Source organism: Coregonus clupeaformis, unplaced genomic scaffold, assembly GCF_020615455.1.
Source record: "Coregonus clupeaformis isolate EN_2021a unplaced genomic scaffold, ASM2061545v1 scaf0808, whole genome shotgun sequence".
Classification (NCBI taxonomy): Eukaryota; Metazoa; Chordata; class Actinopteri; order Salmoniformes; family Salmonidae; genus Coregonus; species Coregonus clupeaformis.
The window spans coordinates 51434-192500 of NW_025534263.1; the positions used below are offsets into that span (position 1 = coordinate 51434).

The window sequence follows — 141067 nt, forward strand, 5'->3', positions numbered from 1 at the left end:
TGGGGTGGTCAGTGTTATTATAGAGCAGTAGTCTCTTACCTTGGGGTGGTCAGTGTTATTAGAGCAGTAGTCTCTTACCTTGGGGTGGTCAGTGTTATTATAGAGCAGTAGTCTCTTACCTTGGGGTATTCAGTGTTATTATAGAGCAGTAGTCTCTTACCTTGGGGTGGTCAGTGTTATTAGAGCAGTAGTCTCTTACCTTGGGGTGGTCAGTGTTATTATAGAGCAGTAGTCTCTTACCTTGGTGGTCAGTGTTATTATAGAGCAGTAGTCTCTTACCTTGGGTGGCCAGTGTTATTAGAGCAGTAATCTCTTACCTTGGGTGGTCAGTGGTGTTCCGTCCACCCTTTTCCAGGTCCCCTCAGTAACAGAGTCAGTCAGACCAATCCAGGCTCTCTTATCGAGGTCAACTCCTGTTGGTGAGAAAGATACTGATATTGTCAACTGCAATAGGCTACATAAGTTACATACTGGAAGATACATTACTGACCAAGGGATGTTTGATACTCACTCACTCACTCACTCACTCACTCTCACTCACACATTCACTCACTCACTCACTCACACTCACACCTGTTCCTCCTTGCTGTTTATGATCACCAGGTCTGCTCCTCTCTTCAGACAATCCAGTCTGCTCTCCTCCAAGGTTTTCATCTCAGTAGACAGGAAGTAACAACTGCATCCCAACAGCCTCCAACCTTCTGGACAAGTTTTCCAGATTTTCCGACAATTAAAGAAATATACCTAATATGTGAAATATGTAAAAGGTGTGTATTGTACAAAATATTTTTTTTTACATTGTCATTTAACTATTGGTGAATCCATGATTGATGTGCTCTGCACACAGTGTCCAAGTGCACACAGTGTCCACCCTGGACTCAGGAACAGACTTAACATGTTAAACGTAAATCTGGCTCCCTCCATTTAGTATGATATGTTACGTTCCACATGGTATGTGTTAATTTGTGGATGTCCATTATCCATTTCGTATGATATGTTATGAATTTCACTTTGTTGTGGATAACGTTAGCTAGGTGGCTAGGTTGCTAACATAATCTAGGCTAGGGGTTAGGGATTAAGGTTAGGGTTTGGGGTTAGGGTTAAGGTTGGGGAAATAGTTAGATAACATGCTAAGTATATAGTTACAAAGTAGCTAAAAAGTAGTAAGTATTTGCAAAGTTGCTAAGAAGTTAAAATACTAACGTTGCCCATGATGTGATTCACAATCTGTAGAAACGATGAGAATAGAAAGGTTCAGAACTTTTGTAAAACATCACAGTACGGTTGAAATATATATGGCAAATAGAAATCCTATATGGATGGTGTTAAGAGATAGATGGGAGGTATTGAATAGAGTTGAAGGATGGGACAAATAACAAATAGCAACAAATAATAACAAAGATAGCTAATAACGTAAGCATACTGTGTCCATAATAAGTATATAGGTTGTATGTTGGGAGCTTTTGGGAAAGAGCACAGTTAGAAAGATATGGCATATAGAAGCAAACCGGATGGACATCATGAAAATGATCGGAGAGGTTGAGAGTAGAAGAAGTTCAGGAGTAAAAAAAAAAAATATATATATATATATATATATATATATATATATATATATATATATATATATATATATATAGAATTATTGTAAAATTAACTGTGTCCAGAAGGTGTAGATAGTTAAGTATAGACCGGAAGTAGAGGCCTGGGCATTGTTGTTCACTAATTTACTCCAAGTAGGGAAAGGATGGCGGGGTTGAAAAGTAATAAAGGGGAGTATATATATATCAAAAACATGGGGGATTGGAAGTGATGCAGACAATTACATTGATAGAAGATACAATCTATCTGCAATATTAAGCTGATCCATCCCCCCCCAAAAAAAAATAAAAAAATAAAAAAATAAAGAAGATAAAATACAAAATTTGCCCATGATGTGATTCGAACACGCAGCCTTTGGGTTGCTAGACATTCGCATCATACGGCCACCCATCCTCCCTCCTTTTATTTTTAGCTTAAATAACCTTCTGTATTATGTAACACCACCAAACGTAACATATCATAGTAATCTGAGTGTCACAGATTTACATTTACTATGTTACATCTAGTCTTAGTGACTGACTTGACTACTTACCAAGCTCAGAGAGCCACTTCCCCAGCGCCACCTTCTCATTGGTCAGAACACTGACCCTGTCTCTCAACATGTCCCTGTCTTTATTTGTAACGCTCCTGTAACTGTTTTTTGTCTTCTGTTTTCTCTGACTGGTCTCTGTCCCTCAGTAACTGGCCTTTTCCCCTCTCTAGCTGGTTCATGTCCTTCCGACGCTGGTCTATCTCCTTCTGCAACTGGTCTCTCTCTGTATACAGGTCAGTGATACCACTACTGGTATCTGGCTGGTCTCTGTCTTGTGCCAGTCCAGTGGTGTTGTAACAGGCCTCTAACTGGTTTCTCTCTTCGTTAGAGCGGGCTGAAAAAATATGAAGTTCCTGCATGCGATGCATCCCAAATGACACCCTATTTCTTCTGTAGTGCACTACTTTCTACCAAAGCCCTATGTGCCCTTGTCAAATGTAGTGCATTTTAAAGAGGATAGGGTGCCATTTGGGACACTGGCCTGGTTGTGGTGTATCCATTGTACACCGTGTTCAGTGACTTACACAAGGCCAAGGGCACCAGCTACCATAGTTACTACATTTTCCGTTGACAATGTCGTCATTCTTTTTTTGTGTGTCAACAATATTGACAAACTACTGGTCCCACAAGCCATGTAAAGTAAAGTCTGAATTGTGATCCTTGCTTTGTGAGTACATAACTACAGTGTGAAAATGAAATACATATCAGTCCTATGGGCCCTGGTCAAAAGTAATGCATTACAGTGCATTCAGAAAGTATTCAGACCCCTTTCCTTTTTCCACATTTTGTTACGTTACAGCCTCATTCTAAAATTGATTAAATAAAAATGTTTCCTCATTAATCTACACACAATACCCCATAATGACAAAGCGAAAACAGGTTTGTAGAAATGTTTGTAAATTTCTTAAATATAGAAAACATATACCTTATTCACATAAGTATACAGAACCTTTGCTATTAGACTCGAAATTGAGCTCAGGTGCATCTTGTTTCCATTGTTGATCCTTGAGATGTTTCTACAACTTGATTGGAGTCCACTTGTGGTAAATTGATTGGACATGAGAGCAAAAACCAAGCCATGAGGTTGAAGGAATTATTAAAGCTCCGAGACAGGATTGTGTCGAGGCACAGATCTGGGGAAGGGTACCAAAACATTTCTGCAGTATTAAAGGTCCCCAAGAACACAGTGGCCTCCATCATTCTTAAATGGAAGATGTTTGGAACCACATAGTCTCTTCCTAGAGCTGGCCGCCCGGCCAAACTGATCAATCGGGGAGAAGGACCTTGGTCAGGAGGCTATCAAGATGAGTAACGAACAGCAAAAGACGTATGTTTTTCTTAACAGAATGGCTAGTGTTTTTCCATTTTCAAATCAATTTAACTGGCTATTTTGGTTCATGGCCATGGTGCCATAGCAGATGGAATTGGTGCCCTGGCTGATTGGGCACTTCTTGAAGGCCAAATGGCCTTGCTCTTAAAATCACGAAATTCAAGGCCTGGTGTGCACATGTATGTGTGTGATAGAGAGTTTTCTTAGTTCTTACCTGAGCGATGCGTATCAGTCTTCATTCACTTTGCTCTGTTCTCATTTTCTTCAACAACCTCTTCATTGACGTAGTCATCCATTCTTAACTAACTGTATGATTACCTTTCTAACTGACTCCTAATGGTAACACCTACTGTATGATTACCTTTCTAACTGACTCCTAATGGTAATATCTACTGTATGATTACCTTTCTAACTGACTCCTAATGGTAATATCTACTGTATGATTACCTTTCTAACTGACTCCTAATGGTAATATCTACTGTATGAATGTAACTTCGCTGACAAGTAGTTGAGTAGTTGGTCTGATCTGCATCTCTACCTGGTACCTCTGATCTCTGTCTGTGGTCCACTACAGTTGATATAATGTTGTAAGTATCCAATCACCTTCAATCAGGAAGTTAAACATGACAGGATATTCTAAACACAGTGATATAACATGATAGCTGCATGACAAGAAGTAGTGACGAGTGCAGCCTTTCATCCTATCACTTCATAAGGCCTGTTTGTGGTATCCCCAGCCTTCAAATGGAGTTCACATTATGGCTCTTACTCTCTCTATGCCAGCCACCGATGGCCATATAGGGGGCCCTTTACTTTTATCTATGCTGTCTGTGTGTGACATCAGTGTGAAGAGTTATTCAGAGTTGTGTGTGGGAAATCTACGTCTGCATCTTAATCAGAAAAGGGGGACTTCCCACGTCTGCCTGTGTGTGTGTCTGCCTGCGTCCAGCGTGTATCCTCTCAGTACTGTTTTGCCGTTTGTCTGTGTCCAACTGCAAGTCTCATTGTTTTAACGATCCAATCACATTAAATCAGGAAGCTGGTAACCCTGCTAGGACATTGTTCCTTTCTTACTTAATCTGAGCCTCAGATCATCTTCTTAAGAGAGATTTATGCTAATAATTGATCATGAAAAAAGCACAAGCTTTGGCAAATCACATAACATGTTTCTATTTAAAACAATTATTTTACAGATTACAGAGAGATGTTCAGCCTACATAGCAATACTATGAGAGAGAGAGAGAGAGAGAGAGAGAGAGAGAGAGAGAGAGAGAGAGAGAGAGAGAGATGCACTGTAGAGTGCTTTATGTGTGGCTGTCCTCCCACCACCAGCCTCCTCTGTTGTCATGGTGTTGTTAAGTCACTTTCTCACAAATCCAGTGACGATTGACTAAACATGGTTGGTCATTCCATGCCTTTACAGGAAGCCATGTTTCTGTGTTCAGCTCAACACAGTCCTCCTCCCCATTTGCTGGGTTGTCAACACCATTATCAGGCTGCTGAGGGTACCAGTAACTACAGGTTAAAAAAGACAGAGAAAATTAAATAATAAACATTGTATTTGTCACATGCGCCGAATACAACAGGTGTAGACTTTACCATGAAATGCTTACTTACGGGTCCTAAGAAAAAAAAAAAAAAGTGCTAAATAAGAAAAGGAAAATAGTAACACAATAAAATAACAATAACGAGGCTATATTCAAGGAATACCGTTTCCGAGTCAATGTGCGGGGGTACGAGGTAGTTGAGGTAATTTAGTTAATATGTACATGTAGTAAAATGGTCTAGGCAATCAGGTTAGATAATAAACAGAACAGCAGCAGCGCATGAGAAAAGTGTGAAGGTGTGTCTATGTGTGAGTGTGTGTGTGTGTGTGTTTTGTGTGTGTGAGCGTATGTAGTGTGTGTGTGTGTTGGAGTGTCAGTGTAGTATGTGTGAGTGTATGGGTAGAGTCTAGTGAGGGTTTATAGAGCCAGTGGAAGAGAGCTAGTTGAAGAGAGCCAGTGGAAAAGAGAGCCAGTGGAAGAGAGCCACTGGAAGAGAGAGCCAGTGGCAGAGAGAGCCAGTGGAAGAGAGAGCCAGGGGAAGAGAGCCAGTGGAAGAGAGAGAGCCAGTGGAAGAGAGCCAGTGGAAGAGAGAGCCAGTGGAAGAGAGCCAGTGGAGGAGAGCCAGTGGAAGAGAGAGCCAGGGGAAGAGAGCCAGTGGAAGAGAGAGCCAGGGGGAAGGGAGCCAGTGGAAGAGAGAGCCAGTGGAAGAGAGCCAGTGGAAGAGAGCCAGTGCAAAAATCAACAACAAAAATGGGTCAATGTAAATAGTCAGACACTGTGGTAGAAAACATCATCCTAAATTATAGACAGGTTTTTTTAGCTTTAAAATGAAGATACCTCACCAAGCATGGACCAACAACCAAAACTTTAGTTGTATTTTTTGAATGCCATTTTCAAATGCAAATAGTACTTGGTTTCTATGCTATATCTTTAGTGCTTGTGGAATGACATCTATGAGTGAAAACAAGATTTGAAGCAATATGTAATTTGTTAACAAGTCTCCATATCACACCAGGAGGGTCAAATCTCACCTTGTAGTCATTGGATTATGAACAACACAGAGAATCAGTCCTACTCCTTACACTGTGGTCAGTGTTATTAGAGCATACTCCTTACACTGTGGTCAGTGTTATTAGAGCAGTAGTCTCTTACCTTGGGGTGGTCAGTGGTGTGCGGTCCACCCATCTCCAGGTCCCCTCAGTAACAGAGTCAGTCAGACCAATCCAGGCTCTCTTATTGAGGCCAAAGAGAAACTCCTGTTGTTGATAAAGATACTGATATTGCCAACTGCAATAGGCTAAATGCGTTAAATACTGGAAGATACATTACTGACCAAGGGATGTTTGATCATAACCCCCCATATCTCTCTCTCTCTCTCTCTTGCTCTCTCACCTGTCCTGTATCATGCGCAGAAACACGTCATTGGGTCTAATAGTCATCTTGCGCCGACGTGCCCATGTACAGGACATATAAAGTTCCTTTTGTCACATTCATGAGGATGGAGTAATAACATGTAGAACTAATTAAGACATTGGCTTGAATCTTGAAACTGCAACATCACAACCTTTACAGCATCACCTTATGAAGACCCCTCTGCGCAATTGAACTTGGTGAGGAGAGGAAATCGGTATGTTTTCTTGCGTCACTATGAGGAAACAGTTGTGGCTCTTCCACAGTATTGATTCACTTCCACAAGTCCATTTCCTCCTCCACTGAACATTTAAAAAAAGGAAATCATGGTTCTATTTATCTGAAACCCACAGCCTGAATGATTCAGAGATGCTTTGATTTCCTAACAGTGTTGATCCACATGATCCTGCTTGTTGTTCCCATCTTCTGACAGATCTCTTTGTCCTTTGTCTTCTTCGTGTTTTACATTTACATTTTACATTGAAGTCATTTAGCAGACACTCTTATCCAGAGCGACTTACAAATTGGTGCGTTCAACTTAGGATAGCCAGTGGGACAACTACATCTTGATCACAGTAAGTACACTTCTTCAAACAAGCAGCTGTGAGCAAAGTCAGTGCAATCAGGGACAACTACAGTGGGGGGAAAAAAGTATTTAGTAAGCCACCAATTGTGCAAGTTCTCCCACTTAAAAAGATGAGAAAGCCCTGTAATTTTCATCATAGGTACACGTCAACTATGACAGACAAAATCAGATTTTTTTTTCCAGAAAATCACATTGTAGGATTTTTTATGAATTTATTTGCAAATTATGGTGGAATATAAGTATTTGGTCAATAACAAAAGTTTCTCAATACTTTGTTATATACCCTTTGTTGGCAATGACACAGGTCAAACGTTTTCTGTAAGTCTTCACAAGGTTTTCACACACTGTTGCTGGAATTTTGGCCCATTCCTCCATGCAGATCTCCTCTAGAGCAGTGATGTTTTGGGGCTGTCGCTGGGCAACACGGACTTTCAACTCCCTCCAAAGATTTTCTATGGGGTTGAGATCTGGAGACTGGCTAGGTCACTCCAGGACCTTGAAATGCTTCTTACGAAGCCACTCCTTCGTTGCCCGGGCGGTGTGTTTGGGATCATTGTCTTGCTGAAAGACCCAGCCACGTTTCATCTTCAATGCCCTTGCTGATGGAAGGAGGCTTTCACTCAAAATCTCACGATACATGGCCCCATTCATTCTTTCCTTTACACGGATCAGTCGTCCTGGTCCCTTTGCAGAAAAACACCCCCAAAGCATGATGTTTCCACCCCTTGCTTCACAGTAGGTATGGTGTTCTTTGGATTCAACTCAGCATTCTTTGTCCTCCAAACACGACAAATTGAGATTTTTCCAAAAAGTTCTATTTTGGTTTCATCTGACCATATGACATTCTCCCAATCCTCTTCTGGATCATCCAAATGCACTCTAGCAAACTTCAGACGGGCCTGGACATGTACTGGCTTAAGCAGGGGGACACGTCTGGCACTGCAGGATTTGAGTCCCTGGCGGCGTAGTGTGTTACTGATGGTAGGCTTTTTTACTTTGGTCCCAGCTCTCTGCAGGTCATTCACTAGGTTCCCCCTTGTGGTTCTGGGATTTTTGCTCACCGTTCTTGTGATCATTTTGACCCCACGGGGTGAGATCTTGCGTGGAGCCCCAGATCGAGGGAGATTATCAGTGGTCTTGTATGTCTTCCATTTTCTAATAATTGCTCCCACAGTTGATTTCTTCAAACCAAGCTGCTTACCTATTGCAGAATCAGTCTTCCCAGCCTGGTGCAGGTCTACAATTTTGTTTCTGGTGTCCTTTGACAGCTCTTTGGTCATGGCCATAGTGGAGTTTGGAGTGTTACTGTTTGAGGTTGTGGACAGGTGTCTTTTATACTGATAATAAGTTCAAACAGGTGCCATTAATACAGGTAACGAGTGGAGGACAGAGGAGCCTCTTAAAGAAGAAGTTACAGGTCTGTGAGAGCCTGAAATCTTGCTTGTTGTAGGTGACCAAATACTTATTTTCCACCATTCTCAATTTGTCTGTCATAGTTGACGTGTACCTATGATGAAAATTACAGGCCTCTCTCATCTTTTAAGTGGGAGAACTTGCACAATTGGTGGCTGACTAAATACTTTTTTTCCCCACTGTACATCTCGATCACATTTTCACTCAACAACTGTAGTTTAGACATGTTTGTGATCTAACTAACCCACAATCCTAATATTTGTGTAAACTCTTCACAGTTGTGTTCCGTGTGTGTAACTGAGTAGACTGACACCCCCTTTCATTGATCCACAATCCATAGGTAAGGCTGTACAGTGAAACAAAAGTATGCCCCGAGTCGTGGCTGAACAAGGACATGGTAAATATGATTCTAGCTGTTTTTTCTGTACACCGGCAGGACAGAACGGTGGTGGCAGGGAGGTGGTGTGTGTCTCTTTGTTAACAACATCTGGTGTTATCAAGGAAGTCTCAAGATTCTGCTCACCTGAGTTAGAATACCTCATGATAATCTTTAGACCATAATATTTACCAAGAGAGTTTTCATCTATATTTTTTTTAGCTGTGTATTTACCACCACAAACCGATGCTGGCACTAAGACCTCACTCAAGGAGCTGTATATGGCCATTAGCAAACAAGAAAATGCTCACCCAGAGGTGGCACTCCTAGTGGCCGTTGACTTTAATGCAGGAAAACTTTAGTCTGTTTTACCTAATTTCTACTAGCACGTCACCTGTGCAACTGGAATTGAAAAATCTCTAAATCACCTTTCCTCCACACACCGAGACACATACAAAGCTCTCCCTTGCCCTCCATTTGGCAAATCTGACCATAACTCTATCCTCCTGATTCTTGCCTACAAGCAATAACTAAAACAGGAAGTACCAATCACGCGCTCAATACAGAAGTGGTGCAATGAAGCAAATGTTAAGCTACAGGACTGTTTCTCTACGACAGACTGGAATATGTTCTGGGATTCATCCTATGGCATTGAAGAATTTACCACATCAGTGACCAGCTTCATAAGTAAGTGCATCGACGACATCTTCCCCAGAGTGACCAGACGTACATATCCCAACCAGAAGCTATGGATTACAGGCAATATCGGCATTGGGCTAAAGGCTAGAGCTGCCACTTTCAAGGAGCGGGACACTAATCCAGACCCTTATAAGAAATCCCGCTACCTCCTACGATGAACCATCAAACAGTCAAAGCTTCAATACAGGACCAAAATCGAATCCTACTACACAGGTTCTGACGCTCATTGGATGTGGCAGGACTTGCAAACTATTACAAAGGGAAACCCAGCAGTGATTTGTCCAGTGACGCGAGCCTACCAGACAAGCTAGTTACACTATATATACAAAAGTATGTGGACTCCCCTTCAAATCAGTAGGCTATTTCAGACACACCCGTTGCTGACAGGTGTATAAAATTGAGCACACAGCCATGCAATCTCCATAGAAAAACACTGGCAGTAGAAAGGTCTTACCGAAGAGCTCAGTGACTTTCAATGTGGCACCATCATAGGATGCCACCTTTCCAACAAGTCAGTCAAATTTCTGCCCGGCTAGAGCTGCCCCGGTCAACTGTGAGTGCTATTATTGTAAAGTGGAAATGTATAGGAGCAACAACGTCTCAGCTGTGAAGTGGTAGGCAACACAAGTTCACAGAACGGGACCGCCGAGTGCTGAAGCGCGTAAAAATTGTCTATCCTCGGTCCAAACTGCCTCTGGAAGCAACATCAGTACAATAGCAGCCACACAGAAGCCTAAGATCACCATGTGCAATGCCAAGCGTCGGCTAAAGTGCTGTAAAGCTCGCCGTCATTGGACTATGGAGCAGTGGAAACGTGTTCTCTGGAGTGATGAATCACGCTTCACCATCTGGCAGTCCGACGGACAAATCTGGGTTTGGCGGATAACAAGAGAATGCTACCTGCCCGAATGCATAGTGCCAACTGTAAAGTTGGGTGGAGGAAGAATAATGGTCTGGGACGTTTTTTTATGGTTCGGGCTAGGCCCATTAGTTCCAGTGAAGGGAAATCTTAACGCTACAGCATACTATGATATTCTAGACGATTCTGTGCTTCCAACTTTGGGGCAAAAGTTTGGGGAAGGCCCTTTGCTGTTTTAGCATGACAATGACCTGGTGCACAAAGCGAGGTCCATACAGAAATGGTTTGTCGAGATCGGTGTGGAAGAACTTGACTGAACTGCACAGAGTCCTGAACTCAACCCAAATGAACACCTTTGGGATGAATTGGAATGCCGACTGCAAACCAGGCCTAATCGCCTAACATCCGTGCCTGATCTCACTAATGCTCTTGTGGCTGAATGGAAGCAAGTCCCCGCAGCAATGTTCCATCATCTAGTGGAATGTCTTCCCAGAAGAGTGGAGGCTGTTATGGCAGCAAAGGTGGGACAAACTCCATATTAATGCCCATGATTTTAGAATGAGATGTTCGACAAGCAGGTGTCCATATACTTTTGGTAATGTAGTATACCTTGTATGCTTGCTTTGAGGCTAGCAACACTAAACCATGCAGGAGAGCACCAGCTGTTCCGGACTACTGTGTGATCACGCTCTCCATGACTAAGACCTTTAAACAGGTTAGCATACACAGACAAATTACCAGGACGCATACTCAGAGCATGCGCTGTGCAACTGGAAAGTGTTTCAACGACATTTTCAACCTCTCCCTGACCCAGTCTGTAATACCTACATGTTTCAAGCAGACCACCATAGTCCCTGCGCCCAAGAATGCCTAATTAAACTGTCTAAATGACTATCGCCCTGTAGCACTCACACCTGTAGCCATGAAATGCTGTGAAAGGCTGGTCATGGCTCAGTTCAATACCATCATCCCAAACACCTTGGACCCACTCCAATTCGCATACCTCCCCACAGATCCACAGATGATACAATCTCTATGCTCGTCATTGACTTCAGCTCCAACACCATAGTGCCCTCCAAGCTCAACACTAAACTAAGGACCCTGGGATTAAACAACTCCCTCTGCAACTGGATCCTAGACTTCCTGACGGGCTGCCCCCAGGTGGTGAGGGTAGGCAACAACATATCCGCCACACTGACCCTCAACATGGGGTCCCTCAGGGTGCATGCTTAGTCCCTTTCTGTACTCTTTGTTCACCCATGACTGGGTGGCCGCGACCAACTCCAACACCATCATTAAGTTTGCCGACGACACAACGGTGGAAGGCCTAATCACCTACGACGATGAGACGGCCTACAGCGAGGAGGTCAGAGACCTGGCAGTGTGGTGCCAAGATTAGTTTTGTTTTATTTCATACGATCAGTTACGAGTTTTGTAAATGTTTTCATTGTGTTTTGTTTAGAGTGCTCCATGTCAGCAATGAGCATGTTTCTGGTTTCTCTGTCCTCTTAACATTGACGGAGAGTTTGTGCCAGAGCATGCATAGATGTAGGCTAACTGGCCTGCTGCGTGCAAGTGTAGGTAAGTGCCATTTGGGGATGTCTGATTTCTGATTGCTTTAACTCACCATCACTAATAAGCTGAGCTTCTCAGTATTTTTGTTTCTCTCCGCACACAGTAAGTCAAAGAAGTCAGTATTATTGAATTTCAGTTGTGAATGTTAGTTCCTCAAAGTATTTAAAAATCTTTCCAACACTCTCCCTTTTCGATAAACACCAGTCCCCGGTGTGAAACAGCAAAATGTCATGTTCTGAAGATAGCATATATCCAGTAGAAATGTCATAAAATACCTAAACACATCTCCCTTTGCGTGAAAACAGCTGCGTCTCTCCCGAGTTTACTGGCACAAAAAACTCTGAGGGCCCGGAATAGGCTAGTTGATTAAATGTTGCAAGTTCGCTAGCGTCAGCTTCCGGCCGGACCTCCATATATACAGTCATTGGGCGGACCCAGTTGATTGATTTGATACAATGTTGCCCTTCACTAACTGATTGATTTGATACAACGTTGCACTTCACTAGTGATAGCGCAAGTCAAGACTGAAAGGGAGGCAGACAGGCAGAGTAAAGAGATGAATGAGATTGAAAGAACCTGCATTTTCATCAGGATATTTTCTGTTTTTATTTGTGGGGTTTATTCATTTTTACTTAGTTGACAATGGAAGTTATACTACTGCTACATTGGCCTATAGGCTATATTGCTTAGTTCCATGCGCTAATTTATTAAGCCAATCAAGGTGTATCAATGTGCCCATATGGCAGAGGCTGGTTGATTTTGAGAAACAAAAACGTTATTGAAATTAAACTGTTCCACGAAAATACACATGAAAATCAGAACTGGCACGCAGATCAGTAGAAATGCTAGGGTAAACTTCCTCAAACTTGGAACTCACACGCCACAAAAGAATAGACCATTGTGAACAGGGTGCACATTTCTTTGTACTACATAATTACAACGGGTGTGTTTTTGTGTGTCAAAAATATTGAAACATTTCTGGAATTGTGATACTTGCTTTGTCATTACTTAACTACATTGTGATAATAAAATCTATACTGTATATCTGCTCCATGGGCCCTGGTCAAAAATAGTGCATTATAAAAGGTGAAGTCCCAAATGGCCCCCTATTCCATATATGGTGCACTGCGTTTGAACAGAGCCCTATGGGCCCTGGTCAAAGCAACTGTGCTAATAGGGAAGCATTTGGGACTATATTGAGATTGAGGGTTGGCAGCAAATGTTTGCTCAAGCTTGCAGTCATCTCAAATATGGTAAACAGGAAGCTTCTGTATGATTAAATTGCCAAAATTACACAATATAGCTGCAGCATGACTTAAAATGTGCAATCTGTGATTTCTAAATTAATGATATTTCCCCATTGATACTTGAAAATGTAACTTTTACTGTAAATGCCTCATGAGCTTAGTTGAAACGTCTAACCCCATCACGACCCAAAATATAAGCTTGTTTCACGATGAAATTGTAAACAAACACCATATAGCTTCAGATGGTTAAAACTATCATTTTGATGTCGTGGATGGTCAGTCCTTGCATACATATATCTCTCTATGAATTTGAGAGTGGTTACATTTTTCCAGCCCCGTCCCTCAGCTGTTTACCAAATAAAGTGGCGGGGTGTCCCCTGTGTTGTTGTTTAAAAAGGTTATTTTCAATTGATCATCTTTAAATAGTTCCAAATAGTTTCGATAAGTGAAGTAAAAAAATACATTGAATTAATACATTTTAGTGTACGTGACCCCAGCTGGTTTTGAACCACACGCTCTGTACCAACTGAACCACACAGAAGACAGAACCAAAAAAAAATTGTTTTTTCTATTACGTGGTGTTAGTGAGTGAGTGAGTTGTGTGTGTGTGTGTGTGTGTGTGTGTGTGTGTGTGTGTGTGCGTGCATGCGTTCAGTTAGTGCGTTCATAACTGCCTGCCTCCGCGTGTGAGAGAGAGAAAGATAGAGATCATTCTTTGTACCTGAGAGATGGGTCTCAGTCTTCACGCTCCTTGTTGCTCTGTTCCGGTTTTCTTCAGTAACTTTGTTTAATTCAATCACCTGTTTGTTGATGTAGCTGGCCATCTTAACGAACTGTACCGAATATCAATGATTACCCCAATCAATCAATTAATCAACTAATTCAGTCTGTCTGACCTCTTATAGTGTTAACTTACTTATGATTACCTTTCTAATTGACTCGTAATGGTAATATCTACTGAATGATTCTAACTTCAATGAGCAGTAGTTGAGTAGCTGCTCTGATATGAGTCTCTATTGGTTCCTCTCTGATGTCTGTCTGTGGTGCACTGCAGTTGATAGAATGTTTTAAGTATCCAATCACTTTCAAGCAGGACGTCATATTTCTGTGGCCTGTCTGTGGCATTGTTCATAAGGAAGTCACGTTATGTCTTGCACTCCGTGACTGGCCATCGATGTCCAAATAGGGGGCTTCTTTTCTCTCTGTGCTGTCTGTGTGTGACGTCAGTGTGAGGAAATATTCAGAAGTGTGTGTAAGAAATCTGTCTGCATCTTTGTCAGAGGTTTTAAAGGGGAACTTCACAGACGTGCGTGCGTTGATGGGTGCGTGCGGGTCTGCCTGTGAACAGTGTGTGTCCTCTAAGTTCTGTTCTGACCTCTGCTTGTGTCCAACTGCAGGTCACACTTTTTTGAAGATCCAATCACATTCAATCAGGAAGCTGGCAGACCTCAGAGGACATTGTTCCTTTATTTATTAATCTGTGCTTTTGTTCTTCTTATTATAAAAGTGATTTATGAAAATAATGAATCAACTTATCAGAAACCCACATGGCAAATCACATGACATGTTGCTAATTAAAAGAGGTAGATGGAGAGAGTGAGGTAGAGAGATATATTTTTGTAGAGCCTACATGCAATGTTACATAATGAACTGTACATCTTAACATTGACAACAGCTATTGAGTGATATATACCTAATTTGATTTGTGTGCGTGCATGTGTAAGTGCATTCTTCCGTGTGTGTGTGTGAGCCTTTCTCTCCTACGTCTAGTTCAGAGTGCCATTCTACCAAAATATATCATCAGTCTTCAGAGTTCCTTAAACAGCAGTGACTAGTATTTTTCACAGATCCAGTACTGTGGAGTGGAACACCCATAGACCCACGAATATCCTGATGATCTCCCATTGTCCCACCAATATCTATCGCCTGATGAACTCACATAATGTACCACCACACAGTTCTCCACTCCACCACCATTAGACTCTCCACTCCTCCAATACCTGCAGTAGAAACGACAGTTAGACTGGCCACTCTAGAGTATGAACAACGCAGAGAATCAGTCCTACTCCTTACACTGTGGTCAGTGTTATTAAAGCAGTAGTATATTACCTTGGGGTGGTCAGTGTGGTGCCGTCCACCCATTTCCAGGTCCCCTCAGTAACAGTCAGACCAATCCAGACAGGACTGACTGTTTTAAGCCCATTGATAAATGTCTGTTGTTGTGACAGAAAACAACGTTATTAATACAGTCTCCACCTCTCTCTCTCTCTCTCACCTGTTCCTTATCACTGTTTACGATGACCAGGTCTGCTCCTCTCTCCAGACAGTCCTGTCTGCTCTCCCTCCAGGTTTTAGTCTCAGTAGATAGGAAGTACCAACTGGATTCAAACTTCTGCCAGCCTTTAGGACAGGTTTGTTCTACAAGACAAAAACATGAATTATTATACTGCACCTATTATTGAAGAATACAAACACAAGTTGACTGCTTATTAGGCATGTGATGTTATGATCATTTATTAGGTGAACTCACTCAGATTAGAGAACTTTCTCTTGAGATCATCTCTCTCATTCTGTAGCTGGTCTCTCTCTTCAGTCAGGGTGTTATATCTGGTCTGTAGCTGGTCTCTCTTTTTAGTCAGGGTGTTATATCTGGTCTGTGGCTGGTTTCTCTCTTTAGTCAGGGTGTTGTAACTGGTTTGTAGCTGGTCTCTCTCTTTAGTCAGGGTGTTGTAACTGGTCTGTAGCTGGTCTCTCTCTTTAGTCAAGTTGTTGTAGCTTGTATGTAGGTGGTCTCTCTCTTTAGTCAGGGTGTTGTAACTGGTCTGTAGCTGGTCTCTCTCTTCAGTCAGGGTGTTGTAACTGGTCTGTACTTGGTCTCTCTCTTTAGTCAGGGTGTTGTAACTGGTCTGTAGCTGGTCTTTCTCTTCAGTCAGGGTGTTGTAACTGGTCTGTACTTGGTCTCTCTCTTTAGTCAGGGTGTTGTAACTGGTCTGTAGCTGGTCTCTCTCTTCAGTCAGGGTGTTGTAACTGGTCTGTACTTGGTCTCTCTCTTTAGTCAGGGTGTTGTAACTGGTCTGTAACTGGTCTCTCTCTTTAGTCAGGGTGTTGTAACTGGTCTGTAGCTGGTCTCTCTCTTTAGTCAGTGTGTTGTAACTGGTCTGTAGCTGGTCTTTCTCTGCAGTCACATTGGTTTTATATTCCATGCCTCTGTTATCTGGAAAGGATTGATACATATAGCTACTGGTAAATTCGCTCATGAAACAGTAATTCAAGAAGATCTAAATGTATATTCCCATGAAATGAATAAGATGATTGGCATGATGTTTGGACATTTCACCAGTAAAGCGTGAAGAATTATCATTCAAGATTGACATTGATGTTTGCCTATTTTTAAATTAGGTATGCCTAACTTGGTGTAGGAAGGTATTAAAAATGGAACATTTTCTTGAGACAATATGGATAGAGGCAGACGTTGCAATCGGAGGATGCATTTTGTGCATATTCTATAATGATATTCAATAGGCGACATCTGACGGTACAAACTTTGATTGAGAAATGATGACGTCCATTAAAGAAAAATGTTGTGCTCCCTTGCCCAAACAAATATCACTACACCACTGGTTACAGTGCCTCCAAAATACATGATTGACATTGGCAAAAGAGGATGGAATATCAGCTGATCATTAATGTTGATGAAGTAAATATGCTAGTCAGCTAAATCAATATTGTTTTCACTGATTGTGATTAATCTTCAACGCTCTTAAATAATAACTTCATAATATAGCCTGACCTTGCTTTCAATGACGTTCAGCTTATAAAGGCTCCATAAAGCCTTCATAATACCTTCATAAGCACTACACAAGTGTTATAAAGCATCTATAAGCATACGTCATGCTTTATAAAGGGTTCATAAACATGGCATAACTGTGTGACATAATCACCCAAGTCAAATGTGACATAACCCACTATGTCAAATATGATATAAATATGTGCTTTATAAAGGGTGATGTGTTTTCACATGACATCTAATCTTGTTCCCAGACACTTCCGCCCAAATGCTTGAAAGTTTTGGTGGAGCAACGCATGAAACTTGGCTTCATTAGTTAGTGTTTGTTTTAAAATCACATTTTAAGAAGAGCATTATCAATACATTAAGTGCTGCGCCAGAAATACTCTAAATGGGGAGATGGGAAACTCCATTAGATCCGTATGATTATATTCCTCTTTCAATTACAAATCTCATGACGTGACTATAAGACGTGGCTGTATCCAGGGGGATTTTTATATAGCTCAGTCTGCTTGCTAGCAATTGCTGTGAAGTCACCAAAATTATTTGAAATAACGATTGAGGTAGCTATGTAATCTAACTCCACACTAAACTACTACAAATTAATTTAAATTACAATAAATAAAGGTTAACTTACTAGTTTTCTTGCTGTCCAGTGGCACCACAAGTGGGCGTTTGATTTGCAAACTCATCACATTTGCGCTTACAGCACTACAGAATCACTGCTAACCAAACAACAGTGCAGGGCATGTACACTGAATTAATGGAAAACAACAGTAAAAGATCTAAGTTTCTTAGATTTTTCCCAGAACTCAAAAGTCGTCCCCTGATGTTGTTTAAGCATAATTGTTACCACAGAAAATCAAATGTTGTTGTTTTTCTATTAAATAAGTGTGAAAACTGGAGGAAAACCAGAAAAAAAAATGGGGGAAATCTGAAACCTGGAAAAACAAAACAGTGAAAATAGAATTTGGGGGAAAAAATGAATGAGGCAAAAATTCTAAACTGATTTTAAAATACCCTACCACCGTTTTTTTTTCTGTGCATGACTGCACTTTAGAGAGTGTGTCATCCTGCAGCAGAGCATTTTGGGGGAAGTTGAGGTCAGGTCCAATATTGACAATGCACCCAAGAGTGAAAGAAGTTGGGCCATCCAATAAATGTTTTAGAGTAATACAATATATTAAATGTACATGCTTTGTGAAGCCTCAATTTAATATGATTTATAAAGCCTTTATTAAACAATGCTTATAACACACTTTATAAAGCACAGGTTTGTGTCATATTTTACGTAGTGGGATGAGCCCCATCTGTTTAAAGCCCCACCTGTTTAGCATGTTATTTTGGAATTAATACGTGTCACATATCAGTTTGCAAACAATGTAAAAAAAATACTCTTTGACGTAATAAAACCACATACAAACATGGTCTCTATTTTGCTTTATTGACTAAGGCAGCTCCAACATGCAGGTGTTTCATCCTAGCTTAGTGCTTTGTGTGGTGGTGGGACAGCCAGACAAAACACAGCGCGTAGGGGTTGGTAATGTTCTCTAATTGCGCCGTGATTGGCTCAGTGTTCTGTCACTCATGGGGACACTTCGTCACCGCAAAATCTACAGGGAGAGCTAAATAATTCAAGCCCCTTGGGTGCTGCCATAGATTTACATTAGAAGTGCCCATCCAAGAAGGCTCAAGGTCACTGGCCAAATCTACCATAGCATTGATTGGACTGATCATGTCAACATCATACTTTCAAAATCTTAGCTAGCAAGCTAGACAAGCAGTCATCATCAATCAAGTCGACAATCTACTGGCAAATCCTTTTCAATCCTTGTCATATGAAGAGAAATTACAGATAAAACGTATCGGTGCTCATCGGCCATTGGACATAAACATTACACAACAAGTTGGAAATTCAACAATGAGTGGTTTGGAAGGAATCAGTGGCTAACTGCAAGCGTTGCAAAGCAATACTAGCCTGCTATTCAGTGGAGAGGGTATGTGGTCCAAGTTTGGGGTTAAGGGTCTCTTTTTTCCAAGCTTAAAAGGATAAACATTCCCCTTGCAACACCATGGGCCAGAAAAGGTTGAATACATTGGCCATGCTGTCAATTCAGCATGACTTATTCCACGTTAAAACAACTGAAAACTCTGAACTGGGAAATCTCAGACTTCAGTGAGTTCAAGAGAACCGGGAACTCTGAAAAAAAATAGCTCTGTCTGAAGAAATACGTTTTGAATGGTCATCCAACTCGGAATTCCAAGTCGGGAAGAACTCTTTCTAGAGCTCCGACCTGAAGATCACTGACGTCATGATTCGACCTTGTTTTTTTCTAAGTTCCCAGTTGTCGTGAAAGCCCCATAACTCCAGAGAATGCCAGACTTTGACGACAAAGTTTGATGACAAAATTTGCCCAGAAGAAGGACCTCCACGCCACCTTCCTGTTCAAGTGAGCACAGCACAACAAGGTGAGTCCAAAATGTATTGTATGCTGCTGCATAAATTATGTAATATGCCAGGGAGATATGTATACTGTAGCTAAGAAAGTAATACTACAGTGCCTTGCAAAAGTATTCATCCCCCTTGGCGTTTTTCCTATTTTGTTTCATTAGAACCTGTAATTTAAATGGATTTTTATTTGGATTTCATGTATTGGATATACACGAAATAGTCCAAATTGGGAAGTGAAATGAAAAAAATTACTTTCAAATTCTAAAAAATAAATAACGGAAAAGTGGTGCGTGCATATGTATTCACCCTCTTTGCTATGAAACCCCTAAATAAGATCTGGTGCAACCAATTACCTTCAGAAGTCACATAATTAGTTAGATTGCACACAGGTGGACTTTATTTAAGTGTCTCATGATCTGTCACATGATCTCAGCACATATACACCTGTTCTGAAAGGCCCCAGAGTCTGCAACACCACAAAGCAAGGGGCACCATGAAGACCAAGGAGCTCTCCAAACAGGTCAGGGACAAAGTTGTGGAGAAGTACAGATCAGGGTTGGGTTATAAAAAAATATCAGAAACTTTGAACATCCCACAGAGCACCATTAAATCCATTATTAAAAAATTTAAAGAATATGGCAACAAAACAAACCGGCCAAAAAACTCATGGACCAGGCAAGGAGGGCATTAATCAGAGAGGCAACAAAGATACCAAAGATAACCCTGAAGCAGCTGCAAAGCTCCACAGCGGAGATTGGAGTATCTGTCCATAGGACCACTTTAAGCCGTACACTCCACAGAGCTGGGCTTTACGGAAGAGTGGCCAGAAAAAAGTAATTGCTTAAAGAAAAAAATAAGCAAACACGTTTGGTGTTCGCCAAAAGGCATGTGGGAGACTCCCCAAACATATGCAAGAAGGCACTCTGGTCAGATGAGACTAAAATTTAGCTTTTTGGCCATCAAGGAAAATGCCATGTCTGGCGCAAACCCAACACCTCTCATCACCCCGAGAACACCATCCCCACAATGAAGCATGGTGGTGGCAGCATCATGCTGTAGGGAAGTTTTTCATCGGTAGGGACTGGGAAACTGGTCAGAATTGACGGAATGATGGATGGCGCTAAATAAATGGAAATTCTTGAGGGAAACCTGTTTCAGTCTTCCAGAGATATGAGACTGGGACGGAGGTTCACCTTCCAGCAGGACAATGACCCTAAACATACTGCTAAAGCAACACTTCAGTTGTTTAAGGGGAAACATTATACATTTCTTGTAATGGCCTATTGGAATCCAATTGAGAATCTGTGGTATTACTTAAAGATTGCTGTACACCAGCGGAACCCATCCAACTTGAAGGAGCTGGAGCAGTTTTGCCTTGAAGAATGGGCAAAAATTCCAGATGCTAGATGTGCCAAGCTTATAGAGACATACCCCAAGAGACTTGCAGCTGTAATTGCTGCAAAAGATGGCTCTACAAAGTATCGACTTTGGACGGGTGAATAGTTATGCACGCTCAAGTTTTCTGTGTTTTTGTCTTATTTCTTGTTTGTTTCACACCAAAAATATTTTGCATCTTCAATGTGGTAGGCATGTTGTGTAAATCAAATGATACAAACCCCCCAAAAAACCATTTTAATTCCAGGTTGTAAGGCAACAAAATAGGAAAAATGCCAAAGGGGTTGAATACTTTCTCAAGCCACTGTAAGTGTATGTTGTGTAGTAAGCTGTTAGTAGCCCATGTGCCTCACCCTAATAACTTGGTCCCTTTCCCTCTCAGAACTTAGGCTAACGTTCTGAGTTGATGGTGCACATGTAGCCTATAGCCTGTTTTAGAGAAATGTCATAATTGAATATTGTAAAAGCTTTCATTGTCTGCTTATATGCCCCCTTTATTTTTCCTACGGTTCTGACTTGGTGCACAGTGCAAAGCTGTCATCAAGGCAAAGGGTGGCTACTTTGAAGAATCTCAAATATAACACTTTGTTTTGGTTACTACATGATTCCATATGTGTTATTTCCTAGTTTTGATGTATTCACTAGTACTCTATGATGTAGAAAATAGTAAAAATAGAGAAAAACCCTGGAATGAGTAGGTGTGTCCAAACTTTTGACTGGTACTGTACATAAGTATCAAAATTATAAATCATTTCAAATGTATTATATTAAGCAAACAAGACGGCAACATTTTCTTGTTTTTAAAATGTATTTATGGATAGCCAGGGGCACACTCCAACACTCAACAAACAACTCAACAAACAACACATTTGTGTTTAGTGAGTCTGCCAGATCAGAGGCAGTAGGGATGACCAGGGATGGAAGTTCTCACGGGGGGCCAGTATGAAAAATGTGTGCACTCACTAATTGGAAGTCACTCTGGATAAGAGCAGCTGCTAAATGACTAAAATGTAAAATAATACCCACCAACAATAATTGTAACTCTTGAACCGTTCGAGCTAGAGACATCAAACCAACTTTCACATGTTCAGGCTATCCTATCAACCACCAATCAATCAATCAATATTTTAATCTAATCACTTTTTCCACTATATCCAGTCACCACCATTACTACTGCAGACACTACCACTACTATAACCTATTTCAAAACCATACATACTTTACAACAAGCTAGCAAGCACAAAACATTTTCTTCAGGAAATGTACTTTTCAGTGATCACTGTTAGCCTAAATAGTTTATTTATTACATTTACATTTACATTTTAGTCATTTAGCAGACACTCTTATCCAGAGCGACTTACAAGAGCAATTAGGGTTAAGTGCCTTGCTCAAGGGCACATTTACGTCATTTAGCAGACGCTCTTATCCAGAGCGACTTACAAATTGGTGCATTCACCCTATAGCCAGTGGGATAACCACTTTCCAATATTTCTTATTTATTTATTTTTAATTTAATTTAATTTAATTTTTTTTTTTTTTTTTGGGGGGGGGGTAGAAGGATTACTTTTAGATAGAACTACAGCTAGCTATCAGTAGGTCTACATACAAACCTATTCTACAGTTCTTTAACTACCACAAAAGTACTTTTAAGAGCTGTCATCACTAGACGCACCGTCATATGTCTCTCCACAAATAATAGCCTAAAACTTTCTAATCATTACATCACCATTCACCTAAAATAAAACGTTTTACAAAAGTGAATTGTGCATCTATTTATCTGAAACCACAGCCTGAATGATTCAGAGATTCTTTGATTTCCTAACAGTGATGTACACAACCCACAATCCTAATATTTGTGTAAACTCTTCACAGTTGTGTTCCGTGTGTGTAATTGAGTAGACTGATACCCCGATTTCATTTATCCACAATCCATAGGTAAGTCTGTACAGATAAATACAAGTATGCCCCAATTCAATTGTAAAGTCTAATACATCCAAAGTGTGATTTCAACTTACTTGTACTTTTTTGCCAAATTAACTTTTGTTGAATTTATATCACAACATTCCAAGCTTGATTGGCATTATCTAGTCCAAATGTGGCATGATTCCACTATTTGTATCCATTTGCATGACTTTCAATGAGGGACTTTAATTTTGAAGGCAAACCTTAAATTCCACTATTGTGGCTAATTCGTATTGTGGCTAGCTTCACATATGTGAGAAGTTAGAGGTCAGTGATATAAAGAGTTATGATATGACCCACAACTACACGATTTGATCTGTAAACTTTACCCTGGGGATTCACCACTGTGGGGATCTTCATGCACCATTGATCAGTGAGAAGAAGAAGGTAAGTAACAGGCCTATACCTGGGATCGGCAGTGGCAGACTTACCATTCGGCAGAAGAGGCAACTGCCTCAGGCCCCCCATCATCAAGGGGCCTCATGAGCTGGGCATATTAACAAAAATAATAATAATACAATAACATCTCTGCTCGCCCACTGTGCCCAGGTTAATGAGGCCACTTTGTCGACAAAAAAAGGCCTCCAAAAAAATTAAATGAATCCATACAGCCGAATAATAATTAATAACAGATAAATACTTTATTTCCCTACATATACATACATTTCATATCAATATTAATATAACCCAAGTTTTTCTAATAATAGTAGAAACAAGTATCATGAATCACCCACGGACTGGTTCAGATAATGGACTATTCCACCCTGACTAGAGTTCCCGTGCTGCCGGGTCATGGCTAGAAATGATCCAGCTTTTGTTAAATTACAGTCAGATTTGACTTTGCGTAGCAGGTTAGGAAAGGAACGGGAGCTCAAGCAGTAGAACATTTGAGGTGCCGGTACTCAGCTCATGGTGAGCTCCTGCCCAAGTCACGCAGCGGTTACTGGAAGAATATCGGGACCAATTTGAAAGCACATGAGCGTTGTACTGAGCATCTCCTGGTTCGAATCCAGGCTCTGTCGTAGCCGGCCATGACCGGGAGACACATGGGGCGGCGCACAATTGGCCCAGCGTCGTCCAGGGTAGGGGAGGGAATGGCCGGCAGGGATGTAACTCAGTTGGTAGAGCATGGCGTTTGCAATGCCAGGGTTGTGGGTTCGATTCCCACGGGGGGCCAGTATAAAAAAATATATGTATGCACTCACTTACTGTAAGTCGCTCTGGATAAGAGAGTCTGCTAAATGACGTAAATGTAAATGTACATTTACAAAAAATGGAGCGTTGGAGCCACCTAGTGGAAAGATTGAAAACAGCATGACCATTTATACAATCAACCAGACTGACGGCGAGGTGGATCGCATCCTGACAGCCCCTGGGAAGAAGTGCTGGCTTGGTTGCTCTGGGTGTTGCCAACTTCAAAGGTACTAGAGGTCTGTGGTTCAAGTCCTTATTTCATCTCCTGAAGTTGTTTTCACCTTTCACCTATCGCCTCGTATTTACGTGTGTGTCTGGATAGATGGATAACTCGGTTCAGTCAAAGTAGAGGGATAGAGGATGTCCAGCTAGATGGGGAGGCGCTCACCCGCATTGCCATGATGACCCAGGAACATTACCCAGTGAAATTGGGCATCAACTTAGACCTGGGCTGTACAGTAAGTCCACAGTTCATTTGTTCTCACAGCCTGGTGTAAAACATTTAAAATACTTATTATTGTTCATAAACATGTTTTCCAATTGATCTGATCTCTCCCCTTCTCCATTTTATTTCTCCCTGCCTATTTCTCCTTTCCTCCCTCTCTCTCTGCAGGTTGTTCAGATGCAGGAAGAAGTCAGTATGTTTGTGTTCCTCTCTGATGAGGTCATTGCAATGAGCATGTGTTTGGTTTCTCTGTCCTTTAAATGTTGACGGAGCGCATGAGCCAGAGCACGCATAGAAGTAGGCTAATTGGCCTGCTGCGCAAATGTAGGAAAGTAACCATTACGGGATGTCTGATTTCTGATCCTCTTAACTCAACACCACTAATAAGCTAAGCTTCTCAGTCATTTTTTCTTCACCTCACACAGTTTGAACATCCATTGTGAATGTTAGTTCCTTACAGTATATGAACAATCTTTCCAACACTCTCCCCCTTGATAATCATCAGTCCTCCTGTCAAAGAGCAAAATGTCATAGATTCCATATATCCAGTGGATATTTAACAAAATACCTGAACACATCTCCCTTTCCGCAAAAACAGCTGTGTCTGTCCTGAGCTCACTGCCGCAAAACAACTCTGAGAATCCGGAATAGGCTAGTTGATAAAATGTTGCATGTTCGCTAGCATCAGCTTCGGGCTGGAACTTCATATATACAGTAATTGGGCTGGACCCAGTTGATTGATTTTATACAATGATGCACTTCACTAGCTAATTGATTTGATACAATGTTGCACTTCACTAGTGATAGCGCAAGCCAAAACAGATAGAAAGCGAGGCAGACATGCGAAAATTAGAGAGATGAATGCAATTGAAAGAACCTGCATTTTCATCAGGATATTTTCTGATTGCAATTGGTAGCTTTATGTACAGTGCCTTCGGAAAGTATTCAGACCCCTTGACTTTCTCCACATTTTGTTAGGTTACAGCCTCATTCTAAAATGTCCCCCCCTCATCAATCTACACACAATACCCCATAATGACAAATCAAAAACAGGTTTGTAGAAATTTTTGCACATTTATAGAAAAATTTAAACAGAAATATAACATTTACATAAGTATTCAGACCCTTTACTCAGGACTTTGTTGAAGCACCTTTCGCAGCGATTACAGCCTGAAGTCTTATTGGGTATGACACTACAAGCTTGGCACACCTGTATTTGGGGAATTTCTCCATTCATCTCTACAGATCCTCTCAAGCTCTGTCAGGTTGGATGGGGAGCGTAGCTGCACAGCTATTTTCAGGTCTCTCCAGAGATTATAGATCGGGTTCAAGTCCAGGCTCTGGCTGGGCCACTCAAAGACATTCAGAGACTTGTCCTGAAGCCACTCCTACGTTGTATTGGCTGTGTGCTTAGGGTTATTGTCCTGTTGGAACGGGAGTCTTCGCCCCAGTCTGAGGGCCCGAGCACTCTGGATCAGGTTTTCATCAAGGATCTCTCTGTACTTTGCTCCGTTCATCTTTCCCTTAATCCTGACTAGTCTCCCAGGTCCTGCCGCTGAAAAACATTCCCACAGCATGATGCTGCCACCACCATGCTTCACCGTAGGGATGGTGCCAGGTTTCCTCCAGACGCTTGGTATTCAGGCCAAAGAGTTCAATCTTGGTTTCATCAGACCAGAGAATCTTGTTTCTCATGGTCTCAGTGTCTTCACGTGCCTTTTAGCAAACTCCAAGTGGGCTATCATGTGCCTTTTACTGAGGAGTGGCTCCCATCTGGCCACTCTACCATAAAGGCCTGATTGGTGGAGTGCTGCAGAGATGGTTGTCCTTCTGGAAGGTTCTCCCATTTCCACAGTGGAACTCTAGAGCTCTGTCAGAGCGACAATCGGGTTCTTGGTCACCTCCCAGTTCAAGACCCTTCTCCCCCCATTGCTCAGTTTGGCTGGGCGGGCAGCTCTAGGAAGAGTCTTGGTGGTAAAATGTATTCACTCACTACTGTTAGTCGCTCTGGATAAGAGCGTCTGCTAAATGACGTAAATGTAAATGTTCCAAACTTCTTCCATTTAAGACTGATGGAGGCCACCGTGTTCTTGGGGACCTTCAATGCTGCAGAAATGTTTTGGTACCCTTCCCCAGATCTGTGCCTCAACACAATCCTGTCTCGGAGCTCTATGGACAATTCCTTCGACCTCATGGCTTTGTTTTTGCTCTGACATGCGCTGTCAACTGTGGGACCTTATATATACAGGTATGTCCCTTTCCAAATGAGGTCCAATCAATTGAATTTACCACAGGTGGACTCCAATCAAGTTGTAGAAACATCTTAAAGATGATCAATAGAAACATGAGGCATCAGAGCTCAATTTCGAGTCTCATAGCAAAGGGTCTGAATATATATGAAAATAATGTATTTCTGTTTTTTATGTGTAATAAATGTGCAAACATTTTTTTTTTTTACGGTTTTGCTTTGTCATTATGAGGCATTGTGTATAGTTGCTGAGGATTGAATTTCATTTAATCCATTTTTGAATAAGGCTTTAATATGGAAAAAACTATGGAAAAAGTCAAGGGGTCTGAATACTTTCCGAAGGCACTCTATTTTTACTTACTTGACAATAGTAGTTTTAGGCTTACTGCTACATTGTCTTATAGGCTAACTCTTAGTGCATGCACTCATTTCTTTAGGCGCCAATGTATCACGGTGTATAAATGTGTCCATATGGCAGAGGCTGGTGCTCTTGCATTAGTTGAATTTTAACTTTGAGATGTTTATCATTTTAATTCCGGTTATAAGCGGCAGGTAGCCTAGCGGTGAAGAGCGTTGGGCCAGTATACGAAAGGTCGCTGGTTTGAATCCCCGAGCCAAATAGGTGAAGAATCTGTCGATGTGCCCTTAAGGCACTTACTCCTAATTGCTCCTGTAAGGTCGCTCTGGATAAGAGTGTCTCCTAAATCATGTAAATGTAAATCCGGTTTGTATTATTAACCACGTGACAATTATTTTGAAAAACTAAAACGTTATTATTGAACTGAAACTGTTCCACTAAAACATGCATATGAAAATCATAACTGGCACACAGATCGGTAGAAATTTGATAAATTGTAAACTTTCTCAAACTTGAAACTCATGCACAGTCTAGGAATAGACCATTGTAAACAGAGCGCACATTTCTTTGTACTGCATAATTAAAACTTCTTTTTTTTGTGTGTGTCAACAATATTGACAAACTACAGGAATTATGATCCTTGCTTTGTGAGAACAGAACTATAGTGTGATAATATAATACATATCTGCCCTTTGGGCCCTGGTCAAAAATAATGCACTAAACGTGGAATAGGGTCCCAAATGGAATAGGGTCCCAAATGGAATAGGGTCCCAAATGGGATAGGATCCCAAATGGAATAGGGTCCCAAATGGAATAGGGTCCCAAATGGAATAGGGTCCCAAATGGTATAGGGTCCCAAATGGAATAGGGTCCCAAATGGAATAGGATCCCAAATGGAATAGGATCCCAAATGGAATAGGGTCCCAAATGGAATATCGTCCCAAATGGAACAGGGTCCCAAATGGAATACGGTCCCAAATGGAATAGGGTCCCAAATGGCACCCTATTCCCTGCATAGTGCACTGTCAAAAGTACTGCGCTAATAGGGTGTCATTTGGGACTCAGACTCACTCACAGAAAGTCAGCCTCAGGGAGATGTTGAGAGTGACTTGTAGAACACACAGGACTCCAAAACACACGGCAGCCAGGCTGTAGAGTCTTGGTTTTCCATCTGCAGAGGAACACACACACACACACACACACACACACACACACACACACACACACACACACACACACACACACACACACACACACACACACACACCATCATCACTAATGATTTAGATTAAAACAGAACACACGTCATCCCACAAAACATTAACTAATTCTGAGAACCTAACATTTCCAATGTGTCATTGGTTTTACCCCAAATGTGGGTTGGCAGCAACAGTTTGCTCAAGAGTGTGGTCATCTCGAATCTGATAAACAGGAAGATACTGTATGATGACATTACCAAAATTACACAATATAGCTGTAGCATGATTTAAAGAGGCTATCTGTGATTGCTGCATACATTTTTAGGACTTTGAAATGTATGATATTTACCCATTCATTCTTGAAGAATGTAACTTATAAATAACCCCATCAGGACCCAAAATACACAGAAAAGTAATCACTCTCAAATTCATAGACAGAGCTATGTATGCAAGGACTGCCCATCCGTGAGCTCAAAATGATTGTTTTAACCATTTAAAGATGCTCTATGCAGAAATTGCTCCGCCATTTCCTGGTTGCTAAAATTCTAATATGTTATGTGACAAAACAAGCAGTCATTGTGTAAAATAAATATTGTATATTCAGCTGTTTGAAGTTGCTGTACAAAACCTAAGGTAAAAGACGCAAAAATGAAATTTCAGAAAGGGAAGCATAGAAATAGCACACATAGAACAGATCTACCACTTCTTTGACTTGCTTTGGATGGGGGGTGAAAGATCTATAACATTTATGTGAATTTGGTCGGGTCGCCCCAAAAAATTTACTGTAGCTTTAAGGCAATATAAAGTTTGTACAATTCCATTATTTACAATTCCAGAGTAAAACAAGCTGACACTGAGCATACATAGCTCTGTCTATGAATTTGAGAGTGCTTACACGATAGATCATTCTTAGTTCTTACCTGAGCGAAGGGTCTCAGTCTTCACGCTCCTCATTGCTCTGTTCCGGCTTTCTTCATTCATCTTGTTTAATTCAATAACTTGTTTGTTGACATAGTTGGCCATCTTAACTAACCGAATATATCAATGATTACCCCAATCAATCAATTAAACAACTAATTCAGTATGTCTGACCTCTTATTGTAATATCTATGATTCTAACATACTTTTACTTATAGTATTAACTTACTGTATGATTACCTTTCTAACTGACTGAGCAGTAGTTAGTCTGATGTGTCTAAACCCTGTACTTCTCTGTTCTCTGTCTGTGTCCAACAGCTGGATGTTTCAAGGCTCTATCCACCAATAAGACGGCTGTAGGTGTCAGGATGTTTCAAGGCTCTTCCACCAATAAGAAGGAGACTCTTATCTCTATACAGTGCACTACATAGGGAAATAGGGTACAATTTGGGACACAGATTTTAGACCAGACAGTTTTTTGTAACACCCTGTTCATCCCACTTGTTCATTCTGTTCTGTGGTTTCTTTTTTCTTCTTTATAACGTTTTTTATTTTTTCAATGTTAATATTTATAATTCATTATGTAGCATTGCATCTCTCATGGGAAACATATGTTAACATTGCCAAAGCAAGTGAAGCAGATAGTAAACACAAGTGAAATGAACAATAAATATTATATATTATCTCTCTCTCTCTCTCTCTCTCATTGCTGAGTTGTTAAGTGATGTTGTCACCTATTGGTTAGAGAGAGAGATAGAGAGAGAGAATAGAAGTGGAGACTATATTAACAATGTTGTTTTCTGTCAAAACAGACATTTATCAATGGGTTTGAATCAGTCAGTTATGTCTGGATTGATCTGATTTACTTTTTTACTGAGGGGACCTGGAAATGGGTGGACGGCACCCCACTGACCACCCCAAGGTAAGAGACTACTGCTCTAATAACACTGACCACAGTGTAAGGAGTAGGACGGATTCTCTGAGTTGTGGTCTGTCGTACGGCAATTTGGTAAAAAGCCAATTTGACATTTACTCAGTACATTGTTTTCACTGAGGAAATGTACGAGTCTGTTGTTAATGATAATGGAGAGGATTTTCCCAAGGTTGCTGTTGTCACACATCCCACGGTAGTTACTGGGGTCAAATTTGTCTCCACTTTTGTGGATTGGGGTGATCAGTCCTTGGCTCCAAATATTGGGAAAGATGCCAGAGCTGAGAATGATGTTAAAGAGTTTAAGTATAGCCAATTGGAATTTGTTGTCTGTATATTTTATCATTTTATTTAGGATACCATCAAGACCACAGGCCTTTTTGTGTTGGAGGGTTTGTATTTTGTCCTGTAGTTCATTCAATGTAATTGGAGAATCGAGTGGGTTCTGGTAGTCTTTAATAGCTGATTCTCTACACATAGTTACTAGCTAAAACACCAGGTAAATAGGCCTAGTAACCAGCACTTCTTACAACTAGGTGATAAGCCATGAACCTGGACAGAAACTCACAGTAGACAGACAGGCCTATGATCCCAGCCAGTAGGAGAACACACAGCAGCACCAGACACACTGCAGCAACTCTGGAGGATCTCTTCCCTAAAGAACATCTCTTCCCTGAGCTATCAGGCTCTGTGGACACATCAAATATACGTTTACGTGAGTCTATGTGCTTGTGTGTGTGTGTCTTGGTGATGGTCTCACCGTCTCTCAGGGTGTCTGCACTTATGTAGATATCCACAATCCTCTCCTCAGCTTCACCTCTGTCTATCTTGAATGTATACAACAGTTACGATAACGGCTGAAAACTCCTTATGAGGGGTATCTTGTCTGAAAGCCATGTTTCAGAAAAATAAGAGAATATTGCAGTTACCTGAGTCCCGTCATCCATCTTATTATCAAGTGACTGAATGGAGGGAAGAGGTGGCCGGTTTTCCCTTTGCCTTAATCCCTCCAGGACTCCCCCTCTCTTGCCTCTGTATCGCCGGCGTTTCCTCTTGGATTCCCTGAAAATTGGGTCGGAATTCCATAAAGAGCCCAGGGCAGATGAGTCAAAGTTGAAGCCGGAATTGAGGTTACTAACTCCCGATCTGATGTTCAAAAGTTATTGTCTATCATAAGAAACTATAGTGGATACATTTAGTGAAAATAAAGAATCACAAAACAGCAAAGTTGGGTCGGCGTTCACACAGTGTGTGTGTGTGAGTGTGCAATTTTATCTGAATGTTGAGCAAAAACTCTATCTCTTGGACTGGGCTTGAAGGCTCTTACGTTGCCACATAATTGGCCATCAATGTCCGTGTTCTTCATTGCATTAGGTTCGTCTTCTTCAAATCTATCTGAGTTTTCATAGACTCCCTCTGACATCTTAACACACTTGTGGTCAAATACAGTAACTTCTACTTCTAACCTCAGCTCTAATGTACTTATGTACCTGTGTCTCTGTGTGATTTATGGTAGTGAAACTATTTATCAGTCAACCACAGTGGATTAGAAACACTGGCCACCACGTGACTCCCACCAGCCTTAGTTTGATAATATAATACATGATATGACTCTATACCATGTTATATGATGTATATCTGAATTCACAGGGTCCCAATTTTAGATCTGATAACATAAATTGGGATCCTGTTAATTGACATTTAAACTACATATATCCTTACTGAGTTTACAGCACCACCAGCGTTGCGTCTATGTGACTTACTGTATTGACACTATTTTTCTTTGTCTTGGGTCAGTTTTGCATTTCCACCACAAATAGTTAAGGTTAAGATTGGGGGAGGGAAAGCTGATCCTAGATCTGTACCTAGTGAAAAGACACCACACAGTGTGACCGGCCACCGATTACATTTTTTAAACATTTTTTAGGAGTCTTTTTTCTATCTATGCTGACTGTGAAGAGTTATTCACAGTAGTCCCCGTGCCCAAGAACTCTAAGATAACCTGCCTAAATGACTACCGACCCGTGGCACTGACGTCTGTAGCCATGAAGTGCTTTGAAAGACTGGTCATGGCTCACATCAACAGCATAATCCCAGAAACCCTAGACCCACTCCAATTTGCATACCGCCCCAACAGATCCACAGATGATGCAATCTCTATCGCACTCCACACTGCCCTTTCCCACCTGGACAAGAGGAACACCTACGTGAGAATGCTATTCATTGACTACAGCTCAGCATTCAACACCATAGTGCCCTCAAAGCTCATCACTAAGCTAAGGATCCTGGGACTAAACACCTCCCTCTGCAACTGGATCCTGGACTTCCTGACGGGCCGCCCCAGGTGGTAAGGGTAGGTAACAACACATCTGCCACACTGATCCTCAACACGGGGGGCCCCTCAGGGTGCGTGCTCAGTCCCCTCCTGTACTCTCTGTTCACCCATGACTGCATGGCCAGGCACGACTCCAACACCATCATTAAGTTTGCCGACGACACAACAGTGGTAGGCCTGATCACCGACAACGATGAGACAGCCTATAGGGGAGGAGGTCAGAGATCTGGCCGTGTGGTGCCAGGACAACAACCTCTCCCTCAACGTGACCAAGACAAAGGAGATGATTGTGGACTACAGGAAAAAAAAAGAGGACTGAGCACGCCCCCATTCTCATCGACGGGGCTGTAGTGGAACAGGTTGAGAGCTTCAAGTTCCTTGGTGTCCACATCACCAACGAACTATCATGGTCCAAACACACCAAGACAGTCGTGAAGAGGGCACGACAAAGCCTATTCCCCCTCAGGAGACTAAAAAGATTTGGCATGGGTCCTCAGATCCTCAAAAAATTCTACAGCTGCACCATCGAGAGCATCCTGACTGGTTGCATCACTGCCTGGTATGGCAACTGCTTGGCCTCTGACCGCAAGGCACTACAGAGGGTAGTGCGTACGGCCCAGTACATCACAGGGGCAAAGCTCCCTGCCATCCAGGACCTCTATACCAGGCGGTGTCAGAGGAAGGCCCTCAAAATTGTCATAGACTCCAGTCACCCTAGTCATAGACTGTTCTCTCTGCTACCGCACGGCAAGCGGTACCGGAGTGCCAAGTCTAGGTCCAAAAGACTTCTCAACAGCTTCTACCCCCAAGCCATAAGACTCCTGAACAGCTAATCATGGCTACCCGGACTATTTGTACTGCCCCCCCACCCCATACTTTTTTACGCTGCTGCTACTCTGTTAAGTATTTATGCATAGTCACTTTAACTCTACCCACATGTACATATTACCTCAACTACCTCAACTAGTCGGTGCCCCCGCACATTGACTATGCAACGGTACCCCCTGTATATATAGCCTCCCTACTGTCACTTTATTCTATTGTATATATAGCCTCCCTACTGTCACTTTATTTTTACTTCTGCTCTTTTTTTCTCAACACTTTTTTGTTGTTGTTTTATTCTTACTTTTTTTGTTTAAAATAAATGCACTGTTGGTTAAGGGCTGTAAGTAAGCATTTCACTGTAATGTCTGCACCTGTTGTATTCGGCGCATGTGACCAATAAAATTTGATTTGATTTGATTTGATTTGATTTATTCAGAATGAAACTCTGGGGGTCAACTTGGTTTACAGGGGAATTTCACCAAAAGCAGAAGTTGTGACAAGATCGCCATAGTTTCAGTTTGACAGATTTAAAAGAATAGAAAGAAGAATTAAAACCCTTCACATGTATTATGACAACAAGATCATATATTTCCACCCTGTCTTTTAGTACAACATCACAAGTGGGGCTGGTGGGAAGAGCGATAGGAGGTTGGGCTCATTGTAATGGCTGCAATGGAATTAATGGTATAGTATCAAACGCATCAAACATATGGAAACCAGTGCCTTTAATACCATTCCAGCCATTACAATGATCCTGTCCTCCTATAGCTCCTCCCACCGGCTTAGACAGGGCTTAGACTGTACAAAAAATAAATCAAAACTATGTCTCCTGATCTTTCTGATATCTCTCAGACACTTCAGAACAAACTTTAGAGTTGGGGACTATGTGTTGTTCCATGTAGTGAATCTGTTATTCAATGTACAGTGGGGAAAAAAAGTATTTAGTCAGCCACCAATTGTGCAAGTTCTCCCACTTAAAAAGATGAGAGAGGCCTGTAATTGTCATCATAGGTACACATCAACTATGACAGACAAAATGAGGAAAAAAAATCCAGAAAATCACATTGTACGATTTTTAATGGATTTATTTGAAAATTATGGTGGAAAATAAGTATTTGGTCAATAACAAAAGTTTCTCAATACTTTGTTATATACCCTTTGTTGGCAATGACACAGGTCAAACTTTTTCTGTAAGTCTTCACAAGGTTTTCACTCACTGTTGCTGGTATTTTGGCCCATTCCTCCATGCAGATCTCCTCTAGAGCAGTGATGTTTTGGTGCTGTCGCTGGGCAACACGGACTTTCAACTCCCTCCAAATATTTTCAAAATCTCACGATACATGGCCCCATTAATTCTTTCCTTTACACGGATCAGTCGTCCTGGTCCCTTTGCAGAAAAACAGCCCCAAAGCATGATGTTTCCACCCCATGCTTCACAGTAGGTATTGTGTTCTTTGGATGCAACTAAGCATTCTTTGTCCTCCAAACACGACGAGTTGAGTTTTTACCAAAAAGTTATATTTTGGTTTCATCTGACCATATGACATTCTCCCAATCCTCTTCTGGATCATCCAAATGCACTCTAGCAAACTTCCGACGGGCCTGGACATGTACTGGCTTAAGCAGGGGGACACGTCTCGCACTGCAGGATTTGAGTCCCTGGCGGCGTAGTGTGTTACTGATGGTAGGCTTTGTTACTTTGGTCCCAGCTCTCTGCAGGTCATTCACTAGGTCCCCCGTGTGGTTCTGGGATTTTTGCTCACCGTTCTTGTGATCATTTTGACCCCACGGGGTGAGATCTTGCGTGGAGCCCCAGTTCGAGGGAGATTATCAGTGGTCTTGTATGTCTTCCATTTCCTAATAATTGCTCCCACAGTTGATTTCTTCAAACCAAGCTGCTTACCTATTGCATATTCAGTCTTCCCAGCCTGGTGCAGGTCTACAATTTTGTTTCTGGTGTCCTTTGACAGCTCTTTGGTCTTGGCCATAGTGGAGTTTGGAGTGTGACTGTTTGAGGTTGTGGACAGGTGTCTTTTATACTGATAACAAGTTCAAACAGGTGCCATTAATACAGGTAACGAGTGGAGGACAGAGGAGCCTCTTAAAGAAGAAGTTACAGGTCTGTGAGAGCCAGAAATCTTGCTTGTTTGTAGGTGACCAAATACTTATTGTCCACCATAATTTGCAAATATATTCATTAAAAGTCCTACAATGTGATTTTCTTGAAAGAAAATTCTCAATTTGTCTGTCATAGTTGACGTGTACCTATGATGAAAATTACTGGCCTCTCTCATCTTTTTAAGTGGGAGAAGTTGCACAATTGGTGACTGACTAAATACTTTGTTTCCCCCACTGTATAGGCTAATAGCAGTAAGGCCAAAACACATTTTTTATTAAATATTTTTACATATATATTTTTATACTTCAAGGGGTCTTAAAATTCAAAATCAAATAGCCAAATGATCTTTGGTATGACCTTCTTTAAGAAATTACATATAGCTTAGTAGTCTGTCTGCTCTCCTCCCAGGTTTTAGTCTCCGTAGAGGGGGAAGTAACAGCTGCAGTAAAGTTCTGCCAGCTGTTATGACAAGGTTGTTCTGCAAGATGAACACATGAATTACCTTCAACTTATCACACTGTACACTTAAAGAAAGAATACAGACTTATGATCAGGTGTGTGTGATTAATGACATTATCATTTATTCCTGTAGCTTTACTCACTGAGATTTGTAAGACTCCCACTAAGAAAATCTCTCCGTCTGTAGCTGGTCTCTCTCTTTAGTCGGGGTGTTTTAACTGGTCTGTAGCTGGTCCAGAACAATATGGTTCAAGTTATTGCTGGTATTGAAGTGATCAATCACATAATGGAAAATAAATATTAATTTTCATGATGATTTTATAATTATTTTAGGACATGTCCCTCTGCACAGTTGACATGGTAGCTAAGGTGAGCTGTGTTAAGGTGAGTTCAGAGGTGTGGCCTCATTGGTCTAGCCAATCTATCCAGAGTTTGGGTTTATTTGCATACTGATGTGATTCTGCCGTAGAAATGCCATGTATCCAACTCCAGCTACCTCCAACTTATGCTGGGTGACAGACAGAAAGCCTGTTAATGGCAGCATTATGGGGAAGACTGGACCTGAACCAAACAAGTACTTTTGGGAGTCAGGGAAAAGGTATGGAGCAAAAATTACATGATTTTCTTTAGGAATGTAGTGAAGTAAAAGTTGTCAAAAATATAAATAGTAAAGTACAAAACCCCCCAAAACTACTTAAGTAGTATTTAAAAGTATTTTTTACATAAGTACTTTATACCACTGTGGGTGACCGACAGAAAGCCTGTTGATCCCAGCATTATTGGGAAGTTAGGACCTGACCAGTCGAGGTCACTAACAGACCTGCTATATTCAGTTCTAATGTTGGCTTAGTACACTCTGGAATGTTTCCTCCAATCTCCATGTCAAACATACAAAGAGAAGCTATTGAAGTGTGAAGGAGCTGGTGGCTTCCAGGCAAGTGTCTGAGGGAGAGCTGTCTGGCCCATTCGGCTGGACTAGATATTCCATGTATCCAACTCCAGCTACCTCCAACTTATGCTGGGTGACAGAAAGAAAGCCTGAGAGTCTGATGCACCCGCAGGCCAATCTAAGTAACGTAATACAAAAATCCCCATCAAAATCCATCAGTTTAACTTAGAGATTGGCTGCGTCTCAATCCACCGCATCCGCTTATGTCAGCCTTCCGCATCTGCGGTGGAAGGTGGCAGAGCTACAGCGGTGTTTGTCAGACCATGAGACATCCCGAAAATCGCTCTTCTCACGAAAACGTCTGTAGGGTCCGAACGGTTTGACCTACAAACTATTATGACCCAACTATGGAAAGGGGTATTCAAGGCTTGTATTCTCCAATGTATTTTGAGAAGGAGGCGAAGAGAGAGAGGATGCGAGGAGGAATTGAGGAAAGATGAATTGAGAAAGAGACCATTGGCGAGTCTTTAATAATCCTATTTAACCACTATGGTGAGTTTATCGCTCACTTTAACCACTACAGTGCCTTCAGAAAATATTCATACCCCTTGACTTATTAAAAATGCTGTTGTGTTACAGCCTGAATTTAAAATGTATTAAATTGATATTTTTTTCTCACCCGTCTACCCACAGTACCCCACAGTGACTAAGTGAAATCATGTTTTTAGAAATTTTAGCAAATTTTTTGAAAATGAAATATATATACGTATATCTAATTTACATAAGTATTCACACCCCTGAGTTAATACTTTGTAGAAGGACTTTTGGCAGTGATTACAGCTGTTAGTCTTTCCACACCTGGATTGTGCAACATTTGTCCATTATTCTTTTCAAAATTCTTCAAGCTCTGTCAAATCGGGTGGTTGATCATTGCCATAGATGGTCAAGTAGATTTAAGTCAAAACTGTAACTCGGCCACTCAGGGACTGTCTTCTTGGTATGCAACTCCAGTGTAGATTTGGCCTTGTGTTTTAGGTTATTTTCTTGCTGATAGGTGAATTCATCTCCCAGTGTCTGGTGCAACGCAGACAGAACCAGGTTTTCCTCTAGGATTTTTCCTGTGCTTAGCTCTATTCCGTTTATTTTTTATCCTGAAAAACTCCCCACTCCTAAAACGATTACAAGCATACCCATAACATGATGCAGCCACCACTATGCTTGAAAATATGGAGTTTGGTACTCTGTGATGTGTTGTATTGGATTTGCCCCAAACATAACAAACATAAAACTTTTTGTATTCAGGACCAAAAGTTAATTGCTTTGCCACAGTTTTTGCAGTATTACTTTAGTGCCTTGTTACAAACAGGATGCATGTTTTGAAATATTTGTTATTATGTACAGGCTTCCTTCTTTTCACTCTGTCAATCAGTTTAGTAACTACGATGTTGTTGATCCATCCTCAGTTTTCTCATTTCACAGACATTCAACTCTGTAACTGTTTTAATGTCACCATTGGCCTCAGGGGTTTCTTCCTCTCCGGCAACTGAGTTAGGAAGGACACCTATATCTTTGTAGTGACTGTGGGTATTGATACACCATCCAAAGTGTAATTAATAACTTCACCATGCTCAAAGGTATATTTAATACCTGCTTTATTTTATTTTCTTACCCATCTACCAATCAATGCCTTTCTTTGCGAGGCATTGGAAAACCTCCCTGGTCTTTGTGGTTGAATCTGTGTTTGAAATTCACTGCTCGACAGAGGGACCTTACAGATAATCGTACATGTGGGGTACAGAGATGAGGAAGTCATTCAAAATGTTCATGTTAATTAAACACTAGTATTTAACACAGAGTTAGTCTATGCAACTTATTATGTGTCAAGGTTAAGCACATTTTTTTCTCCTGAACTTATTTAGGCTTGCCATAACAAAGGGGTTGAATACTTACTGACTCAAGACATTTCAGCTTGAAAACTTTTATTAATTTGTTTAAAAAAATTAAAAACATATTTCCAATTTGACATTATGGGTTATTGTGTGTAGGCCAGTGACAATAAAATCTAAATTAATGCTGTAACACAACAAAATTTGGAAAAAGTCAAGGGGTGTGAATACTTTCTGAAGGCACTGTAGTTGGCATCATGACGTTCAGCACGACCATCAACATGATAACTACGAGAGAGCGAGAGATAACTATATCTCACATATCCAGCATCTGTTATATGAACATGGATAGTCCTGCCATGTTCCTTGGCCTGATAACCTGTGTTCGAACAACACACAATTCTCACGTACACCACCACTAGGATCTCCTCTCTCCCAATACCAATAGTAGAAACAACAGAGTTAGACTGGCCTCTCTCTCAGAACCTAGAGTATGAACAATGCAGAGAATCAGTCCTACTCCTTACACTGTGTCAGCGTTATTAGAGCAGTAGTCTCTTACCTTGGGGTGGTCAGTGTTATTAGAGCAGTAGTATATTACCTTTGGGTGGTCAGTGGTGTTCCGTCCACCCATTTCCAGGTCCCCTCAGTAACAGAGTCAGTCAGACCAATCCAGACATGACTGACTGTTTTAAGCCTATTGATTAATGTCTGTTGTTGTGATAGAAAACAACATTATTAATTTCTCTCTCTCTCTCTCTCTCTCTCTCTCTCTCTCTCTCTCTCTCTCTCTCTCTCTCTCTCTCTCTCTCTCTCTCTCTCTCTCTCTCTCTCTCTCTCTCTCTCTCTCTCTCCCACTCTCTACTCTCTCTCTCTCTCTCTCTCTCTCTCTCTCTCACCTGTTCCTTATCACTGTTTACGATGACCAGGTCTGCTCCTCTCTCCAGACAGTTCTGTCTGCTCTCCCTCCAGGTTTTAGTCTCAGTAGAGATGAAGTACCAACTGGATCCAAACTTCTGCCAGCCTTCAGGATAGGTTTGTTCTACAAGACAAACACATGAATTTCCATCTTATTATTCTGCACCTATTATTGAAGAATACAAATACCAGTTGACTGCATATTAGGAATGTGATGTTATGATCATTTATTAGGTGAACTCACTCAGATTAGAGAACTTTCTCTTGAGATCATCTCTCTCCTTTTGTATCTGGTCTCTCTCTTTAGTCAGGTTGTTGTAACTGGTCTGTAGCTGGTCTCTCTCTGCAGTCACTTTGGTGATGCCTCTGTTATCTAGAAAGGATTGATACATATACTAAAATTACTGGTGAAAAGGCAATTTCTTACTGCTACTGTAAGTGGCAGGCGTTAGAAACTGAAGGTCTATACAGTCTGCTAAAAGTGGACAGAATATCTTGGATGTGTTTTGCTAGTTCCTTGAACATGTCTAACAGAGGAGGAATTTAGTTACACAGATAACAACATTCATCTGAATATAGGACCTTATAGTGAAAGTCTGATATAGTGTAATGATTAGATAACAATACACTCACAGACTGGTCTCAGGGAGATGTTGAGAGTGACTTGTAGAACACACAGCATCCCAAAGCTCACAGCAACCATCCTGTAGAGTCTTCTCCCTGGATCCTCAGGTCCTGAGGAAAGACACTCTAATGTGAGAACACACATACACAACGTACCCATTCACACATACCCACACACGCACACTCACACACTTTTTTGTCTATTTTGTATATATTTCTCAATTTTTACTTTCATTCTTTAACTAAATATACTTTCCTGCAACCCGCCTCACCCAACGTGGAAAGGATTCTATTATTTCTTTATAACTTTCATCAAGAACCGTAAGCTGAAACGAGTGTAGCCGCAATCTGAATGGCTACCTGCTATTAGTCACCGTTAGCGTTTTCACCACTGTCCGTGGCCTACACTATCCACCAGCCAGCTCTAGCTCTAGCCTGGACAATTCGTCGGCCAGTCTGCACAGCTAGCTATCGACCCAGCGTGCTATTGACCCAGAGTTTATTGGACTTTCTGCCGGAATCACTGGACCCTAGCGCCGGATCATCACAACCAGCTAGCTAGCTGCAACCTGTTGTTGGCTGATTACCATTGCCCTATAGCAAGCACCAGTTAGCCTTGAGCTAGCCTCAGGCCCATCTCCTGGCTATCTACCTCTCTGTCAAACGGACGGGACCTCCTAGTGTTGACACTGAGCCTCGCCAATCCAACACGACTGGTTTGCCGACTAAATAGTCTGATGTGGTTTCAACAGGCTGCGTTGCAACGACCACGAAGATCCATCTGCCAGCCCCGGCCCGCTAGCACACGCAAACTACAACTGTGCTCCCTGCTAGCTGTGCTGAAGCACCAATTTGAACTGTCTCGGACTCACATATTGCTGTTCACTGGACCTTATGATCACTCAGCTGCACAGCTGATGCCTGCTGGACTGTTCCTTTACACGGTACCCTGTCCTGTTTATTCTGTTTAGTCTTAGCCCAAACGTTATCGCTATTTCCAGTTGTGTCTTAGCTCTCTCTAATAACACCTGTGACTGCTTTATGCCTCTCTCCCATGTCAATTATGCCTTGCCTATTGCTGTTTGGGTTAGTTCTTATTATACAATTTCACTGTAGAACCCCTAGTCCCTCTCAAACTGCCTCATATAGTTCCTTTGTTCCACCCCCCATACACGCCGAGACCGGCTCAATCGATGCCTCCAATGACGCTTTCTCTTTCATTGTTACCCAATGCTTAGGGTTACCTGAACTGTACTCATATCCTTCCATATCCTTTTCTGTACATAATGCCCTGAATCTTTTCTACAACGCCCGGAGAACTGCCCCCCTTTATTCTATGTACCCAACGCACTAGAAGACCAGTTCTTAAAGCCTTTAGTCGTATCCTTATTCTAGTCCTCCCCTGTTCCTCTGGTGATGTAGAGGCTAACCCAGGCCCTGCAGCCCCCAGTATCACTCCTACTCCCCAGGAGCTATCATTTGTTGACTTCTGTAACCGTAAAAGTATTGGTTTTCTGCACATAAATATCAGAAGCCTCCTTCCTAAGTTTGAGTTATTCACTGCGTTAGCAAACTCCGCCAACCCTGATGTTCTAGCAGTGTCTGAATCCTGGCTTAGGAAGGCCACCAAAAATTCTGAAATTTTCATCCCCAACTATAACATTTTCCGTCTAGATAGAACTGCCAAAGGTGGTGGAGTTGCAATCTACTGTAGAGATAGCCTGCAGAGCTCCATCATACTATCCAGGTCTGTGCCCAAACAGTTTGAGCTTCTACTTCTAAAAATCCACCTTTCCAGAAATAAATCTCTCACTGTTGCCGCTTGCTACAGACCCCCTCAGCCCCCAGCTGTGCCCTGGACACCATATGTGAATTGATTGCCCCCCATCTATCCTCAGAGTTCGTACTGCTTGGTGACCTAAATTGGGATATGCTTAACACCCCGGCCATCCTACAATCTAAACTAGATGCCCTCAATCTCACACAAATTATCAACGAACCTACCAGGTACAACCCTAAATCCGTAAACATGGGTACCCTCATAGATATCATCCTGACTATCTTACCCTCTAAATACACCTCCGCTGTCTTCAACCAGGATCTCAGCGATCACTGCCTTATTGCCTGCGTCCGTAACGGGTCTGCGGTCAAACGACCACCCCTCATCACTGTCAAACGCTCCCAAAAACACTTCAGCGAGCAGGCCTTCCTAATTGACCTGGCCCAGGTATCCTGGATGGATATAGATCTCATTCCGTCAGTAGAGGATGCCTGGTTGTTCTTTAAAAGTAATTTCCTCTCAATCTTAAATAGACATGCCCCATTCAAAAAATACAGAACTAAGAACAGATATAGCCCCTGGTTCTCCTCAGACTTGACTGCCCTTAACCAGCACAAAAACATCCTGTGGCGTACTGCATTAGCATCAAATAGCCCCCGCGATATGCAACTTTTCAGGGAAGTTAGGAACCAATATACACAAGCAGTTAGGAAAGCAAAGGCTACCTTTTTCAAACAGAAATTTGCATCCTGTAGCACTAACTCCAAAAAGTTTTGGGACACTGTAAAGTCCATGGAAAATAAGAGCACTTCCTCCCAGCTGCCCACTGCACTGAGGCTAGGAAACACTATCACCACCGATAAATCTACAATAATCGAGAATTTCAACAAGCATTTTGCTACGGCTGGCCATGCTTTCCACCTGGCTACCACTACCCCGACCACCAGCTCTGCACCCTCCGCTGCAACTTGCCCATGCCCCCCCCGCTTCTCCTTCACACAAATCCAGACAGCTGATGTTCTAAAAGAGCTGCAAAATCTGGACCCCTACAAATCATCTGGGCTAGACAATCTGGACCCTTTCTTTCTAAAACTAGCCGCCGAAATTGTCGCAACCCCTATTACTAGCCTGTTCAACCTCTCTTTCGTAACGTCTGAGATCCCCAGAGATTGGAAAGCTGCCGCGGTCATCCCCCTCTTCAAAGGGGGTGACACTCTAGATCCAAACTGTTACAGACCCTTATCCATCCTGCCCTGCCTTTCAAAGGTTTTTGAAAGCCAAGTCAACAAACAGATCACCGACCATTTCGAATCCCACCGTACCTTCTCCGCTATGCAATCCGGTTTCGAGCTGGTCATGGGTGCACTTCAGCCACGCTCAAGGTCCTAAACGATATTATAACCGCGATCGATAATAGACAGTACTGTGCAGCCGTTTTCATTGACCTGGCCAAGGCTTTCGACTCTGTCAACCACCGCATTCTTATTGGCAGACTAAATAGCCTTGGCTTCGCAAATGACTGCCTCGCCTGGTTCACCAAATACTTCTCAGATAGAGTTCAATGTGTCAAATCAGAGGGCCTGTTGTCTGGACCTATGGCAGTCTCTATGGGGGTGCCACAGGGTTCAATTCTTGGGCCGACTCTTTTCTCTGTGTATATCAATGACGTCGCTCTTGCTGCTGGTGACTCTCAGATCCACCTCTACGCAGACGTCACCATTTTGTATACATCTGGCCCTTCATTGGACACTGTGTTAACAAACCTCCAAACGAGCTTCAATTCCATACAACACTCCTTCAGTAGCCTCCAACTGCTCTTAAACACTAGTAAAACTAAATGCATGCTCTTCAACCGAACGCTGCTTGCACCCGCCCACCCGACTAGAATCACTACTCTCGACGGGTCTGACCTAGAGTATGTGGACAACTACAAATATCTAGGTGTCTGGTTAGACTGTAAACTCTCCTTCCAGACTCACATTAAGAATCTCCAATCCAAAGTTAAATCTAGAATCGGTTTCCTATTTCGCAACAAAGCCTCCTTCACTCATGCTGCCAAACATGCCCTCGTAAAACTGACTATCCTACCGATCCTTGACTTCGGCGATGTCATTTACAAAATAGCCTCCAACACTCTACTCAGCAAATTGGATGTAGCCTATCACAGTGCCATCCGTTTTGTCTCCAAAGCCCCATATAATACCCACCACTGTGACCTGTACGCTCTTGTTGGCTGGTCCTCACTACATATTCGTCGCCAAACCCACTGGCTCCAGGCCATCTATAAATCACTGCTAGGCAAATCCCCGCCTTATCTTAGCTCATTGGTCACCATAGCAACACCCACCCGTAGTCTGCGCTCCAGCAGGTATATCTCACTGGTCATCCCCAAAGCCAACACCTCCTTTGGCCGCAATTCCTTCCAGTTCTCTGCTGCCAATGACTGGAACAAATTGCAAAAATCTCTGAAGCTGGAGACACTTATCTCCCTCACTAACTTTAAGCATCAGTTGTCAGAGCACCTTACCGATCACTGCACCTGTACACAGCCCATCTGAAATTAGCCCGCCAACTACCTCATCCCTATATTGTTATTTATTTTGCTCATTTGTACCCCAGTATCTCTATTTGCACATCATCTCTTGCACATCTATCATTCCAGTGTTAATACTAATTGTAATTATTTTGCACCTTAGCCTATTTTATTGCCTTACATCCATAACTTGCTAAATTTGCACACACTGTATATTATATGTATTTCTGTTGTATTTTTGACTTTGTTTTGTTTTACCCCATATGTAACTCTGTGTTATTTTATTTTATTTTATTTATTGTTGTTTTTATCGCACTGCTTTGCTTTATCTTGGCCAGGTCGCAGTTGTAAATGAGAACTTGTTCTCAACTGGTTTACCTGGTTAAATAAAGGTGAAATAAATAAAATAAATAAATAAATAAATAAATAAAAACAAACAAACACACGTAGAAGAGGGTGGTGTTGGTCCATGACCAGCTACAAGAGGACTGTTTCTCAATGTTGTTTTAGAGGAGGTTACCATATCAGTATGACATGTTAGAAGCACATAATTACATTAATACATCTAAATACACTGAAAACATACAGCTATTTGCATATTACATTCAAGGTAAAATCATTATAAAAAACTTCCACTGGGACTTGCTATCAATTATCATTTTTCAGTGTTTTTGTGTCATGTGTAAGTCTTTGTCTTTGTGTGTGTGTGTGTGTGTGTGTGTGTGTGTGTGTGTGTGTGTGTGTGTGTGTGTGTGTATGTGACTTGAGATTTCTATAGTTTTAATTATACTTTGTGGAAAGTAAAACATTTTCCGGGGGAAGAAATAGTTTCTTTGGAGGTCACTATAACTTTTTGAATACAGAACCCAAAAAATTACAACTCTTTAAAACTGTTTGAATACAGATCTGAGAAAGCAACCACTCAGTCGGGGTCTCAACTTTGTAGAGAATACACAATGGGAATACACAATGGGAATACACAATGGGCAATTTGGAAATTTGGTTGTGCATCAGCAGTTTTTCTCTTGTTATGTCAGTCACTGACAATCACTCTATTAGCCTTGTCAGCTAACCATTTTTAGATTGTCAGTTAGTCTAGCCAGCTATCTAAACTCTTTGCAATCATGGCCGAATACCGACCGGGCACATAGGATGTGTTCCCAGGGACCCTGGCCTCCAGGGGATCCCCATTTACTTATTTTGTCACTCTCACTCATATATCATTAACATGTCATAAGTCTTGACAAAATGTGTAGAATTGCAGGAAATGTGCTTTAAAAATGCAAAAATGTCTCTCCAGTCCATGGCAAAATGATTAGAATAGCAGAAAGCTTGCTTTAAAACGGCAACATTTTCTCTACTCCTTATGGCAAAATGTGTAAAATGTCAGGAAATTAAATTTAAAAATAAAAGGTATTGACTATTAGCTTTTCCGCGTTATTTGTAATTTATTTTGTACATAATGTTTCTGCCATAGTCTCTTATAACCAAAAAGAGCTTCTGGATATCAGGACAGCGATTACTCACCTCGTATTGGACGAAGATTTTTTTCTTCAACAAGGCGGCGCGAAAGATATCCCACAGACACCCGACAAGGCCCAAATCCCCATCATTCGCATGAGGAAGAGACGGAAATATCGTGGACGTAGGTCGGGGTGCCTTGTAAGGATCCGACGGCGAGCGAGTAAACTGCCTCTGCCATCAATCCTATTAGCCAATCTTCAATCATTAGAGAACAAATTGGATGATTTAAGATTACGGTTATCCTACCAACGGGACATTAAAAACTGTAACATCTTATGTTTCACGGAGTCGTGAATGAACGACCGAAATGGACAACATACAGCTAGCGGGCTATACGCTACATCGGCAGGATAGAATGGCTGACTCCGGTAAGACAAGGGGTGGCGGTCTGTGTTTATTTGTAAACAACAGCTGGTGCACAAAATCAAATACTAAGGAAGTCTCGAGGTTTTGCTCGCCTGAGGTAGAGTATCTTATGATAAGCTGTAGACCACACTATTTACCAAGAGAGTTTTCATCTATATTTTTCATAGCTGTCTATTTACCACCACAAACCAATGCTGGCACTAAGATTGCACTGAATGAGCTGTATAAGGCCATAAGCAGACAGGAAACCGCTCATCCAGAGGCAGTGCTCCTAGTGGCCGGGGACTTTAATGCAGGGAAACTTAAATCCGTTCTACCTAATTTCTACCAGCATGTTAAATGTGCAACCAGAGGAAAAACAACTCTAGACTACCTTTACTCCACACACAGAGACGCATACAAAGCTCTCCCTCGCCCTCCATTTGGCAAATCTGACCATAACTCTATCCTCCTGATTCCTGCTTATAAGCAAAAACTAAAGCAGGAAGCACCAGTGACTCGGTTAATAAAAATGTGGTCAGATGACGCAGATACTAAGCTACAGGACTGTTTTGCTAGCACAGACTGGAACATGTTCGGGATTCGTCAGATAGCATTGAGGAGTACACCACATCAAGTCACTGGCTACATCAATAAGTGCATCGATGATGTCGTCCCCACAGTGACCGTACGTACATACACCAACCAGAAGCCATGGATTACAGGAAACATCCGCACTGAGCTAAAGGGTAGAGCTGCCGCTTTCAAGGAGCGGGACTCTAACCCGGACGCTTATAAGAAATCCAGCTATGCCCTCCAACGAACCATCAAACAGGCAAAGAGTCAATACAGGGCTAAGATTGAATCGTAATACACCGGCTCTGACGCTCGTCGGATGTGGCAGGGCTTGAAAACTATTACAGACTACAAAGGGAAGCACAGCCGCAAGCTGCCCAGTGACACAAGACTTCCAGACGAGCTAAACCACTTCTATGCTCGCTTCGAGGCAAGCAACACTGAAGCATGCATGAGAGCACCAGCTGTTCGGAGGACTATGTAATCACGCTCTCCGTAGCCGATGTGAGTAAGACTTTTAAGCAGGTCAACATTCACAAGGACGCAGGGCCAGACGGCTTACCAGGACGTGTACTCTGAGCATATGCTGACCAACTGGCAAGTGTCTTCACTGACATTTTCAACATGTCCCTGACTGAGTCTGTAATACCAACATGTTTCAAGCAGACCACCATAGTCCCCGTACCCAAGGACACTAAGATAACCTGCCTAAATGACTACTGACCCGTAGCAGTGACGTCTGTAGCCATGAAGTGCTTTGAAAGGCTGGTCATGGCTCACATCAACACCATTATCCCAGAAACCCTAGACCCACTCCAATTTGCAAACCGCCCCAACAGATCCACAGATGATGCAATCTCTAATGCACTCCACAATGCCCTTTCCCACCTGGACAAGAGGAACACCTACGTGAGAATGCTATTCATTGACTACAGCTCAGCATTCAACACCATAGTGCCCCCAAGCTCATCACTAAACTAAGGACCCTGGGATTAAACAACTCCCTCTGCAACTGGATCCTAGACTTCCTGATGGGCCGCCCCCAGTTGGTGAGGGTAGGCAACATCATATCCGCCACACTGACCCTCAACATGGGGTCCCTCAGGGGTGCATGCTTAGTCCCTTCCTGTTCTCTTTGTTCACCCATGACTGCGTGGCCGCGAACAACTCCAACACCATCATTATGTTTGCCGACGACACGACGGTGGTAGGCCTGATCACCTACGACGATGAGACGGCCTACAGCGAGGAGGTCGGAGACCTGGCAGTGTGGTGCCAAGATAAGTTTTGTTTTATTTCATACGATCAGTTACGAGTTTTGTAAATGTTTTCATTGTGTTTTGTTTCGAGCGCTCCATGTGAGCAATGAGCATGTTTCTGGTTTGTGAACAGGGTGCACGTTTCTTTGTACTACATAATAACAACGGGTGTGTTTTTGTGTGTCAAAAATATTGAAACATTTCTGGAATTTCTGATACTTGCTTTGTCATCACTTAACTACATTGAGATAATAAAATCTATACTGTATGTCTGCTCCATGGGCCTTGGTCAAAAGTAGAGCATTAGAAAGGGGAGTCCCAAATGGCCCCCTATTCCATATATGGTGCACTACGTTTGAACAGAGCCCTATGGGCCCTGGTCAAGGCAACTGTGCTAATAGGGAAGCATTTGGGACTATATTGAGATTGAGGGTTGGCAGCAACAGTTTGCTCAAGCTTGCAGTCATCTCAAATATGATAAACAGGAAGCTACTGTATGATGAAATTGCCAACATTACACAATATATCTGCAGCATGACTTAAAAAGTGCAATCTGTAATTTCTATAAAAAATAAAAAATAATGATATTTCCCCATTGATTGTTGAAGAATGTAACTTATACTGTAAATGCATCATGAGCTTAGTTTAACCATCTAACCCCATCACGACCCAAAATATAAGCTTGTTTCAAGATGAAATTGTAAACAAACAATATATAGCCTCAGATGGTTAAAACTATCATTTTGATCTCGTGGATGGTCAGTCCTTGCATACATATCTCTCTCTATGAATTTGAGAGTGGTTACATTTTTCCAGCCCCGTCCCTCAGCTGTTTACCAAAAACAGTGGCGGGGTGTTCCCTGTGTTGCTGTTTAAAAATATTATTTTCAATTGATAAGTGATAGTGTGCGTTTGTTCTGTTCAAGCTGACCACCATAGTCCCTGCGCCCAAGAATGCCAAGTTAACCTGTCTAAATGACTATCGCCCTGTAGCACTCACACCTGTAGCCATGAAATGATTTGAAAGGCTGGTCATGGCTAAGATCAACACCATCATCCCAAACACCCTGGACCCACTCCAACTCGCATAAGTTTTAGTGCGTTTCATACCTGCCTACATCCGCGTGTGAGAGAGAGAAAGATAGAGATCATTCTTTGTACCTGAGAGATGGGTCTCAGTCTTCACGCTCCTTGTTGCTCTGTTCCGGTTTTCTTCAGTAACTTCGTTTAATTCAATCACCTGCTTGTTGACGTAGCTGGCCATCTTAACTAACTGTACCGAATATCAATGATTACCCCAATCAATCAATTAATCAACTAATTCAGTCTGTCTGACCTCTTATAGTGTTAACTTACTTATGATTACCTTTCTAACCGACTCGTAATGGTAATATCTACTGTATGATTCTAACTTCAATGACCAGTAGTTGAGTAGTTGCTCTGATAAGCATATCTATTGGTACCTCTCTGATGTCTGTCTGTGGTGCACTGCAGTTGATAGAATGTTTTAAGTATCCAATCACTTTCAAGCAGGATGTAATATTTCGCAATGCCTGTTTGTGGCATTGTTCATAAGGAAGTCACGTTAAGTCTTGCACTCCGTGACTGGCCATCGATGGCCAAATAGGGTGCTTGTTTTCTATCTATGCTGTCTGTGTGTGACATCAGTGTGAGGAAATATTCAGAAGTGTGTGTAAGAAATCTGTCTGCATCTTTATCAGAGGTTTTAAAGGGGAACTTCACAGACGTGCGTGCGTTGGTGGGTGCGTGCGGGTCTGCCTGCGAACAGTGTGTGTCCTCTAAGTTCTGTTCTGCCCTCTGCTTGTGTCCAACTGCATGTCACACTTTTTTGAAGATCCAATCAAATTCAATCAGGAAGCTGGTAGACCTCAGAGGACATTGTTCCTTTATATTTTAATCTGTGCTTTTGTTCTTCTTATTATAAAAGTGATTTATGATAACTGATCATGAAAAAACTCTAGAAAAATAATGAATAAACTTATCAGAAGCCCACATGGCAAATCACATGACATGTTGCTAAGTAAAAGAGGTAGAGGGAGAGAGAGAGGTAGAGAGAGATTTTTGTAGAGCCTACATGTAATGTTACATAATGAACTGTACATCTTAACATTGACAACAGCTATTGAGTGATATATACCTACTTAGTTTTGTGTGCGTGCATGCGTGAGTACATGCTTCCGGTGTGTGTGTGTGTGTGTGTGTGTGTGTGTGTGTGTCAGCCTTTCTCTCCTACGTCTAGTTCAGAGTGCCATTCTACCAAAATATATCATCAATCTTCAGAGTTCCTTAAACAGCAGTGACTACAAATAGCCTTTTTCACAGATCCAGCACGCTGGAATGGAACACCCATAGTCCCACCATTCTCCATGGCTTGAAAACCAGTAAGGTACCACCACACAATTCTCCACTCCTCCACCATTAGGCTCTCCACTCCTCCAATAGCTGCAGTAGAAACGACAGAGTTAGACTGGCCACTCTAGACTATGAACAATGCAGAGAATCAGTCCTACTCCTTACACTGTGGTCAGTGTTATTAGAGCAGTAGTATATTACCTTGGGGTGGTCAGTGTGGTGCCGTCCACCCATTTCCAGGCCCCCTCAGCAACAGAGTCAGTCAGACCAATCCAGATATGACTGACTGTTTTAAGCCCATTGATAAATGTCTGTTGTTGTGACAGAAAACAACGTTATTGATACAGTCTCCACCTCTCTCTCTCTCTCTCTCTCTCTCTCTCTCTCTCTCTCTCTCTCTCCTCTCTCTCTTTTTTTTTTTTCTCTCTCTCTCTCTCTCTCTCTCTCTCTCTCTCTTCTCTCTCTCTCACCTGTTCCTCTCTGTTGTTTATGATCACCAGGTCTGCTCCTCTCTCCAGACAGTCCTCTCTGCTCTCCTTCCAGGTTTTAGTTTCAGTAGACAGGAAGTACCAACTGGATTCAAACTTCTGCCAGCCTTCAGGAAAGGTTTGTTCTACAAGACAAAAACAATAATTGTTATACTGCACCTATTATTGAAGAATACAAACACAAGTTGACTGCAAATTAGGCATGTGATGTTATGATCATTTATTAGGTGAACTCACTCAGATTAGAGAACTTTCTCTTGAGATCATCTCTCTCCTGTAGCGGGTCTCTCTCATTAGTCAGGGTGTTGTAACTGGTCTGTAACTGGTCTCTCTCTTTAGTCAGGTTGTTGTAACTGGTCTGTAACTGGTCTCTCTCATTAGTCAGGGTGTTGTAACTGGTCTGTAGCTGGTCTCTCTCATTAGTCAGGGTGTTGTAACTGGTCTGTAGCTGGTCTCTCTCTTTAGTCAGCGTGTTGAAACTGGTCTGTAGCTGGTCTCTCTCATTAGTCAGGGTGTTGTAACTGGTCTGTAGCTGGTCTCTCTCTTTAGTCAGTGTGTTGTAACTGGTCTGTAGCTGGTCTCTCTCTTTAGTCAGCATGTTGTAACTGGTCTGTAGCTGGTCTTTCTCTTTAGTCAGGGTGTTGTAACTGGTTTGTAGCTGGTCTCTCTCTTTAGTCAGCGTGTTGAAACTGGTCTGTAGCTGGTCTCTCTCATTAGTCAGGGTGTTGTAACTGGTCTGTAGCTGGTCTCTCTCTTTAGTCAGTGTGTTGTAACTGGTCTGTAGCTGGTCTCTCTCTTTAGTCAGCATGTTGTAACTGGTCTGTATCTGGTCTCTCTCTTTAGTCAGGGTGTTGTAACTGGTCTGTAGCTGGTCTCTCTCTTTAGTCAGGGTGTTGTAACTGGTCTGTAGCTGGTCTTTCTCTGCAGTCACATTGGTTTTATATTCCATGCCTCTGTTATCTGGAAAGGATTGATACATATAGCTACTGGTTAATTCGCTCACGAAACAGTAATTCAAGAAGATCTAAATGCATATTCCCATGAAATGATTGAGATGATTGGCATGACATTTGGACATTTCACCAGTAAACCGTGATGAATTATCATTCAAGATTGCCATTGATGTTTGCCTACATTTAAATTAGGTATGCTTAACTTGGTGTAGGAAGGTATTAAAGATAGAACATTTTCTTGAGACAATATGGATAGAGGCAGACGTTGCAATCGGAGGATGCATTTTGTGCATATTCTATAATGATATTCAATAGGCGACATCTGCCAGTACAAACTTTGATTGAGAAATGATGACGTCCATTTAAAAGAAAATGTGTGCTCCCTTGCCTAAACAAATATCACTACACCACTCGTTACAGTGCCTCCAAAATACATGATTGACATCGGCAAAAGAGGATGGACTATCAGTTGATCATTGATGTTGATGAAGTAAATATGCTAGTCAGCTAAATCAATATTGTTTTCACTGATTGTGATTAATCTTCAACGCTCTTAAATAATAACTTCATAATATAGCCTGACCTTGCTTTCATAGACGTTCAGCTTATAAAGGCTTCATTAAGCCTTCATAGTGCCTTCATAAGCACTACATAAATGTGTTATAAAGCATCTATAAGCATATGTCATGCTTTATAAAGGGTTCTTAAACGTGGCATAACTGTGTGACATAATCACCCAAGTCAAATGTGACATAACCCACTATGTCAAATATGATATAAATATATGCTTTATAAATGGTGATATGTTTTCACATTACATCTAATCTTGTTCCCAGACATTTCAGCCCAAATGCTTGACAGTTTTGGTGGACCAACACATGAAACTTGGCTTCATTAGTTAGAGTTCATTTTAAAATCACATTTTACAATACAACAAGCCATACCACGCAGTGCTGGGCCCATTCAGTTCTTTGACACATTCATCCACTCCCCCGCTGAAATGTTACCACTATTACATTTTGTTTACATTTTAGTCATTAAGCAGACGCTCTTATCCAGAGTGACTTATAGTTAGTTGGTGCATACATTTTCATACTGGCCCCCCGTGGGAATCGCACCCAAACCCCTGCCGTTGCAAACGCCATGCTCTACCAACTGAGCTACACAGGAGCTCAGCCCTACTCCAAATCTTTTTGGTTTTCTCACACACACACACACACACACACACACACACACACACACACACACACACACACACACACACAAATGCAAGCTTTGCAGGTCCATCAAGCCATTTAAATACCTCTCACACATTTACATTTTACATTTATGTCATTTAGCAGACGCTCTTATCCAGAGCGACTTACAAATAGGTGCATTCACCCTATAGCCAGTGGGATAACCACTTTACAATATTTTTTTATTTTAATTTTTTTAGGGTGGGGGGTAGAAGGATTACTTTATCCTATCCCAGGTATTCCTTAAAGAGGTGGGGTTTCAAATGACTCCAGAAGGTGGTGAGTGACTCCGCTGTCCTGGCGTCGTGAGGGAGCTTGTTCCACCATTGGGGTGCCAGAGCAGCGAACAGTTTTGACTGGGCTGAGCGGGAACTATGCTTCCGCAGAGGAAGGGAGCCAGCAGGCCAGAGGTGGATGAACGCAATGCCCTCGTTTGGATGTAGGGACTGATCAGAGCCTGAAGGTACAGAGGTGCCGATCCCCTCACAGCTCCATAGGCAAGCACCATGGTCTTGTAACAGATGCGAGCTTCAACTGGAAGCCAGTGGAGTGTGCGGAGGAGCGAGGTGACGTGAGAGAACTTGGGAAGGTTGAACACCAGACGGGCTGCGGCATTCTGGATGAGTTGTAGGGGTTTAATGGCACAGGCAGGGAGCCCAGCCAACAGCGAGTTGCAGTAATCCAGACGGGGAGATGACAAGTGCCTGGATTAGGACCTGTGCCGCTTCCTGTGTAAGGCAGGGTCGTACTCTCCGAATGTTGTAGAGCATGAACCTGCAGGATCGGGTCACCGCCTTGATGTTAGCGGAGAACGACAGGGTGTTGTCCAGGGTCACGCCAAGGCTCTTCGCACTCTGGGAGGAGGACACAATGGAGTTGTCAACCGTGATGGCGAGATCATGGAACGGGCAGTCCTTCCCCGGGAGGAAGAGCAGCTCCGTCTTGCCAAGGTTCAGCTTGAGGTGGTGATCCGTCATCCATACTGATATGTCTGCCAGACATGCAGAGATGCGATTCGCCACCTGGATATCAGAAGGGGGAAAGGATACCTGTTCCTGGAGAGCTACCCTGGAGAGCTACCCTCCTGTAGGTTTTCGCTCCAATACTTAGTTTGAAGTGAGACATCTTTGTTCATTCATTACACATCCATAAAGTCTCTATATCGCATGATGCTGTACTTACTTTAAAGTCAGACCCCTTTGGTCATTTATAACATACTTAAATGCCATGTATCATATGACGCTGTACTTATTATCAAGTCAGACCCCTTTTGTCATTCATAACACATATATAAAGGCTGAATGATGTGAACACAAATGTATAAAAAAATAATAATAATGATGTGAACACACAAAAAAAAAAAAAAAAAATTAATATTTAAAGAATTATCACCAAGAGCTAAAACAAATAAACATTAAAGAAATGATTAAACCATACATTCTATTTTATTTGTACATTTTTAAAACATTGTCAATACATTAAGTTTCAAAAAGTCCGGCAATGCAGTTACATTGAACATTACACAGGGCTGTGAATAGGGTAGCTTGTTCCTGAGCTGACGGATGAATGGTTCTTGCCTCTCTGGCTGCTGGAGGTACTGCATGTTGGTTCCAAGCTTCATAGTAACAACAAAGAAAGTTAGCTGGTCTTTTAGGAAATGTCCTTTTCACACCATCTGGATAAGGTCATTTCTGTGCTGCGCCAGAAATACTCTAAATGGGGAGATGGAAAACTCCATTAGATTTGTATTATTATATTCCTCTTTCATTTACAAATCTCATGACGTGACTATAAGACATGGCTGTATCTAGGGGGATTTTTATATAGCTGAGTCTGCTTGCTAGCAATTGCTGTGAAGTCACCAAAACTATTTGAAATAACGATTCAGATAGCTTTGTAATCTAACTCCATACTAAACTACTTCAAATTAATTTAAATTACAATAAATAAAGGTTAATTTACTAGTTTGTCGCTGTCCAGTGGCACCACAAGTGGGCGTTTGATTTGCAAACTCATCACACATGTGCTTACAGCACTACAGAAACACTACTAACCAAACAACAGTGCAGGGCATGTGCACTGAATTAATAGAAAACAACAGTCAAAAATCTACGCTACTTAGATTTTTCCAAGAACTGAAAAGTCGTCCCTTGATGTTGTTTAAGCATAATTGTTCACAAAGAAAATCAAATGTTGCTGTTTTTCTATTAAATAAGTGTGAAAACTGGGGGAAAACCAGAAAAAATTTGGGGGAAATGTGAAACCTGGAAAAACAAAACAGAATTTTGGGAAAAGAATGAATGAGGCCAAAATTCTAAACTGATTTTAAAATACCCTACCAACGTTTTTTTGCTGTGCATGACTGCACTTTAGAGAGTGTGTCATCCTGCAGCAGAGCATTATGGGGGAAGTTGAGGTCAGGTCCAATATTGACTATGCACCCAAGAGGGAAAGAAGTTGGGCAATCCTAGAAATGTTTTAGAGTAATAAAATATATAAACTGTACATTCTTTGTGAAGCCTCAATTGCAAATGATTTATAAAGCCTTTATTAAACGATGCTCATAACACACTTTATAAAGCACAGGTTTGTGTCATATTTTAGGGTTAGGTCACTTTTGACAATGGTGGTTATGTCACACGGTTATGCCACATTTATGAACCCTTTATAGAGCAGGATGTATGGTTCTAGATGATTTGTGACACATTTATGTAGTGTTTATGAAGGCTTTATAAAGGCTTTATGTGCTGCACGTCATTTAAAGCGGGACCATATTGATAATCTTCTAACTCTTGATATATGGCTGGCTGGCTAGTGGCTTGTGTGGATATTTTAGTGGGCTATATGGTGGTTAGCTAGAGTCTAGACTACCTGTGTTCAGTGGCGACCCATCATTCAGGGAGGGTTGGGCAGAGACCCACCTGTTTAAAGCCCCACCTGTTTATTATGTTATTTTGGCATTAATACATGTCACATATCAGTTTGCAAACAATGTAAAAAATATATATATTTGACTTAATAAAGCCACATACAAACATGGTCTCTTTTTTGCTTTATTGACCAAGGCAGCTCCAACATGCAGGTGTTTCAGCCTAGCTTAGTGCTTTCTGTGGTGGTGGGGCAAACAGCGGAAAACACATAGCGCGTAGGGGTTTATAATGTTCTCTAATTGCGCCGTGATTGGCTCAGTGTTCTGTCACTCATGGGGAAACTACGTCACCGCAAAATATACAGGGAGAGCTAAAAAATTCAAGCCCCTTGGGTGCTGCCATAGATTTACATTTGAAGTGCCCATCCAAGAAGTCTCAAGGTCATTGGCCACAGATAAAATGAAGTCAAACATTACAAAACAAGTTGGAAATCGCAAATTCAACAATGAGTGTTTTGGAAGGAATCAGTGGCTAACTGCAAGCGTTGCAAAGCAATACTAGCCTGCTTTTCAGTGGAGAGGGTGTGTGGTCCAAGTCTGGGGTTAAGGGTCACTTTTTTCCAAGCTTAAAAGGATAAACATTCCCATGCAACACCATGGGCCAGAAAAGGTTGAATACATTGGCCATGCTTGTCAGAAGGGAACCGATGTGGATGTGGTGGAGGAGTCAGGCGCAGGACACAGAGGTTAAGTCCAACAGACTTTAATAAACCAAAGTCAATAGTCCAAAAGAAACACGACCTCGACAAAACAAGAGGCGAGGGAGAATTACGCATACACGCGTAAACACTAAACATAAAACAAACAGAGTGCAAACACGTAGCTCCGAACAGCATGACAGAGAAAAACAACACACAATATTACTAACACAAAACAAGGAACTTATAGGGCACGCAATCAACACACAAATGGCCACAGGTGATACAGACAGACAAAAGCAATCGACTGGCGAAACCAACCGGCGCAGAGTGTTGGACACATCCTCCATGGCGGCCCCGAGTTGCCGGATCATGGTGTCCTGGTAGTTGATCCGGTATTCCAGGGACTCGGGTGCCGCCGCTGTTCCTGCTGACTCCATGTTGGTGTGTTGTTCTGTCAGAAGGGAACCGATGTGGATGTGGTGGAGGAGTCAGGCGCAGGACACAGAGGTTAAGTCCAACAGACTTTAATAAACCAAAGTCAATAGTCCAAAAGAAACACGACCTCGACAAAACAAGAGGCGAGGGAGAATTACGCATACACGCGTAAACACTAAACATAAAACAAACAGAGTGCAAACACGTAGCTCCGAACAGCATGACAGAGAAAAACAACACACACTATTACTAACACAAAACAAGGAACTTATAGGGCACGCAATCAACACAAAAATGGCCACAGGTGATACAGACAGACAAAAGCAATCGACTGGCGAAACATAGAGCGGTGGCAGCTAGTACTCCGGGGACGGCGCTCGCCGAAGCCTGCCCGAACCAGGAGGAGGAGCAGTCTCGGCCGAAACCGTGACAGTGCTGTCAATCCAACATGACTTCTTTCGCGTTCAACACAACTGGAAACTTCGGAACTGGGAAATGTCAGACTTCAGTGAGTTCAAGAGAACTGGGAACTCTGAAAAAAACTAGCTCCAACACGGAATTCCAAGTCATCCAACTCGGAATTCCAAGTCGGGAAGTCTGGCCTCTTTCTAGAGCTCCGACCTGAAGATCACTGACGTTATGATTCAACCTTGTTTTTTTCTAAGTTCCCAGTTGTCTTGAAAGCACCATAACTCCAGAGAATTCCAGACTTTGATGACAAAGTTTGATGACAAAATTTGCCCATAAGAAGGACCTTCATGCCGCCTTCCTGTTCAAGTGAGCACAGCACAACAAGGTGAGTCCAAAAATGTATTGTATGCTGCTGCATAAATGATGTAATATGCCAGGGAGATATGTATACTGTAGCTAAGAAAGTAATACTACGTGTATGTTGTGTAGTAAGCTGTTAGTAGCCTATGTGCCTCACCCTAATAATTTGGTCCCTTTCCCTCTCAGAACTAATGTTCTGACTTGGTGGTGCACATGTAGCGTATAGCCTGTTTTAGAGAAATGTCATTATCGAATATTGCAAGAGCTTTCATTGTTTGCTTATATGCCCCCTTTATTTATCCTACGGTTCTGACTTGGTGCACAGTGTGCAAAGCTGTCATCAAGGCAAAGGGTGGCTACTTTGAAGAGTCTCAAATACAAAATATATTTTGATTTGTTTAACAATTTTTGGTTACTACATGATTCCATATGTGTTATTTCATAGTTTTGATGTCTTCACTATTATTCTACAATGTAAAAAATAGTAAAAATAGAGAAAGACCCTGGAATGAGTAGGTGTGTCCAAACTTTTGACTGGTACTGTCCATAAGTATCAAAATTATAAATCATGTCAAATTCCTTTTATTAAGCAAACAAGACGGCACTTTTTTCTTGTTTTTAAAATGTATTTATGGATAGCCGGGGGCACACTCCAACACTCAGACATATATTTACAAACAACACATTTGTGTTTAGTGAGTCTGCCAGATCAGAGGCAGTAGGGATGACCAGGGATGGAAGTTATCTTGATAAGTGTGTGAATTGGACAATTTTCCTGTCCTGCTAAGCATTCAAAATGTAATGAGTACATTCTTTTCATTAGGAATGTAGTGAAGAAAAAGTGAGTTGTTAAAAATATAAACATTAAAGTAAAGATACCCAAAAAAAACGACTTAAGTAGTACTGTAAATTATTTTTCCTTAAGTACTTTACACCACTGCCTCTAGTTTAGTCTGTACTCTTTCTCTCCCATGTAAAGGTCATCCCATCCTTCTCTCTAACATTCCTCCTCTTTTGTAGTGCATGTCACTTTGCACGACGCTGTGCATTACCAGCCTCATCAGGTTTTACTGAACAAGTTCTCCGCTCAGCAAATTAATTGTAATCTTTTGTCGCATCTCACACCTGCTCCTGTCCGGTCTCATTCACTAACCTCTACTCTGTTTGTCTCTTAATCTTGCTGTTGAAATCAATTGGGCGTAGCTAGCTAGCTCTGGTTCACACTAGCTCTGGTCCTGGGCGTAAATAGCTAGCTCTGGTCCAGCTCTGGTCCTGGCTGTAGCTAGCTAGCTCTGGTTTGCATAAATTAACATACAGTATAATACCCACCAACAATAATTGTAACTCTTGAACCGTTCGAGCTAGAGACACCAAACCAACTTTCACATGTTCAGGCTATCCTATCAACCACCAATCGATCAATCAAAACCATACATACTTTAAAACAAGCTAGCAAGCACACCACATTTTCTTCAGGAAATGTACTTTTAAGTGATCAATGTTAGCCTAAATAGTTTATTTATTAGATAGAACTACAGCTAGCTATCAGTAGATCTACATACACACCTATTCTACATTTCTTTAACTACCACAAAAGTACTTTTAAGAGCTGTCATCACTAGACGCACCGTCATATGTCTCTCCCCAAATAATAGCCTAAAACGTTCTAATCATTACATCACCATTCAACTAAAATCAAACATAATTTGCCCTGAACGTTTTACAAAAGTAAATTGTGCATCTATTTATCTGAAAACCACAGCATGGATGATTCAGAGATGCTTTGATTTCCTAACAGTGTTGTCCACATGATGCTATTTTTTATTCCCATCTTCTGACAGATCTCTTTGTCCTTTGTCTTCTTTCTGTTTTCACTCAACAACTGTAGTTTAGACATGTTTGTGATCTAACTAACCCATAATCCTAATATTTGTGTAAACTCTTCACAGTTGTGTTCTGTGTGTGTAACTGAGTAGACTGATTCCCCCATTTCATTTATCCACAATCCTTAGGTAAGGCTGTACAGAGAAATAGAAGTATGCCCCCAATTCAATTGTAAAGTCTAATACATCCACAGTGTGATTTCAACTTACTTGTACTTTTTTGTCAAATTAACTTTTGTTGAATTTATATAACAACATTCCAAACTTGTTTGGCATTATCTAGTCCAAATATAGCATGATTCCACTATTTGTATCCATTTGCATGACTTTCAATGAGGGACTTTAATTTTGAAGGCAAACCTTAAATTCCACTATTGTGGCTAATCCGTATTCTTGCTAGCTTCACATATGTGAGAAGTTAGAGGTCAGTGATATGACACTTCCTTTTGACATATCGCTTCTACAATATTGTCACACAAAAAACAACATCTAATGAAGCTTTTAGCTAGTTAATATTTTTGTTCACTATTTCATGACTGACATCATAGCTAGGTTTTCACTTTTAAAATAAGAAAGCCAGAAAAACGCTGGGCTGTCACCACCAGGAACTGATGTCACACTGACCTCTCACCTCACTTGTTCTCTGACTGCAGCCAAAATGAAAGCCACACGAAATGATCATCACTAGTTACCACATCCACAAAGTCATAAACCCCGTCTATTTCTACAATTTATCTTCTTAAAATGTGATTTTAAATGTAACCTTAACTACACTACTAACCTTATACCTAACCTTCAATTAAGACCAAAAAGCTATTTTCTTGTTTTCATGAATTTTTACAACCTCATGAAACACGAAAGCAAAATGATGCACTGTTTTAAAATGATTGTAATTTGTATAAGTACAATGTAAGTCTTACAATTTGTTAACAATGTTATTTTACTATTCTATCTTGAGAACAGAGTTGGAAAACGTGTTGAAAACAATGAGGTAGTGGCTTAGCTATCTAGCTAGTGGACAATGAAGGGATGCCAGCTAGCAAACTAGATTAACCACCGTTTGTTAGTGGCTACGTTTCACTCACTAAAATAGTTATTGCTATGAGTCTAAAATGGGGAGTTGAATTTGAATCTTTGTTAGCTGTCAATAAAGTAAGGAAAACAGATTTTTTTTAAATAATAGGATTCTTCAGCAAAGTCCTCAGTACTGTTTTCTTGTTTTCTAGGAAATGGAAATACAATTTTCATATTTCCTTAAATGTGCTTTGTCCGTATTATTTTACTTTTAAGTGCTTTGTGCATGGGAAATTGGAAATGACAGTACATTGACTGCATAGAATTTATCCATACCCTTCATGTGTGTTATAGACCAGTATGCCCCATTTTATTATGTGGAGGAGGGCTGTTACAGTTTTTTCCAACTGCTTACACACAAAATCTTTTCATGTCACACAATTTTTGAAACCTCTCACTCAAAGTGCAAAACTACACACCAAATCTCCAAAACCATAAGCTATTTCTCAGCCTTTGACTCAGTTGTCAATTGCATAAAACACTTTTTTCAAAACACTACACACAATTCTCTACCTAAAACACAAAAATCTAACAAGAAGTGACTTGCTTTCCTTTTCCAAACACAACCAATCAAAATGCTACACTTATTCACCAGGTCACACACACACTCCTCGCATGTGCAAACACTAATTGCTTAACTGATCACTAACCAATCACTGCTTTACTGTAGTATAGGCCTATAAATAGGCCAAAGGTCAGATTACCTGTTTTGAACAATGGATGCCAACAATGGACAGAGAGCAAGAGGAGTAGGAGGGAGAGGCAGGGGACAACAATGAGGACAAATTCAAAGACGAAGAGTTGGAAGAGGAGGAGGAGGAGGAGGAGGAGGAGGAGTAGGAGGAAGAGGAAGAGGAAGAAGAGGACGAGGGCAAAGAAGAGAAGGAAGGAGAGGCATCTCTGATGAGATTAGGGCAACACTTGTTGATCATGTGATCAACCACAGTTTGACCATGAGAGAGGCTGGACTGAGAGTCCAGCCCAACTTGAGTCGATTTACAGTGGCGTCCATAATTCGAACCTTCAGAAATGAGAACAGGTATGCAACTATCTAATGACTATTTTAGCATTACAGTAATGTACTGTAAAATACGTATGACTGCATAGTATTGCATAAACATTTGTAACTCTAAGCCATCCATTTACTGCACTGCATTGAATGAATGAGGTTGGTTATCATGCTGTACTACATTTTTTTGTACATAGTTTACAGTTCCTATGCTGAACACCTACTGTGTTTTAATTCTGTACAGAGTGGAAAGGCAAAGACATCATCGAGGACGAGGACGCATGTTTACAGATGTACAAGAGACTGCAATTATAAATATGGTTTTGGCCAACAATGCAATTAGGATAAGAGATAAGAGAGCATATCTTGAATAATGACACCATATTTAACAACGTCAATGCTGTAAGCCTGTCGACCATACAACACATCCTCCAACGGCACCAAGTGACGATGAAACAACTTTACAAGGTGCCATTTGAGAGAAACTCTGACAGAGTCAAAAATCTACGACATGACTTTGTAGAGGTATGTATGCAACACTACTTCCAGTACTTCAGACATACCATATTTACTCATCTGTATATCCTTTTGTCTGTTACAGAGAGTATTGGAGATGGATGCCCATGTAATTCGCCATTAATTTATTTATGTGGATGAGGTTGGCTTCAACCTCACCAAAACCAGGCGCCGCGGAAGAAATGTAATAGGACAGAGGGCAATTACCAATGTCCCTGGACAGCGTGGGGGTAATATAACTATGTGTGCTGCCATCACTCAAAACGGGGTCCTCCATCACAATGCCACACTGGGTCCGTACAACACCGGCCATATGCTCACTTTTCTGGATGCAATTTACACAATGCTTGTCCCTGATCCAGATCAGGAGCCTGCTAGATTTGTGGTTATATGGGACAATGTTAGTTTTCACCGGGCTGTTCTGGTCAAAAACTGGTTTGCCACCCATCCACAATTTGTTGTTTTGTACCTACCCCCATATTCACCATTTCTAAATCCCATAGAGGAATTCTTCTCAGCCTGGCGCTGGAAAGTGTATGATCGCCAACCCTATGACCGCATGCCGCTTCTCCAGGCAATGGAGGATGCATGTGGGGACATAGAGGTTGCCTCTGTCCAAGGTTGGATACGCCATGCTAAGAGATACTTCCCTCGATGTTTGGCAAGAGAAAACGTATCTTGTGATGTGGACGAGTATTGTGGCCAGACCCAGCCCAGAGAAGAGATGAAGCGTAGCTTAGCACTGGTGACTGCCCCCCCCTACCAATTCCTGGACTGCCCCCCTGGGACCCCACACACACAATTGTGTTCTTTACTATATTCTAAAGAATATACTTTTGGTTTACATATGTTTATGGTTTTGTTGTATGCTACTGTATACAACAGTAATGTTTGGCCTAATAAATATTTTCTGTTTCTACATTGCATTGGTGTTTACAGTGTACTTGTTACCCCTCTCAGCAGATTACTTTCACTGTAGAACATTGTATTGAAATGTAGATATAAGCCTTTGAAAGACCAAAGAGCTTTAGATTTAGAACAACAGTGTTTACATGGTATATCAACAAATGTACTATTATGAAAGAAGTGTTTGCCATTTGATGCATGTGTTTATGGCATTTTGAATGCAGTGTTACATTTTGAAGAAGATGTGAGGCATTTTGCATTTTGTGTGTGTGCAGTTTTGGGAATTGTGTGTAGAGTTTTGAAAAAAGGAGACATAGTTTTGAAAACGTGTGTAAGCAGTTGGAAAAAACTAATGAGTTACGTAAGAGTTATGAAATGACCCACAACTACACAATTTGATCTGTAAACTTTACCCTGGGGATTCACCCCTGTGGGGATCTTCATGCACCATTGATCAGTGAGAAGTTGTAGGTAAGTAACAGGCCTATACCTGGGATCGGCAGTGGCAGACTTGCCATTCGGCAGAAGAGGCAACTGCCTCAGGCCTCACATCATCAAGGGGCCTCATGAGCTGGGCATATTAAAATATATATATATAATACAATAAAATCTCTGCTCGCCCACTATACCCAGGTTAATGAGGCCACGTTGTCGAACAAAAAGGCCTCCAAAAAAAGTAAATGAATCCATACAGCCGAATAATAATTAATAACAGATAAATACTTTATTTCCCTTCATATACATTTCATATCAATATTAATATAACCCAAGTTTTTCTAATAATAGTAGAAACAAGTGTCAAGAATCACCCACGGACTGGTTCATATAATGGACTATTCCACCCTGACTAGAGTTCCCGTGCTGCCAGTCCATAGCTAGAAGGGATCCAGCTTTTGTTAAATTACAGTCAAATTTGACTTTGCGTAGCAGGTTAGGAGACTTTATGCAGCAGGTTAGGAAAGGAACAGGAGCTCAAGCAGTAGAAAATTTGAAGTGCCGGTACTCAGCTCCGGTGAGCTCCTGCCCAAGTCACGCAGCGGTTACCGGAAGAATATCGGGACCAATTTGAAAGCGTATGAGCGTTGTACTGAGCATTTACAAAAAATGGAGCGTTGGTGCCACCTAGTGGAAAGATTGAAAACAGGCACAACCATTGATGCAATCAACCAGACTGACGGCGAGGTGGATCGCATCCTGACTGCCCCAAGAAGTGCTGGCTTGGTTGCTCTGGGTGTTGCCAACTTCAAAGGTACTAGAGGTCTGGGGTTCAAGTCCTTATTTCATCTCCTGAAGTTGTTTTCACCTTTCACATGTGTGTCTGGATAGATGGATAACTCGGTTCAGTCAAAGTAGAGGGATAGAGGTCCAGCTAGATGGGGAGGCGCTCACACGCATTGCCATGATGACCCAGGAACATTACCCAGTGAAATTAGGCATCAACTTAGACCTGGGCTGTACAGTAAGTCCACAGTTCATTTGTTCTCACAGCCTGGTGTAAAACATTTAAAATACTTCTTATTGTTCATAAACATGTTTTCCAATTGATCTGATCTCTCCCCTTCTCCATTTTATTTCTCCCTGCCTATTTCTCCTTTCCTCCCTCTCTCTCTGCAGATTGTTCAGACGCAGGAAGAAGTCAGTATGTTTGTGTTCCTCCCTGATGAGGTCATTGCAATGAGCATGTGTTTGGTTTCTGTGTCCTCTTAATGTTGACGGAGCGCACGAGCCACAGCGAGCATAGAAGTAGGCTAATTGGCCTGCTGCGCAAATGTAGGAAAGTAACCATTACGGGATGTCTGATTTCTGATCCTCTTAACTCAACACCACTAATAAGCTGAGCTTCTCAGTCATTTTTTCTTCACCTCACACAGTTTGAACATCCATTGTGAATGTTAGTTCCTCACAGTATATAAAAAATCTTTCCAACACTCTACCCCTTGATAATCACCAGTCCTCCTGTGAAAGAGCAAAATGTAATAGATTCCATATATCCAGTGGAAATGTAACAAAATACCTGAACACATCTCCCTTTCCGCAAAAAAAGCTGTCTGTCTCAAGCTCACTGCCGCTAAAAAATTCTGAGAATCCGGAAAAGGCTAGTTGATAAAATATTGCAAGTTTGTAGCATCAGCTTCGGGCTGGAACTTTTGTATACAGTAATTGGGCAGGACCCAGTTGATTGATTTTATACAATGTTGCACTTCACTAGCTAATAGATTTGATACAATGTTGCACTTCACTAGTGATAGCGCAAGCCAAAAACAAATAGAAAGCGAGGCAGACATGCGAAGTAGAGATATGAATGCGATTGAAAGGACCTGCATTTTCATCAGGATATTTTCTGATTGTAATTGGCAGCTTGAATGTACAGTGCCTTATTATTCAGACCCCTTGACTTTTTTCCACATTTTGTCAGGTTACAGCCTGACAAAATTGTTATTGAATTTCCCCCATCAATCTACACACAATACCCAGTAATGACAAATAAAAAACAGGTTTGTAGAAATTTTTGCAAATTTATAAATAAAAAAATCCCGGAAATATCACATTTACATAAGTATTCAGACCCTTTACTCAGTACTTTGTTGAAGCACCTTTGGCAGCGATTACAGCCTGAAGTATTCTTGGGTATGACATTACAAGCTTGGCACACCTGTATTTGAGGAATTTCTCCCATTCCTCCCTACAGATCCTCTCAAGCTCTGTCAGGTTGGATGTGGAGCGTTGCTGCACAGCTATTTTCAGGTCTCTCCAGAGATGTTAGATTGGGTTCAAGTCCGGGCTCTGGCTGGGCCACTCAAAGACATTCAGAGACTTGTCCTGAAGCCACTCCTGCGTTGTATTGTCTGTGTGTTTAGGGTTATTGTCCTGTTGGAACGGGAACCTTCGCCCCAGCCTGAGGTTCTGAGCGCTCTGGAGCAGGTTTTCATCAAGTATCTCTCTGTACTTTGCTCCATTCGTCTTTCCCTTGATCCTGAATAGTCTGCCAGTCCCTGCCGCTGAAAAACATCCCCACAGCATGATGCTGCCACCACCATGCTTCACCGTAGGGATGGTGCCAGGTTTCCTCCAGACGTGACGCTTGGCATTCAGGCCAAAGAGTTCAATCTTGGTTTCATCAGACCAGAGAATCTTGTTTCTCATGGTCTCAGTGTCTTTAGGTGCCTTTTAGAAAACTCCAAGTGGGCTATCATGTGCCTTTTACTGAGGAGTGGCTTCCATCTGGCCACTCTACCATAAAGGCCTGATTGGTGGAGTGCTGCAGAGATGGTTGTCCTTCTGGAAGGTTCTCCCATTTCCACAGAGGAACTCTAGAGCTCTGTCAGAGCGACAATCGGGTTCTTGGTCACCTCCCAGTTCAAGACCCTTCTCCCACCATTGCTCAGTTTGGCTGGGCGGGCAGCTCTAGGAAGAGTCTTGGTGGTAAAATGTATGCACTCACTACTCTGGATAAGAGCGTCTGCTAAATGACGTAAATGTAAATATAAATGTTCCAAATTTCTTCCATTTAAGACTGATGGAGGCCACCGTGTTCTTGGGGACCTTCAATGCTGCAGAAATGTTTTGGTACCCTTCCCCAGATCTGTGCCTCAACACAATCCTGTCTCTGAGCTCTATGGAAAATTCCTTCGACCTTCGGTTTTTGCTCTGACATGCACTGTCAACTGTGGGACCTTATATAGACAGGTATGTGCCTTTCCAAATGATGTCCAATCAATTGAATTTACCACAGGTGGACTCCAATCAAGTTGTAGAAACATCTTAAAGATGATCAGTTGAAACAAGAGGCATCAGAGCTCAATTTCGAGTCTGATAGCAAAGGGTCTGAATACTTATGTAAATAATGTATTTCTGTTTTTTAAGTGTAATAAATGTGCAAACATATAAAAAAAACTGTTTTGCTTTGTCATTATGAGGTATTGTGTGTAGTTGCTGAGGATTGAATTTTATTTAATCCATTTTAGAATAAGGCTGTAACATGGAAAAAACTATGGAAAAAGTCAAGGGGTCTGAATACCTCCCGAAGGCACTCTATTTTTACTTACTTGACAATAGTAGGCTTACTGCTACATTGGCTTATAGGCTAACTCTTAGTGCATGCACTCATTTCTTTAGGCGCTAATGAATCACGGTGTATAAATGTGTCCATATGGCAGAGGCTGGTGCTCTCGCATTAGTGGAATTTTAATTTTGAGATGTTTATCATTTTAGTTCCGGTTTGAAGCGGCAGGTAGCCTAGCGGTGAAGAGCGTTGGGCCAGTATACGAAAGGTCGCTGGTTTGAATCCCAGAGCCGACTAGGTGAAGAATCTGCCGATGTGCCGTTGAGCAAGGCACTTACTACTAATTGCTCCTGTAAGTCGCTCTGGATAAGAGCGTCTCCTAAATCATGTAAATATAATTCCGGTTTGTATTATTAACCACGTGACAATTATTTTGAAATACAAAAACGTCATTATTGAACTGAAACTGTTCCACTAAAACATGCATATGAAAATCATAACTGGCACGCAGATCAGTAGAACTTGGATAAATTGTAAACTTTCCCAACTTGAAACTCATGCACAGTCCAGGAATAGACCATTGTAAACAGAGCACACATTTCTTTGTACTGCATAATTAAAACTTATTTTTTTTGTGTGTGTCAACAATATTGACAAACTACAGGAATTATGATCCTTGCTTTGTGAGAACAGAACTATAGTGTGATAATATAATACATATCTGCCCTATGGGCCCTTGTCAAAAGTAATGCACTAAACATGGAATAGGGTCCCAAATGGATTAGGGTTCCAAATGGAATAGGGTTCCAAATGGAATAGGGTCCCAAATGGAATAGGGTCCCAAATGGAATAGAGTTCCAAATGGAATAGGGTTCCAAATGGCACCCTATTCCCTGCATAGTGCACTGTCAAAAGTACTGCACTAATAGGTTGTCATTTGGGACTCAGCCAAACTCACAGAAAGCCAGCCTCAGGGAGATGTTGAGAGTGACTTGTAGAACACACAGCACTCCAAAACACACGGCAGCCAGGCTGTAGAGTCTTGGTTTTCCATCTGCAGAAGAACACACACACACACACCATCATCACTAATGATTTAGATTAAAACAGAATACACGTCATCCCACAAAACCTTAACTAATTCTGAGAACCTAACATTTCCAATATGTCATTGGTTTTCCCCCAAATGTGGGTTGGCAGCAACAGTTTGCTCAAGAGTGTGGTCATCTCAAATCTGATAAACAGGAAGCTACTGTATGAAGAAATTACCTAAATTACACAATATAGCTGTAGTATGATTTAAAGAGGCTATCTGCGATTGCTGCATACGTTTTAGGACTTTGAAATGTATGATATTTACCCATTAATTCTTGAAGAATGTAACTTATAAATGCCTCATGAGCTTAGTTTAACTTTCTAACCCCATCAGGACCCAAAATACACACTGAGTGGAGAAAAGTAATCACTCTCAAATTCATAGACAGAGCTATTTATGCAAGGACTGACCATCCATGAGCTCAAAATGATTGTTTTAACCATTTAAAGATGCCCTATGCAGAAATCGCTCCACCATTTCCTGGTTGCTAAAATTGTAATATGTTTATTTGACAAAACAAGCAGTCATTGTGTAAAATAAATGTTGTATATTCAGCTGTTTGAAGTTGCTGTACAAAACCTAAAGTAAAAGACGCAAAAATGAAACTTCAGAAAGGGAAGCATAGAAATAGCACACATAGAACAGATCTACCACTTCTTAGACTTGCTTTGGATGGGGATGAAAGATCTATAACATTTCTGTGAATTTGGTCGGGTCGCCCAAAAAATTTACTGTAGCTTTAAGGCAATACAAATTTGTACAATTCCATAATTTACAATTCCAGAGTAAAACAAGCTGACACTGAGCTTACATAGCTCTGTCTATGAATTTGAGAATGCTTACACGATAGATTATTCTTAGTTCTTACCTGAGCGAAGGATCTCAGTCTTCAAGCTCCTCATTGCTCTGTTCCGGTTTTCTTCATTCATCTTGTTTAATTCAATAACTTGTTTGTTGACATAGTTGGCCATCTTAACTAACCGAATATATCAATGATTACCCCAATCAATCAATTAATCAACTAATTCAGTATGTCTGACCTCTTATTGTAATATCTATTATTCTAACTTACTTTTACTTATAGTATTAACTTACTGTATGATTACCTTTCTAACTGACTGAGCAGTAGTTAGTCTGATGTGTCTAAACCCTGTACTTCTCTGTTCTCTGTCTGTGTCCAACAGCTGGATGTTTCAAGGCTCTATCCACCAATAAGAAGGCTGTAGGTGTCAGGATGTTTCAAGGCTCTTCCACCAATAAGAAGGAGACTCTTATCTCTATACAGTGCACTACATAGGGAAATAGGGTACCATTTGGGACACAGATTTTAGACCAGACAGTTTTTTGTAACACCCTGTTCATCCCCCTTGTTCATTCTGTTCTGTGGTTTCTTTTTTCTTCTTTATAATGTTTTTTATTTTTTCAATGTTAATATTTATAATTCATTATGTAGCATTGCATCTCTCATGGGAAACGTATGTTAACATTGCCAAAGCAAGTGAAGCAGATAGTAAACACAAGTGAAATGAACAATACATATTATATATTATCTCTCTCTCTCTCTCACTGCTGAGTTGTTAAGTGATGTTGTCACCTAGTGGTTAGAGAGAGAGATATTGAGAGAGAGAATAGAAGGGGAGACTATATTAACAATGTTGTTTTCTGTCAAAACAGACATTTATCAATGGGATTGAATCAGTCAGTTATGTCTGGATTGATCTGATTGACTTTTTTACTGAGGGTACCTAGAAATGGGTGGACGGCACCCCACTGACCACCCCAAGGTAAGAGACTACTGCTCTAATAACACTGACCACAGTGTAAGGAGTAGGACGGATTCTCTGTGTTGTGGTCTGTCGTACGGCAATTTGGTAAAAGCCAATTTGACATTTACTCAGTACATTGTTTTCACTGAGGAAATTTTCGAGTCTGTTGTTAATGATAATGGAGAGGATTTTCCCAAGGTTGCTGTTGTCACATATCCCACGGTAGTTATTGGGGTCAAATTTGTCTCCACTTTTGTGGATTGGGGTGATCAGTCCTTTGCTCCAAATATTGGGAAAGATGCCAGAGCTGAGAATGATGTTAAAGAGTTTAAGTATAGCCAATTGGAATTTGTTGTCTGTATATTTTATCATTTTATTTAGGATACCATCAAGACCACAGGCCTTTTTGGGTTGGAGGGTTTGTATTTTGTCCTGTAGTTCATTCAATGTAATTGGAGAATCGAGTGGGTTCTGGTAGTCTTTAATAGCTGATTCTCTACACATAGTTACTAGCTAAAACACCAGGTAAATAGGCTTAGTAACCAGCACTTCTTACAACTAGGTGATAAGCCATGAACCTGGACAGAAACTCACAGTAGACAGACAGGCCTATGATCCCAGCCAGTAGGAGAACACACAGCAGCACCAGACACACTGCAGCAACTCTGGAGGATCTCTTCCCTAAAGAACATCTCTTCCCTGAGCTATCAGGCTCTGTGGACACATCAAATATACGTTTACGTGAGTCTATGTGCTTGTGTGTGTGTGTCTTGGTGATGGTCTCACCGTCTCTCAGGGTGTCTGCACTTAAAGTGGGGAAGAAAAGTATTTAGTCAGCCACCAATTGTGCACGTTCTCCCACTTAAAAAGATGAGAGAGGCCTGTAATTTTCATCATAGGTACACGTCAACTATGACAGACAAAATTAGAATTTTTTTTCCCAGGAAATCACATTGTAGGATTTTTTATGAATTTATTTGCAAATTATGGTGGAAAATAAGTATTTGGTCAATAACAAAAGTTGCTCAATACTTTGTTATATACCCTTTGTTGGCAATGACACAGGTCAAACGTTTTCTGTAAGTCTTCACAAGGTTTTCACACACTGTTGCTGGTATTTTGGCCCATTCCTCCATGCAGATCTTCTCTAGATTAGTGATGCTTTGGGGCTGTCGCTGGGCAACACAGACTTTCAACTCCCTCCAAAGATTTTCTATGGGGTTGAGATCTGGAGACAGGCTAGGCCACTCCAGGACCTTGAAATGCTTCTTACGAAGCCACTCCTTCGTTGCCCGGGCGGTGTGTTTGGGATCATTGTCATGCTGAAAGACCCAGCCAATTTTCATCTTCAATGCCCTTGCTGATGGAAGGAGGTTTTCACTCAAAATCTCACGATACATGGCCCCATTATTTATTTCGTTTACACGGATCAGTCGTCCTGGTCCCTTTGCAGAAAAACAGCCCCAAAGCATGATGTTTCCACCCACATGCTTCACAGTAGGTATGGTGTTCTTTGGATGCAACTCAGCATTCTTTGTCCTCCAAACACGACGAGTTGAGTTTTTACCAAAATGTTCTATTTTGGTTTCATCTGACCATATGACATTCTCCCAACCCTCTTCTGGATCATCCAAATGCACTCTAGCAAACTTTAGACGGGCCTGGACATGTACTGGCTTAAGCAGGGGGACACGTCTGGCACTGCAGGATTTGAGTCCCTGGCGGCGTAGTGTGTTACTGATGGTAGGCTTTGTTACTTTGGTCCCAGCTCTCTGCAGGTCATTCACTAGGTCCCCCCCGTGTGGTTCTGGGATTTTTGCTCACCGTTCTTGTGATCATTTTGACCCCACGGGGTGAGATCTTGCGTGGAGCCCCAGATTGAGGGAGATTATCAGTGGTCTTGTATGTCTTCCATTTCCTAATAATTGCTCCCACAGTTGATTTCTTCAAACCAAGCTGCTTACCTATTGCAGATTCAGTCTTCCCAGCCTGGTGCAGGTCTACAATTTTGTTTCTGGTGTCCTTTGACAGCTCTTTGGTCTTGGCCATAGTGGAGTTTGGAGTGTGACTATTTGAGGTTCTGGACAGGTGTCTTTTATACTGATAACAACTTCAAACAGGTGTCATTAATACAGGTAACGAGTGGAGGACAGAGGAGCCTCTTAAAGAAGAAGTTACAGGTCTGTGAGAGCCAGAAATCTTGCTTGTTTGTAGGTGACCAAATACTTATTTTCCACCATAATTTGCAAATAAATTCATTAAAAATCCTACAATGTGATTTGCTGGAATTTTTTTCTCTCAATTTGTCTGTCATAGTTGACGTGTACCTATGATGAAAATTACAGGCCTCTCTCTTCTTTTTAAGTGGGAGAACTTGCACAACTGGTGGCTGACTAAATACTTTTTCCCCCCACTGTATCTTTAGATTTACTTATACTTTGTGGAAAGTAACTATTTTTCCGGGGGAAGAAATAGTTTCTTTGGAGGTCACTACAACTTTTTGAATACAGATCCCAAAACATGACAACTCTTTAAAACTGTTTTGAATACAGATCGGAGAAAGCAACCACTCAGTCGAGTTCTCAACTCAGTAGAGAATACACAATGTGAATACACAATGGGAATACACAATGTGCAATTTGGAAATTTGGTTGTGCATCAGCAGTGTTTCTCTTGTTATGTCAGTCCCTCCTTGTCAGTCACTCCTTGTCAGCTAACAATTTTTAGATTGTCAAATAGTCTAGCCAGATATCTAAACTCTTCGTAATCTTGGCCGAATACCAACCGGTCACATAGGATATGTGCCCAGGGGCCCTGGCCTCCAGAGGGTCCCCATTTACTTATTTTGTCACTCTCACTCATATATCATTAACATGTCATAAGTCTTGACAAAATGTGTAGAATTGCAGGAAATGTGCTTTAAAAATGCAAAAATATCTCTCTAGTCCATGGCAAAATGGTTAGAATAGCAGAAAGCTTGCTTTACACAGCAACATTTTCTCTACTCCTTATGGCAAAATGTGTAACATTTCAGGAAATTAACTTTAAAACTAAAATGTATTGACCAGGAGGGGGAGCTCCCCTCTCTCCCTGGGTCACCCCCTCTCATGCTCACTTTTTGTTGCGGCAAAATCCCAATTTTACAAATTAAGAACACAGGTAGTCTAGACTCTAGCTAACCACTATATAGCCACTCAAATATCCACACAAGCCACAAGCCAGCCATATATCATGAGTTAGAAGATTATGAACATTAGGTTATATTATGAAGTTATTATTTAAGAGCATTGAAGACTAATCACAATCAGTAAATAATAAAATGCTAGCTAACTAGCAGATTAACATCAATCATCAAAATCAATGATTAGCTGATAGTCTACCCTCTTTTCCTGATGTCAATCATGTCTTTAGGAGCCACTGTAACTAGTGGTGTAGTGATATTTGTTTAGGTGATGGAGCGCAAAAAAAAAAGAATGATATCATCATTTCTCAAAGTTTGTCTCAAGAAAAACGTATGTTTTAATAACCTCAAAACACCAAGTTAGGCATACCTAATTTCAAAATAGGTAAATATCACTGTCAATCTTGAATGATAATTCTTCACGTTTACTGGTGAAATGTCCAAACTCAATTCCAATCATCTCAATCATTTTCATGGGAATATGCATTTAGATCTTCTTGAATTACTGTTTTGTGAGGTAATCAACCCAGATGGTGTTAACATAACTATTAGCCTTTCTTGTAGGCCTATTTTATTTCAATCAAAACATATATCCTGCCTACAGTGCTGTTGAGTTCTTCAGATAAGAAATGACTGAGGAGGTGTTTTTGTTGTAACATATTAAATCAAATCAAATCAAATCAATTTGTATTCGTCACATAAACGTGTTTAGCAGATGTTAAAGTGGGTGTAGTGAAATGCTTGTGCTTCTAGCTCCGACAGTGCAGTAATATCTAATAAGTAATATCTAACAATTTCACAACATATACCTAAAACACACAAAACTAGTAAGGAATGGGATTTAAGAATATATACATATATGGACAAGCAATGACAGACTAAGATAATGTAGAATATTATAGAATAGAATACAGTATATACATATGAGATGAGTAGTGCAAGATATGTAAACATTATTAAAGTGACTAGTGTTCCATTTCTTAAAGTGGCCAGTGATTTCAGTAGGCAGCAGCAGCCTCTAATGTGCTAGCGATGGCTATTTAACATTTACATTTACATCATTTAGCAGACGCTCTTATCCAGAGCGTCTTACAAATTGGTGCATTCAACTTATGATAGCCAGTGGGACAACCTCCTTTTTTATAATATATTTTAAAATATTTTATTCTAATGAGGGGTGGGGGAAGAAGGATTACTTTATACTATTCCAGGTATTCCTTAAAGAGGTAGTCTGATGTCCTTGAGATAGAAGCTGTTTTTCATTCTCTCGGTCCCAGCTTTGATGCACCTGTACTGACCTCGCCTTCTGGATGATAGCGGGGTGAACAGGCAGTGGCTCGGGTGGTTGACATAAACAGCGCCGGAGAAGATGGCTGCCGTTTTACAGCCCTCTAACCAATTGTACTATTATGTGTGTTTTTCCGCGTTATTTGTAATTTATTTTGTACATAATGTTTATGCCATCGTCTCTTATAACCAAAAAGAGCTTCTGGATATCAGGACAGCGATTACTCACCTCGCATTGGACGAAGACTTTTTCTTCAACGAGTCGGACGCGAAGGATATTCTACAGACACCCGGCAAGGCCCAGATCCCCGTCATTCGCCTGAGGAAGAGACGGAGATATCGTGGACGTAGGTCGGGGTGCCTTGTAAGGATCCGACGGCGAAGCGAGTAAACTGCCTCTCCCATCAATACTATTAGCCAACGTTCAATCTTTTGAGAATAAAATTGACGATTTAAGATTACGGTTATCCTACCAACGGGACATTAAAAACTGTAATATCTTATGTTTCACGGAGTCGTGGCTGAACGACAACAATGATACCATTCAGCTAGCAGGCTACACGCTACATCGGCAGGACAGAACGGCTGGCTCCGGTAAGACAAAGGGTGGCGGTCTCTGTATATTTGTAAACAACAGCTGGTGTACAAAATCAAATACTAAGGAAGTCTCGAGGTTTTGCTCGCCTGAGGTAGAGTATCTTATGATAAGCTGTAGACCACACTATTTACCAAGAGAGTTTTCAGCTATATTTTTCATAGCTGTCTATTTACCACCACAAACCAATGCTGGCATTAAGATTGCACTGAATGAGTTGTACAAGGCCATTAATCAACAGGAAAACGCTCATCCAGATGCAGCGCTCCTAGTGGCCGGGGACTTTAATGCAGGGAAACTTAAATCCGTTCTACCTAATTTCTACCAGCATGTCAAATGTGCAACCAGAGGGAAAAAAACTCTAGACCACCTTTACTCCACACACAGAGACGCATACAAAGCTCTCCCTCGCCCTCCATTTGGCAAATCTGACCATAACTCTATCCTCCTGATTCCTGCTTATAAGCAAAAACTGAAGCAGGAAGCACCAGTGATTCGGTTAATAAAAAAAGTGGTCAGATGACGCAGATGCCAAGCTACAGGACTGTTTTGCTAGCACAGACTGGAACATGTTCCGGGATTCTTCAGACAGCATTGAGGAGTACACCACATCAGTCACTGGCTTCATCAATAAGTGCATCGATGATGTCGTCCCCACAGTGACCGTACGTACATACCCCAACCAGAAGCCATGGATTACAGGCAACATCCGCACTGAGCTAAAGGGTAGAGCTGCCGCTTTCAAGGAACGGGACTCTAACCCGGAAGCTTATAAGAAATCCCGCTATGACCTCCGACGAACCATCAAACAGGCAAAGAGTCAATACAGGTCTAAGATTGAATCATACTACACTGGCTCTGACGCTCGTCGGATGTGGCAGGGCTTGAAAACTATTACAGACTACAAAGGGAAGCACAGCCGCGAGCTGCCCAGTGACACAAGCCTACCAGACGAGCTAAACCACTTCTATGCTCGCTCGAGGCAAGCAACACTGAAGCATGCATGAGAGCACCAGCTGTTCCGGACGACTATGTGATCACGCTCTCCGTAGCCGATGTGAGTAAGACTTTTAAGCAAGTCAACATTCACAAGGCCGCTGGGCCAGACGGATTACCAGGGCGTGTACTCCGAGCATGTGCTGACCAACTGGCAAGTGTCTTCACTGACATTTTCAACATGTCCCTGACCGAGTCTGTAATACCAACATGTTTCAAGCAGACCACCATAGTCCCCGTGCCCAAGAACTCTAAGATAACCTGCCTAAATGACTACCGACCCGTGGCACTGACGTCTGTAGCCATGAAGTGCTTTGAAAGACTGGTCATGGCTCACATCAACAGCATAATCCCAGAAACCCTAGACCCACTCCAATTTGCATACCGCCCCAACAGATCCACAGATGATGCAATCTCTATCGCACTCCACACTGCCCTTTCCCACCTGGACAAGAGGAACACCTACGTGAGAATGCTATTCATTGACTACAGCTCAGCATTCAACACCATAGTGCCCTCTAAGCTCATCACTAAGCTAAGGATCCTGGGACTAAACACCTCCCTCTGCAACTGGATCCTGGACTTCCTGACGGGCCGCCCCCAGGTGGTAAGGGTAGGTAACAACACATCTGCCACACTGATCCTCAACACGGGGCCCCTCAGGGTGCGTGCTCAGTCCCCCTCCTGTACTCTCTGTTCACCCATGACTGCATGGCCAGGCACGACTCCAACACCATCATTAAGTTTGCCGACGACACAACAGTGGTAGGCCTGATCACCGACAACGATGAGACAGCCTATAGGGAGGAGGTCAGAGATCTGGCCGTGTGGTGCCAGGACAACAACCTCTCCCTCAACGTGACCAAGACAAAGGAGATGATTGTGGACTACAGGAAAAAAAAAGAGGACTGAGCACGCCCCCATTCTCATCGACGGGGCTGTAGTGGAACAGGTTGAGAGCTTCAAGTTCCTTGGTGTCCACATCACCAACGAACTATCATGGTCCAAGCACACCAAGACAGTCGTGAAGAGGGCACGACAAAGCCTATTCCCCCTCAGGAGACTAAAAAGATTTGGCATGGGTCCTCAGATCCTCAAAAAAATTCTACAGCTGCACCATCGAGAGCATCCTGACTGGTTGCATCACCGCCTGGTATGGCAACTGCTTGGCCTCTGACCGCAAGGCACTACAGAGGGTAGTGCGTACGGCCCAGTACATCACTGGGGCAAAGCTCCCTGCCATCCAAGACCTCTATACCAGGCGGTGTCAGAGGAAGGCCCTCAAAATTGTCAAAGACTCCAGCCACCCTAGTCATAGACTGTTCTCTCTGCTACCGCACGGCAAGCGGTACCGGAGTGCCAAGTCTAGGTCCAAAAGACTTCTCAACAGCTTCTACCCACAAGCCATAAGACTCCTGAACAGCTAATCATGGCTACCCGGACTATTTGCACTGCCCCCCACCCCATCCTTTTTACGCTGCTGCTACTCTGTTAAGTATTTATGCATAGTCACTTTAACTCTACCCACATGTACATATTACCTCAACTACCTCAACTAGCCGGTGCCCCCGCACATTGACTCTGCACCGTTACCCCCCCTGTATATATAGCCTCCCTACTGTCACTTTATTTTACTTCTGCTCTTTGTTTTTCTCAACACTTTTTTTTTGTTGTTGTTTTATTCTTACTTTTTTTGTTTAAAATAAACGCACTGTTGGTTAAGGGCTGTAAGTAAGCATTTCACTGTAATGTCTGCACTTGTTGTATTCGGCGCATGTGACCAATAAATGATTTGATTTGATTTGATTTGATGTCCTTGATGATCTTTTTGGCCTTCCTGTGACATCGGGTGCTGTATGTGTCTTGGAGGGCGGGTAGTTTTCCCCCGGTAATGCGTTCGGCAGACCGCACCACCCTCTAGACAGCCCTGCGGTTGTGGGCGGTGCAGTTGCCGTACCAGGCGGTGATACAGCCTGACAGGATGCTCTCAATTTTGCATCTGTAAAAGTTTGTTAGGGTTTTAGGTGCTAAGCCGAATTTCTTCAGCCTCCTGAGGTTGAAGAGGCTCTGTTTCTCCTTCTTCACCACACTGTCTGCGTGGGTGGACCATTTAAGTTTGTCAGTGATGTGTACGCCAAGGAACTTGAAGCTTTCCACCCTCTCCACTGCGGTCCCGTCGATGAGGATAGGGGGGTGCACCCTCTGCTGTTTCCTGAAGTCCACGATCATCTCCTTTGTTTTGTTAATGTTGAGTGAGAGGTTATTTTCCTGGCACCACACTCCCAGAGACCTCACCTCCTCCCTGTAGGCGGTCTCGTCATTGTTGGTAATCAAGCCTACTACTGTTGTGTCGTCTGCAAACTTGATGATTGAGTTGGAGGCGTGCTTGGCCACGCAGTCATGGGTGAACAGGGAGTACAGGAGGGGGCTGAGCACACACCCTTGTGGGGCCCCAGTGTTGAGGATCAGCGAAGTGGAGATGTTGTTTCCTACCTTCACCACCTGGGGGCGGCCCGTCAGGAAGTCCAGGACCCAGTTGCACAGGGCAGGGTTCAGACCCAGGGCCTCGAGCTTAATGATGAGCTTGGAGGGTACTATGGTGTTGAATGCTGAGCTATAGTCAATGAACAGCATTCTTACATAGGCATTCCTCTTGTCCAGATGGGATAGGGCAGTGTGCAATATGATGGCGATTGCATCGTCTGTGGATCTATTGGGGCGGTAAGCAAATTGGAGTGGGTCTCGGGTGACAGGTAAGGTAGAGGTGATATGATCCTTGACTAGTCTCTCAAAGCACTTCATGATGACAGAGGTGAGTGCTACAGGGTGATAGTCATTTAGTTCAGTTACCTTTGCTTTCTCGGGTACAGGAACAATGGTGGCCATCTTGAAGCATGTGGGAACAGCAGACTGGGAAAGGGAGAGATTGAATATGTCCGTAAACACACCAGGCAGCTGGTCTGCACATGCTCTGAGGACGCGGCTAGGGATGCCGTCTGGGCCGGCAGCCTTGTGGGGGTTAACAGCTTAAATTTCTTAATCACGTCGGACACGGAGAAGGAGAGGCCACAGTCCTTGTTAGTGGGCCTCGTCAGTGGCACTGTGTTATCCTCAAAGCGGGCGAAGAAGGTGTTTAGCTTGTCTGGAAGCGAGACGCCGATGTCGTGGCTGGTTTTTATAGACCTACTGTGCTACAGTACAGTGCTTATAGAAAGTCTACACCCCCTTGATCTTTTATCACATTTTGCTGCCTTAAAATGACATCTTAAAAGGGTTTAATTTGATTTATTTTCTACAGATCTACACAACGTACTCCACATTTTCAAAGTGAAACAAAGTTATAGAACAAAGAAAACTGAAATATCATAATTGGATAAGTCTCCACCCCCCTGAGTTAATACTTGGTGGAAGCACCTTTTGCTGCAATTACAGCTGTGAATCATTCGAATTAAGATTCTACCAATTTTGCACAACAAAAATATATCCATTGTTTTTGTCAAAATTGCTCGGACCGCTTCCCTTCTGCTTAGGCAGCATTGCTACAATGCTTGATTCAGAGCGGTTGCGAAGACAGTGCAGTATGAAGAGATGCTAAAACTGCTACTCCAATAGAAATCCCTGATCACATTTGTAGGCGATGTCATGGCGACATTGGCTAGAGAAGCTCATGCACAAAAACAGGTAATTGGGTCTAACGGTCATCTTGCGCCGATGTGCGCATGTACAGGCCAAATAAAGTTGTTTTTGTCAAATTTATGAGGTTGGAGTAATAACATGTAGAACTATTTAAGACCTTGGCTTGAATGTAGGTTGTGCCTTTAGATTTTGAGAAAATTAACAACTAAGGAAGAATTTTTCACATCTCTCATTGACTTCCACAAACGCCGGCCTTGTCTGTTTGGTCTGTTTCGCAAGTGTTCAAGGAAGTCTTGCGATGTTGTGCTTCTGTGTTTAGCAAACCTGCATTATTGTGACGCTGTTGTCTTAACCTTTGTAATTTTCAAGCTAGGATCAGTGTCAAGGGGCATCTTGCTCTGAAGTGGAAATAAAATTATACACACATACACAGAAACTGCAACATCACAACCTTTACATGTTCACCTTATGAAGACCCCCCTCTGCACACTTTAACTTGGTGAGGAAAGGAAATCGGTGTGTTTTCTTGCGTCACTATGAGTAAACATTAGTTGTGGCTCTTCCACAGAATTGAGTCACTTCCACAAGTCCATTTCCTCCTACAGTGAACATTTAAAAAAAGTAAATCATGCTTCTATTTTTCTGAAACCCACAGCATGGATGATTCAGAGATGCTTTGATTTCCTAACAGTGTTGATCCACATGATCCTGCTTGTTGTTCCCATCTTCTGACAGATCTCTTTGTCCTTTGTCTTCTTTCTGTTTTCACTCAACAACTGTAGTTTAGACATGTTTGCGATCTAACTAACCCACAATCCTAATAGTTGTGTAAACTCTTCACAGTTGTGTTCCGTGTGTGTAACTGAGTAGACTGACACCCCCTTTCATTGATCCACAATCCATAGGTAAGGCTGTACAGTGAAATAGAAGTATGCCCCGAGTCGTGACTGAACAAGGACAAGGTAAATATGAATCTAGCTGTTTTTTCTATACACCGGTTGGACAGAACGGTGGCGGCGGAAAAACTGAAATCTGTTTTACCTCATTTCTACCAGCACGTCACCTGTGCAACTGGAAGTGAAAAAACTCTAAATAACCTTTACTCCACACACAGAGACACATACAAAGCTCTCCCTTGCCCTCCATTTGGCAAATCTGACCATAATTCTATCCTCCTGATTCTTGCCTACAAGCAAAAACTAAAACAGGAAGTAACAATGACGCGCTCAATACAGAAGTGGTGCAATGAAGTGAATGTTAAGCTACAGGACTGTTTCTCTACAACGGACTGGAATATGTTCTGGGATTCATCCAATGGCATTGAAGAATTTACCTTATCAGTCACCGGCTTCATTAATGAGTGCATCGACAACATCTTCCCCACAGTGACCATACGTACATATCCCAACCAGAAGCCATGGATTACAGGGAACATCGGCAGTGAGCTAAAGGCTAGAGCTGCCACTTTCAAGGAGCGGGACACTAATCCAGACCCTTATAAGAAATCCCGCTACCTCCTCCGATGAACCATCAAACAGGCAAAGCTTCAATACAGGACCAAAATCGAATCCTACTACACAGGTTCTGACACTCGTTGTGGCAGGGCTTGAAAACTATTACAAAGGGAAACCCAGCAGTGATCTGTCCAGTGACGCGAGCATACCAGACAAGCTAGTTACACTATATATACAAAAGTATGTGGACACCCCTTCAAATGAGTGGATTATGTCAAATTTCTGCCCTGCTAGAGCTGACCCGGTCAACTGTGAGAGCTGTTATTGTGAAGTGAAAATGTATAGGAGCAACAACAGCTCAGCTGTGAAGTGGTAGGCCACACAAGCTCACAGAACGGATCCGCCAAGTGCTGAAGCGTGTAAAAATCGTCTGCCGAGTTCCAAACTGCCTTTGGAAGCAACATCAGTACAATAACTGTTCGTTGGGATCTTCATGAAATGGGTTTCCATAGCCGAGCAGCCGCACAGAAGCCTAAGATCACCATGTGCAAAGCCAAGCGTCGGCTAGATTGGTGTAAAGCTCGCCGTCATTGGACTCTGGAGCAGTGGAAACGTGTTCTCTGGAGTGATGAATCACGCTTCACCATCTAGCAGTCCGACGGACGAATCTGGGTTTGGCGGATAACAGGAGAACGCTAACTGCCCGAATGCATAGTGCCAACTGTAAAGTTAGGTGGAGGAGGAATAATGGTCTGGGACGGTTTTTATGGTTCGGGCTAGGCCCCTTAGTTCCAGTGAAGGGAAATCTTCATGATTCTGTGCTTCCAACTTTGTGGCAAAAGTTTGGGGAAGGCCTTTTGCTGTTTTAGCATAACATTGCCCCTGTGCACAAAGCGAGGTCCATACAGAAATGGTTTGTCGAGATCGGTGTGGAAGAACTTGACTGGCCTGCACAGAGCCTTGACCTCAACCCAATTGAAAACCTTTGGGATGAATTGGAACGCCGACTGCGAGCCAGGCCTAATCGCCTAACATCAGTGCCTCACCTCACTAATGCTCTTGTGGCTGAATGGAAGCAAGTCCCCGCAGCAATGTTCCAACATCTAGTGGAAAGTCTTCCCAGAAGAGTGGAGGCTGTTCTAGCAGCAAAGGGGGACCAACTCCATATTAATGCCCATGATTTTGGAATGAGATGTTCGACGAGCAGGTGTCCACATACAATTGGTCATGTAGTATACCTTCTATGCTTGCTTTGAGACTAGCAACACTGAACCATGCAGGCAAACAAAAGTCAAAGATCTAAGTTTCTTCGATTTTTCCCAGAACTCAAAAGTCGTCCCCTGACGTTGTTTAAGCATAATTGTTAACACAGAAAATCAAATGTTCTTGTTTTTCTATTAAATAAGTGTGAAAACTGGGGGGAAAATCAGAAACAATTTTGGAGAAATCTGAAACCTGGAAAAACAAAACAGAGGAAACTGAATTTTGGGTGCATGACTGCACTTTAGAGAGTGTGTCATTCTGCAGCAGAGCATTTTGGGGGAAGTTGAGGTCAGGTCCAATATTGACTATGCACACAAGAGGGAAAGAAGTTGGGCCATCCTAGATATGTTTTAGAGTAAAACAATATATAAAATGTACATGCTTTGTGAAGCCTCAATTAAATATGATTTATAAAGCCTTTATTAAACAATGCTTATAACACACTTTATAAAGCACAGGTTTGTGTCATATTTTAGGGTTAGGTCACTTTTGACATTGGTGGTTATGTCACATGGTCATGCCACATTTACGAACCCTTTATAGAGCAGGATGTATGGTTCTAGATGATTTGTCACACATTTATGTAGTGTTTATGAAGGCTTTATAAAGGCTTAATAAGCTGCACGTCATTTAAAGCAGGACCATATTTATAATATTCTATCTCATGATATATGGCTGGCTGGCTAGTGGCTTGTGTGGATATTTTAGTAGGCTATATGGTGGTTAGCTAGAGTCTAGACTACCTGCGTTCAGTGGCGACCCATCATTCAGGGCAGGCTGGGTAAAGCCCCACCTGTTTAAAGCCCCACCTGTTTAGTATGTTATTTTGGCATTAATACGTGTCACATATCAGTTTGCAAACAATGTAAAAAAAAAAATACTCTTTGACTTAATGAAGCCGCATACAAACATGGTCTCTTTTTTGCTTTATTGACTAAGGCAGCTCCAACATGCAGGTGTTTCAGCCTAGCTTAGTGCTTTCTGTGGTGGTGGGACAGCCAGAGGAAAACACACAGCGCATAGGGGTTGGTAATGTTCTCTAGTTGCGCTGTGATTGGCTCAGTGTTCTGTCACTCATGGGGACACTACGTCACCGCAAAATCTACAAGGGGAGCTAAAAAATTAAAGCCCCTTGGGTGCTGCCATAGATTTACATTAGAAGTGCCCATCCAAGAAGGCTCAAGGTCATTGGCCACAGATAAAATAAAGTCAAATCATGTTAAATCTACCATAGCATTGATTGGACTGATCATGTCAACATCATACTTTCAAAACCTTAGCTAGCAAGCTAGACAAGCAGTCATCATCAATCAAGTCGACAATCTACTGGCAAATCCTTTTCAATCCTTGTCATATGAAGAGAAATTACAGAGAAAACGTATCGGTGCTCATCGGCCATTGGACATAAACATTACACAACAAGTTGGAAATCGCAAATTCAACAATGAGTGGTTTGGAAGGAATCAGTGGCTAACTGCAAGCGTTGCAAAGCAATACTAGCCTGCTATTCAGTGGAGAGGGTATGTGGTCCAAGTCTGGGGTTAAGGGTCTCTTTTTTCCAAGCTTAAAAGGATAAACATTCCCATGCAACACCATGGGCAAGAAAGGGTTGAATACATTGGCCATGCTGTAAATCCAGCATGACTTCTTCCGCGTTCAAAACAACTGGAAACTCGGAACTGGGAAATCTCAGACTTCAGTGAGTTCAAGAGAACTGGGAACTGAAATAAACTAGCTCCGACTGGAAAAATACATTTTGAATTGTCATCCAACTCAGAATTCCAAGTCGGGAAGTCTGGCCTCTTTCTAGAGCTCCGACCTGAAGATCACTGACGTCATGATTCGACCTTGTTTTTTTCAAAGTTCCCAGTTGTCTGGAAACCAACATAACCATAATGGTCCTCTGTAGCTCAGCTGGTAGAGCACGGCGCTTGTAACGCCAAGGTAGTGGGTTCGATCCCCGGGACCACCCATACACAAAAAAAATTTATGCACGCATGACTGTAAGTCCCTTTGGATAAAAGCGTCTGCTAAATGGCATATTATTATTATTATAACTCCAGAGAATGCAAGACTTTGATGACAAAGTCTGATGACAAAATTTGCCCACAAGAAGGACCTCCACGCCACCTTCCTGTTCAAGTGAGCACAGCACAACAAGGTGAGTCCAAAAATGTATTCTATGCTGCTGCATAAATGATGTAATATGCCAGGGAGATATGTATACCGTAGCTAAAAAAGTAATACTAAGTATATGTTGTGTAGTAAGCTGTTTGTAGCCCATGTGCTTCACCCTAATAATTTGGTCCCTTTCCCTCTCAGAACTTAGGCAAATGTTCTGACTTGGTGGTGCACATGTAGCCTATAGCCTGTTTTAGAGAAATGTCATCATCAAATATTGTAAGAGCTTTCATTGTCTGCTTATATGCCCCCTTTATTTATCCTACGGTTCTGACTTGGTGCACAGTGCAAAGCTGTCATCAAGGCAAAGGATGGCTACTTTGAAGAATCTCAAATCTCAAATATATTTTCATTTGTTTAACACTTTTTTGGTTACTACATGATTCTATATGTGTTATTTCATAGTTTTGATGTCTTCACTATTATTCTACAATGTAGAAAATAGTAAAAAATAGAGAAAGACCCTGGAATTAGTAGGTGTGTCCAAACTTTTGACTGGTACTGTATATAAGTATCAAAATTATAAATAATTTCAAATATCTTATATTAAGCAAACAAGACGGCACCATTTTCTTGTTTATAAAATGTATTTATGGATAGCCATGGGCACACTCCAACACTCAGACATCATTTACAAACAACACATTTGTGTTTAGTGAGTCTGCCAGATCAGAGGCAGTAGGGATGACCAGGAATGGAAGTTATCTTGATAAGTGCGTGAATTGGACCATTTTCCTGTCCTGCAAAGCATTCAAAATGTAACGAGTACATTATGTTCTTTAGGAATGTAGTGAAGAAAAAGTTATTTGTAAAAAATATAAACAGTAAAGTACAGATACCCAAAAAAACTACTTAAGTAATACTGTAAAGTATTTTTACTGAAACTCATGCACAGTCTAGGAATAGACCATTGTAAACAGAGCGCACATTTCTTTGTACTGCATAATTTAAACTGTTTACCAAAAAAATACAAGGGTGACACCCGCCCGGCTAACCTAGTTTATAAAACAATGGGTTATCTACGTGGGAATGTACACCCATGGGCAGATCTAACTTTCCCTTCTCCAGGACCCAGGTAGGGTGGAGTACATCAGGAGGACAGGCTGGAACACAAACAAAGATAAATTAACACCACCAAACAGCCAAACAACAAGTGTCCTCTCCCCTCTTTTCTTCGAGCTCACATGGCACACAGGCATACTCTCGTCAATCAGCTACAGCTGCCAGGACTCCGGACCGAAGCCATGCCCACCATCGTCAGCCGCAACTCAGCACACCTGTAATGCCCAGAACACACAAACACACTACAAAGGAAAAATGGGGAGAAAGAAAATACGTCACACGTAACAGGGTCCCAAATGGAATAAGGTCCCAAATGGAATAGGGTCCCAAATGGCACCCTATTCCCTATATAGTGCACTGTCAAAAGTACTGCGCTAATAGGGTCTCATTTGGGACTCAGACTCACTCACAGAAAGCCAGCCTCAGGGAGATGTTGAGAGTGACTTGTAGAACACACAGGACTCCAAAACACACGGCAGCCAGGCTGTAGAGTCTTGGTTTTCCATCTGCAGAGGAACACACACACACACACACACACACACACACACCATCATCACTAATGATTTAGATTAAAACAGAACACACATCATCCCACAAAACCTTAACTAATTCTGATAACCTAACATTTCCAATGTGTCATTGGTTTTACCCCAAATGTGGGTTGGCAGCACCAGTTTGCTCAAGAGTGTGGTCATCTCAAATCTGATAAACAGGAAGCTAATGTATGATGACATTACCAAAATTACACAATATAGCTGTCTCATGATTTAAAGAGGCTATCTGCGATTGCTGCATACATTTTTTGGATTTTGAAATGTATGATATTTACCCATTCATTCTTGAAGTATGTAACTTATAAATAACGCCATCAGGACCCAAAATACACACTGAGTGGAGAAAAGTCATCACTCTCAAATTCATAGACAGAGCTATGTATGCAAGGACTGCCCATCCATGAGCTCAAAATGATTGTTTTAACCATTTAAAGATGCTCTATGCAGAAATTGCTCCACCATTTCCTGGTTGCTAAAATTCTAATATGTTATGTGAAAAAACAAGCAGTCATTGTGTAAAATAAATATTGTATATTCAGCTGTTTGAAGTTGCTGTACAAAACCTAAAGTAAAAGACACAAAAATGAAACTTCATAAAGGGAAGCATAGAAATAGCACACATAGAACAGATCTACCACTTCTTAGACTTGCTTTGGATGGGGATGAAAGATCTATAACATGTATGTGAATTTGGTTGGGTCGCCCAAAAAATGTACTGTAGCTTTAAGGCAATATAAAGTTTGTACAATTCCATTATTTACAATTCCAGAGTAAAACAAGCTGACACTGAGCATACATAGCTCTGTCTATGAATTTGAGAGTGCTTACACGATAGATAATTCTTAGTTCATACCTGAGCGAAGGGTCTCAGTCTTCAAGCTCCTCATTGCTCTGTTCCGGCTTTCTTCATTCATCTTGTTTAATTCAATAACTTGTTTGTTGACATAGTTGGCCATCTTAACTAACCGAATATATCAATGATTACCCCAATCAATCAATGAATCAACTAATTCAGTATGTCTGAACTCTTATTGTAATATCTATGATTCTAACTTACTTTTCCTTATAGTATTAACTTACTGTATGATTACCTTTCTAACTGACTGAGCAGTAGTTAGTCTGATGTGTCAAAACCCTGTACTTCTCTGTTCTCTGTCTGTGTCCAACAGCTGGATGTTTCAAGGCTCTATCCACCAATAAGAAGGCTGTAGGTGTCAGGATGTTTCAAGGCTCTTCCACCAATAAGAAGGAGACTCTTATCTCTATACAGTGCACTACATAGGGAAATAGGGTACCATTTGGGACACAGTTTTAGACCAGATAGTTTTTTGTAACACCCTGTTCATCCCCCTTGTTCATTCTGTTCTGTGGTTTCTTTTTTCTTCTTTATAAAGTTTTTTATTTTTTCAATGTTAATATTTATAATTCATTATGTAGCATTGCATCTCTCATGGGAAACATATGTTAACATTGCCAAAGCAAGTGAAGCAGATAGTAAACACAAGTGAAATGAACAATAAATATTATATATTATCTCTCTCTCTCTCTCACTGCTGAGTTGTTAAGTGGTTAGAGAGAGAGATATTGAGAGAGAGAATAGAAGGGGAGACTGTATGAACAATGTTGTTTTCTGTCAAAACAGACATTTATCAATGGGATTGAATCAGTCAGTTATGTCTGGATTTATCTGATTGACTCTGTTACTGAGGGTACCTAGAAATGGGTGGACGGCACCCCACTGACCACCCCAAGGTAATATACTACTGCTCTAATAACACTGACCACCCCAAGGTAATATACTACTGCTCTAATAACACTGACCACAGTGTAAGGAGTAGGACGGATTCTCTGTGTTGTGGTCTGTCGTACGGCAATTTGGTAAAAAGCCAATTTGACATTTACTCAGTACATTGTTTTCACTGAGGAAATGTACGAGTCTGTTGTTAATGATAATGGAGAGGATTTTCCCAAGGTTGCTGTTGTCACATATCCCACGGTAGTTATTGGGGTCAATTTGTCTCCACTTTTGCGGATTGGGGTGATCAGTCCTTGGCTCCAAATATTGGGAAAGATGCCAGAGCTGAAAACGATGTTAAAGAGTTTAAGTATAGCCAATTGGAATTTGTTGTCTGTATATTTTATCATTTTATTTAGGATACCATCAAGACCACAGGCCTTTTTGGGTTGGAGGGTTTGTATTTTGTCCTGTAGTTCATTCTATGTAATTGGAGAATCGAGTGGGTTCTGGTAGTCTTTAATAGCTGATTCTCTACACATAGTTACTAGCTAAAACACCAGGTAAATAGGCCTAGTAACCAGCACTTCTTACAACTAGGTGATAAGCCATGATTCTGGACAGAAACTCACAGTAGACAGACAGGCCTATGATCCCAGCCAGTAGAAGAACACACAGCAGCACCAGACACACTGCAGCAACTCTGGAGGATCTCTTCCCTAAATAACATCTCTTCCCTGAGCTATCAGGCTCTGTGGACACATCAAATATAAGTTTACGTGAGTCTATGTGCTTGTGTGTGTGTGTCTTGGTGATGATCTCACCGTCTCTCAGGGTGTCTGCACTTATGTAGATATCCACAATCCTCTCCTCAGCTTCACCTCTGTCTATCTTGAATGTATACAACAGTTACGATAACGGCTGAAAACTCCTTATGAGGGGTATCTTGTCTGAAAGCCATGTTTCAGAAAAAAGAAGAGAATATTGCAGTTACCTGAGTCCCGTCATCCATCTTATTATCAAGTGACTGAATGGAGGGAAGAGGTGGCCGGTTTTCCCTTCCCCTTAATCCCTCCAGGACTCCCCCTCTTTTGCCTCTGTTTCGCTGGCGTTTCCTCTTGGATACCCTGAAAGTTGGGTCGGAATTACATAAAGAGCCCAGGGCAGATGAGTCCCTGGAATTGAGGGTACTAACTCCCGATCTGATGTTCAAATGTTATTGTCTATCATAAGAAACTATAGTGGATACATTTAGTGAAAATAAAGAATCACAAAACAGCAAAGTTGGGTCGGCGCTCACACAGTGTGTGTGTGTGAGTGTGCAATCTTATCTGAATGTTGAGCAACAACTCTATCTCTTGGACTGGGCTTGAAGGCTCTTACGTTGCCATATAATTGGCCATCAATGTCCGTGTTCTTCATTGCATTAGGTTCGTCGTCTTCAAATCCATCTGAGTTTTCATAGACTCCCTCTGACATCTTAACACACTTGTGGTCAAATACAGTAACTTCTACTTCTAACCTCAGCTCTAATGTACTTCTGTACCTGTGTCTTCTCCCTGCACTGTCTTGAGTCTATGTGACTTACTGTAGTGACACTATTTTTCTTTGTCTTGGGTCAGTTTTGCATTTCCACCACAAATAGTTAAGGTTAAGATTGGGGGTGGGAAAGCTGATCCTAGATCTGTACCTAGGGGAAACGTCACCACACAGTGTGACCGGCCACCGATGACCACATCGTTTTTTTTTGGTATTTATGCTGTCTCTGAAGAGTTATTCAGAATGAAACTCTGGTGGTCAACTTGGTTTAGAGGGGCATTTCACCAAAAGCAGAAGTTGTGACAATATCTCCATGGTTTCAGTTTGACAGATTTAAGAGAATAGAAAGAAGAATTAAAACCCTTCACATGTATTATGACAACAAGTTCATATTTCCTCCCTGTCTTTTAGTACAACATCACCAGTGGAGGCTGGTGGGAAGAGTGAAAGGAGGTTGGGCTCATTGTAATGGCTGCAATGGAATGAATGGAATAGTATCAAATGAATCAAACATATGGAAACCACCTTTAATGGCATTCCAGCCATTACAATGAGCCTGTCCTCCTATAGCTCCTCCCACCGGCTTAGACAGGTCTTAGACTGTACAAAAAATGAATCAACACTATTTCTCCTGATCTTTCTGATATCTCTCAGACACTTCAGAACAAACTTTACATGTGGGGACTATGTGTTGTTCCATGTAGTGAATCTGTTATTCAATGTATAGGCTAATAGCAGTACGGCCAAAACACATTTTTTATGAAATATTTTTTACATATTTTTTTTATACTTCTAGGGGTCTGAAAATTCAAAGTCAAATAGCCAAATGATTGTAGAGCATGAACCTACAGGATCGGGTCACCGCCTTGATGTTAGCGGAGAACGACAGGGTGTTGTCCAGGGTCACGCCAAGGCTCTTCGCACTCTGGGAGGAGGACACAACGGATTTGTCAACCGTGATGGCGAGATCATGGAACTCCATCTCACCTCTGTCAAACTTGACCTTCTTGGTCATATCTGGCTTGGCATAGATGGCCTCAGACATCTTCAACAATTATTTCTGACTATAGCTACGGTGCTTTAATGTACGCAAGACAAATCCACTGGTTCAGGAGAGTATCTCTGCCCTGTGTCTTTGTCCGAAGCTGACTGCTTTTGACCCTGTTGTAGGTGGGGGTTATCCCCAGCACACAGGACGTATCAAATATCAAAAGAGGAAGATAACAACATTTACATGGATTTGTGGAACAGAAACATGTCCTGGCTGGTTATAGTTGGGACACTTTCTTCTTCTTTTCACCTTTTTATCTGATTCCTGAGTAACTTCCTGGTCTACTGGGGTACGTTCCACCCACATACACCCTCTTATACGGTCTCTTACTGCTCTATATCACTGATTAACATATTGGATGTATACTGTACATGGGAATTTATTTACCTTCTGGTTATCTTAACAATGCCTTGTTATTTGATGATTGTTTTTACTAATTAGCAGACTGTGGTTTAAACACTTTTTGAAATATGTCATGCTTTGAGCATTTGGGACTATTCTGTTAATTTCATTAAGCCAGGTAAGCTCAATTAAGCATAGCTAAAGTATTTTGGTCGTATTCATTAGGCACCAAACGGAAGAAACTAAAGTGAAACAGGGAGGGACTAACTATACCTGTCAAATAAGAATAACGTGTTTTCATTTTGTTGTAAAACATTTTGCTATGGGGTGCCCTAATGAATACGTGGCCCAGGTCTGCTAATAACCAGCAACCATTGACAGACAGACAGACAGACAGACAGACAGACAGACAGACAGACAGACAGACAGACAGACAGACAGACAGACAGACAGACAGACAGACAGACAGACAGACAGACAGACAGACAGACAGACAGCTGTTATTAAAGGAAGTCAGTGTTATTGCTAAATATGTGTTGGCACAGCAACGCATGCGGAAATCAACTGAAATTACAATTCAATAGGTGTTCCAGCAATAACTTCCCTAAACTTACTGTGTCCCAGATGGCACCCTATAGTGATCGGTCAAAGGTAGTGTACACTATGTAGGGAATAGGGTGCCATTTGAGACGTACGCTTAATGTCAATAGTTTACATTCTATGTAGGCCTTATGCACTCTACCTGTATTAAAAACACAGGCCATTTTCCATCCCATGGATATAAGGTTATCACAAGTACAAGAGGACATTTATAAAGAGAAATGCTTATTTTGAAACTTGAAGAATATAATGTTATTTCATCATACAACGCAAGGTTTCTCATGTTTAATTTCGGAATTTGTTAACAATAGATGGTTAGGGTTAAGGGTTTGGTTAAGGTAAGGGTCAGGTTTAGCTGTCAATGGGATGCTAGTCAGAAAAGTCCCTTATGTTAAGTCTTGTTCACACTGCAGGCCTTAATGCTCAAATCAGTTTTGTGTTTCAAATCGGTTTTGGAATTTTGACTGTCCAAACAGTAAGTCACAAGTGACCAAATCAGATTTATGTGTGTTCAGACGGTAGTCATTTGCTGACAAGGCTACGCTAGTTGTCATAGTAATGACGGGTGTGTGGGCAGTGGTGTAGTCTGATTGGTGGTGGTGCTTAGGTTTGCTATTACTCAGAAGTTATTTAGCAAGCTAAGGTGACAAAAATGCCTTCCATGGATGTTTTCCATTTGCATTGAATGTTCCAAATCAAAGTGTAAGCATACTTTTAAAGCCTCAAAGTATAAGATGATCCAACTTTCCAAACAAGTCAATTTTGGCTAGCCACATCAGTCAAGTAGCTTGCTAGGTAGCTGTTTAGCTTTCTAGCACATTCACTCATTTGTTTTAAACAATTAAAGCTGCAATATGTAAGTTGTTGGGCGACCCGACCAAATTCACATAGAAATGTGAGTTATAGACCTGTCATTCTTATTAAAAGCAAGTCTAAGAAGCAATAGGTCTGTTCTATGGGCACTATTTCTATGCTTCCTGTTAAGTTTTGTTTTTGCGTCTTTTACTATCGGTTTTCTACACCAGCTTCAAACAGCTGAAAATACAATATTTTGGGTTATGGAAAATATATTTCACGGCGGTTTAGATGGTACAATGATTCTCTACACTATTCGTCCTTGTTTTGTTACATAAACTGATATTAGGCTACCAGGAAATGGCGAAGTGAATTCTGCACAGTGCATCTTTAACAAGCTAGTTAGCTACCACATGTTCTTGTCAAACTGTTAACAGAGTAGCTAGCAAGCAACAAGATATGCCAAATAACAGTCTAAAAACCACTTGAGGGCAAACAAATCAGATTTGACCGTTCAGATACAAGTCGCATGGCCAGGAGCCAGATTGTGGCTTGAAATATCCAATTCCATTTGGCTTTTGGCTGTTCAGACTGCAGGAAAAGGAACAGATTCGAATCAGATATGCAAAACAATAGGATTTGAGTCATTTCAAACTGCCAATGTGAACAAGGCTTTAGTCTCTCCTGTTACATGTGTATGAATACCTACTTTTAGTAGTGTTTGTCTCCCCCTACTGGCTGTTTTTTACAAGCTCAGTTTCTTAGCTGTCATGCCGTGTGACCTCTTAACAGGAAGTTGATGTTTCTGATGGAGGATAACCTCATGTTTGATTCTGCAGTCTGCATATATGTAATCACCATCAATATGCATATCTGTTGTAATCACCATCAATCTGCATATCTCTGCTAATCACCATAAATCTGCATATCTCTGGTAATCACTATCAATCTGCATATCTCTGGTAATCACTATCAATCTGCAAATCTCTGGTAATCACCATCAATCTGCCTATCTCTGGTAATCACCATCAATCTGCATATCTCTGCTAATCACCATAAATCTGCATATCTCTGGTAATCACCTTCAATCTGCATTTCTCAGCTAATCACCTTCAATCTGCATTTCTCTGCTAATCACCACCCATCTGCATATCTCTGGTAATCACAATCAATCTGCATATCTGTGGTAATCACCATCAATATGGAAACATGTAATGCCTTTGGCCTGATATATGTATGGCTCTGCCTCTACCAACTTATTTTGTAGCCAGATCAGCTGCATCGTCCTCCTGCTTCATGAACTGTGTCTTTAGACCAGTATATGGTTAAGGAATTATTCACACAACCAAGTACCTCAACAGGTAACAATGTTTTGTATTGAATGGGTGAGTAATTGAGGATTATTTTTGTTTCTTGTTTTATGTCAGGCTTGGGGAGAGGCCAAAGTGTGTCACAAATAGCAACCTATTCCCTATTTTTCTGTCACAAATAGCACCCTATTCAGTGCACTACTTTTGACCAGGGCCCATAAGGCTGTACTTAATTAATGTGGTCAGTGTGAATGATTATCATTCCAGAAATATTGTTAGTAAGAGTTAGTAAGCATTTGCACCAAGTGTAGGGTTTGCACGTTTTTTAGTATAGGGGATAAGAGTCCTAAAGCAAAGCTAAAACATGAAACTGTTCACTCATTTAAATATGAACTTAATGTTTTCTTTCTCTTAACCTACGTTTACATTTTCATTCTGTCATCAATGTTTAACTAACGCTTAGTAAATCTGGGGTGGATTCATTAGTGCACACCGTAGCAAAATGTTTTGCAATGGTACATTTGTTTTACTTTCCTTGTAAAAATGATTTTGATAAAAATCATGTAATCATATTTTGTAGATTGTGTTTTTCTACAAATGTACCATGAGCGACATGTTTGGTGTCTGATCATTGTGTTATCTCTTCAGGTGAAATCATTACTAGTGAATCCAGAACAATCTGGTTCAAGTTATTGCTGGTATGGAAGTGATCAATCACATAATGGAAAATAATTATTTATTTTCATGATGATTTTTTAATTATTTTAGGACTTGTCCCTCTGCACAGTTGACATGGTAGCTAAGGTGAGCTGTGTTAAGGTGAGTTCAGAGGTGTGGCCTCATTGGTCTAGCCAATCTATCCAGAGTTTGGGTGTATTTGCATACTGATGTGATTCTGCTGTAGAAATGCCATGTATCCAACTCCAGTTACCTCCAATTTATGCTGGGTGACATATAGAAAGCCTGTTAATGGCAGCATTATGGGGAAGTATGGAACTGAACCAAACAAGTACTTTTGGGTGTCAGGGAAAATGTATGGAGTAAAAATTACATTATTTTCTTTAGGAATGTAGTGAAGTAAAAGTTGTCAAAATATAAATAGTAAAGTACAGATACCCCCAAAAAACTACGTAAGTAGTATTTTTAAGTAGTTTTACTTAAATACTTTATACCACTGTGGGTGACCGACAGAAAGCCTGTTGATCCCAGCATTATTGGGAATTCTTGAACTGACCAGTAGAGGTCACTGACGGACTTCTTCCAACTGCCATGTTCCAACTGCCATGTTCCAACTGCCATTCCAACTACCATGTTCCAACTGCCATGTTCCAACTGCCATTACAACTGCCTCCAACTTATGCTGGGTGACAGAAAGAAAGCCTGAGAGTCTGATGCACCCGTGCGTCAATCTAAGTAACGTAATACAAAAATCCCCATCAAAATCCATCAGTTTAACTTAGAGATTGGCTGCGTCTCAATCCACCGCATCCGCCTATGTCAGCCTTCCGCATCTGTGGTGGAAGGTGGCAGAGCTACAGCGGTGTTTGTCTGACCATGAGACATCCCGAAAATCGCTCTTCTCACGAAAACGTCTGTAGGGTCCGAACGGTTTGAACGACAAACTATTATGACCCCACTATGGAAAGGGATATTCAAGGCTTGTATTCTCCAATGTATTTTGAGAAGGAGGCGAAGAGAGAGAGGATGTGAGGAGGAATTGAGGAAAGATGAATTGAGAAAGAGACCATTGGCGAGTCTTTAATAACCCTATTTAACCACTATGGTGAGTTCATCGCTCACTTTAACCACTACAGTGCCTTCAGAAAATATTCATACCCCTTGACTTCAAAAAAATGCTGTTGTGTTACAGCCTGAATTTAAAATGGATTAAATTGATTTTTTTTCTCACCCTTCTACCCACAGTACCCCACAGTGACTAAGTGAAATCATGTTTTTAGAAATTTGAGCACATTTTTTGAAAATGAAATATACGTATATCTAATTTACATAAGTATTCACACCCCTGAGTTAATACTTTGTAGAAGGACTTTTGGCAGTGATTACAGCTGTTAGTCTTTCCCCACCTGGATTGTGCAACATTTGTCCATTATTCTTTTCAAAATTATTCAAGCTCTGTCAAATCGGTGGTTGATCATTGCTAGACAACCATTTTCAGGTCTTGCCATAGATGTTCAAGTAGATTTAATCAAAACTGTAACTCGGCCACTCAGGGACTGTCTTCTTGGTAAGCAACTCCAGTGTAGATTTGGCCTTGTAATTTAGGTTTCTTGCTGATAGGTGAATTCATCTCCCAGTGTCTTGTGGAACGCAGACTGAACCAGGTTTTCCTCTAGGATTTTTCCTGTGCTTAGCTCTATTCCGTTTCTTTTTTATCCTGAAAAACTCCCCACTCCTTAACGATTACAAGCATACCCATAACATGATGCAGCCACCACTATGCTTGAAAATATGGAGTTTGGTACTCTGTGATGTGTTGTATTGGATTTGCCCCAAACATAACACTTTGTATTCAGGACCAAAAGTTAATTGCTTTGCCACAGTTTTTGCAGTATTACTTTAGTGCCTTGTTACAAACAGGATGCATGTTTTGAAATATTTGTTATTATGTACAGGCTTCCTTCTTTTCACTCTGTCAATCAGTTTAGTAACTACAATGTTGTTGATCCATCCTCAGTTTTCTCCTTTCACAGACATTCAACTCTGTAACTGTTTTAATGTCACCATTGGCCTCAGGGTTTTCTTCCTCTCCGGCAACTGAGTTAGGAAGGACGCCTATATCTTTGTAGTGACTGTGGGTATTGATACACCATCCAAAGTGTAATTAATAACTTCACCATGCTCAAAGGGATATTTAAAACCTGCTTTATTTAATTTTCTTACCCATCTACCAATCAATGCCCTTCTTTGTGAGGCATTGGAAAACCTCCCTGGTCTTTGTGGTTGAATCTGTTTTTGAAATTCACTGCTCGACAGAGGGACCTTACAGATAATCGTACATGTGGGGTACAGAGATGAAGTAGTCATTCAAAAATGTTCATGTTAACCCTCCTGTTATGTTGTGGGTCAATTTGACCCGTTTCCACTTTTGCATTGTCTAAAATACTAGTTAACCACTCTTTTTCGCCATGAAATTACATGACTTTTCCTCATTTAGGGTCATGAACCTAACTGCAAAATGTGGACACACTGATGTGTTGTGGAATGTCTGTGTACATTTTGTATACAAACATGATGTTGTGGGTCATTTTGACCCGGAGGCTCATGTGTATATATATTTGCACAGGTGCAAAACAAAAAAGTGTCTTTGATGTATTTTGTTTTGACTGGTCCTGGTTGCACTTTTAGAATTGTGTTTGGGTTAAAAAGGGCTTTCCCAAGCTTCTCCTCAGTGTGAGAGCAGCAGGTCCCTGACACAGACACTCAAAAATGAGCTCCAAAGATTTTCAATCAATGAAGTCTTATCACAAATTCTGGACTGTGACAGTGAAAAAGAAGAAGAGGTTTCAGAGACAGAGGATATTTCAGAGATAGAGGACAATGCTGTTGATGATCCAGATTTTGTCTTCATTGAAGAGGATTCAGAGGAGGAGTCTGCCGTACCATCCCCTACATCAGATGAGAGACAGAGCATGCAACAAGCATCATCAAGAGAAGAGAAGACATGGAAGTCTAAAGATGGTCATATTGAATGGTCACCGTCACCACAACGAGGTCAAGGTAGACTCTCAGCTTCCAATGTAATAAAAATGGTTCCAGGACCTACACGATTTGCTGTCACTCGAGTCCATGACATACAATCAGCTTTTGAGCTCTTTTTACCCCAAGCAATAGAGAAGATTGTTCTGGACATGACCAACTTGGAGGGGAGCCGTGTGTTTCAAGAGAACTGGAAGCCACTGGATCGGATTGACTTGCATGCATACATTGGATTGCTCATATTAGCTGGAGTCTACCGGTCAAACGGAGAAGCAACGGCCAGCCTGTGGAATGAAGAGAATGGAAGGCCAATATTTCGGGCAACAATGTCTCTACAAGAATTCCACATAATTTCTCGGGTGATTCGGCTTTGATAACCGTGATACCAGACCGGGTCGACGTGAAAGAGACAAACTAGCTGCAATCAGAGATGTATGGGATAAATGGGTGGAAATTCTACCGTTACTGTACAATCCCAGTCCTCATGTTACAGTTGATGAACGCCTTGTTCCATTCAGAGGACGTTGTCCCTTCAGACAGTATATGCCAAACAAGCCTGCAAAATATGGCATCAAAATATGGGCAGCATGTGATGCCACATCAAGCTATGCATGGAATATGCAAGTTTACACTGGGGAAGCCACCCGGCGGAGTGCCTGAGAAAAACCAGGGGATGCGGGTGGTGCTGGACATGAGTGAAGGGCTGCAAGGTCATAACATCACGTGTGACAACTTCTTCACATCCTACCGCCTTGGTGTTGAACTACAGAAGAGAAAGCTGACCATGGTTGGAACAATCAGAAAAAACAAACCTGAACTTCCCAGTGAGCTTCTGAAAATGCAGGGCAGAACTGTGCATTCCTCTAAATTTGCTTTCTCTGAAAATGCAACTGTTGTTTCATACTGCCCAAAGAAGAACAAGAATGTTCTTGTAATGAGCACAATGCACAAAGATGCATCGCTGAGTGCAAGAGAGGACATCAAGCCACAAATAATACTGGACTACAATTCCACCAAAGGAGGAGTTGACAATTTGGATAAAGTCACAGCAACATATAGTTGTCAGCGCATGACTGCCCGCTGGCCTTTGGTGATTTTCTACAACATTGTGGATGTGTCTGCTTACAATGCCTATGTCCTGTGGACTGAAATCAACCAGCAATGGAATGGTGGCAAATTGTACCGACGCCGGCTTTTCCTAGAGGAGCTCGGCAAAGCTCTCATCACTCCCAAGATCCAGAGGAGAGTCCGGCCTCCTCGGTCGACAGCAGCTGCATCTGCCGTCCAGAAAATTCAAGCTGGACCATCAACACATGCCTCCAATCAACCAGAAATGGATCCAGTGGATACAGGCAGTGGCAAGAAACGGAAAAGATGCCAGCTCTGCCCCCCTCGACAAGACAGTAAAACAAGCACCACTTGTGTAGAATGCAATAAATACATCTGCAGAAAGCACACACACACATTGTGTTCAACATGTAGAGAGAAAGACTGAAGGGATAATATGGACCAATAGGGGGAAAAAACCTACTTGGGGAAACTGAAAAATCTTGTTTGTGAGAAAGGAAATATGTTTAACAAATAGTTCTTAAATATTGTTTAAAAAAAATAAAAAGTATTGTATTTCTTCTTTCTGAAATGTCTGATAAGACAAAATAAAGTTGTTTCTGTTTTTACTTAATTCTTTGACTGTCTTGAGTGTGTTTAAACTGTGCGGGTCAATTTGACCCGTAACATAATGGATGTAAATTTTTTTCCAGCAAAGCACAAGGGTTAATTAAACACTAGTATTTAACACAGAGTTAGTCTATGCAACTTATTATGTGTCAAGGTTAAGCAAATGTTTTCTCCTGAACTTATTTAGGCTTGCCATAACAAAGGGGTTGAATACTTACTGACTCAATACATTTCAGCTTGAAATCTTTTATTAATTTGTAAAAAAAAATTGAAAAACATATTTCCACTTTGACATTATGGGTTATTGTGTGTAGGCCAGTGACAATAAAATCTCCATTTAATCCATTTTAAATTAATGCTGTAACACAACAAAATGTGGAAAAATTCAAGGGGTGTGAATACTTTCTGAAGGCACTGTAGTTGGCATCATGACGTTCAGAACGACCATCAACATGATAACTACAAGAGAGCGAGAGATAACTATATCTCACAGATCCAGCAACTGTTATATGAACATGGATAGTCCTGCCATGTTCCTTGGCCTGATGACCTGTGAGCGGACAGCACACAATTCTCACGTACACCACCACTAGGATCTCCTCTCCACCAATACCTGCAGTAGAAACAACAGAGTTAGACTGGCCACTCTCTCAGAACCTAGAGTATGAACAACACAGAGAATCAGTCCTACTCCTTACACTGTGGTCAGTGTAATTAGAGCAGTATTGTCTTACCTTTGGGTGGTCAGTGGGGTTCCGTCCACCCATTTCCAGGTCCCCTCAGTAACAGAGTCAGTCAGACCAATCCAGGCTTCACTGACAGCGTTCAACCCATTGATAAATGTCTGTTGTTGTGACAGAAAACAACATTGTTAATCTCTCTCTCTCTCTCCCTCCCTCACTCACTCACTCACTCACTCACTCGTTCCTTATCACTGTTTACGATAACCAGGTCTGCTCCTCTCTCCAGACAATCCTGTCTGCTCTTTTTCCAGGTTTTCTTCTCAGTAGAGATGAAGTAACAACTGGATTCAAACTTCTGCCAGCCTTCAGGACAGGTATAAACTACAAGAAAAAAAACATGAATTTTCATCTTATTATTCTGCACCTATTATTGAAGAATACAAACACAAGTTGACTGCATATTAGGCATGTGATGTTAGGATCATTGATTAGGTGAACTCACTCAGAATAGAGAACTTTCTCATGAGACCATCTCTCTCCTTTTGTATCTGGTCTCTCTCTTTAGTCAGGTTGTTGTAACTGGTCTGTAGCTGGTCTCTCTCTTTAGTCAGGTTGTTGTAACTGGTCTGTAGCTGGTCTCTCTCTGTAGTCACTTTGGTTTTATCTCCCATGCCTCTGTTATCTAGAAAGGATTGATACATATAGCTACTGGTGAAAAGGCCATTTCTTACTGCTACTGTAAGTGACAGGCGTTAAAAACTGTTTTGCTAGTTCCTTGAACATGTCTAACAGAGGAGGAATTTAGTTACACAGATAACAACATTCATCTGAATTTGGGACCTTGTGAAAGTCTGATATAGTGTAATGATTAGATAACAATACACTCACAGACTAGTCTCAGAGAGATGTTGAGAGTAACTTGTAGAACACACAGCATCCCAAAGCTCACAGCAACCATCCTGTAGAGTCTTATCCCTGGATCCTCAGGTCCTGAGGAAAGACACACTAATGTGAGAACACACATACACAACGTACCCATTCACACATACCCACACACGCACACTCACACACACACAAACAAACACACGTAGAAGAGGGTGGGGTTGGTACATGACCAGCTACAAGAGGACTGTTTCTCAATGCTGTTTTAGAGGAGGTTACCATATCAGTATGACATGTTAGAAGCACATAATTACATTAATACATCTAAATACACTGAAAACATACAGCTATTTGCATATTTACATTCAAGGTAAAATCATTATAAAAAAGTTCCACTGGGACTTGCTATCAATTAGCATTTTTCAGTGTTTTTGTGTCATGTGTAAGTCTTTGTCTTTGTGTGTGTGTGTGTGTGTGTGTGTGTGTGTGTGTATGTGACTTGAGACTTCTGTAGTTTAAATTATACTTTGTGGAAAGTAACAATTTTTCTGGGGGAAGAAATAGTTTATTTGGAGGTCACTATAACTTTTTGAATACAGATCCCCAAAAATGACAACTATTTAAAACTGTTTGAATACAGATCTGAGAGAGCAAACACTCAGTCGGGGTATCAACTTAGTAGAATACACAATGGGAATACACAATGGGAATACACAATGGGAATACACAATGGGAATACACAATGGGAATACACAATGGGAATACACAATGGGAATACACAATGGGAATACACAATGGGCCATTTGGAAATTAGGTTGTGCATCAGCAGTTTTTCTCTTGTTATGTCAGTCACTCTACTAGCCTTGTCAGCTAAACATTTCTAGATTGTCAGTTAGTCTAGCCAGCTATCTAAACTATTTGCAATCATGGCCGAATACCGACCGGGCACATAGGATGTGTTCCCAGGGGCCCTGGCCTCCAGGGGTTCCCCATTTACTTATTTTGTCACTCTCACTCATATATCATTAGCATGTCATAAGTCTTGACAAAATGTGTAGAATTGCAGGAAATGTGCTTTAAAAATGCAAAAATGTCTCTCCAGTCCATGGCAAAATTATTAGAATAGCAGATAGCTTGCTTTAAAACGGAAACATTTTCTCTACTCCTTATGGCAAAATGTGTAAAATGTCAGGAAATTAACTTTAAAAGTAAAAGGTATTGACTATTTGTTGAGGCAAAATCCCGATTTTACAAATTAAGAACACAGGTAGTGTAGACTAGCTAACCACCATATAGCCCACTAAAATATCAATTTTAGCGGCGCCGGAGAAGATGGCAGCCGTTTTACAGCCCTCTAACCAATTGTACTATTATGTGTGTTTTTCCTCGTTATTTGTCATTTATTTTGTACATAATGTTTCTGCCATCGTCTCTTATAACCAAAAAGAGCTTCTGGATATCAGGACAGCGATTACTCACCTCGTATTGGACAAATATTTTTTCTTCAACAAGGCGGCCGCGAAAGATATCCCACAGACACCCGACAAAGCCCAAATCCCCATCATTCGCATGAGGAAGAGACGGAAATATCGTAGACGTAGGTCGGGGTGCCTTGTAAGGATCCGACGGCGAGCGAGTAAACTGCCTCTGCCATCAATCCTATTAGCCAATCTTCAATCATTAGAGAACAAATTGGATGATTTAAGATTACGGTTATCCTACCAACGGGACATTAAAAACTGTAACATCTTATGTTTCACAGAGTCGTGGATGAACGACGAAATGGACAACATACAGCTAGCGGGCTATACGCTACATCGGCAGGATAGAACGGCTGACTCCGGTAAGACAAGGGGTGGCGGTCTGTGTATATTTGTAAACAACAGCTGGTGCACAAAATCAAATACTAAGGAGGTCTCGAGGTTTTGTTTGTCTGAGGTAGAGTATCTTAAGATAAGCTGTAGACCACACTATTTACCAAGAGAGTTTTCATCTATATTTTTCATAGCTGTCTATTTACCACCACAAACCAATGCTGGCACTAAGATTGCACTGAATGAGCTGTATAAATCAATAGGAAACCGCTCATCCAGAGGCAGTGCTCCTAGTGGCCGGGGACTTTAATGCAGGGAAACTTAAATCCGTTCTACCTAATTTCTACCAGCATGTTAAATGTGCAACCAGAGGAAAAAAAAACTCTAGACCACCTTTACTCCACACACAGAGACGCATACAAAGCTCTCCCTCGCCCTCCATTTGGCAAATCTGACCATAACTCTATCCTCCTGATTCCTGCTTATAAGCAAAAACTAAAGCAGGAAGCACCAGTGACTTCGGTTAATAAAAAAGTGGTCAGATGACGCAGATTCTAAGCTACAGGACTGTTTTGCTAGCACAGACTGGAACATGTTCCGGGATTCTTCAGATAGCATTGAGGAGTACACCACATCAGTCACTCGCTTCATCAATAAGTGCATCGATGATGTCGTCCCCACAGTGACCGTACGTACATACCCCAACCAGAAGCCATGGATTACAGGAAACATCCGCACTGAGCTAAAGGGTAGAGCTGCCGCTTTCAAGGAGCGGGAATCTAACCCGGACGCTTATAAGAAGTCCCGCTATGCCCTCCAACGAACCATCAAACAGGCAAAGAGTCAATACAGGGCTAAGATTGAATCGTACTACACCGGCTCTGACGCTCGTCGGATGTGGCAGGGCTTGAAAACTATTACAGACTACAAAGGGAAGCACAGCCGCGAGCTGCCCAGTGACACAAGACTTCCAGACGAGCTAAACCACTTCTATACTCGCTTCGAGGCAAGCAACACTGATGCATGCATGAGAGCACCAGCTGTTTCGGAGGACTATGTGATCACGCTCTCCGTGGCCGATGTGAGTAAGACTTTTAAGCAGGTCAACATTCACAAGGCCGCAGGGCCAGACGGCTACCAGGACGTGTACTCCGAGCATGTGCTGACCAACTGGCAAGTGTCTTCACTGACATTTTCAACATGTCCCTGACTGAGTCTGTAATACCAACATGTTTCAAGCAGACCACCATAGTCCCCGTGCCCAAGGACACTAAGATAACCTGCCTAAATGACTACCGACCCGTAGCACTGACGTCTGTAGCCATGAAGTGCTTTGAAAGGCTGGTCATGGCTCACATCAACACCATTTTCCCAGAAACCCTAGACCCACTCCAATTTGCATACCACCCCAACAGATCCACAGATGATGCAATCTCTATTGCACTCCACACTGCCCTTTCCCACCTGGACAAGAGGAACACCTACGTGAGAATGCTATTCATTGACTACAGCTCAGCATTCAACACCATAGTGCCCTCAAAGGTCATCACTAAGCTAAGGATCCTGGGACTATACACCTCGCTCTGCAACTGGATCCTGGACTTCCTGACGGGCTGCCCCCAGGTGGTAAGGGTAGGTAACAACACATCTGCCACACTGATCCTCAACACGGGGGCCCTTCAGGGGTGCGTGCTCAGTCCCCTCCTGTACTCCCTGTTTTCCCCACTGTTCCCAACATTTTCACTCAACAACTGTAGTTTAGACATGTTTGTGATCTAACTAACCCACAATCCTAATATTTGTGTAAACTCTTCACAGTTGTGTTCCGTGTGTGTAACTGAGTAGACTGACACCCCCTTTCATTGATCCACAATCCATAGGTAAGGCTGTACAGTGAAATAAAAGTATGCCCCGAGTCGTGGCTGAACAAGGACATGGTAAATATGAATCTAGCTGTTTTTTCTGTACACCGGCAGGACAGAACGGTGGTGGCAGGGAGGTGGTGTGTGTCTCTTTGTTAACAACATCTGGTGTTATCAAGGAAGTCTCAAGATTCTGCTCACCTGAATTAGAATACCTCATGATAATCTGTAGACCATAATATTTACCAAGAGAGTTTTCATCTATATTTTTTGTAGCTGTGTATTTACCACCACAAACCGATGCTGGCACTAAGACCTCACTCAAGGAGCTGTATATGGCCATTAGCAAACAAGAAAATGCTCACCCAGAGGTGGCACTCCTAGTGGCCGTTGACTTTAATGCAGGAAAACTTTAGTCTGTTTTACCTAATTTCTACTTGCACGTCACCTGTGCAACTGGAACTGAAAAATCTCTAAATCACCTTTACTCCACACACCGAGACACATACAAAGCTCTCCCTTGCCCTCCATTTGGCAAATCTGACCATAACTCTATCCTCCTGATTCTTGCCTACAAGCAATAACTAAAACAGGAAGTACCAATCACGCGCTCAATACAGAAGTGGTGCAATGAAGCGAATGTTAAGCTACAGGACTGTTTCTCTACGACAGACTGGAATATGTTCTGGGATTCACCCTATGGCTTTGAAGAATTTACCACATCAGTGACCAGCTTTATTAGTAAGTGCATCGACGACATCTTCCCCACATTGACCAGACGTACATATCCCAACCAGAAGCTATGGATTACAGGCAATATCGGCATTGGGCTAAAGGCTAGAGCTGCCACTTTCAAGGAGCGGGACACTAATCCAGACCCTTATAAGAAATCCCGCTACCTCCTACGATGAACCATCAAACAGGCAAAGCTTCAATACAGGACCAAAATCGAATCCTACTACACAGGTTCTGACGCTCGTTGGATGTGGCAGGACTTGCAAACTATTACAAAGGGAAACCCAGCAGTGATTTGTCCAGTGACGCGAGCCTACCAGACAAGCTAGTTACACTATATATACAAAAGTATGTGGACTCCCCTTCAAATCAGTAGATTTGGCTATTTCAGACACACCCGTTGCTGACAGGTGTATAAAATTGAGCACACAGCCATGCAATCTCCATAGAAAAAACACTGGCAGTAGAAAGGCCTTACCGAAGAGCTCAGTGACTTTCAATGTGGCACCATCATAGGATGCCACCTTTCCAACAAGTCAGTCAAATTTCTGCCCGGCTAGAGCTGCCCCGGTCAACTGTGAGTGCTATTATTGTAAAGTGGAAATGTATAGGAGCAACAACGTCTCAGCTGTGAAGTGGTAGGCCACACAAGCTCACAGAATGGGACCGCCGAGTGCTGAAGCGCGTAAAAATTGTCTATCCTCAGTCCAAACTGCCTCTGGAAGCAACATCAGTACAATAGCAGCCGCACAGAAGCCTAAGATCACCATGTGCAATGCCAAGCGTCGGCTAAAGTGCTGTAAAGCTCGCCGTCATTGGACTATGGAGCAGTGGAAACGTGTTCTCTGGAGTGATGAATCACGCTTCACCATCTGGCAGTCCGACGGACAAATCTGGGTTTGGCGGATAACAAGAGAACGCTACCTGCCCGAATAAATAGTGCCAACTGTAAAGTTGGGTGGAGGAAGAATAATGGTCTGGGACGTTTTTTTATGTTTCGGGCTAGGCCCATTAGTTCCAGTGAAGGGAAATCTTAACGCTACAGCATACTATGACATTCTAGACGATTCTGTGCTTCCAACTTTGGGGCAAAAGTTTGGGGAAGGCCCTTTGCTGTTTTAGCATGACAATGACCCTGTGCACAAAGCGAGGTCCATACAGAAATGGTTTGTCGAGATCGGTGTGGAAGAACTTGACTGACCTGCACAGAGTCCTGAACTCAATCCAAATGAACACCTTTGGGATGAATTGGAATGCCGACTGCAAGCCAGGCATAATCGCCTAACATCCGTGCCTGATCTCACTAATGCTCTTGTGGCTGAATGGAAGCAAGTCCCCGCAGCAATGTTCCAACATCTAGTGGAAAGTCTTCCCAGAAGAGTGGAGGCTGTTACAGCAGCAAAGGTGGGACAAACTCCATATTAATGCCCATGATTTTAGAATGAGATGTTCGACAAGCAGGTGTCCACATACTTTTGGTAATGTAGTATACCTGCTATGCTTGCTTTGAGGCTAGCAACACTAAACCATGCAGGAGAGCACCAGCTGTTCCGGACTACTGTGTGATCACGCTCTCCATGACTAAGACCTTTAAACAGGTTAGCATTCACAGACAAATTACCAGGACGCATACTCAGAGCATGCGCTGAGCAACTGGAAAGTGTTTCAATGACATTTTCAACCTCTCCCTGACCCAGTCTGTAATACCTACATGTTTCAAGCAGACCACCATAGTCCCTGCGCCCAAGAATGCCTAATTAAACTGTCTAAATGACTATCGCCCTGTAGCACTCACACCTGTAGCCATGAAATTATGTGAAAGGCTGGTCATGGCTCAGTTCAACACCATCATCCCAAACACCTTGGACCCACTCCAATTCGCATACCTCCCCACAGATCCACAGATGATACAATCTCTATGCTCGTCATTGACTTCAGCTCAGAGTTCAACACCATAGTGCCCTCCAAGCTCAACACTAAACTAAGGACCCTGGGATTAAACAACTCCCTCTGCAACTGGATCCTAGATTTCCTGACGGGCTGCCCCCAGGTGGTGAGGGTAGGCAACAACATATCCGCCACACTGACCCTCAACATGGGGTCCCTCAGGGGTGCATGCTCAGTCCCTTTCTGTACTCTTTGTTCACCCATGACTGGGTGGCCGCGACCAACTCCAACACCATCATTAAGTTTGCCGATGACACAACGGTGGTAGGCCTGATCACCTACGACGATGAGACGGCCTACAGCGAGGAGGTCAGAGACCTGGCAGTGTGGTGCCAAGATTAGTTTTGTTTTATTTCATACGATCAGTTACGAGTTTTGTAAATGTTTTCATTGTGTTTTGTTTAGAGTGCTCCATGTCAGCAATGAGCATGTTTCTGGTTTCTCTGTCCTGTTAACATTGACGGAGAGTTTGTGCCAGAGCATGCATAGATGTAGGCTAACTGGCCTGCTGCGTGCAAGTGTAGGTAAGTGCCATTTGGGGATGTCTGATTTCTGATTGCTTTAACTCACCATCACTAATAAGCTGAGCTTCTCAGTATTTTTGTTTCTCTCCGCACACAGTAAGTCAAAGAAGTCAGTATTATTGAATTTCAGTTGTGAATGTTAGTTCCTCAAAGTATTTAAAAAATATTTCCAACACTCTCCCTTTCGATAAACACCAGTCCACTGTGTGAAACAGCAAAATGTCATGTCCTGAAGATAGCATATATCCAGTAGAAATGTCATAAAATACCTGAACACATCTCCCTTTGCGTGAAAACAGCTGCGTCTCTCCCGAGCTTACTGGCACAAAAAACTCTGAGGGCCCGGAATAGGCTAGTTGATTAAATGTTGCAAGTTCGCTGGCGTCAGCTTCCGGCCGGACCTCCATATATACAGTCATTGGGCCGGACCCAGTTGATTGATTTGATACAATGTTGCCCTTCACTAACTGATTGATTTGATACAACGTTGCACTTCACTAGTGATAGCGCAAGTCAAGACTGAAAGGGAGGCAGACAGGCAGAGTAAAGAGATTAATGAGATTGAAAGAACCTGCATTTTCATCAGGATATTTTCTGTTTTTATTTGTGGGGTTTATTCATTTTTACTTAGTTGACAATGGAAGTTATACTACTGCTACATTGGCCTATAGGCTATATTGCTTAGTTCCATGCGCTAATTTATTAAGCCAATCAAGGTGTATCAATGTGTCCATTTGGCAGAGGCTGGTTGATTTTGAGAAACAAAAACTTTATTGAAATTAAACTGTTCCACGAAAATACACATGAAAATCAGAACTGGTACGCAGATCAGTAGAAATGCTAGGGTAAACTTCCTCAAACTTGAAACTCACGCGCCACAAAAGAATAGACCGTTGTGAACAGGGTGCACATTTCTTTGTACTACATAATTACAATGGGTGTGTTTTTGTGTGTCAAAAATATTGAAACATTTCTGGAATTGTGATACTTGCTTTGTCATTACCTAACTACATTGTGATAATAAAATCTATACTGTATATCTGCTCCATGGGCCCTGGTAAAAAATAGTGCATTAGAAAAGGGGAAGTCCCAAATGGCCCCCTATTCCATATATGGTGCACTACGTTTGAACAGACCCCTATGGGCCCTGGTCAAAGCAACTGTGCTAATAGGGAAGCATTTGGGACTATATTTTATTTTATTTTTTATTTTTTATTTAACCAGGTAAGCCAGTTGAGAACAGGTTCTCATTTACAACTGCGACCTGGCCAAGATAAAGCAAAGCAGTGCAATAAAAACAACACAGAGGTTACATATGGGGTAAAAAACATAAAGTCAAAAATACAACAGAAAATATATATACAGTGTGTGCAAATGTAGCAAGTTATGGAGGTAAGGCAATAAATAGGCTATAGTGCAAAATAATTACAATAATATTAACACTGGAATGCTAGATGTGCAAGAGATTATGTGCAAATAGAGATACTGGGGTGCAAAAGAGCAAAATAAATAACAATATAGGGATGAGGTAGTTGGGTGGGCTAATTTCAGATGGGCTGTGTACAGGTGCAGTGAACGGTAAGGTGCTCTGACAACTGATGCTTAAAGTTATTGAGGAAGATAAGAGTCTCCAGCTTCAGAGATTTTTGCAATTCGTTCCAGACATTGGCAGCAGAGAACTGGAAGGAATGGCGGCCAAAGGAGGTGTTGGCTTTGGGAATGACCAGTGAGATATGTGGTCCTCTGTAGCTCAACTGGTAGAGCACGGCGCTTGTAACGCCAAGGTAGTGGGTTCGATCCCCGGGACCACCCATACACAAAAATGTATGCACGCATGACTGTAAGTCGCTTTGGATAAAAGCGTCTGCTAAATGGCATATTATATTATATTATAGATATACCTGCTGGAGCGCAGACTACGGGTGGGTGCTGCTATGGTGACCAATGAGCTAAGATAAGGCGGGGATTTGCCTAGCAGTTATTTATAGATGGCCTGGAGCCAGTGGGTTTGACGACGAACATGTAGTGAGGACCAGCCAACAAGAGCGTACAGGTCACAGTGGTGGGTAGTGTATGGGGCTTTGGAGACAAAACGGATGGCACTGTGATAGACTACATCCAATTTGCTGAGTAGAGTGTTGGAGGCTATTTTGTAAATGACATCGCCGAAGTCAAGGATCGGTAGGATAGTCAGTTTTACGAGGGCATGTTTGGCAGCATGAGTGAAGTAGGCTTTGTTGCGAAATAGGAAGCCGATTCTAGATTTATATAGAGATTGAGGGTTGGCAGCAAATGTTTGCTCAAGCTTGCAGTCATCTCAAAATATGATAAACAGGAAGCTACTGTATGATTAAATTGCCAAAATTACACAATATAGCTGCAGCATGACTTAAAATGTGCAATTTGTGATTTCTAAATTAACGATATTTCCCCATTGATACTTGAAAATGTAACTTTTACTGTAAATGCCTCATGAGCTTAGTTGAAACGTCTAACCCCATCACGACCCAAAATATTAGCTTGTTTCACGATGAAATTGTAAACAAACACCATATAGCTTCAGATGGTTAAAACTATCATTTTGATCTCCTGGATGGTCAGTCCTTGCATACATATATCTCTCTATGAATTTGAGAGTGGTTATATTTTTCCAGCCCCGTCCCTCAGCTGTTTACCAAATACAGTGGCGGGGTGTCCCCTGTGTTGTTGTTTAAAAAGGTTATTTTCAATTGATCGTCTTTAAATAGTTCCAAATAGTTTCGATAAGTGAAGTAAAAAAATACATTGAATTGATACATTTTAGTGTACGTGACCCCAGCTGGTTTTGAACCACACGCTCTGTACCAACTGAACCACACAGAAGACAGAACTATTACGTGGTGTTAGTGAGTGAGTGAGTGTGTGTGTGTGTGTGTGTGTGTGTGTGTGTGTGTGTGTGTGTGTGTGTGTGTGTGTGTGTGTGTGTGTGTGTGTGTGCGTGCATGCGTTCCGTTGGTGCGTTCATAACTGCCGGCCTCCGCGTGTGAGAGAGAGAAAGATAGAGATCATTCTTTGTACCTGAGAGATGGGTCTCAGTCTTCACGCTCCTTGTTGCTCTGTTCCGGTTTTCTTCAGTAACTTTGTTTAATTCAATCACCTGTTTGTTGATGTAGCTGGCCATCTTAACGAACTGTACCGAATATCAATGATTACCCCAATCAATCAATTAATCAACTAATTCAGTCTGTCTGACCTCTTATAGTGTTAACTTACTTATGATTACCTTTCTAACTGACTCGTAATGGTAATATCTACTGAATGATTCTAACTTCAATGACCAGTAGTTGAGTAGCTGCTCTGATATGCGTCTCTATTGGTTCCTCTCTGATGTCTGTCTGTGGTGCACTGCAGTTGGTAGAATGTTTTAAGTATCCAATCACTTTAATATTTCGCAAGGCCTGTCTGTGGCATTGTTCATAAGGAAGTCACGTTATGTCTTGCACTCCGTGACTGGCCATCGATGTCCAAATAGGGTCCTTTCTTTCCATCTATGCTGTCTGTGTGTGACATCAGTGTGAGGAAATATTCAGAAGTGTGTTTAAGAAATCTGTCTGCATCTTTGTCAGAGGTTTTAAAGGGGAACTTCACAGACGTGCGTGCGTTGGTGGGTGCGTGCGGGTCTGCCTGCGAACAGTGTGTGTCCTCTAAGTTCTGTTCTGCCCTCTGCCTGTGTCCAACTGCAGGTCACACTTTTTAAAGATCCAATCACATTCAATCAGGAAGCTGGCAGACCTCAGAGGACATTGTTCCTTTATTTATTAATCTCTGCTTTTGTTTTTCTTGTTATAAAAGTGATTTATGAAAATAATGAATAAACTTATCAGAAACCCACATGGCAAATCACATGACATGTTGCTAATTAAAAGAGGTAGAGGGAGAGAGTGAGGTAGAGAGAGAGATTTTTGTAGAGCCTACATGCAATGTTACATAATGAACTGTACATCTTAACATTGACAACAGCTATTGAGTGATATATACCTACTTAGTTTTGTGTGCGTGCATGCGTGAGTGCATGCTTCCGTGTGTGTGTGTGTGTGTGTGTGTGTCAGCCTTTCTCTCCTACGTCTAGTTCAGAGTGCCATTCTACCAAAATATATAATCAGTCTTCAGAGTTCCTTAAACAGCAGTGACTACAAAGAGCCTTTTTCACAGATCGAGTACTCTGGAAAGGATCACCCATAGTCCCACCATTCTCCTTGGCCTGATGAACTGTAAGGTACCACCACACAGTTCTCCACTCCACCACCATTAGACTCTCCACTCCTCCAATACCTGCAGTAGAAACAACAGAGTTAGACTTGCCTCTCTCTCAGAACCTAGAGTATGAACAACACAGAGAATCAGTCCTACTCCTTACACTGTGGTCAGTGTTATTATAGAGCAGTAGTCTCTTAGCTTGGGGTGGTCAGTGTTATTAGAGCAGTAGTATCTTACCTTGGGGTGGTCAGTGTTATTATAGAGCAGTAGTCTCTTACCTTGGGGTGGTCAGTGTTATTAGAGCAGTAGTCTCTTACCTTGAGGTGGTCAGTGTTATTAGAGCAGTAATCTCTTACCTTGGGGTGGTCAGTGTTATTATAGAGCAGTAATCTCTTACCTTGGGGTGGTCAGTGTTATTATAGAGCAGTAATCTCTTACCTTGGGGTGGTCAGTGTTATTAGAGCAGTAGTCTCTTACCTTGGGGTGGTCAGTGTTATTATAGAGCAGTCGTCTCTTACCTTGGGGTGGTCAGTGTTATTATAGAGCAGTAGTCTCTTACCTTGGGGTGGTCAGTGTTATTAGAGCAGTAGTCTCTTACCTTGGGGTGGTCAGTGTTATTATAGAGCAGTAGTCTCCTACCTTGGGGTGGTCAGTGTTATTATAGAGCAGTAGTCTCTTACCTTGGGGTGGTCAGTGTTATTATAGAGCAGTAGTCTCTTACCTTGGGGTGGTCAGTGTTATTATAGAGCAGTAATCTCTTACCTTGGGGTGGTCAGTGTTATTATAGAGCAGTAGTCTCTTACCTTGGGGTGGTCAGTGTTATTATAGAGCAGTAGTCTCTTACCTTGGGGTGGTCAGTGTTATTATAGAGCAGTAGTCTCTTACCTTGGGGTGGTCAGTGTTATTAGAGCAGTAGTCTCTTACCTTGGGGTGGTCAGTGTTATTATAGAGCAGTAGTCTCTTACCTTGGTGGTCAGTGTTATTATAGAGCAGTCGTCTCTTACCTTGGGGTGGTCAGTGTTATTATAGAGCAGTAGTCTCTTACCTTGGGGTGGTCAGTGTTATTAGAGCAGTAGTCTCTTACCTTGGGGTGGTCAGTGTTATTATAGAGCAGTAGTCTCCTACCTTGGGGTGGTCAGTGTTATTATAGAGCAGTAGTCTCTTACCTTGGGGTGGTCAGTGTTATTATAGAGCAGTAGTATCTTACCTTGGGTGGTCAGTGTTATTATAGAGCAGTAGTCTCTTACCTTGGGGTGGTCAGTGTTATTAGAGCAGTATTCTCTTACCTTGGGGTGGTCAGTGTTATTATAGAGCAGTAGTCTCTTACCTTGGTGGTCAGTCTTATTATAGAGCAGTAGTCTCTTACCATGGGTGGTCAGTGTTATTAGAGCAGTAGTCTCTTACCTTGGGGTGGTCAGTGTTATTATAGAGCAGTAGTCTCCTACCTTGGGGTGGTCAGTGTTATTATAGAGCAGTAGTCTCTTACCTTGGGGTGGTCAGTGTTATTATAGAGCAGTAGTCTCTTACCTTGGGGTGGTCAGTGTTATTATAGAGCAGTAGTCTCTTACCTTGGGGTGGTCAGTGTTATTAGAGCAGTAGTCTCTTACCTTGGGGTGGTCAGTGTTATTATAGAGCAGTAGTCTCTTACCTTGGGGTGGTCAGTGTTATTAGAGCAGTAGTCTCTTACCTTGGGGTGGTCAGTGTTATTATAGAGCAGTAGTCTCTTACCTTGGTGGTCAGTGTTATTATAGAGCAGTAGTCTCTTACGTTGGGTGGCCAGTGTTATTAGAGCAGTAATCTCTTACCTTGGGTGGTCAGTGGTGTTCCGTCCACCCTTTTCCAGGTCCCCTCAGTAACAGTCAGTCAGACCAATCCAGGCTCTCTTATCGAGGTCAACTCCTGTTGGTGAGAAAGATACTGATATTGTCAACTGCAATAGGCTACATAAGTTACATACTGGAAGATACATTACTGACCAAGGGATGTTTGATACTCACTCACTCACTCACTCACTCACTCACACTCACACCTGTTCCTCCTTGCTGTTTATGATCACCAGGTCTGCTCCTCTCTTCAGACAATCCAGTCTGCTCTCCTCCCAGGTTTTCATCTCAGTAGACAGGAAGTAACAACTGCATCCCAACAGCCTCCAACCTTCTGGACAAGTTTTCCAGATTTTCCGACAATTAAAGAAATATACCTAATATGTGAAATATGTAAAAGGTGTGTATTGTACAAAATATTTTTTTTACATTGTCATTTAACTATTGGTGAATCCATGATTGATGTGCTCTGCACACAGTGTCCAAGTGCACACAGTGTCCACCCTGGACTCAGGAACAGACTTAACATGTTAAACGTAAATCTGGCTCCCTCCATTTAGTATGATATGTTACGTTCCACATGGTATGTATTAATTTGTGGATGTCCATTATCCATTTCGTATGATATGTTATGAATTTCACTTTGTTGTGGATAACGTTAGCTAGGTGGCTAGGTTGCTAACATAATCTAGGCTAGGGGTTAGGGATTAAGGTTAGGGTTTGGGGTTACGGTTAGGGAAATAGTTAGATAACATGCTAAGTATATAGTTACAAAGTAGCTAAAAAGTAGTAAGTATTTGGAAAGTTGCTAAGAAGTTAAAATACTAACGTTGCCCATGATGTGATTCACAATCTGTAGAAACGATGAGAATAGAAAGGTTCAGAACTTTTGTAAAACATCACAGTACGGTTGAAATATATATGGCAAATAGAAATCCTATATGGATGGTGTTAAGAGATAGATGGGAGGTATTGAATAGAGTTGAAGGATGGGACAAATAACAAATAGCAACAAATAATAACAAAGATAGCTAATAACGTAAGCATACTGTGTCCATAATAAGTATATAGGTTGTATGTTGGGAGCTTTTGGGAAAGAGCACAGTTAGAAAGATATGGCATATAGAAGCAAACCGGATGGACATCATGAAAATGATCGGAGAGGTTGAGAGTAGAAGTTCAGGAGTAAAAAAATAATAATATATATATATATATATATATATATATATATATATATATATATATATATATATATATAATAGAATTATTGTAAAATTAACTGTGTCCATAAGGTGTAGATAGTTAAGTATAGACCGGAAGTAGAGGCCTGGGCATTGTTGTTCACTAATTTACTCCAAGTAGGGAAAGGATGGCGGGGTTGAAAAGTAATAAAGGGGAGTATATATATATCAAAAACATGGGGGATTGGAAGTGATGCAGACAATTACATTGATAGAAGATACAATCTATCTGCAATATTAAGCTGATCCATCCCCCCCCCCAAAAAAATAAAAAAATAAAAAAATAAAGAAGATAAAATACTAAATTTGCCCATGATGTGATTCGAACACACAGCCTTTGGGTTGCTAGACATTCGCATCATACGGCCACCCATCCTCCTTCCTTTTATTTTTAGCTTAAATAACCTTCTGTATTATGTAACACCACCAAACGTAACATATCATAGTAATCTGAGTGTCACAGATTTACATTTACCATGTTACGTCTAGTCTTAGTGACTGACTTGACTACTTACCAAGCTCAGAGAGCCACTTCCCCAGCGCCACCTTCTCATTGGTCAGAACACTGACCCTGTCTCTCAACATGTCCCTGTCTTTATTTGTAACGCTCCTGTAACTGTTTTTTGTCTTCTGTTTCCTCTGACTGGTCTCTGTCCCTCAGTAACTGGCCTTTTTCCCTCTCTAGCTGGTTCATGTCCTTCCGACGCTGGTCTATCTCCTTCTGCAACTGGTCTCTCTCTGTATACAGGTCAGTGATACCACTACTGGTATCTGGCTGGTCTCTGTCTTGTGCCAGTCCAGTGGTGTTGTAACAGGCCTCTAACTGGTTTCTCTCTTCTTTAGAGCGGGCTGAAAAAGAAGAAGTTCCTGCATGCGATGCGTCCCAAATGACACCCTATTTCTTCTGTAGTGCACTACTTTCTACCAAAGCCCTATGTGCCCTGTTCAAAAGTAGTGCAATTTAAAGAGGATAGGGTGCCATTTGGGACACAGACCTGGCAGTGGTGTGTACAATGTACACCGTGTTCAGTGACTTACACAAGGCCAAGGGCACCAGTTACCGTAGTTACTACATTTTCCGTTGACAATGTCGACTTTCTTTTTTTCTTTTTTTTCTTTTTTTTTGTGTGTCAACAATATTGACAAACTACTGGTCCCACAAGCCATGTAAAGTAAAGTCTGAATTGTGATCCTTGCTTTGAGAGATCAGAACTACAGTGTGATATAAAATACATATCAGTCCTATGGGCCCTGGTTAAAAGTAATGCATTACAGTGCATTCAGAAAGTATTCAGACCCCCTTTCCTTTTTCCACATTTTGTTATGTTACAGCCTCATTCTAAAATTGATTAAATAAAAATGTTTCCTCATTAATCTACACACAATACCCCATAATGACAAAGCGAAAACAGGTTTGTAGAAATGTTTGTAAATTTCTTAAATATAGAAAACATATACCTTATTCACATAAGTATACAGAACCTTTGCTATTAGACTCGAAATTGTGCTCAGGTGCATCTTGTTTCCATTGTTGATCCTTGAGATGTTTCTACAACTTGATTGGAGTCCACTTGTGGTAAATTGATTGGACATGAGAGCAAAAACCAAGCCATGAGGTTGAAGGAATTATTAAAGCTCCGAGACAGGATTGTGTCGAGGCACAGATCTGGGGAAGGGTACCAAAACATTTCTGCAGTATTAAAGGTCCCCAAGAACACAGTGGCCTCCATCATTCTTAAATGGAAGATGTTTGGAACCACATAGTCTCTTCCTAGAGCTGGCACGCCTGGCCAAACTGATCAATCGGGGGAGAAGGACCTTGGTCAGGAGGCTATCAAGATGAGTAACGAACAGCAAAAGCACTAGCCTATTTCAATCCACAATGCCCCATAGTACAAAAGTTGACCTATCCTGTTGGTCAGCTTGTCGTTCTGTGCGAGAAATAAATATTATAGATTCTGAGACAGTTATGGGACAATATATCCCAAATTCATACAACCACCGTACATCAAAACACTTTTACTGGTATTGAAGCTGATGCAACAGATCTGACATTTTAGCTTAAAACATAAATAAATTATTATGCTATTTCTTCACATTATAAGTGCAGCAATACACACACAGCAGTAGGCTAAAAGCGCGATTGTTTCAACATGCTAATTATGTATGTACATTTACAAAGACTTATGTTTTTTCTGAACAGAATGGCTAGTGTTTTTCCATTTTCAAATCAATTTAACTGGTTATTTTGGTTCATGGCCATGGTGCCATAGCAGATGGAATTGGTGTCCCTGGCTGATTGGGCACTTTGAAGGCCAAATGGCCTTGCTCTTAAAATCACGAAATTCAAGGCCTGGTGTGCAATGTATGTGTGTGATAGAGAGTTTTCTTAGTTCTTACCTGAGCGATGCGTATCAGTCTTCATTCACTTTGCTCTGTTCTCATTTTCTTCAACAACCTCTTCATTGACGTAGTCATCCATTCTTAACTAACTGTATGATTACCTTTCTAACTGACTCCTAATGGTAACACCTACCGCATGATTACCTTTCTAACTGACTCCTAATGGTAATATCTACTGTATGATTACCTTTCTAACTGACTCCTAATGGTAATATCTACTGTATGATTACCTTTCTAACTGACTCCCTAATGGTAATATCTACTGTATGATTACCTTTCTAACTGACTCCTAATGGTAATATCTACTGTATGAATGTAACTTCGCTGACAAGAAGTTGAGTAGTTGGTCTGATCTGCATCTCTACCTGTTACCTCTGATCTCTGTCTGTGGTCCACTACAGTTGATATAATGTTGTAAGTATCCAATCACCTTCAATCAGGAAGTTAAACATGACAGGATATTCTAAACACAGTGATATAACATGATAGCTGCATGACAAGAAGTAGTGACGAGTGCAGCCTTTCATCCTATCACTTCATAAGGCCTGTTTGTGGTATCCCCAGCCTTCAAATGGAGTTCACATTATGGCTCTTACTCTCTCTCTATGCCAGCCACCGATGGCCATATAGGGGCCCTTTACTTTTATCTATGCTGTTTGTGTGTGACATCAGTGTGAAGAGTTATTCAGAGTTGTGTGTGGGAAATCTACGTCTGCATCTTAATCAGAAAAAGGGGGACTTCCACGTCTGCCTGTGTGTGTGTCTGCCTGCGTCCAGCGTGTATCCTCTCAGTACTGTTTGCCGTCCGTCTGTGTCCAACTGCAAGTCTCATTGTTTTAACGATCCAATCACATTAAATCAGGAAGCTGGTAACCCTGCTAGGACATTGTTCCTTTCTTACTCAATCTGAGCCTCAGATCATCTTCTTAAGAGAGATTTATGCTAATAATTGATCATGAAAAAAGCACAAGCTTTGGCAAATCACATAACATGTTTCTATTTAAAACAATTATTTTACAGATTACAGAGAGATGTTCAGCCTACATAGCAAATACTATGAGAGAGAGAGAGAGAGAGAGAGAGAGAGAGAGAGAGAGAGAGAGAGAGAGAGAGAGAGAGAGAGAGAGAGAGGGAGAGAGAGAGAGAGAGAGAGAGTAGAGAGAGAGAGAGAGAGAGAGAGAGAGAGAGAGAGAGAGAGAGAGAGAGAGAGAGAGAGAGAGAGAGAGAGAGAGAGAGAGAGAGAGAGAGAGAGAGAGAGAGAGAGAGAGAGAGAGAGAGAGAGAGAGAGAGAGAGAGAGAGAGAGAGAGAGAGAGAGAGAGAGAGAGAGAGAGAGAGAGAGAGAGAGAGAGAGAGAGAGAGAGAGAGAGAGAGAGAGAGAGAGAGAGAGAGAGATGCACTGTAGGGTGCTTTATGTGTGGCTGTCCTCCCACCACCAGCCTCCCTCTGTTGTCATGGTGTTGTTAAGTCACTTTCTCCCCAAATCCAGTGACGATTGACTAAACATGGTTGGTCATTCCATGTCCTTTACAGGAAGCCATGTTTCTGTGTTCAGCTCAACACAGTCCTCCTCCCCATTTGCTGGGTTGTCAACACCATTATCAGGCTGCTGAGGGTACCAGTAACTACAGGTTAAAAAAGACAGAGAAAATTAAATAATAAACATTGTATTTGTCACATGCGCCGAATACAACAGGTGTAGACTTTACCATGGAAATGCTTACTTACGGGTCCTAAGAAAAAAAAAAAAAAGTGCTAAATAAGAGAAAGGAAAATAGTAACACAATAAAAATAACAATAACGAGGCTATATTCAAGGAATACCGCTTTCCGAGAATTAATGTGGGGGTACGAGGTAGTTGAGGTAATTTAGTTAATATGTACATGTAGGTAGGGGGTAAAATGGTCTAGGCAATCAGGTTAGATAATAAACAGAACAGCAGCAGCGCATGAGAAAAGTGTGAAGGTGTGTCTATGTGTGAGTGTGTGTGTGTGTGTGTTTTGTGTGTGTGAGCGTATGTAGTGTGTGTGTGTGTTGGAGTGTCAGTGTAGTATGTGTGAGTCTAGTGAGGTTTATAGAGCCAGTGGAAGAGAGCTAGTTGAAGAGAGCCAGTGGAAGAGAGCCACTGGAGAGAGAGAGCCAGTGGCAGAGAGAGCCAGTGGAAGAGAGAGCCAGGGGAAGAGAGCCAGTGGAAGAGAGAGAGCCAGTGGAAGAGAGCCAGTGGAAGAGAGAGCCAGTGGAAGAGAGCCAGTGGAGGAGAGCCAGTGGAAGAGAGAGCCAGGGGAAGAGAGCCAGTGGAAGAGAGAGTCAGGGGGAAGAGAGCCAGTGGAAGAGAGAGCCAGGGGAAGGGAGCCAGTGGAAGAGAGAGCCAGTGGAAGAGAGCCAGTGGAAGAGAGCCAGTGCAAAAATCAACAACAAAAATGGGTCAATGTAAATAGTCAGACACTGTGGGTAGAAAACATCATCCTAAATTATAGACAGTTTTTTTTTGCTTTAAAATGAAGATACCTCTGACCAAGCATGGACCAACAACCAAAACTTTAGTTGTATTTTTGAATGCCATTTTCAAATGCAAATAGTACTTGGTTTCTATGCTATATCTTTAGTGCTTGTGGAATGACATCTATGAGTGGAAACAAGATTTGAAGCAATATGTAATTTTGTTAACAAGTCTCCATATCACACCAGGAGGGTCAAATCTCACCTTGTAGTCATTGGATTATGAACAACACAGAGAATCAGTCCTACTCCTTACACTGTGGTCAGTGTTATTAGAGCATACTCCTTACACTGTGGTCAGTGTTATTAGAGCAGTAGTCTCTTACCTTGGGGTGGTCGGTGGTGTGCTGTCCACCCATCTCCAGGTCCCCTCAGTAACAGAGTCAGTCAGACCAATCCAGGCTCTCTTATTGAGGCCAAAGAGAAACTCCTGTTGTTGATAAAGATACTGATATTGCCAACTGCAATAGGCTAAATGCGTTAAATACTGGAAGATATTACTGACCAAGGGATGTTTGATCATAACCCCCCATATCTCTCTCTCTCTCTCTTGCTCTCACCTGTTCCTTATCACTGTTTACGATGACCAGGTATGCTCCTCTCTCCAAACAGTCCTGTCTGCTCTCCTCCAGGTTTTAGTCTCAGTAGAGATTAAGTACCAACTGGAATCAAACTTCTGCCAGCCTTCAGGACAGGTTTGTTCTACAAGACAAAAACCTGAATTATTCATTCTGCACCTATTATTGAAGAATACAAATACATGTTGACTGCATATTAGGCATGTGATGTTAGGATCATTTATTAGGTAATCTCACTCAGATTAGATAACTTTCTCTTGAGATCATCTCTCTCCTTTTGTAGCTGGTCTCTCTCTTTAGTCAGGGTGTTATAACTGGTCTGTAGCTGGTCTCTCTCTGCAGACACGTTGGTTTTATCTCCCATGCCTCTGTTATCTAGAAAGGATTGATAGATATAGCTACTGGTGAAAAGGCCATTTCTTACTGCTACTGCTAAGTGGCAGGCGTTAAAACTGAAGGTCTAAACAGTCTGCTAAAAGTGGACAGAATATCTTGGATGTGGTTTGCTAGTTCCTTAATGTCTAACAGAGGAGGAAGTTAGTTACACAGATAACAACATTCATCTGAATTTGGGACCTTATGTAAAGTCTGATATAGTGTAATGATTAGATAACAATACACTCACAGACTAGTCTCAGGGAGATGTTGAGAGTAACTTGTAGAACACACAGCATCCCAAAGCTCACAGCAACCATCCTGTAGAGTCTTCTCCCTGAATCCTCAGGTCCTGAGGAGAGACACACTGATGTGAGAAAACACACACACAACGTTCCCATGCACACATACCCACACACACACACACCCACATACACAACGTTCCCATGCACACATACACGTACACACACACACAAACAAACACACGTAGACGAGGGTGGTGTTGGTCCATGAGCAGCTACAAGAGGACTGTTTCTCAATGTTGTTTTAGAGGAGGTTACCATATCAGTATGACATGTTAGAAGCACATAATTACATTAATACATCTAAATACACTGAAAACATACAGCTATTTGCATATTTACATTCAAGGTAAAATCATTATAAAAAACTGCTTCAAAAGCCGCTTTCAAGGAGCGGGACTGTAACCGGACGCTTATAAGAAATCCGCTATGCCCTCCAACGAACCATCAAACAGGCAAAGAGTCCAATACAGGGCTAAGATTGAATCGTATCACACCGGCTCTGAGCTCGTCGGATGTGGCAGGGCTTGAAAACTATTACAGACTACAAAGGGAAGCACAGCCGCGAGCTGCCCAGTGACAAGACATCCAGACGAGCTAAACCACTTGCTATGCTCGTCGAGGCAAGCAACACTGAAGCATGCATGAGAGCACCAGCTGTTCCCGGAGGACTATGTGATCACGCTCTCCGTAGCCGACGTGAGTGAGACTTTTAAGCAGGTCAACATTCACAAGGCCGCAGGGCCAGACAGCTTACCAGGACGTGTACTCTGAGCATATGCTGACCAACTGGCAAGTGTCTTCACTGACATTTTCAACATGTCCCTGACTGAGTCTGTAATACCAACATGTTTCAAGCAGACCACCATAGTCCCCGTGCCCAAAGGACACTAAGATAACCTGCCTAAATGACTACCGACCCGTAGCACTGACGTCTGTAGCCATGAAGTGCTTTGAAAGGCTGGTCATGGCTCATCAACACCATTTGTTCCCAGAAACCTAGACCCACTCCAATTTGCATACCGCCCCAACAGATCCACAGATGATGCAATCTCTATTGCACTCACAATGCCCTTTCCCACCTGGACAAGAGGAACACCTATGTGAGAATGCTATTCATTGACTACAGCTCAGCATTCAACACCATAGTGTCCCTCAAAGGTCATCAATAAGCTAAGGATCCTGGGACTAAACACCTCCCTCTGCAACTGGATCCTGGACTTCCTGACGGGCCGCCCCCAGGTGGTGGTAGGTAACAACACATCTGCCACACTGATCCCCTCAACACGGGGCCTTTCAGGGGTGCGTGCTCAGTACCCACCTGTACTCCCTGTTCACCCATGACTGCATGGCCAGGCACGACTCAAACACCGTCATTAAGTTTGCAGATGAGCACAACAGTGGTAGGCCTGATCACCGACAACAATGAGACAGCCTATAGAGGAGGCTCAGAGACCTGGCCGTGTGGTGCCAGGATAACAACCTCTCTCCCTCAACATGACCAAAACAAAGGAGATGATTGTGACTACAGGAAAAAAAAGAGGACTGAGCACGCCCCATTCTCATCGATGGGGCTGTAGTGGAACAGGTTGAGAGCTGCAAGTTCCTTGGTGTCCACATCAACGAACTATCATGGTCCAAACACACCAAGACAGTCGTGAAGAGGGCACGACAAAGCCTATTCCCCCTCAGGAGACTGAAAATATTTGGCATGGGTCCTCAGATCCTCAAAAAATTCTACAGCTGCACCATCGAGAGCATCCTGACTGGTTGCATCACCGCCTGGTATGGCAACTGCTTGGCCTCCGACCGCAAGGCACTACAGAGGGTAGTGCGTATCCCAGTACATCACTGGTGGCCAAGCTTCCTGCCATCCAGGACCTCTAACCAGGCGATGTCAGAGGAAGGCCCTCAAAATTGTCAAAGACTCCAGCCACCCTAGTCATAGACTGTTCTCTGCTACCGACGGCAAGCGGTACAGGAGTGCCAAGTCTAGGTCCAAAAGACTTCACAACAGCTACCCCAAGCCATAAGACTCCTGAACAGCTAATCATGGCTACCGGACATTTGCACTGCCCTCCCACCCCCACTCCACCTTTACGCTGCTGCTACTCTGGTAATTATTTATGCATAGTCACTTTAACTCTACCCACATGTACATATTACTTCAACTACCTCAACTAGCTCGGTGCCCCCGCAGACATTGACTCTGCAACGTACCCCCTGTATATATACCCTTTCTACTGTTATTTTATTTTACTTCTGCTCTTTTTTTCTCAACACTTTTTTGATGTTGTTTTATTTTACTTTTTTATTAAAAAATAAATGCACTGTTGGTTAGGGGCTGTAAGTAAACATTTCATTGTAATGTCTGCACCTGTTGTATTCGGCGCATGTGGACAATAACATTTGATTTGGATTTGATTTGAAGCCACTAGCGCAGCCATATTGTGACACTCTGGCTCCATGGACTTTATATTTGAGCCAGGGTGTATTTTGATTTGTTGGGGTTTGGTGTTGTATTTGTAGGTTTGCCTTTCTGTTGGTTGTATTTTAGGTTTGGTCATTGACTCCCAATCGGAGGTAACGAGTGTCAGCTGTCGCTCGTTATCTCTGATTGGGTAGCCATATTTAATCTGTATGTTTTCTTGTTGGGTTTGTGGGTTTTTGTTCCATGTTTCTGTCAGTGTTACAGAGGACTTCACTACTCGTCATTTGTTTTTTTCGTTGTTGCTTTTATTAAATAAAGTCATCATGTTCACTCCACGGCCATGCGTATTGGTCCGCTTCTTCAGACGATCGTGACAGAAAAACCACCATAGAAGGACTAAAGCAGCGTGTCCAGGAGCAAGACAGCTGGACATGGGAGGAAGCGCCTGTGAGGAGATCGAGAGGCTGGCGATGGCAGGTGGGCAATCGTGGTCCTGGGAGGACATGCTCGGGGGCAAGGGACTTGGGGGAAGATCAAGGCCCTGGCGAGAGAGGAGCAACAGTGGCGTCAGCAGGGCCATCATCGTTCGGAAGGACGAGAGGCAACCCCAAAAAAAGTTTTTGGGGGGGCACATGGCTTGGGCGGCTGGGCAGCAGGAGGCGGCCACAGGGAGACGTGAGAGAAGGCTATCGGATTACGGAGCCATTGGCAGTAGAGAAGGGAAGTTGTTGCGGCACGGCGTGAGAGACTGATGTGTGTTACCAGTCCGGTCCGGCCCGTTCCTGATCCCCAGTTAAAGCCAGTGGTGTGTGTTCCCAGTACGGACCGGCCTGTTCCTACTCCACGCATCAAGCCCACGGTGTGCGTCGCCAGCCCAGCCCGGCCTGTTCTGCTCCACGCACCACAGGATACGGTGTGGTCCGACAGCCCTGCCCGGCCTGTTCCTGCTCCACGCACCAAGCCCACGGTGTGCGTCGCCAGCCAGCCCGGCCTGTTCCTGCTCCACGCACAGAACCCACGGTGTGCGTCGCCAGCCCAGCCCGGCCTGTTCCTGCTCCACGCACAGAACCTACGGTGTGCGTCGCCAGCCCAGCCCGGCCTGTTCTGCTCCACGCACCAAGGATACGGTGTGCTGCAGACAGCCTGCCCGGCCTGTTCTGCTCCGCACCAAGGATAAGGTGCTGCGGACAGCCCTGCCCGGCCTGTTCCTGCTCCACGCACCAAGCCCACGGTGTGCGCGTCGCCAGCCCAGCCCGGCTGTTCCTGCTCCACGACAGAACCTACGGTGTGCGTCGCCAGCCCAGCCCGGCCTGTTCCTGCTCCACGCACAGAACCTACGGTGTGCGTCGCCAGCCCAGTCCGGCCTGTTCCTGCTCCACGCACAGAGGATACGGTGTGCGTCGACAGCCCCTGCCCGGCCTGTTCCTGCTCCACGCACCAGGATACGGTGTGCGTCGACAGCCCTGCCCGGCCTGTTCCTGCCACCCGCACCAAGTCTCACGGTGTGCGTTAGCCAGTCCGGTCCGGCCTGTTCCTTCTCCCCGCACTAGCCCTGAGATGCGGTCCTCAGCCCGGTACCTCCAGTTCCCGGCACTCACGCGCCAGGCCTAAGGTGCGCCTCAGACGGCCAGAGTCTGCCGTCTGCCCAACGGCGCCTGAACTGCCCGTCTGCCCAACGCGCGCCTGAACTGCCCGTCTGCCTAACGGCGCCTGAACTGCCCGCGCCCAACGGCGCTGAACTGGTCTGCCAACGGCGCCTGGACTGCCCGTCTGCCCAACGGGCGCCTGAACTGCCCGTCTGCCCAACGGCGCTGAACTGCCCGTCTGCCCAACGGCGCTAAATGGCGCCCGTCTGTACTGAACCTGCAAAGCCGCCGTGCTGCCAGGAGCCTTCAGAGCCGTCCGCCAGACCGGAGCCGCTAGAGCCTTCCGCCAGACAGGAGCCGCTAGAGCCTTCCGCCAGACAGGATCAGCCAGAGCCTTCCGCCAGACAGGATCAGCCAGAGCCTTGCCAGAGCAGGATCAGCCAGAGCCTTCCGCCAGACAGGATCAGCCAGAGCCTTTCCGCCAGACAGGATCAGCCAGATCCGTCAGCCAGACAGGATCAGCCAGATCCGTCAGCCAGCCATGAGCAGCCAGATCCGTCAGCCAGCCATGAGCAGCCAGATCCGTCAGCCAGCCACGAGCAGCCAGATCCGTCAGCCAGCCATGAGCAGCCAGATCCGCTCAGCCAGCATGAGCCGCCAGCCAGGATCCGCCAGAGCCGGCCCAGCCAGGATCCGCCAGAGCCGTCCAGCAAGGATCCGCCAGAGCCGCCCAGCCAGGGATCCGCCAGCCAGCCAGGATCTTGCCATTCAGTCCGGTGCTGCCCCCAGTTCGGTGCGCCCTTTAGGCCCGGTGCTGCTCCTTGTCCGGTGCTGCCCCTTAGTCCGGTGCTGCCCCGGAGTCCGGTGATGCCTCTAGTCCAGTAGCGCCCATCCTGTGGGGTTTAGTTGGGGGGTGGTCATTTGGAGGAGGCTACGTAAGCAGGTAGCATTGATATGGTGGGGTGGGGACCACGACCCAGTGCCAGAGCCGACACCATGGACAGACGCCCACCCAGACCTCCAACTGTTATGCTTGGTGCGCCCGGAGTTCGCACCTTTAGGGGGTGCTGACACTCATGGACTTTAGTATTTGAGCAGGTGTATTTGATTTGTTGGGGTTTGGTGTTGTATTTCTAGGTTTGCCTTTCTGTTGGTTGTATTTCTAGGTTTGGTCATTGACTCCCAATCGGGAGGTAACGAGTGTCAGCTGTCGAAGTTCGTTATCTCTGATTGGGTCTATATCATTAATCTGTAGTTTCTTGTTGGGTTTGTGGGTTTTTGTTCCATGTTTGTCTGTCAGTGTTACAGAGGACTTCACTATCGTCGTTTGTTGTTTTTTCGGGTTGACTTTATTAAATAAAGTCATCATGTTCACTCCAGCGCTGCGATGGTCCGCTTCTTCAGACGATTGTGATACATATATCATGAGTTAGAAGATTATGAACATTAGGCTATATTATGAAGTTATTATTTAAGAGCATTGAAGACTAATCACAATCAGTAAATAAAATAATGCAGATTAACATCAATCATCAAAATCAATGATTAGCTGAAGCCTACCCTCCTTTCCTGATGTCAATCATGTGTTTAGGAGCCACTGTAACTAGCAGGGGCGGTGTCGTTCAAAGGCGATATAGGCGACGGACTGCCAAACGGGAAAAGGAAGGGATTTTTTTTTCTAATCAATTATATCACGGCAACAGTAGTTGTCAGTCGTGTTCAATCTGATCTGATGCCACTAAATGTCAAATCAGGCTAAAGTGTTCAAATGGCCGCCCGCTTTGGGGCGATCAGTCTGTCTGAAAATCGCCCAGAAGTTTCATAGACCTCTCATGTAAAAATCTATTTTTTTCAAATTTCAAAGCTTCAATACAATCTCTATGGGTGTCTGTGGGCTTGCACTTACGCGCATTTCATACGTGACGTAACCATGAACGTAACTAAGAAAATAGCGGCCAGAGGTCTCTGTTGCGAACCTGCAGTGTGGCGTTATCTTATGTTTTTAATTTGTACACTTAGTGGCGTTATTTTATGTTTTTAATTTGTACACTTAGTTTACAAACATTCTGCCAACCATGGATTTCCAGTGGTGGGTTTTGGACTGATCTTGTTGATCGTGTACATACCCGCTAGAACGGACTAAATAATGAAACGCTGCTGGCAGCGGAATCCAATACAGCTTGGGAGACTTGGCTGGATGACAGAGTCCGGACAGAGAAGTGGAGCCGGCCGGCCTCACCCTGGTCAGAGTGACGATGACACAGTCACAGGGAAAATCGATTCTGGTAAGAGAGTCGACTCTGTACCCCGACATCGAACTGCTTTCTGTGTCACGCGACTTACTATCTGACCCCGGAGCCCCAATTGTTTGGTTACCGTTTGCCGTGTACTGTTGAAATCGCATTACTGGAGAACGAGACCAGTAGAGACTTTGGATAGGGTGGATATGGTATAATAAAGGCAGTTCATTCAGAGGTAAAGATATTCTGGAATCGCGTGCACGGACTCGCATCAAACTCTTAGGGAGCTATCTGAAGAGAGCCCCGAAAAACATTGTGTGCAGACATTTGTACATCAATAAATGATGTAGGTTGAATCTAGTAGTTCTGATCTTCTGATTGGTCCTGATGAGTTGGGAGCGAGGTCCTCCACTGTTGCATTGGCTCTGAGTCGGGTTCTCTGTCTTCAAATGTTCAGCCTAAAGAGAGGGATTTTTGTGTGTGTGTGTGTGTGTGTTTAACAGTGATGATGTGTGTGTGTGTGTGTGTTATCAGTGATGATGTGGTGTGTGTGTGTGTGTGTCCTCAGAGCAAGAACTCGTGAGTTGGAAGAACTGAGAGACCTATGGCGTGGGTGTTGTCCTTGGCCACCTGCTGACAAGGCTGACAAGATAGGACTCTTTTGTCCATTGTTATAGGATAGGAACAGCATTGATTGAAAACAAACGCCCAACACAAAATGGGTCATGCACAAAGATTTTAGTCAGACCAAGCTATAACATTATATATTCCTACTACGACAGTACATTCAACCAAAAGCTAATATAATAAAGGCATCAGAGATTATTTACAATCTGTCACAGAAACTGGAATCCATCTCCCCAGATCAGTGTCAACAAATGCTTCGGACCTTGACTTATATGCTGCCCTGTCTTCATGTTGTTGCTGGACATATCTTTTTAAAATGTCGTGCAGGTCACCTAAATCATCAGAAAAATTGCCCTCCGGGAATTTTTTCAGGAGCCGCCACTGGTAACTAGTGGTGTAGTGATATTTGTTTCGGGTGAGGGAGCGCATAAAAAAAAAAGAAGATGTATTATCTGTTTGTCTCTAGAAAACATTTGTTTTAAAACTCCTCAAATATAACAAGTTAGGCATACCTAATTTCAAAGATAGGCAAACATCACTGTCAATCTTGAATGATAATTGTTTACGTTTACTGATGAAATGTCCAAACTGCATTCCAATCATTTCAATCAATTTCATGGGAATATGCATTCGAGATCTTCTTGAATTACTGTTTTGTGAGGTAATCAACCCAGATGGTGTTAACATAACTTTATAGCCTTTCTTGTAGGCCTATTTTGTTTCAATCAAAGTATATATCCGCCTACCCCAGTGCTGTTGAGTTCTTCAGATAAGAAATGACTGAGGAGGTGTCTGGTGTAATATATTATAGACCTACTATGCTACAGGACAGTGCTTATAGAAAGTCTACACCCCCTTGATCTTTTATCACATTTTGGCTTCATAAAAAGACCACCTTAAAAGGAACGATTTCATTTTCGACAGATCTACACTCAACCTACTCCACATTTTCAAAGTGAAAGACAGTCATAGAACAAAGAAAACGAAATATCATAATTGGATACGCTCCACACCCCTGAGTTAATACTTGGTGGAAGCACTTCTTTTTTGCTGTAATTACAGCTGTGAATCATTTGTATTAAGATTCTACCAAATTTGCACAACAAAAATATATCCATTGTTTTTGTCAAAATTGCTTGGATCGCTGCCTTCTGCCTAGGCAGCATTGCTACAATGTTTGAGCTGGTCCCATGGTTGATTCAGAGCGGTAAGCAAAGACAGTGCAGTATGAAGATATGCTTAAAACTGCGACTCAATAGAAATCCCTGATCACATTTGTAGGCGATGTCAGGCTGACGTTAGCTAGAGAAGCTCATGCGCAGAAACACGTCATTGGGTCTAATAGTCATCTTGCGCCGACGTGCTCCCATGTACAGGACATATAAAGTTGCTTTTGTCACATTCATGAGGGGATGGAGTAATAACATGTAGAACTAATTAAGACATTGGCGAATCTTGAAACTGCAACATCACCAACCTTTACAGCATCACCTTATGAAGACCCCCTCTGCGCAATTGAACTTGGTGAGAGAGGAAATCGAATGTTTTTCTTGCGTCACTATGAGGAAACAGTTGTGGCTCTTCCACAGTATTGATTCACTTCCACAAGTCCATTTCTCTCCACTGAACATTTTGGAAAAAAGGAAATCATGGTTCTATTTATCTGAAACCCACAGCCTGAATGGGATTCAGAGATGCTTGTTCTCTTAACAGTGTTGATCCAATATGATCTCTGCTTGTTGTTCCCATCTTCTGACAGATCTCTTTTGTCCTTTGTCTTCCGTGTTTTACATTTACATTTTACAGAAGTTATTTAGCAGACCACTCTGGTACCAGAGCGAACAAATTGAGTGCGTCTAACTTAGGATGTGGACACCTTCCATCTTGATCACAGTAAGTACACTTCTTCAAACAAGCAGCTGTGAGCAAAGTCAGTGCAATCAGGACAACTACAGTAGGGGAAAAAAGTATTTAGTGAAGCCACCAATTGTGAAGTTCTCCCACTTAAAAGATGAGAAAGCCCTGGAATTTTCATCAGCGAAGTACCAACTTCATGACAGACAAAATCAGATTTTTTTCTCCAGAAAAGTCACATTGTAGGATTTTTTATGAATATATTTGCAAATTCACTGGTGGAATATCAGTATTTGGTCAATAACAAATGACAGGCCAAATTATCGACATAAGCCCTGCCACCCGCTGGACCTGTCTGTGCTCCGCCGTTTGGGGGAAAAACCAGCGATTTCGGTTTTCAAAAAACGACTTAAAACGTTAATAATTCGAAAACTAAAAGTCCAATCAGGATGGGGTTTTTTTGGCGCAAAAGGGCACGAATAGACGCACATTTATATATAAATTAATTCGTTTTTGGAAATTTTTTACTATATTTTAATTATGTTAGAAAAGTGAAAAAAAAAAATAGGGGTCGGAACGGTTGATGTTCCTATACGAGTTAAGAAAAACCCTTTTAGGTAATGGAAGTTCATCATAAAAGAGGATAATAGACCAAATTTGGGACCTCTAGCTCATTGGGAAGTATTTTTAAACATTATTTGAAAAAATCGGAAAAATCGGCCGAAATTGCACTATGTCCCTTCGTGCTTGGTAACCCAAATGAGAACCAGGGGGAACGGCTCCTGACTCACACAAGGCCGACATGGGTGCTCTTGGTCGGATTGGGGTGGTGGTCAGACACCCCCATATGGATGTCCGCCGGCGGACACCAGGAGAACCAGGGACCGACTCCTGACTCACGCAAGGCCGATTTGGGTGCACTTTTCTCGGATTGGGTTGTGGTGGTCAGACACCCCCATATGGATGTCCGCCGGCGGACACCAGGAGAACCATGGACCGACTCCTGGCTCCCGGAGGCCGATTTTGATGCACTTTTCTCGGATTGGGGTGGTGGTCAGACACCCCCCATATGGATGTCCGCCGGCGGACACCAGGAGAACCAGGGACCGACTCCTGTCTCCCGGAAGCCGATTTTGATGCACTTTTCTCGGATTGGGGTGGTGGTCAGACACCCCCCATATGGATGTCCGCCGGCGGACACCAGGAGAACCATGGACCGACTCCTGGCTCACGGAGGCCGATTTTGATGCACTTTTCTCGGATTGGGGTGGTGGTCAGACACCCCCCATATGGATGTCCGCCGGCGGACACCAGGAGAACCATGGACCGACTCCTGTCTCCCGGAGGCCGATTTTGATGCACTTTTCTCGGATTGGGGTGGTGGTCAGACACCCCCATATGGATGTCCGCCGGCGGACACCAGGAGAACCAGGGACCGACTCCTGTCTCCCGGAAGCCGATTTTGATGCACTTTTCTCGGATTGGGGTGGTGGTCAGACACCCCCATATGGATGTCCGCCGGCGGACACCAGGAGAACCATGGACCGACTCCTGGCTCCCGGAGGCCGATTTTGATGCACTTTTCTCGGATTGGGGTGGTGGTCAGACACCCCCATATGGATGTCCGCCGGCGGACACCAGGAGAACCATGGACCGACTCCTGTCTCCCGGAAGCCGATTTTGATGCACTTTTCTCGGATTGGGGTGGTGGTCAGACACCCCCCATATGGATGTCCGCCGGCGGACACCAGGAGAACCATGGACCGACTCCTGGCTCCCGGAGGCCGATTTTGATGCACTTTTCTCGGATTGGGGTGGTGGTCAGACACCCCCATATGGATGTCCGCCGGCGGACACCAGGAGAACCAGGACCGACTCCTGGCTCCCGGAGGCCGATTTTGATGCACTTTTCTCGGATTGGGGTGGTGGTCAGACACCCCCATATGGATGTCCGCCGGCGGACACCAGGAGAACCAGGGACCGACTCCTGGCTCCCGGAAGCCGATTTTGATGCACTTTTCTCGGATTGGGGTGGTGGTCAGACACCCCCATATGGATGTCCGCCGGCGGACACCAGGAGAACCATGGGACCGACTCCTGGCTCCCGGAAGCCGATTTTGATGCACTTTTCTCGGATTGGGGTGGTGGTCAGACACCCCCCATATGGATGTCCGCCGGCGGACACCAGGAGAACCATGGACCGACTCCTGGCTCCCGGAAGCCGATTTTGATGCACTTTTCTCGGATTGGGGTGGTGGTCAGACACCCCCATATGGATGTCCGCCGGCGGACACCAGGAGAACCATGGACCGACTCCTGTCTCCCGGAGGCCGATTTTGATGCACTTTTCTCGGATTGGGGTGGTGGTCAGACACCCCCATATGGATGTCCGCCGGCGGACACCAGGAGAACCATGGACCGACTCCTGTCTCCCGGAAGCCGATTTTGATGCACTTTTCTCGGATTGGGGTGGTGGTCAGACACCCCCCATATGGATGTCCGCCGGCGGACACCAGGAGAACCATGGGACCGACTCCTGGCTCCCGGAAGCCGATTTTGATGCACTTTTCTCGGATTGGGGTGGTGGTCAGACACCCCCATATGGATGTCCGCCGGCGGACACCAGGAGAACCATGGACCGACTCCTGGCTCCCGGAAGCCGATTTTGATGCACTTTTCTCGGATTGGGGTGGTGGTCAGACACCCCCATATGGATGTCCGCCGGCGGACACCAGGAGAACCATGGACCGACTCCTGTCTCCCGGAGGCCGATTTTGATGCACTTTTCTCGGATTGGGGTGGTGGTCAGACACCCCCATATGGATGTCCGCCGGCGGACACCAGGAGAACCAGGGACCGACTCCTGTCTCCCGGAAGCCGATTTTGATGCACTTTTCTCGGATTGGGGTGGTGGTCAGACACCCCCATATGGATGTCCGCCGGCGGACACCAGGAGAACCATGGACCGACTCCTGTCTCCCGGAAGCCGATTTTGATGCACTTTTCTCGGATTGGGGTGGTGGTCAGACACCCCCATATGGATGTCCGCCGGCGGACACCAGGAGAACCATGGACCGACTCCTGTCTCCCGGAAGCCGATTTTGATGCACTTTTTCTCGGATTGGGGTGGTGGTCAGACACCCCCATATGGATGTCCGCCGGCGGACACCAGGAGAACCATGGACCGACTCCTGTCTCCCGGAAGCCGATTTTGATGCACTTTTCTCGGATTGGGGTGGTGGTCAGACACCCCCATATGGATGTCCGCCGGCGGACACCAGGAGAACCATGGACCGACTCCTGTCTCCCGGAAGCCGATTTTGATGCACTTTTTCTCGGATTGGGGTGGTGGTCAGACACCCCCATATGGATGTCCGCCGGCGGACACCAGGAGAACCATGGGACCGACTCCTGTCTCCCGGAAGCCGATTTTGATGCACTTTTCTCGGATTGGGGTGGTGGTCAGACACCCCCATATGGATGTCCGCCGGCGGACACCAGGAGAACCATGGACCGACTCCTGGCTCCCGGAAGCCGATTTTGATGCACTTTTCTCGGATTGGGGTGGTGGTCAGACACCCCCATATGGATGTCCGCCGGCGGACACCAGGAGAACCAGGGACCGACTCCTGGCTCCCGGAAGGCCGATTTTGATGCACTTTTCTCGGATTGGGGTGGTGGTCAGACACCCCCATATGGTAAACCGCCGGCGGACACTAGGAGAACCAGGGACCGACTCCTGGCTCCCGGAAGGCCGATTTTGATGCACTTTTCTCGGATTGGGGTGGTGGTCAGACACCCCCATATGGATGTCCGCCGGCGGACACCAGGAGAACCATGGACCGACTCCTGGCTCCCGGAGGCCGATTTTGATGCACTTTTTCTCGGATTGGGGTGGTGGTCAGACACCCCCATATGGTAAACCGCCGGCGGACACCAGGAGAACCAGGGACCGACTCCTGGCTCCCGGAAGCCGATTTTGATGCACTTTTCTCGGATTGGGGTGGTGGTCAGACACCCCCATATGGATGAACACCCGGTTGACACTAGGAGAACCAGGGACCGACTCCTGGCTCCCGGAAGGCCGATTTTGATGCACTTTTCTCGGATTGGGGTGGTGGTCAGACACCCCCCATATGGAAAACATCCGGTTGACACCAGGAGAACCAGGGACCGACTCCTGGCTCCCCGGAAGGCCGATTTTGATGCACTTTTCTCGGATTGGGGTGGTGGTCAGACACCCCCCATATGGATGTCCGCCGGCGGACACCAGGAGAACCAGGGACCGACTCCTGGCTCCCCGGAAGGCCGATTTTGATGCACTTTTTCTCGGATTGGGGTGGTGGTCAGACACCCCCATATGGAAGACATCCGGTGGACACCAGGAGAACCAGGGACCGACTCCTGTCTCCCGGAAGCCGATTTTGATGCACTTTTCTCGGATTGGGGTGGTGGTCAGACACCCCCATATGGATGTCCGCCGGCGGACACCAGGAGAACCAGGGACCGACTCCTGTCTCCCGGAAGCCGATTTTGATGCACTTTTCTCGGATTGGGGTGGTGGTCAGACACCCCCATATGGATGTCCGCCGGCGGACACCAGGAGAACCATGGACCGACTCCTGTCTCCCGGAAGCCGATTTTGATGCACTTTTCTCGGATTGGGGTGGTGGTCAGACACCCCCATATGGATGTCCGCCGGCGGACACCAGGAGAACCATGGACCGACTCCTGTCTCCCGGAGGCCGATTTTGATGCACTTTTCTCGGATTGGGGTGGTGGTCAGACACCCCCATATGGATGTCCGCCGGCGGACACCAGGAGAACCATGGACCGACTCCTGTCTCCCGGAAGCCGATTTTGATGCACTTTTCTCGGATTGGGGTGGTGGTCAGACACCCCCATATGGATGTCCGCCGGCGGACACCAGGAGAACCATGGACCGACTCCTGTCTCCCGGAAGCCGATTTTGATGCACTTTTCTCGGATTGGGGTGGTGGTCAGACACCCCCATATGGATGTCCGCCAGCGGACACCAGGAGAACCAGGGACCGACTCCTGTCTCCCGGAAGGCCGATTTTGATGCACTTTTCTCGGATTGGGGTGGTGGTCAGACACCCCCATATGGAAAACATCCGGTTGACACTATGAGAACCAGGGACCGACTCCTGGCTCCCGGAAGGCCGATTTTGATGCACTTTTCTCGGATTGGGGTGGTGGTCAGACACCCCCATATGGATGTCCGCCGGCGGACACCAGGAGAACCATGGACCGACTCCTGTCTCACGGAGGCCGATTTTGATGCACTTTTCTCGGATTGGGGTGGTGGTCAGACACCCCCATATGGATAGACCGCCGGCGGACACCAGGAGAACCATGGACCGACTCCTGGCTCCCGGAAGCCGATTTTGATGCACTTTTCTCGGATTGGGGTGGTGGTCAGACACCCCCATATGGAAAACATCCGGTTGACACTATGAGAACCAGGGACCGACTCCTGGCTCCCGGAAGGCCGATTTTGATGCACTTTTCTCGGATTGGGGTGGTGGTCAGACACCCCCATATGGAAAACATCCGGTTGACACTATGAGAACCAGGGACCGACTCCTGGCTCCCGGAAGGCCGATTTTGATGCACTTTTCTCGGATTGGGGTGGTGGTCAGACACCCCCATATGGATGTCCGCCGGCGGACACCAGGAGAACCAGGGACCGACTCCTGGCTCCCGGAAGGCCGATTTTGATGCACTTTTCTCGGATTGGGGTGGTGGTCAGACACCCCCATATGGAAAACATCCGGCTGACACTAGGAGAACCAGGGACCGACTCCTGGCTCCCGGAAGCCGATTTTGATGCACTTTTCTCGGATTGGGGTGGTGGTCAGACACCCCCATATGGATGTCCGCCGGCGGACACCAGGAGAACCAGGGACCGACTCCTGTCTCCCGGAAGCCGATTTTGATGCACTTTTCTCGGATTGGGGTGGTGGTCAGACACCCCCATATGGATGTCCGCCGGCGGACACCAGGAGAACCATGGACCGACTCCTGTCTCCCCGGAGGCCGATTTTGATGCACTTTTTCTCGGATTGGGGTGGTGGTCAGACACCCCCATATGGATGTCCGCCGGCGGACACCAGGAGAACCATGGACCGACTCCTGTCTCCCGGAAGCCGATTTTGATGCACTTTTCTCGGATTGGGGTGGTGGTCAGACACCCCCATATGGATGTCCGCCGGCGGACACCAGGAGAACCATGGACCGACTCCTGTCTCCCGGAAGCCGATTTTGATGCACTTTTCTCGGATTGGGGTGGTGGTCAGACACCCCCATATGGATGTCCGCCGGCGGACACCAGGAGAACCATGGACCGACTCCTGTCTCCCGGAAGCCGATTTTGATGCACTTTTTCTCGGATTGGGGTGGTGGTCAGACACCCCCATATGGATGTCCGCCGGCGGACACCAGGAGAACCATGGACCGACTCCTGTCTCCCGGAAGCCGATTTTGATGCACTTTTTCTCGGATTGGGGTGGTGGTCAGACACCCCCATATGGATGTCCGCCGGCGGACACCAGGAGAACCATGGACCGACTCCTGTCTCCCGGAAGCCGATTTTGATGCACTTTTCTCGGATTGGGGTGGTGGTCAGACACCCCCATATGGATGTCCGCCGGCGGACACCAGGAGAACCATGGACCGACTCCTGTCTCCCGGAGGCCGATTTTGATGCACTTTTCTCGGATTGGGGTGGTGGTCAGACACCCCCATATGGATGTCCGCCGGCGGACACCAGGAGAACCATGGACCGACTCCTGTCTCCCGGAAGCCGATTTTGATGCACTTTTCTCGGATTGGGGTGGTGGTCAGACACCCCCATATGGATGTCCGCCGGCGGACACCAGGAGAACCATGGACCGACTCCTGTCTCCCGGAAGCCGATTTTGATGCACTTTTCTCGGATTGGGGTGGTGGTCAGACACCCCCATATGGATGTCCGCCGGCGGACACCAGGAGAACCATGGACCGACTCCTGTCTCCCGGAAGCCGATTTTGATGCACTTTTCTCGGATTGGGGTGGTGGTCAGACACCCCCATATGGATGTCCGCCGGCGGACACCAGGAGAACCATGGACCGACTCCTGTCTCCCGGAAGCCGATTTTGATGCACTTTTTCTCGGATTGGGGTGGTGGTCAGACACCCCCATATGGATGTCCGCCGGCGGACACCAGGAGAACCAGGGACCGACTCCTGTCTCCCGGAAGCCGATTTTGATGCACTTTTTCTCGGATTGGGGTGGTGGTCAGACACCCCCATATGGATGTCCGCCGGCGGACACCAGGAGAACCATGGACCGACTCCTGTCTCCCGGAAGCCGATTTTGATGCACTTTTCTCGGATTGGGGTGGTGGTCAGACACCCCCCATATGGATGTCCGCCGGCGGACACCAGGAGAACCATGGACCGACTCCTGTCTCCCGGAAGCCGATTTTGATGCACTTTTTCTCGGATTGGGGTGGTGGTCAGACACCCCCATATGGATGTCCGCCGGCGGACACCAGGAGAACCATGGACCGACTCCTGTCTCCCGGAAGCCGATTTTGATGCACTTTTCTCGGATTGGGGTGGTGGTCAGACACCCCCATATGGATGTCCGCCGGCGGACACCAGGAGAACCATGGGACCGACTCCTGTCTCCCGGAAGCCGATTTTGATGCACTTTTTCTCGGATTGGGGTGGTGGTCAGACACCCCCATATGGATGTCCGCCGGCGGACACCAGGAGAACCATGGACCGACTCCTGGCTCCCGGAAGCCGATTTTGATGCACTTTTCTCGGATTGGGGTGGTGGTCAGACACCCCCATATGGATGTCCGCCGGCGGACACCAGGAGAACCAGGGACCGACTCCTGGCTCCCGGAAGCCGATTTTGATGCACTTTTCTCGGATTGGGGTGGTGGTCAGACACCCCCATATGGATGTCCGCCGGCGGACACCAGGAGAACCAGGGACCGACTCCTGGCTCCCGGAAGGCCGATTTTGATGCACTTTTCTCGGATTGGGGTGGTGGTCAGACACCCCCCATATGGAATATCCGCCGGTGGACACTAGGAGAACCAGGGACCGACTCCTGGCTCCCGGAAGGCCGATTTTGATGCACTTTTTCTCGGATTGGGGTGGTGGTCAGACACCCCCATATGGAAAACATCCGGTTGACACTATGAGAACCAGGGACCGACTCCTGGCTCCCGGAAGGCCGATTTTGATGCACTTTTTCTCGGATTGGGGTGGTGGTCAGACACCCCCATATGGAAAACATCCGGTTGACACTATGAGAACCAGGGACCGACTCCTGGCTCCCGGAAGGCCGATTTTGATGCACTTTTCTCGGATTGGGGTGGTGGTCAGACACCCCCATATGGTAAACCGCCGGCGGACACTAGGAGAACCAGGGGAGGCTCTTACCTCACACATGGGGGGTTTTGGGTGCCCTTGGCCGGCTTGGGGGTGACCCCAAGAGGGGGTCCAAGACCCCACACCCGGATCCATCCACAGGGGGGGGCGCCACATGTCATTTTAAGCCTGATTTCACTAGGGGAACCAGGGGATGATCTTAACTCACACATGGGGGGTTTTGGGTGCCCTTGGCCGGCTTGGGGGTGACCCCCAAGAGGGGGTCCAAGACCCCACACCCGGATCCATCCACAGGGGGGGCGCCACATGTCACTTTAGGCCTGATTTCACTATGGGGACCCAGGGGAGGCTGTTCACTCACACATGGGGGTTTTGGGTGCCCATGGTCGGCATGGCTGGCTTGGGGGAGACCCCAAGAAGGGGTCCAAGACCCCACAGCCGGATCCATCCACAGGGGGGCGACACATGTCACTTTAGGCCTGATTTCACTATGGGGACCCAGGGGAGGCTGTTCACTCACACATGGGGGTTTTGGGTGCCCATGGTGGGCATGGCTGGCTTGGGGGAGACCCCAAGAAGGGGTCCAAGCACCCCACAGCCAGATCCATCCACAGGGGGGCGCCACATGTCACTTTAGGCCTGATTTCACTATGGGGACCCAGGGGAGGCTGTTCACTCACACATGGGGGGTTTTGGGTGCCCATGGTCGGCATGGCTGGCTTGGAGGAGACCCCCAAGAAGGGGCTCCAAGCACCCCCCAGCCAGATCCATCCACAGGGGGGGCCACATGTCACTTTAAGCCTGATTTCACTATGGGTACACTGGGGAGGCTGTTCACTCACACATGGGGGGTTTTGGGTGCCCATTGTCGGCATGGCTGGCTTGGAGGAGACCCCAAGAAGGGGCTCCAAGCACCCCCATCCAGATCCATCCACAGGGGGGGGCCACAGGTCACTTTAAGCCTGATTTCACTATGGGTACACTGGGGAGGCTGTTCACTCACACATGGGGGGTTTTGGGTGCCCATGGTCGGCATGGCTGGCTTGGAGGAGACCCCAAGAAGGGGTCCAAGCACCCCACAGCCAGATCCATCCACAGGGGGGCCACAGGTCACTTTAGGCCTGATTTCACTATGGGGACCCTGGGGAGGCTGTTCACTCACACATGGGGGTTTTGGGTGCCCATGGTCGGCATGGCTGGCTTGGGGGAGACCCCAAGAAGGGGTCCAAGCACCCCCATCCAGATCCATCCACAGGGGGGGCCACAGGTCACTTTAGGCCTGATTTCACTATGGGTACACTGGGGAGGCTGTTCACTCACACATGGGGGGTTTTGGGTGCCCATTGTCGGCATGGCTGGCTTGGAGGAGACCCCAAGAAGGGCTCCAAGCACCCCCATCCAGATCCATCCACAGGGGGGGCCACAGGTCACTTTAAGCCTGATTTCACTATGGGTACACTGGGGAGGCTGTTCACTCACACATGGGGGGTTTTGGGTGCCCATTGTCGGCATGGCTGGCTTGGAGGAGACCCCAAGAAGGGCTCCAAGCACCCCCATCCAGATCCATCCACAGGGGGGGCCACAGGTCACTTTAAGCCTGATTTCACTATGGGTACACTGGGGAGGCTGTTCACTCACACATGGGGGGTTTTGGGTGCCCATTGTCGGCATGGCTGGCTTGGAGGAGACCCCAAGAAGGGCTCCAAGCACCCCCATCCAGATCCATCCACAGGGGGGGGCCACAGGTCACTTTAAGCCTGATTTCACTATGGGTACACTGGGGAGGCTGTTCACTCACACATGGGGGGGTTTTGGGTGCCCATTGTCGGCATGGCTGGCTTGGAGGAGACCCCAAGAAGGGCTCCAAGCACCCCCATCCAGATCCATCCACAGGGGGGGCCACAGGTCACTTTAAGCCTGATTTCACTATGGGTACACTGGGGAGGCTGTTCACTCACACATGGGGGTTTTGGGTGCCCATGGTCGGCATGGCTGGCTTGGGGGAGACCCCAAGAAGGGCTCCAAGCACCCCCACCAAGATCCATCCACAGGTGGGCGCCACAGGTCATTTTCACTAGGAGAACCAGGGGAGGGCTCCTGACTCACACATGGGCATTCTGGGTGCCCATGGCTGGGATGGGTGAGACAGAGTCCAGCCCTCCACACACAAAAGTGATCCAGCAGGCCAGAAGAAAGGGGGGAGAGAGAGAGAGAACAAATAATACATGGGCACAGAGCAGCCAGCCTCCATTGGGGCTGCCTGCACAGTGCTGCCCTCCTGTGGGAAAGGTTCACACACACACACACACACACACACACTCTCACTCACACAGACACACACAGACAAACCTATTCACTTGGGCCTTCTCCCTCATGCCCTGCTGACATCCATGCAGGCCCACATTGACCTTTGTGACCTCTGGAGCTCCATGCACCTTGTTCTAAACTCCCTGCCTAGTAAAGGGCATCTCCCATGGGCATGAGAGTACAGCTCACTCCCCTGGAGCACCATGCCTCTTTTTAATCACTCTCTCCCTATTAAAACCCTCTCTCCCATGGGCTTGAGAGTACAGCTTACTCCCTTGACCTCCAGAGGTATAGGAGGCCAAAGAGGGGGGACAGAGCAGACAGCCCCCAAAGGGGATGCCTGCTCTGCCCCCCTATGAGACAGGTTCACTCACTCACACAGACACACCTATTCACTTGGTCCTTCTCCCTCATGCCCTGCTGACATCCATGCAGGCCCACATTGACCTTTGTGACCTCTGGAGCTCCATGCCTCTATTTAAACTCTCTCTTCCCATTAAAAGCCTCTCTCACATGG

General features: G+C 43.4%; 2 protein-coding genes across 2 annotated transcripts; both read right to left on the minus strand.

Annotated features, from left to right (window-relative positions):
* Nucleotides 1-39468: 39468 nt before the first annotated feature.
* Nucleotides 39469-90743, minus strand: LOC121559497 (CD209 antigen-like protein A; the record flags this gene model as incomplete). The annotated part of the gene is made up of 4 exons (XM_045216812.1): nt 90686-90743; nt 40127-40228; nt 39738-39866; nt 39469-39617 (listed from the first exon to the last, which is right to left on the minus strand). Coding segments are annotated over exons 1-4 (438 nt in total), but the record flags the coding sequence as incomplete, so codon positions are not given.
* Nucleotides 90744-99574: 8831 nt separating this feature from the next.
* LOC121562329 (C-type lectin domain family 12 member B-like) lies at nt 99575-111006 on the minus strand. Its single transcript, XM_045216811.1, has 5 exons — nt 110695-111006; nt 100762-100863; nt 100376-100555; nt 99925-100254; nt 99575-99803 (listed from the first exon to the last, which is right to left on the minus strand). Exons 1-4 carry the CDS (start codon nt 110795-110797, stop codon nt 100100-100102), a joined length of 540 nt encoding a protein of 179 aa, XP_045072746.1. The 5' UTR covers nt 110798-111006; the 3' UTR covers nt 99575-99803; nt 99925-100099.
* Between the last annotated feature and the right edge of the window lie 30061 nt (nt 111007-141067).

What these genes read in the sequence shown, in the direction of transcription:
- LOC121562329 (XM_045216811.1), bottom strand. Translation starts at nt 110,797, where the DNA reads ATGGCCAGCTACATCAACAAACAGGTGATTGAATTAAACAAAGTTACT. An exon ending in CATCTCTCTGAGACTAGTCT is followed by an intron (nt 100,556 to 100,761) that starts GTGAGTGTATTG and finishes AATCCTTTCTAG; the next exon opens with ATAACAGAGGCATGGGAGAT. An exon ending in GAGAAAGTTCTCTATTCTGA is followed by an intron (nt 100,255 to 100,375) that starts GTGAGTTCACCT and finishes TTTTTCTTGTAG; the next exon opens with TTTATACCTGTCCTGAAGGC.